This window comes from Ceratotherium simum, chromosome 35 (genome assembly GCF_057802395.1).
Source record: "Ceratotherium simum simum isolate JZ-2026a chromosome 35, ASM5780239v1, whole genome shotgun sequence".
In the NCBI taxonomy this organism is placed as follows: Eukaryota; Metazoa; Chordata; class Mammalia; order Perissodactyla; family Rhinocerotidae; genus Ceratotherium; species Ceratotherium simum.
In genome coordinates, this window is record NC_141934.1 from 15,653,765 (window position 1) to 15,797,539 (window position 143,775).

Consider the following 143,775-nt stretch of genomic DNA (forward strand, 5'->3'; position numbering starts at 1 on the left):
AGACACCAAGTGCCTTCCACGTGCTAGGTTCTGGAGGATACCAGGATGGTCCCTGCAGTCAAGGAACTCAATGCTCACTTGATTTGGGGGGCTACCTAAGGGCAAGACCATGGCCAAGTCTCCTGGTGTGGCATCAAGCATGCAGGTATGGGGCAAAGGGCCAATTTCCCATCCCATCAAAGGGAGACCGGATGCAATCTCCTTTATTCCTTTCCTCCTGGACCAGCACGTTGGATGGTGCCCCATCCCAGCTCCTAACTTAAAGTCCCTGATATTCAGTTTACCTGCCCTCTCTAAATTCTTTTTTTTTTTTTTTAATTTTATTTATATTTATTTTTTCCCCCAAGCCCCAGTAGATAGTTGTGTGTCACAGCTGCACATTCTTCTAGTTGCTGTATGTGGGACGCGGCCTCAGCATGGCAGGAGAAGCAGTGCGTCGGTGTGCGCCCGGGATCCGAACCCGGGCCGCCAGCAGCAGAGCGCGTGCACTTAACCGCCAAGCCATGGGGCCGGCCCTCTAAATTCTTATTTATCACCCATTTCCACCTTCTTATGTGATTGCAGCATGTGCCTCCTCCCACGTTACCCATCTCGGCAGCTTTAGAATCCACTGCTGACCGGTCTGAACTCTGGATTTCACAGCTTTCCAGGCCTCCGCTGCACTAACCTTCCTCTCTCCTACCACTACCCTTGAGGCACTGCAGGCTCTGTCTCCAAGCCCTCAGGCTTGAGGTTCCCTCTCCTTTGCCCTCTCAGCCTCCCTGTTGGTGACACTGCACTTCCTGACTCTCCTCTTTGCCAGTTAGCTCTTTAAAGAGCCCTTCACCCATCTTCAGTCCTTAGTGTTCACTGGCTGCTAATCCTCTGCCTCTGCCACCCTAAGAAATACTTCATTCAACGCCACTGTTCTCACCACCAACCCTTTTATTTCTCTTTTCATTCACTGCCACACTTTTTTTTTTTTTTAATTTATTTTTCCCCCCAAAGCCCCAGTAGATAGTTGTATGTCATAGTTGCACATCCTTCTAGTTGCTGTATGTGGGACGCGGCCTCAGCATGGCCGGAGAAGCAGTGCGTTGGTGCGCCCGGGATCCGAACCTGGGCCGCCAGCAGCGGAGCACGCAAACTCAACCGCTAAGCCATGGGGCCGGCCCTCACTGCCACACTTCTTGAATACACAGTATATACCCACCACCTCCACGGTGTCACTATCTATTCCTATAAACCTCTGTACACTCCTGTCCCCCTTACTCTCCTTTATTTCTCTCTTTAGACACACATTTATTTGTATTCTCTACCAGAATGTAAGCTCCATGAAAGTAGGGATTTTCAAGTTTTATTTACTGCTACTTCTCTAGCTCCTACATCAGCGCCTGGCACACAGTGAGCCCTCAAATATTTGTTGAAGGAATGAGTGCCTCTTCTTCCCCCCTTGTACCGTAAGCTCCACCAGGATGGGGCTTTGTTTTGCTCATGTTACATCCTCAGTGCCCAGCACAGTGCCAGGCACCTGGGAGGCACACAAATATCTACTGAATTAGTGAATGAATGAATCCAGTTGCCAGGTAAGTTACATGATATTTTTTTAAATGCTGCTTTGTCTGGTTGATATTGGTTGCATATTGTCTTTTGCATCCGTCCCTTCCTGCTGTTACCTCACACCTGGGCTTCAGCAAGAACCTTCACAGCCCTGCAGCTGACATCCATTCTGCATGTTCACACCAGATTACTTTCCTCAAGTAATCTTTTGATATTGCTCCTCTGCTCAGAAACTTTCAGTGCCTCCCTATTGTAGTTTCTCATGTACAAACAGGTGGTGTTGCAAAAGCTCATCTGTCAGTGGGCCGTTCCCAACAGTGGAACGGTTTCCCATCAGTGGCACACATGGACACGTAGCTCAGACCACAAAAGTGAGTGTCTCTCTATATCAAGCTTCTATCTTTCTATCAACTATAACATAGCTACAGTCATTGAATTGTAGTTTAAACAAATGTAAGACGTTTCTAGAGGAAATGTGCTCCGAGTTTCATTTTTAGGACGCCACGCACATATCCTGGCCTATAGGGAATTCCCCCTCAAAGCCAAAATTGATGATTCTCACAGGCTGTGACAGCAGCTGTCTAAATACCTGTCATTCACGGCTCTCTAAATTCCCATTCCATCATGAAATCTTATGATGAAATCTCTCCCCTATCATTGTAGCTAAAAATAACTCTCCTCTGAAGTCTAGACTGCTTATCTGACAGCTATTTTATCTATTGTATTGTCTTGTATTTTTAATTCCTCAGGAGTCTGTCTCATCTGATGATACGGTAAGCTCCTGGAGGGAAAAGGCTCTGTTCTACAATCTGTGGCACATAATAAAAAGCAAGCATTCATTAAATAGTTACTGAATAAATGAAGTAATGCCTATTGCTTTCCAGAAGACACAGGCAGGCAAATCAGGAATCTGGTCTTTAAAATGGCCAATTCATGGGCCGGCCCTGTGGCTTGGTGGTTAAGTGCGCGCGCTGCGATGCTGGTGGCCCGGGTTCGGATCCCGGGTGCGCATCGAGGCACCACTTCTCCGTTCATCCTGAGGCCGAGTCCCGCATACAGCAACTAGGAGGATGTGCAGCTACGACATACAAATATCCACTGGGGCTTTGGGGGGAAAAATAAAATAAATAAAATCTTCAAAATGGCCAATTCTGCTCTACTTCTTGTTAAGCATCCTGCAGCCCTGCTATCAGGCGGCTGCCTTGGAAATGTGTGCTCGAGTCTAAATAGGAAATGGGTGAAAGTATGAATGAGTCAGTGCAAAATGACCTTAGGAACAGCATTAGTTACTGTCTGTCACATGCCTCTATGTGCCAGGTAGTTTACAAACATCTCTAATCCTCACAACTGTTCTGTAAGGAAACTGACACTCTGAGACATCGTGAGGTGACTTATCCAAAACCTCAAAGCTTTTAAGGGATGGAGCCAGGATTTCAAAGCTAGCATTTGAACCAAAGTCGCTCTGACTCCTGAGCAGACCGAGATGATCTGGAGCAACCTCCTGCCTCACTAGCTGGTGAGGGTTGACTGTGCGTGTCTGGTGGCTACACTGAGGCTTCCTTCTTCCCGACAACTGCTGGATCAAAGGGGATCCCAACCTAGCCTTTCCCAGACCAAGAAGGACCATTTTTCAATGGTCATATGGTCATACGAGCAGCTCCTCTCCCAGCTAGGACCTTCAGATTCTAAGCCCATGTTCTTCTGACATCACCACAGATTCTCAGCTCCTGGAAAAACAACTCAAAGCTTGAGTCAGACACTCCATGTGCTGTTGGAGGATCCTCCCTGCAACACTGTTTATAGTAACAAAACACTATAAACAACATGAATGCCTATCAACAGCAGAGTGGTTAAATTACAGCAAAACCATATGATGGAGTACCATCCCATGCAGCTGCTAAATGATGGCGCATCTAAAGCTAAAAAAGCAACGTACATACACAGATGTGTTTGCGTAGGCATAGAAAATTCAATGAAGGACATTTATTCATTCATTCAACAAATATTTTTAAGCATTTTAAGGTATCCAACAAAGTTATTAACAAGGGTTACCTATGAGGAGTGGGTCTGAAGGAAAAATAGTAACTTGTACTTTTTGGTAAGCTTCTGTACATTTCTTTTAAAACCATGAGCATTATTTTTTATAAAGTCAAGATAAAAAAAAGTAGGTTTGATAAAACAAGTAGAAATATCCAACAGGAAAGGGGCAGGGCTATAAGTAACTTAAAAGTCTTCTCTACAATTCTATAATGAGGATGGCAGTGAGAGCATCCTACTTTTAGGGCAGCTGGGAACTTACTCTAAAACTGAAAAAACCCGGCTGACGATACACCAAACACCGCTTAACTTCTGGCGGCCCCGGTCTTCCTACCCACACGAGTCTGAGATGTCTATCTGTGGGTGCTGTGAAATTGAAGCCGAGGGAGCTGCTGCTTTCGGTCTCCGGGGTGCATCTTACACGCCGGCTCACTCCTCTCCCAGGCTCAGCGTCAAGAGGGACGGGACTCTGAATCTGGAACCACCCTCCCCATGTTACCAAGGAGGCAACTCGGGCTCCCAGAGGTCACAGGGCTAGCATGTGATCCGACCCCGCGCTGACCTCAGAGGCCGCACTCCTAACACGCTCGGCTCGGGCAGGCGACTCCCGTCCTGTAACACTCGGCGTCCATCCACAGGCCCGGGACGCGGCGGGGGCCGGAGCCGCACTCCACAGGCCGCGTCGATGCGGAAAAGGGGCGGGGTGTCCGAGTCCCGTCTCCAGACACCGGGAGCTCGGCGCAAGCCCCGCCCCACGGTCACTGCGTGCCCGTCTTTTCCTCTCCGCAGCGCTTGAGGGGCTTGAAGATGAAGCAGCGAGTCTGTCCCGGGCCACGGCCGGGCTTCTCTGGTCCTCTCGGCTTCTTTCACTTAGAACTCGACAGCAGCTCCGCTCTCCGAGCCCTCAGGGCGACGCAGGCGGCGACGGCGAGACTCGGCAGACAGTCGCTGGCCAGGCAGGCCCGCGCCCCCGAGACTCTGCCGGGGCGCATGCGCGATGCGCGAGCGCGGAGAGGGCGCGGCCGGCCGCGACTGCGGCTGCGCAGAGGCGGTGCCAGGCCCTGCGCCTGCGCAGTGGCGGGGCGGGGCGGGAAGGAGGGAGGCGGCGGCAGCGGCGGCGGCGGCTGCTGCTGAAGAGGAGGAGGAGGAGGAGGAGGAGGAGGAGGAGGAGGAGGGGGAGCGGAGGGAGGTGTTTCTGTCAGTTCCGGCTGTTTGTTCGGGAAGTGGATCCGCCGCTGCCGGAGCAGCCCGGAGGGAGCTGCAGATCGCGAGGCCAGCACCGACCCCGCCCGCCCGCGCGCGCCCCCCCCGCCCGCCATGGCCCGGGACTACGACCACCTCTTCAAGCTGCTCATCATCGGCGACAGCGGTGAGGGCCGCGGCGGCCGGAGGCGGCGTGGGCCCTGCCGGGCGCGGCCCGCGGGGGCCTCGGGGCGGGCAGGCGGGCGGGGAGGTGCCGGCCCGCGCGGGGCGGGCGGGCGGGGCCGCCCGGCGGCCGCCGGCCCCAGGGGCGTGCCGAAGGGCCCGGGCCGCGCCGAGGTGGGTTGGGGCACCCGGCTGCGGAGCTGGGGGGCCGGGCGCGCGGGGTGCGCAGGGGTCGGGGCCGGGGCGTCCGGTCCGCTCACCGCGCCTGCCCCGGCCTCACGTGTGACCTTGGTCAAGTCGCGCGATCTCTGGAGTTGGAGAGCCCCGGGTTCGAGTCTGGGGACTCCCAGCTTCCTCACTCCGTGACCTTGGGCGTGTTGTTTCGCCTTTATGAGCCTCGGTTCCGTCGTCTGAGAAGTGGGGACTTGCCTCGCTGAGTGGTGTGAGTATTCGGTGAGGTGAAGCTGGAAGAGTGCTTAGCAGCCGACCTGGCGTAGAGTTAGCTCTGGGTAGACGTTAGCTATTGATAGGATCGTCAGTATCCTTTGTAAGCCCCAGTTTCCTCCTCTGTCAAGTGGGGATAGTCCCAGAACCTTCCTCGTGGGATTACTGTGAGGTTTAAATGAGGTAAGGCAGGTAAAGCACTTCGCACAGGGCCTGGCACATTCCTGCTGAATTGTCATCTCTCTGTGGTTCCGTTTCCTCATCTGTGAAATGGAATAATAATAGAATCTGCCTCACTGGGCTGACTTATTCAGTGACATAATGCACACATAGTGTTTGGAACCGTGCCTGGCACGTAGTGAGTGCTCAGTACGTGTTTGCTGTTACACACTGTATACCAGACTGTACTGGAGGTGGGTCAGCCAGTATTACAGAAGGGCTTTGACCGTGTATACACTGTGCAGAGCTCCTAGCTCAGTGCACTGCTCCATCTCCAGTGCCCAGGGCAGTGCCTGGCACCCAGCGGATGCCTAATACATATTTGTTGAATGAATGAATATTAAGTGTCCTTAGAAGAGATAGGCTGGTTTCTGGGAAAGGGTAGAAGGTTTTAGAGGTGTTTGGAGTGTGGCGGGTAAGCAGGTTTACGGGGTGACCAAGAGGTCAGGGAGGCAGGCCCTAGAAAGTTTACGGGAGCATCGCTAAGGTGCTGAGATTATATGATGGGGAAGGAGGCTGGGGAGCAAACCAAATTTATAGACTAGACCGGAGTTGAGTGTGGGCAAGGGGGTCATGTGAATGGAGCCAGGTTGGTGGGGGAGCCCGTGGATTGTTAAGGAAAGAGGGAACCAAATGAAAGATGTTGTAAGACCCTGATGTAGGAATGTTGGGTGACAGTGTCATAGCTGGGCCAGGGAAGTGGGTGGGCTTTGGTCTCACTGTGGAGCTAGATTTGGGATGTGGTTGGTGGTTTGGATCAGGTGAAGGATGGCTGAGGTTTCTGTGGTTACTGGGGGGACTGAGAGGTAAGGGGAAAAGTTAGGGGCTAACTAGGGAGATGAAGAGTAGTTGTGGCTGGGGAAGGAGTTAGAAAAGTGGAGGACAATTCATTGTGGTTTTTTTTTTTTAAACATTTTTTTTTTTAATTTTATTGATTTATTTTTTTTCCCGCAAAGCCCCAGTAGATAGTTGTATGTCATAGCTGCACATCCTTCTAGTTGCTGTATGTAGGACGCAGCCTCAGCATGGCCGGAGAAGCGGTGCGTCGGTGCGCGCCCGGGATCCGAACCCCGGGCCGCCAGCAGCGGAGCGCACGCACTTAACCCCTAAGCCATGGAGCTAGCCCCATTGTGGTTTGAATGAAAGGAAACCAGACAAGCTGTGTAGACTTGCTCTTGGAGATGGCGTCTATCTTGCCCCAGGGCCCTGAGGCCTATGCCTTTTCAGGATTTGCTTTCAGCCCTGGCCTCGGTTCTGAGGGGCTGGCACCAGCGTGATTTCTCTCCTTTTGAAGTTGAAGTCAGTTCACCGAAAGGTCAGGGGTCCCTATCCCTCTACAAGACATCTAGGGCCTGTGCGTCGATATCCAAAAATGAAAAGCATAAACTCTGCACGAAAATGCAGCTTATTGGCTTTTCTCCCCTGTGAAACCCAGGGGATGGTTTTGGCCCCCTTTCTCACAGTACATTTTGCATGGGGTATAGATTTTTCACTCAGAAAGCAGGTGTGCGAGAAGACTCACTGGGTCAAGATGGATGTGGTCTGGCTCCTAGTTCAGTCTGAGCATGTAGGACCACGTTGTGTAGAGGAGACAGATGCTCTGCAGTTTAATTTCCCCTGACGGTGAGCTGATATTCAACGTCGAATGCTTCTGAGACTGGGAGATGGTAGCCATGGAAGTTCAAACTAAGCTTTGGCCACTGAGCAAGGAGACTAACGTCATGCAGTCTCCTGAACTGGGCTCCTTGTGTGGCTGCTTCCTGAAGGTTTATCAAATGATTTCACAGACCCTCTCTCATCTGCTTCTCACCTGTAGCCTGTGTAGTTTGTCACATAAGGAAACTAAGGCTCAGAGGAGCTGACTGACTTGCCCAAAGTTGCACAGCTCGTCAGAGGCAAAGCCAGGGGTTAATACACATTGATGCTATGTGTGAGCAGCTGGTGTCAGGCCTGGCAAACAGTAGGCCCTCAATGAATGTTAGTTTATTTCTTTATGAATCTAGAGTTCTTCTTCCCACTCTGCCACATGTACATGCTTCTGGAATACATTCTTTCAGCTTTTACAGCTCTTCTTTATGCGTGAGGTTCTATGCTTTCTCCTATCCTCTTTGACATTGGCTCTGCTTTGTAACAGCATTGCATCTGATCCATGGGGTCAGCCCTTCTCATTCGTAGAACCTGGAGGCCAGAGTGGCTGTCAGAGATCTGGTTAAAGCCTCGCACTTTACAGATGAGTGAACTGAGGCTCAGAGCGGGGACGTGACTTGTCTGAGGTTATACAGTGAATTAGTTGCTGAGCCAGGATTAAAACTGAGAACACTTTACTCGAAGGTCTAAGGGTCTTCAACAGTCTAGAGCTGAAGCAAAGAGGCGGGAGGGAATTATAGCCCAAGGGAAGAGCAGGACTGAGGGTGGGGACTTCTGTGGAGGTTTTTTGAGGACCAGAGCATTTGTGTAGGCCAAGAGGCAGAAAGCAGGGGACAGGGGAGTTTGATGCAGGGAGAGCGGCAATGACAGAGTGGTGTGTAAGGTTTTTGCAGAATGAGTCTTTGTCTCCTGGCCACCAAGAGGCATCAAGGGCCTGGGCCTGTGCTCCTTGTAGGGAAAAGATGATGGGCTGGGCTGGTTGGGTTTCATACCAGATGTGGCCTGTGGGAAGCTGTTGATTGGCTGTGGTGAAGGTAGTTTGGTACCTATCGCTCCCTCCCTTCGGCTGGTGCTGTTGGGTGAATGGTGGCAGCATGTTTTCCTAAGAAGGCCTCTCCCAGGGATGTTTAGGAGGTGGCATTTCTCAGGGTGGGTTTCTGTTCCTTCTAAAGGGGCGAGCAATGCTGGAGGTTGGTGTCAGGCCCTAAGCAGCAGTGAATGTGGTGACTGTAGTGGTCTTTCTGCAGCTCTGCAGAGGAGCCTGGGGGTGAATGCAGGGTCCCCTGGGAAGCCAAGTTGGAGGGAAAGCCACGCTTCATTGCTTCATGCAGAGAGAGCACCTCCCCCTTACCTGTTTTAGATATTCAGTCAGATAAAACGTAATTTAAACAAAGGAGTCTGTTGCCCCCAAAAGTTTGAACACCACTGCTTTGGCTCCTGTTAACGCTGTAGTGATAGCGTTAGATAACATAGCTGCCAGTGCGATTGGCATTCCTTCAGTCATAAATTCATTAAACAGTGCTTTTTGGTGCCTACTAAGTGCTGCGCCCGGCTTCCAGCACTGTGAATGTCCAGGGTGAGTGAGGCGAGATCTCCTTCCTAGAGGGACTCACAGCCTAGTGGCCCAGACACAGGCTTTTAGCTGAGTAAGCAGACCCAGAAGGCTCCAGAAGGAAGCAAAGGAGCCGGCAGGGCCGGTGGGGTGTTGGCGTCAGGCAGAGCTGTGAGGGACCCAGCCCAGGACTCAGGCTCTCCTTGGGCTCAGCAGGAAGCCTCGCGGAGGCAGCGATGAGGAAGTGGCTCTGAGCAAGAGCACTGCAGGCCCAGGGGCTGAGCAGCAGGTCCTGTGGGTACAGCTCGCATCTGCTCAAAGCTGCACCCCCAGCCTGTCTTTGGGAAGGTAAGACCCAGGTTTACTCCATGAAACAAGTTCTTCTGGGCATCCCTGGACATCTCACTTAGAGAAGTCCCCAGAAGAGATCATCAGAGAGGTTTGCCCAGAGAGGATGTCTGGGGTTAGTGGGATTTAGAGAAACACAGCTGGGGATGGGGGGGAGGCAGTGCCGTCTCTAAGGATCTGATGACCGCAGTGGGCTCCTCCCCACAAATATGCACAGATACTCAGAATTTGCGCTTAGCTTGAGGGGTTTCTGAGACCCTAGATGAAGATCTCCTCATAACTAGCTTTGATAGCACCGCTGCTAAAAATCTAACAGGAGTGAGATGCATGAGCCCCTTTGGGGTCTTTTTATTTCAGTTCCTGAAACAGACGCATGAAGACTCCCCAAGCAGTATGTACTGGAAAGAGCTTAGAGCTCCGGGGTAGACAGCCCTGGATTCAGATCCACTTCCTGCAGAGGCACCCTAGGCCAGCTCCTTAGCTTCTTGGAGCCTCAGTTGCCTCTTAAGAGAGGCGGTTGGAGTTATAGGAGCAGCCAAGTGCCCACCACACACAGTGCTGTGTGCATGCTAATGCTTTCCTTCTGTGGCCAGTTGACCCAGCTGGCCCTAGGGGTGGTGGGAGTAGGGGATGGGACAGGAGGACACCGGACAGGTGCACCTTGGCAGGCTAAAGCTGCTGTGTGTGGAAGTAAAGCGAAGCCAAGCTTATGAGGGTTCCGCCTGTTCTTGGAACAGGGGTGCCAGGAGATGCTGTGCTAAGTGAAACAGTCTGAGCATACGTGAGCTGTGGGGGCTGATAGGTGTAAGGCAGACACGCCCTTTCCACCCCTCTGGCTGGCAGTGACATCAGCCAGGGGAAGATGGCTGATGGTCGGTTTGGGTTGTCTGGGCCTCAGTTTCCTCACCTGCAAAATAGCCTGATGGTCTCAAGAGTTCTTTCCAGCTCTACTATTCCTTGTCTCACACTGCACACAAACTGAAGCTTCACGTGTGGTGTGCAGTTTTCTAGGGACCATGTTTTAGACACACTTTGGGGCTAGTGTCATTTGGTTGACCTTGCCCCTGTTTTATTTCTGTATCTTCCTCTGGATCTGTGCTGGGGCTAACCCTCAGTACAGGGCCTGGGCACAAGTCCCTTTCTCATCTCTCCCCGGGGATTTGGGGACAGCTTGTCTTACACTAGGACGGAGAAAAAGGTCCGAAATTGAGTGGGAGAGATGTTCTTGGTGTGTCACTGGGTGGGGAGATAAAAAGCAGCATCAAGGAGGGAGATGGGTCCTGCCGAACTGCTTAGGAGTTAGGACCTGGGAATCTTCTCCCTGAAGGGTTGGGGTTGTAGGGGGGACCCATCCTTCTCTCATCTCCTGCTTCCTTTCCTGCAGGTGTAGGCAAGAGCAGTTTGCTGTTACGTTTTGCAGACAACACTTTCTCAGGTGAGTGTGCCCCTGGGGTGCTGCTGGGGTGTTCCGGTTATGAAATCCCTTTCCCTGGCGCCAGAACACACTTGCCTCTGCCTAATGTCGGAAACATCCTCGTTCTGATTGCCAGACGAGGGAAGAAGCAGTGGAGGGAGGCGTAGGTTAGAAGTCTCTGTGGTTGGTCTTTATCTTGTTCAAAAAAGATCCTTTTGCAGGCCCATCCTTTTTCCACCCAGGGTCTTTTGTGCCTCAACATTTAAAAAAGAAAAAAAAAATTAAAACAATATTGCAAGTTAGTATATGCCTATATAAAATTTCAAACAGGAAGACTCGATAAAGTGAAAAATGCAAGCTGGCCCTTCACCTGCACTTCCCGGCACCCCCCGCCCCCCATGCCCTGGTAGCCTCTGTTCCGCATGGTGTATATCTTTCCGACTCTTTTCTCGACACCTGCCTTCCCCTCAGCACATCAGGGGGCATCCTTCCACATCTGCATACAGCCCTCGGGTTCTTAAATGGCTGTGGAGGTTCCCGGGCTGTGCACAGATGCACATCATTCAGTAACAGTGCCCTTGGTTGTGTGTGCTTTCTGGTTACATCTATTTTAGGTGATGCTGCATTGCTTGGGGTACATGGTATGCTTACTCTTGTAAAGAAGTGGAGTTACTAGGTCAGGGGGTATGTGCGTTTAAAATTTTCACAGGTACTGCCAACTCGCCTTTCAAAGAGGCTGTACTAAGTTCACTGACACCCTCACTGAAGGGGTCAAAAGTGCCCCTCGTCAACTCTGATCAGTGCCGGGTCTTAGTAGTCTTCATTTTGGCTGAGCCAGTAGGCAAAAAGTGCTATCTCATTTAAATTTGTATGTCCCTGATCACTGGTGAAGCTGGGCCTGTTTTCATTTGTTGAATCCATCAGGTTCATTGCAGAGGCTTCTGGTTGGCTTGGCCTCTCTGATCAAGGTCTGAAATATGACTGTCTTGTGGGGAATTCCCTGTGATGTGGTTGAGGAGTGAGCTACAGTTAGGAAGTGATTACATGGCTAACGCCTCTCTCAGTGGAGAAGTGGGTTTCTCCCCACAGTAGCCCTGCAACACTACTGCTGGTGTGATGTTGGAAAGAGTTGTCTTCCCTGTGTGACCGTGAGCGTAACTAAGTCTCAGCTCATCTGTAAAGTAGGACTAACCATCGTCCCTCCCACCTGGGTTACTGCGCAGATTACCTGAGATACTGCAAGTCACTGTGTCTGGACTAAGTAATCTCTCAATAAATACCATCTTCCAGTAAACATTGCTGTCTGCTTAAGAATGGTAACTACTGGGCAGCTTCTCATTATGCTGAAAAACATTCCTCTTCCTCCTTAGGTCCCTCTGACTCCCCATCCTATCAGCTTTCAACTCCTGGAGGGTTCTCCTGCAATCTCTCTCCTCCTTTCCATTTCTCCTACCAGTATCTTAGTTCAGACCATTGTTCTAGCCTGAAGCGTTAGAGCAGCTCCTACCCATCCCTTACCAGACTGCTGAATTCAGCTTACTAATGCACGTCTCTGGCAGCGTCTTTCCTCTGTTTTAATACCTCGGTGGCCCTCTCTTCCGTGAGCAGAGTTTATAGCGAGGTTTCTCCACTTCAGCACCGTTGACACTTTGGGCCCGTAATTCTTTGTTGTGGGGTCTGTTCTGTGCATTGAAGGATGTTGAGCAGCATCCCCGGGCTCCACCCCCTTCCCCCCCCGCCCCTGGCCCAGTTGTGGTCATCAAAAATGTCTCCAGACATTGCCAAGTGTCCTCTGGGTGGACACAGTCATTCCCGGTTGAAAACCACTGGTCTTCACGATCTCTTTCCAGCTCAGCTTTCCAACTTCCTCTCTCTTACTGTTGGTTCACTCTTGTTTTTTCTCTAGCCCTCCTGCTCACTCGCTCATTCAGCGAGCAGCTGTCTACTGAGTTCCTGCAGCGCTAGGTGTGGGGCCACCCTCCGTGGCGTCACCCAGAGCTCGCAGAGCGCCAGATGCTGTCTTGTTTTCTGAATATATTCCCTCCGCTTGTGCCTCAGCTCCTTTCCTCTGGGTGGATGTCATTCTCCCACCTAATTTCAACCTTTGAAATTGTACCTGTTCTGTGAAGCTAGGCCCAAGTGTGACTTCCTCCCCAAAGCCTTTCTTGATCCCCTTGAACTTTGACCTTTCCTATCCCCTTTCCATACTTCATATAGTCAGCATGCGTCTTGTCTGCAGCACTGTGTTATACTGTAAGCTCCTAATGGAGCGAGAAGGTGTGTTCTTCTTAGCAGTTGGGCCTTTGTAAGCCTGGACAGGACTGTTACATCGGCCAAAACTTCTCTTCAGCTCCATCCTTCACACAGATGCCCCAAGAGAGCTGTTTACAATGCAGCTCGTGCTCTGGTTAAAACTGTCAATGCCTCCTCATCACACACAAGGGAAAGTCCAGGCTCTCTAAAATGGCGCAAAGGCCCTGAGATCTGGCTTTGGCTCCCCCACTTGCCTCCCACCATGTGCCTGACCTCACATGACCCCCACCCTATTGGTAGTTTTGCTGCTGTCTTCTCTGCCTGGAGGAGCATTTTGCAAATTGCAGGTCATGACTTGTATGTTAGGAAGTTAATTTTGTGGGTCATTTAAGATGTTTGGAATGGAATAGAAAAGAAAAACCCCACGTGCATCATAGGCCTCCCACCATTCTCAGGCCACAGCTAACATGTCCCTGCCAGGCCCCTCTAATTGAAGGAACCTGTCCCCTCCCCTCAGTCACATCCCCTGTTTTATTTCCTTTGTGGCACTCATCGCTCTTGGAATTGTCTTCTTTATCACTTTGTTTCATTGTATCCCGTCTGTTGCCCTCACCTCGACTGTGGGCTCCATCGGGGCAGGGACCTTGTCTTTCTTGTTCAGGGCTGTGTCCCTGGGACCTCGAAAGTGCTGGGCACAGAGGGAGTGGGGAGGGATCCTGGAGCCCAGGGTCGCCTGTGCAGTTTAGGATGTGGTCTGACGGGGCACCTGGGGGCCTTGCTAATGTGCGTGTGTGTGCAGGCAGCTACATCACCACCATTGGCGTGGATTTCAAGATTCGGACGGTGGAGATCAATGGGGAGAAGGTGAAGCTGCAGATCTGGGACACGGCGGGGCAGGAGCGCTTCCGCACCATCACCTCCACGTGAGTCAGGCCAGCGCTCCCCTTCGGACCCCTCGCTACTGACATGTGGACACCGTTGAGTGATTAGTCGCGGGTCATGGTAGAAATGTCCCTGGGGTGGGCCCTGAGGCTGTCGGGAGGTGAGCTCCTTGCTGGCCATGGTGGGTGGTGTCAGGTGGTATCGGGCTGAAGTGAGCCCTTGCTCTTCCTGAAGATGCGTGAGGAGGAGGGGACAAGGTGTGGCTGAGCAGTGGCTGAGCACCCTGGCTCTGGGTGCCAGCAGGACAGTACGTGTCAGTCAGCTTACCCTCTGGTCTTCAGGTCCTTTGTCTGTAAAATGGGATAATGGTGATACTTGCTTCACCAGGTGGTCAGACACTTAGTCAGTGACAGTTACTCTTGTTAGGTATCAGTTGTGACTGCTGGGGTCGGCCGTGCAGGCTCCCGTCACCCACTGTGACTTCTTGGAGGCGGCCTCTCTCTGTTGGATGGCCTGGAAGGAACACTGATACGTAGGAGGCCGCTGAGAGGCCCCTCCTTTGCTTCCCCTAGGCTGTTTACTGGGAACCTGGCTCATCAGCGGGTTGCCCTCTTTGCTGCTACAGCACCTCTGTGGTTCTTAGCTGCAAACAGGAGGAAATCCCAGCGGGAGCTCCAGACCGCAGGAGTCCTGTGAGGGGCTCTTGGTTCTTGGGCTGTTAATGGAACAAGTTCCAGGAAAGAGCAGGGCTTGGAAGGCAGACAGTTTAGAATTTACATTTCTGTTCTACTGTGTGACCTTGGGCAAGTTGCCTAAACTCTCTGAGCTTGTTTCCCAGAGGGTTTATCTTTAGGATTCTTGAAGGCTGAGTCCTGTGTGCCAGGTACTCTGTGCTTGGGCCTCTCACGGGTGATCTCATTGAGCTCTCTGAAGCTCTCTGCAGTCGGGACTACTATTATCCCCATTTTACAGATGAGGGAACTTCCAGGTGGGGTCCTGCTCCCAGTGAGTGGCAGAGCCTGCGCTCCACACCGGGATGTGTGCAGAGCCGGAGCTGGTGTCTGGCCCGTAGTGGTTGCTTCTTCGGCGGCCTCTCCTTTGCCTCTTAGCAGTTCCTGTGTGAGTGGGGGCTTCTGGGAAGATGTGTGAGGAAGTTCCTTGGCCAGAGATCCCTCTCCTCCCTCAGCATGGAAGCAGGGTGGACCCAGGCTGGCTGCCCATCCCGAGGCTCCCCAGGATCTTCTGAGGGGTGAAGAGCCCCCATGGCGGTGGCTGGGAATGAGGGGGGACTCCTGGGGCTGCTGGCCGGGCGGGTGGGCAGTCCTGGTCAAGGAGGTTTCAGGGGCTGGAGCCCGAGCAGCCCCTTAGCAGGAGGTTCTGTCACCGGGTAGCCCTGTAGTGCTCACATGAGTGCCGTGGTCTGTGACTCCCTGAAATCCCAGGGTCCCCATCCTGGGGGCTTTCCAGTGCTGCTCTCTGCAACACTTGCTGATGAGCTGCCTGAGCCCCCTCGTGCTCAGCAACTGCCAGCGAGGCCCTAAGGAGGGCAGCTGGGATCAGAGGCTCCTTAGGGTAGGATGGACGTTGTGAGGTGTGAGTGGCCCGAGCTGTGGGTCTAGACCCAAACAAGCCCAAGACTTCCTGTCAGGGTCTAGAGGTCTGGGCACTGACGCCAGCTGTCTTTACTCCTGGCTGGGACTGTCGCTAAGGGCTTTACCTACTTATTTCATTTAATCCTGATAAAGAGTCCTGTGATTATCTCCATTTTATGGATGAGAAAACTGAGGCCCAGAGGGTGAAGTGACTTAGCTTGGTTGGTTAGTCCAGAGTTGAATTGAGGTCCGTCTGATGCCAAAGCTCTTGCTTTTAACCAGTCCATGGCCCTGCTGTCTGCTGGCTTCCCACCCCTAAGGCCCCAGGGCTGAGGCAGAGGGCAGATGCTCTGGTGCCTCCTGTGGCTGGAAACCAGTCAGGGAATTCAGGGGCGGCTGAGAATATTGGGCCTGTGGCCACGAGAGATGCCTCAGGGAGGGCAGTGGGGCCTGGGCTGCCTGGGCCCTCTTAGCAGAGCAGCTCCCGCCCTCCCTTGGCCGCCATGAGGTCAGCTTCTCTCAGAGGGGGGCGGGAAGTGGGTGAACTGCCTCCTTCATTCTGTTGTGGAGACTGGAGTTACTCAGCTGCCCAAGGGCACCGTGTTTGTTTCAGGGTGCGTGAGCAGGGGGGCGACGCTGCACGCTGGTGCCCTGTGGGCACTGGCTTGGCCCCTGCAGGCCATCTTGCCTGGCTGGCTGGGGAGGCTGAGGGTAGCTCCATCTTGGGGTCCCCGACGCTGCCCCTCATGAGGCAAGAGTCACCACAGGCCATGCCGAGGGGCCACGGAGAGACTTGATGCCCTGTGATGGTAGTTGGCAAGGAAGGAAGGAGTCCTGAAGAGTTGAGGAGTTTGTTTTCTTTCTAGGGATTGGGACAGTCAGGGTGCAATAGTGTGGCCTTTTCTGAGTCAGGGCATTAAAAGAGAAACTAAAACTGCATCCTGTTAGCCAGATGAGAAAAGAGCCCTGTTGTCACCCCCTCATAGTTTGTCTTTTGTTAGCTGGGGTGGCTGAGCCTGAGAGGTGTGGATCGGGGGCGGAGTGAGGTGTTGGATGGTGAGGTGAGAGGAGGAGGTGATGAGGAAGGAGAGCCCCTTCGATACCTGGCCCTGGATCCCGGAGTTGGACTGGGCACGGTGACTTCAGGCAGGTCACTCCACTCAGGCTCACGTCCTCACTGGTAAAATGGCGACCCTCATGCCTCTCATACAAGATGTTGCAAAGATTTACAAGGTGGGGATAGAAAGTACCATTCCTGGCAAGAGCTAAGTCGTGGTGAGCGGAAGTGATCGCTGGTGGCAGTGGCCATAGGAAGCCCAGAAGCACTGTGCTCTCCTGGCTGGAGCTCTGAGCCCAACCTCATCCCCTGACCAGTCTCTCTCTCAGATAAAGCCCCTTGCCTGGGCCCAGAGAAGGCGGAGCCTCCCCGGGATCAGCGGGGGCTTCGTGCTGGGGCCGCAGCTGTAGCCATTTCTTGGCATCTTCGATAGTCTTAAGCAAAGGAGGGTTTGGAAATGCATTCCACTGCTTGCACTTCGTTTGCTGGCAGGGGACAATCGTCTGTCCCCTTGGTTCCTGGCATGCATTTCTGCACCTGCTCAGGTGGGTGTCCATCAGGCCGAACCGGGTGATGACCTGGCACTCCCAGCAGCAGCTGCCAGGGTACAGGGGCAGGGCTGAGAGCTGGTTCTGAGGGCCCAGCGCCTAGACGAGCGCCTAGACAGCTGGACAGTTAGGGCTCCCCAAGGCAGGGGGTGGCGCTGTGTCCCTGGGAAGCAAAGATGTGGGCGGAATGAAGCCCCTGGGGGCTCTCAGCAGGTGGCTGGGGGGGAGAGATGGGTGGGGAGACAAGTTGGGCTTGACCGCAGAGCACAGCAGGGGCTCCTCCTGCTCACAACCTTGGTAGCCAGATCAGGGAAGCTGCCTTCACTGCTGCCTCCCCGTGCCGTCCCTTGGTTTTCTTCTACCTGTGTCAGGGGCCCCAGGTTGTCACTGAAGGAATATTAATAATGACAATAAAGAGCCACCTTTCCTTGACCGTTTACCACTCGCTGGCCCTTGCAAAAATGTGTATTATCTCCTTTATTCCTCCTGAGTGAAATTCCCCAAGAGTTAAGAACTGGTATCCTATTTTATAGTTGAGGAAGCTGAGGTGCGATGAGGTACATGCAGTAACCAGCCCAGGGTCCCCCAGCCTTTCAGAGCTGGAGGCTTTTGTCCTGTGCTTGGGCCTAGAATATGAAGAGTTGGCAAGAGACCTGATTGGCAGGCAGGTGAGAACATAGCTGCACCCCGAGCCTGGCTGGCTCCATCCTTGCTAAGCCCGGGGGCCTCAGAACTGCTGCTCAGGAGGACCCGCTCTCCCGCAGGCTTGCGGGCCCAGTGCCCAGGCCCTGATAAGCCTCAGGAGGGCGGAGTGCTTGGAGTTGGGCCAGGTGGCAGCCAGCGGGTCAGGAGGAAGCAGCCCGACCACTCAGGAGCGCGGCCTCTTGTGGGCAGTGGTTCTTACCCTTGCTCTCAGGAGCCCCTCGTTGAGTGAGAAGCTCTGCAGCTCTGGGTGATTGCATAGTGTTGGGGCAGGGGGGTTGCCTGGCCATTGGATCAGTGAAGGCTCTCCGGGAAAGTGAGAGGCCCTGTCCTTGTCTTCGTCCCAGGAGTGATGTCCTCCTGAATGACTGGGGATGCAGTGTCTGGAGAGGAATGTTTGCATCCTCCTGCCTTCCAGACCTTCTAGCTGACATCAGGCCATGGGTCTGCACATTTGCATGGTGGCACGGTGGGTGTCTGGGACACCCTCTTCATCGGTGCCTAGCTGCCCATGCAGTTTCCATGCTCTCCCTCCCTCCGACATGGATTGGGTGAGCCCAGAGTGGCAGGAAGGGAGGTGCCCACCTGCCCCCAGGGGAGTGAATGCAGACCGTGGCAGGGCTTCACAAATGCTGCATCTTCTTGGAATGGCATTTTACTGGGACAGATTTGAGGAGAGAAAAATTTTTTTAATGTCAAAACAAAGACAGTGATAATATGATGTCAAATGCAAAAAGTGCCTGATTTTAGAAATAAAATGAGAACTTAAAGAAGTCTGGAGCTAGTGGCAGATTCTGAACAACCTGGTTGGCCGCCTCAGGGCCGAGCACTCCCTACTCCCTGGTGCCTTGGGGACAAGTGTGAGAAGCAGTGCTGCCGAGCGTCCTTCCCTGCTGGCCGGGGTCTGGGTCGAGTGTGTCCAGCCGAGGCCACGTGGAGAGTAGACTCTGGGTGTCCTGCGGGAAAGCATTTGCCCCTCACCATTTCCCCGGCTGCTGTCTGGATGTGGGCGGGTGGGTCCTAGTGAAGGGGCTGCTCTTGTCTAGGCTGAAGCTCTGACGCAGACTCTGGCCCTGCAGGTATTACCGGGGGACCCACGGGGTCATTGTGGTTTATGATGTCACTAGTGCCGAGTCCTTTGTCAACGTTAAGCGGTGGCTTCATGAAATCAACCAGAACTGTGACGACGTGTGCCGAATATTAGGTGAGGCTAGACCCGGTGGGGTGGGGACAGTGGGATGGAGGTGGTGGAGGGTGTTCCTGCAGGGCCGGGCTGACTTTGCTTTGCTTTGAAGTGGGGAATAAGAATGACGACCCTGAGCGGAAGGTGGTGGAGACAGAAGATGCCTACAAATTTGCCGGGCAGATGGGGATCCAGTTGTTTGAGACCAGCGCCAAGGAGAACGTCAACGTGGAAGAGGTGAGGCCTGGGCTGGAGCGGGGACAGGGGAGGGAGTGGGGCCCAGCTCTGCTCTACCACCACGACCCTCCTCTTCCCACTCCTAGCCTGCCCAGGGCCTCCAGGCGGCTGACAGAAAATGTCACAGTAACTGCATTTATTGAGTGCCTACTGTGTGCCAGTCATTGAGCTAGGCCCTTTAAAGATGTCAGCTCATCTCTCGACAGTCCTCAGAGGTAAATTATTCCCATGTTTCAGATGGGAAACTGAGGTTCCAACTTAAGGAATATCACCCAGCTCGTAAGAGGCTGAGTCAGACTTGGACCTGTCTCGCACCACAGCCATGCACGGTTTCCACTCAGGTCTCTGCCTCCTTGGCCCTCCTCTGCCCCAGCACCGTGCCCTCTTCCAGGTCTCTGGCTTCCCCTGGGGCCTTGGCCTCCCTGCAGAGACCAGGTTGCTTTCCTGTGCCCTCCAGAGCTCAGGTGGGCACTTGCTGTGAGCCCCCGCGAGGCTCCTGGGGATGCACATCCCCCGAAGACTAGCTGAGCCTCCAGCCCAGGGCAGCTTCCCTTCACTTCTGCTGGGGCTGTTGGAAAGCAGTTCTGAGTCTGTGGGAGAAAAGCCAGACCTTTTGCCACAAGCCCAGGCTGGCTGCTCACGGCTTCGGGAGATTCCTGGCCACAGTGTGTGGAGTCCAGAGGCCCAGGGAAGCCGAGATCCCCATTGCATCATGGACCCTGACCGCATAGCACTGCGGAGCCCAGGTGCCTCAGAGTTAGGCTAGGATCACAATTTGGGCCTCTCCGCTAGGGGACCTGTGGGGGCGCCCAGGTGACCTTGGGCAGTGACTTAACCTCTCTAGGCTCCCTCTGTTCGTTCTGTAGATTGGGGTCAGGTGAGAGTCTCTGCCTCCCGGGGTTAAGTGAGGCAAATTATGTCCGGGGCTTGAGACCTTTCCCGGCCAAGTGGAGGAGAGGACTGTGGCTTGGTAGGTGGAGTTCCACTGGATCCTGGCATTGCAAGGATGTCTTGGGGGTGGTCCCAGGAAGGTTCTAGGACATGCAGTGAGGTGCATGGAGTAGGCAGGCTCCTACACGGAGCAGGGTCCCTCTAGCCCGAAACCAAAACAGGGGCACCTTTATCTGTCTTGTCTGAAGATTCCAGCTGAAGGAAAGGGGTTCTTTCTCTCTTTAAAAGACAGACTAGAAAATACCGGAGAGATTGACTTCCCCGAGACACAGCTCATGGGTCTTTTGATCGTTTCTTTTTGACCTTTATAATTTACCACGTCCTTCAAGAAAGGGTTTGAGGACATACATACAAAAAAATTCAGGATTAGGAACAGAAAGCTGGGCCCTGGGAGGCGGGGAGGCGGCCGTGCTGGCCAGCAGAGGTAGCGCAGCCATGAGGGGCCTCCTCGCTAGGTCTGAGGCTCGCCCTGCCTCCTTCATCCTCACAGATGTTCAACTGCATCACAGAGCTGGTCCTCCGAGCAAAGAAAGACAACTTAGCGAAACAGCAGCAGCAACAACAGAACGATGTGGTGAAGCTCACGAAGAACAGTAAACGAAAGAAACGCTGCTGCTAATGCCCCACCCAGCCCACTGCAGAGACTGCACTGCGGCCACTCCCCTGGCCTGAGGCCCGTGGGCTCCTCGGGGGACAGTCTCAGTTTCGTGCCGTTATTTAAAGAATTCTCTCCACGTTTTTGTATTGGGAGGCGCCATCGGCACTTCCTCCCCTCCCCCCTCGAGTGCCAAGAAGGTGTTGGACAACCTGCCCTTCCCTTCTGGTGCCCCTGCCCCCTGGCCAAGGCGCCTGGGCCCGGCAAGGACGCTGCCAGCCGAGCGGACTGATTAACCAGAGTTTGTACATAATGTATATTGCTTTAACCAGCGCGTCACCCTCGTCCTGCTCTGGCTTTTGCCTCCTTAACGCCAGCCTGCTGCGACAGACCTTCCCTCCCCTCCCCATCCCATCTTACTGCCAGCAGCTCCCTGAGGAGCCAGGATCGCATTCTAGCCACATCTTTTGCCAACCTGGGCTGGTGGAGTGGGCTCCATGTTACTCGTTCTCCTATAGGCTGTCGGCTTCTGTCCCTGGCACACGGGGTCTCCCCCATCTCCAGGGCCTGTGCTGTCTCTGTTCCCAGCCCAGCTCCCTTCCTTCCCCATCCCCATTCTGGCAGCTGGGGAATCCTGGCCCAGAGGTGGGCCTGGAGGTTCCTGTTAGAGGCCTTGCCCTCAGCTGGCCCTGCCCTTCGGTTCCACAGAAGGAGTCACTCCTGACCTTTGGCCAACAGATTTCTTGTCCTGCCTTCTAGATACCTCTGGGCTACAAACCCAGGGGAGCCGTGGCTTCTAATTTATACCAACCTGTTTCAGTTCCACCAGAAAGGCAGGGGATATTTGTGCAGGGATGGGGCTTGCAGGGGGGCTAAGGAACATTATTTTAACAGATAAAGCAAATGAAGCCAAATCAAATGAATTAAGTTCCTCACACCTTGTTTCTCTTCCTGAGGTTTGGTTGGCACAGCAGCAAAAGTTGTGGCCTCCCCACTTTGGGTCCAGTGTTTTTAGAAAAAGCGAATGGCTTCCTGTCATTGTGGGGCTGGGCTCTCTGCAGAGCAGCTCTGCCTTCTTGGCTGGTTCTTGGTGGGAAAGGAGAGGGGGGCCTTCCACCCTTGTCTGTGTCGGCCCCGCATCTCCCACTGAGTTCCTGGGTCTCGGATGCAGCACCAGGCACCTTTGAATGTGGGGAGTGGGTGCCAGGGGCTGCTGGACCATGGGGATGACGCCTCTGAGCTGGGCGGCAGGCAGCCTTGGATCACTGACAGAACTGTTGTAGCAGCATGAGGATTTCTTAGCGGGTGGGAAGGAATGGCAACCGGGGTTGGGAGCCAGCCAGCTTGACCCACTCTGGTCCCCTGGAGGAAAAACCAGGGTCATCTGCACTTGATTACTGGCCCCTTCCCTCCTGGGACACCTCATTCACCTTTACCCTAAAAGGATCACGTAACCTGGAAATAATTTATTTCAACACCATGATGTGTTTTATTAGATTTCCTTTCCTAGGCGATTTCCAGGCGAAGCCCTGATTGGACAATCACATCACAGATCACACTGCAGATTTTCCATGTTAACACTGCTGATGGGTTTTTAATCAATAAAAACTGGGGGTTTCTTCTGACCTGTCTCTCCACTTCCCCCAAACTGCCAAAAGCCTGTGATTCTGTGTGACAAGCCTTCACTTTGGAGCCGCAGGATGAGGTGGTGGAGCTCTGCGGACTGGGAAGGCCGTGCTGTGGAGGGTGGCTGCAGGGCCAACCAGCAGGCAACCCTGTCTGGTTAGGGGGCCGGGAGCAAAAGCGTGGTCTCCATCCTCAGGACTGTCCGTGGGTCCTGTGGGGGGTGTGCAGAGTTTGGGGCTCATGAGGTGGGCAGCATACTTGACTCTGAGCATTCAGGTGACGCCAGTGTGGCAGTGCTTGCAAATTCAAGCAATAAGAGGACAGGGGTCCTGGAAGCTTCCAGCCCAGGCTAGAAGCCACCATGGCTTCTGGCAACTGGATGTCCAGCCCCAGGTGGTGGGGTGATTTTGGTGACAGTGTGCCTGTCCCGCCAAGTGTTACATGCATGAATGGGGGGTGTGGGGGTGGGGGACTCCTCACAGGGCTGGACCGATATCCTGGTGGACCTGATGTGAAATTCCTGTCAAACAAACAACAAAACTTTTAAATGGTTTGCTAGGATTATTTCTGTATTGAAAGTTTCTAATTATGCTTTTTAAGAAAAATACTAAAAATAAAGGTTCAAGCTGCCAAATTTTCTTCCAGGGTCTGTTTCCTCTCCTCTAGCTGCGCTCTGGGTGGGCCTGGCTTCTTCCTGCCCATTGTGTCCAGCTCGTTTGTTCTGGTCTGAGTGTCGCACAGGTGCCTCTTGCGGCCCAGGGACACTTTCAGAAGCCAGGTTTGTTTTCTCCACTAAAGGCTGGTCTAGGTTGAGCTTCCCCTCTGGTTGGATGCACTGCCTAGGAGCACATGTGGTACAATGCCAGGGGAAGCTCTGTGTTTATTCTGTGCATGCCCGGAAGGATGCAGTGGAGGCTCTGCCTGCGGCAGTTTCTTTCTGGCTCGAAGTTTCTGCCAGGCTGTAGGGCCTGCTCCAGGCTTGGGCAGCAGTCTGACAGGCTCTGCCTGTAGCCAGGCAACCGCAGTGCTGGCAGGGAGCCCAGGGCCAGGGTGGGCGTGGAGGCGGTACCTTCAGCCCCTGCTCCCAAAACAGCTGTCACTGACAGGATGCCTCCACCCTCCAGGGGAGGTGCCCCCAGAGGGCTGAAACCACTGACCGGGTGCCAGCGTCTGAGGCGACCTCCCAGGTGCGTGGGGTCCTCACTATCGCTGCCTCTTCGTGGCCAGCCCGCGGCAGTTCTGAAATGTAAGCTGCGTTCTGACCAAACCACCCCTCCAGGTACCCAATGACTGAGGCAGGAAGCTCTGTAGAAATTCATTTTATTCGTAGACTATTTTCAAAAGAAGCAGTGATGTGCTGTTTTTCTAAAAATATGCCTTTATAGATTTATATATATGTATATTATAAAATCCATACATGTATTTACACGATTGCTACATAGAAAATTACAGCACTGTGGTATGTACATATCTATAGATACATTCTTTCCGCTCATCCCTGCTGTGCTTTTCCCGGGGGAGGGAGGAGATGATCCTTTGTAAAGCAGCTTGCGGGCTGGCTCGGCCCGGGGCGCCTCTGAGTTAGAGCCTCAGCAGGGACGGTGGAGTGGCTGCCGAGGAAGGAGCAGAAGCAGCAGGGTGCAGGATTCATCCTTCCGCAGGCCTGTGGCCAGTATCTGGAGACATCCACCCCGTGGTACCAACGCTGCCCTTGAGGTGAAGGTGGCTGACCGCAGACCCCTCTGGGGCCCTTCTGTGGCCTGGACTTGCTTGGCTGAGCCAAGAACTTGTCTATCTGAGGGGAGCAAGGGGGCTGTGGGAGGAGGATGAGACCCTTCCCGGCCCCGGCCCCATGAAGGGGAAAGGGCTGGACAGCTGAAGACTGCAGAGGGCCTGTAGAAGACTGGCTGGCCTGCCCCGCTGAGGGGGAAGGCCTGCACTGGAGGTGGCCCTGGAGAGAGAGCGGGGGCAGCCAGAGGGCAGGGCCCTTCTTCCTCCTGGGCTCAGGGGACGGCCTGAGCCAAACTCCGGGAAAGCCCAGAGTGGCTGAGCATGAGACTAGCCCCAGCCATCAGGCCCCGCAGGCTGGGTCTCCTGCCGGAAGAGGTGCTCTCGGCAGAGGTGCATGCACGTGGGTGAGGGGCCACCTCCTCCCTGTACTCCCTGGGCCAGTGGCTGGGGGAGGGGTGGAGGCTCAGGCCTGGGCCTGGTGCCCTGCAGGACTAGGCCCCCGAGGCTCCTCTTCAGGCATGCAGAGAAGGGCCTCCATTTCTTCTGTTCCCCATATTCCAAAACAGGAGGGCAGCGGTGCCTGGGGTTGGGCACGGGAGCCACTGAGGGGTGGTGAGGTGGGCTGCGATCTGTTGGGTCTGAGCCGCAAAGCCCGACCAAGGGGCCACTCTGGAGGCAGCCTGAGCCCTGCTCAACAGCAGATCCTGGAAAAGCCCAGGCTGGGCTTGGCCGGGTGGTGGGGGCAGGGCTCCTGCCTGTCCCTCTGTTGAGGGCAGCCTTCAGAGGCCAAGTGGGCCCTCCTAGACCCCTTGGCCCCAGTGTGGGTGGGCGGTGCAGCCACTGAGCCCGGCCTGGGAGGGCCCTTGCCCACACCCCCTTTTCAGTCACTTCCAGTCCACCCATCCTCGCTGGCCTGACTCCTCCCAACTCAAATTTTCCTGAAGAATGAGAAGAGCCGTTTGCCTTCAGCGGTGCTGGGCTCGTCCCCGCGCCCCGCGCCGTGGGCCCTGGAGAGGGCAGCAGCAGGCCGGCTCCGTTCCTTCAGGTGTGTGTCCATCAGCTGCCGGTCAATGACCCTGTGCATGTCATCCTGCAGAGGGCAGAGCGGAGGGGGCTGAGCAGGGCCCTCACCTGGCGCTGGGGGCGGGGCGGGGTGGTGGTGGCAAATGTTGGTAAGAGGTGAGATGAGGACGAGGAATGAGATGAGTGAGCGGCTGCAGCCAAGGCTGCCGTGACCAAGAAAGCGGCAAGTGTAGACACGATGTGGGGACACACGCAAGCCACGCGACACCTCCATTCTCCTCAGGGCTTGAGCTGGCTTCTCACTAGTGTTAGCCCCTCAGCTGACCCTGCAGATGGTCTGTCCTTATAGGCCAAGAGAACGGCGGCAGCTGATACTTCCCTGTCTCTCCACCCGGGCCACCGGCCCCACACCAGTGCTCAGCCTCGCCTGTGACCGGCCCTCTCTGCCTCGCCTCCTGTGTCCCTTGGGGCTGGGTGGGTGCCTCTCGCATGGTACGCACCCTCCCCAGGCCCTAGGGCGACCTCAGCTTGCCAGCTCTCCAGCCCAATGGCCTGGCCTCAGGGGGCTTCTCCTGACCCTTTTTTCCCTTAGAATTCTTACCAGCCTAAGCTGCTGATGCCCAGGCACCACCGGCAGCCCCGCGTGGCAGGGACACAGGCTCCCTGGGTGCTACCCTTGCCCACCACCAGCCACGCGCTCAGCACCCCACTGGCAAGGCTCCTATCTGTGGCCGAGACCACGGGCATCACCATCTTCAGGGCTTGTCTTGCTCCAACTTAGACCCATTTCCTTGGCTTCCTCACTGGGGTAGCACCTTTCTCCCTCCAATTTGTTGAGCTGCCTAGAAAATGGCCCCCTCCCCCTGACTCCACCTTACAGAACAGCAGCTTCTACTCCACAGAGGGGCTTCTGGACAGAGCAGCTCTACTCTCCTTCCATACTAGTTGCTAGATTCTGATTCTGTGGAAGATTCTATTCGACTATTCGACAAAGGCGTTCTGCCACTCACAAAGTACGAAAACTACTGGTTAGAAATATCAGCAGCCCTGTCCAGTTAACATCAGTAGGAAACATAATGGGCATCTGTCTGATTCCTTCACCCTTGAACCTGGTGGGCTCTGGGATGTCCTGGGGAAGAGACACTGAGCCTGGGGCTAAACCCTGGAGTGGGCGAGTCAGCTGCTCATGTCCGAGCACAGGACAGTGGGGCACCCCCTGAGGGGGGGCGGATGAGCTCTGTGGCTCTGAGCCCCCAGGTGACAGGGCAGGAAGTGGGGGTGGCCGGGCCCCTCTCCCTGGCCAGCTTGCCCTCACCTCCCACACTCGCACCCAAGCTCTCACTAGTAGGTGTCACTGGAGTGTCTTTGCAGGTTTCAGTGTGAAACAAGGGGACTTTCCTGACCACATTACCAGATGGTGGCGCGTGTGGACCTCTTGCTCGCCGCCTTGCTCACGTCCCGCTCTCCTGCCTTCCTCTCCTCCCATCCCTGTCTGTCTTCATACTCCACTTCCTTCCTGCACCTCTCCTCCTCCTCCGCACAGAAACAGGAGACAGGGTGCCCACTTCCACGGCCCCAGTGTCGAACCCTCAGCACAGTGCCCTGCACTTGGGACATGCTCAATAGAACCTAGGTTGTTAAATGCAACGAGAGAAACATTAAAGGGTCCTTCAGAAAGAAACCCGTTCAAAGCTAATGTTTTTCCTAGCACATTGCAAACTGCATTTTTCATACTTTAAAACTTGTTAAGGTAATCCCAATAAAATACACCACTTTAGAACTTCATACACACACACGCATGAGCTGCTCACAATTCCATGCCTGCTGTTACTTCTGTGGGCAAAACAACTCATTTATGAGGAGATGGCACCAAGAAACCAGGGGTCAGCCAGTCAGTACTGGGCCACGTGCTGCCAGGCTCACTGGACACGATGGTGAGGGGAGGATGGAGGCTGGGGCTCGATGGCATGGCACACTGCACAGAGATGATGCTGGGCTCCGGCACACACAACACGGTGGGCCACGAGGGAGGCGGCAGGGGCAGGACTGCGATGGCAGCTGGGGAGAGGGTGGGCGGGATGAGGGCTCAGTCTCACCTCAAAGGCAGGAGGGGTGTACAACTAAAGCTGTTGATACGGGAACTGAGAAAGGCCACTAGATCAGAAACCAAAGGAGCCAGATAGTAAAAAGCCCTGAGGAAGCAAACTGTAGCCGGGAGAGAAGAGAGAAGAACAGGGGCAGTAAGCCAGGGAATGGCCAGCTGACCAAGGGGCAGGAGGCTGAGGAGCCAGGGACCAGCTCTGTGGGGAGGGTGCTGGTGCTCCTGTGGCCAGCCCAGCAGGGCCCTTGGAAAAATAGTCACTGTGAACCTGCCCTCCACGGTGGGGCTCGCCTGGTAGAGCCGCAGGTGGCTCTTCATCTGTCTGCTTAGGATTTCTTTTGGGGAGAACCATGAATGGTTACACTCATATCCTGAAATGGTACCACCCTAACCTCACTAACAAAAAGCAAGTACAGCCCTGGCCCAGTGGGAAGCCATACTGGGCCTGGGATGGGGCAGGCTGACTGGACTCAGAAAACAGTGGTCCTAGAGATGGACACACTGACTCATTTTCCCCAGGCCTGTGCCAAGACAGTGCTCTTTGGAAAAAGGAAGCTGGCCTTTGAGAAAGGGAAGGGCAACAGCTGCCAGCAACCCAAGGGTTGCTGTACTACATCCAGCTGTGAATTTTCCTTCAGTCATACAGGGGTTCCTGGGCCCTCCATGTTAACAGCTGTTTCTTTCTAACTAATTTAAACAAAGCCGAGACGACTAGCTGAAGGAGGCCCCTGTTCAAGCCTGGAGGTCACCACAGCCCCAGAAAGCACAGCCTGGGGTTCATCGCTCTCAAGAGCATCCTCAGGCATATTCCCCAGGGACTACGGGAGCACAAGCTCTGAATTTCACCAGGTGAAAACCGGGGTTACTGCTCACCCACGCACATGGGATCCTCCAGTAACAAACTCTCTTTCTTACAGTCTGCCTTCATTCAGAGACCCCTTCTGGAGCCTCGTCTTCTCTCACCCTGTGTCTCAGGGCTCTTGTTTACCTGCCAAGCCTCAAGCTGCTGTGAGAGGTTCAGCTTCTGCTGAATGGCATCCAGCAGCTGGCTGTTGAGAGACATCATGTCCATCTTGCACTTGGCGAGTTCCAGTTCCACAGCGTTCTTCCTGAAAACAGACAAGCCGGGGGAGCGTCGTCACCTTGTGCCAGAGGCATCTTGTTTTGTACCCGGGGCACCTGGAGTCCACAGAATGAGGAAACAGGCTCTGACCCCAAACTCACAACAAACAGTAACTGTAACAGAAACTGTGATGTTACTTGTAGAGGGCTGGAAACTTGGCAACGTGCTTTCACATACATTTTCTCCACCATTATTGGTCATCCCCAACTCACAGATGAAGAACTGGTTAAAAGAGGATGATACTTAAATCAGGACTGGAACCCAGAGGGGATCAAAGGCCTCAAATAACTCTAAGGAGCTGCTAATCCTTCCCCCAAAAGGCCAGTCCCCATGGAAGGTGGGGTCCCTGTCCTTCTGGTTCTTTTCTTTTCACTAGCAATCCCCCCTTAAAGGATCTGTCCTAAAGATACACATGTGTACAAAAGTAGCCACACAGTGATCATCACAGCTTGGCTAATCACAGTAGCCAACAACTAGGGGACTGGTGGTAAATTATATGATGGAATACAGTCAGCAACAACCATGACGTTGAATATCTACTGACAGTGGGGAAATACTCATGATGTATCGCCCAGGGGAGAAAAGCATCAGACCTCAGACAGGCTCTGACCCCAGAGTCACAACGGATAGTAACTCTAACAGTAACTATGCTGTTACTTCTAGAGGGCTGGAAAGTTTGCAGCTTTGCAAACGCTGGCCTTATGAAAAAAACCATCAGACCTTGTCTCACATCTAATATGATACTAGCTTTGCAGAAAAACTGCCTGTATTTGCAAGTCATACACAAAAACTTCTACTTGGTTGTTTCTGGATGCTGATCATTGATGGGTAACCACTCCTACACACTTTCGCATTTTGTATTTTTCACATTTTGATGTGTTTCACATGTTACTTTGTTTGCATTTCCCCCAAATTCCTAAATCACAGTTGTTCAATGCAAAAGAAGATTAACTTTTTTGGGGGCGGGGGAATGGGAGTACAAAGCGCGAGAGACTAACTGGGCAGCCTCTACGAGGAAGAACTGGTTGTCCAGCTGCCAAAATGAACATCACTTAGGCTTTGTCTTCATCAACTGCTACCTTTCGCATCTGAAACGGCAAAACTAACAAAAGTGTCCTCGTCGCACAAGGCCAGTGGCCAGTGCGCACGGCCCAAGGACCGCTGGAGGACCCGGCTGCACAGGCCGCCCCGCTCGGGCCTCTGGAACGCCGACCGCACCAGTGAAGCGCAGCCGTAAGCGGCGCAGTTGGGGGTCAAGCGCTAGGGCCACCGACTGGCACTTCCTCTCTGGCCTCAAGTCCACCGAACAACTAGTCACCTCCTCCGGCACACCGCCTGGGCCCAGAACGCCCCGCCCCCCACAGAAGCCGCTCTACACAGCTCGCCACGCGCGGTCCGCTCGCCCGCCCTGCAGCTGCGGGGACAGGCGCCGAGCCTGCCCAACGAGCGCCGGCGTCTCACACGCCGCAAGGCCGCCCCCCGTCACGCCCGCTGCCATTGGCTGGCGGCGAACAGCGGAAATCCTCGCGCGGAGCCAGTTGCCATGGACGCCCAGCCAGCCACCCCGCGTCAGAGCGTCCGAGCAAACCCCTGGCGCCCCGCGCGCCACAGCTTCACGAGCTTCCGGGCATCTCCCGGCAGGTGGCGCCACGAGCAGCCTGAGGACCCCGGAATGTGCTGACTAATGCCACCGGGCGGAGGGGCGGAGGTCCAGCAGCAGCGGCGACGGCCGCTCGGCTTGGAGGGGGTCCCCTTCCTTCCGGGAGCCCCTGAAGCAGGGCCCACCTTGCCGACCTCCTATCCCGGCCTCGGACTGCACCCTCGGGAACGGCTGCTCACTAGGGACTCCTGGTGCTTGTCATTCATGAGAAACCCCAGCCCAGGGAAGCAAAGCTGCAGAAGCCGCTGATACAAGGAATATTTCAAAGGGCTAGAATTTTAAAGGAAACCACTAGTAGCTGACTGCTTTTTGTTTTTGTAAGGCAGACTGTAGCCCCAGATTTTTGTTTTTAGTGAGGGCCTTTCACTTGCAAGGACATAAAATTGTTACTTAACTTTTCTGAAACTCGTCTATTGTATAGGATAAGGAACACTTTAAGGTTCTGGCAGCCCAGTGAAGGCAGGAAAGTTATTTTTCTTGGGGGTTCCCACCCCTGAGTACACATTAGAATCACGGGGTGGGGGCGGGGTGACATTTTTAAGAAGTAGCCCCAAACCCTGAGATTCAGACTGAATTGTTCTGGAGAAAGCCCTGGCATCTGGGGAGTTCCCCAGATGATTCTTTTTTTTTTTTTTTAAAGATTTTATTTATTCATTTTTTTTCCCCCCAAAGCCGCAGTAGACAGTTGTATGTCATAGGTTCACATCCTTCTAGTTGCTGTACGTGGGACTCGGCCTCGCGTTGGACGGAGAAGTGGTGCCTCGGGGCGTGCCCGGGATCCAAACCCGGGCCGCCAGCATCAGAGCGCGCGCACTTAACCGCTAAGCCACAGAGCCGGCCCCCCAGATGATTCTAAAGTGCAGCCAGGAAGGAGAATCAGAGATGATGTATATGAAAGCATCTCGTAAAACTCTTAAGGTCCTATACAAATGTGGTGTGGCTCCCCCACATTTAAATGATTCCTTAGGTCTGTTGTCTCAATTCTTGTACACCAAGAAGTTCATTTCTAAGGGATAGAAAAAGAACTATCCTCCTGGAGTGATCTGACACCCTCCCTAAGGGCCAGCACTTTCTATAAGGTCCAGGAAGGACAGGGGCCTCACTGCAGAGTTCTCCCCACCCAGGGAGGATAATTTGCAAATCAGCTTGGTCAGACTCCAGGAGGTTAACTGGGCTTCCTTTGACAGTAGGTAACGGTATGCATTTCCAAGTTTCATGGAGATTTGGTGGCCTCCTGTCACCTGGGTGTCAGAGCCGGGTTCCACTTATTTTAAGGGAGGAGGACTAGACAACGTGTTTCTTCTTCTCTCCTGCCCCCTGGCACTTTCTCTGGTTGTACTCTCACCTCCCATGCTGACGACAAAATATGGTCAGAGCCTGACGTTCAGGTCTCTTCTGGTTGTATAGCTGAGAGAAGGTGACCAACCAGTGTCTACTTCTAACTGCATTCTGCTTTTTATTCCCAATGGGCTTCCACAATTAGCATCTGCATTTTACTCCCTAATTGTATGACACAATTTCACCTTTTGTTCTTCATAAAAATATGCTCCCACTCCAAGATATCACACTGCTATTCAAGTATTCACTAATTAAATCCACTAGGAATCCAGTGGCAAAGATACATAGGTTTGTGAGCCTCACTGAGTGTAATTCCTAAATGAACTGGAAATTGACAGACAACCTGATATGAGGTTCTTGATCACACAGAAAAAGGGACCCAAAGGTAAAACTAAGAAATGGAGAGGACGAAAATGATAAAGCAGAAGGGGGGATAAATGTGTGTGGAAGTGAGAAGGGGGAAGGTATGGGGAATTTTAAAGTCAGAAATTAAAATGTGTCATATTTAAAAAGGCATATAGTGGGGCCGGCCCGGTGGCGCAAGCGGTTAAGTGCGTGCACTCCGCTGCAGTGGCCCAGGGTTCGCCGGTTCGGATCCCAGGCACGCATCAACGCACCGCTTGGCAAGCCATCCTGTGGCGGCATCCCATATAAAGTGGAGGAAGATGGGCACGGATGTTAGCCCAGGGCCAGTCTTCCTCGGGAAAAAAAAGTAGGAGGTTAGCAGAGGGCTATCTCCTCACAAAAATAAATAAAAATAAAAAAGCATATAGTATCTATTTACAAATTATTTCAAATGGGCTCCTTTTAGCTTCTCGAAAAGCAGCCACAGGGTAAGGGGAAAGGATGTGGCGACAGGAGTCAGAAACCTGAGGTGCGGGCCAGAGATCACCACGGGGGAAGTATCTCAGCTTTCTCATCTGTAAAATTGGGATTAAAAATTTTTACTTTTTGCTGTGGCTGGGAGGATTAAAGGATGATAGTGCTTTGTAAACAGTAAAGAGATACACAAGTGTTGTTATTAATGTGTTGTAAATCGCCCCAAAAGCAGACACGTTTTTAGTACCTTTTATCTCCTCACACTCAGTTGAACAGGGTAAATTGAGTGTATGATAAATAATTTACAGGGGGGTGGGGAATATATAAACATGTTGTACTTCCAAATTTTTTGAATGTAAGAGAATGCATTTATGCATTTCTTCTCTGCTAAAGAAAACCCAAAACATTATTTAAAAATGACCCAGTTTACTGGAAATACAGGGGACAGAGAAAAAATGTTAAATGACACTCTGGGGATGCAATCAAACTCAGAATGTAGAAAAACTATGAGACAAACGATCCAGTTTCTTCCATAAATAAACACAATATGACAAAAAAAGATGGAGGGGGAAGTGTTACAGACTTTTGGGATATATCACCTAAATGGAATATGCAGACTTCGGAGTCTGATTCTCATCAATTATAAAAAGACATTTATGGGACAACTGGGGAAATTTGAACACTGGATACTAGATGATATTAAGAAATTATTTAAGTTTTTCAAGTGTGATAGCTGTACTGTGGTTGTGTGTTTCACAAGAGTCTTTTTCTGGTTGAGATCTATGTTGAAGTGTTTATGGATGAGATGACATGATGCCTTGTGATGTACTTCACACAGTCCAGTGGGGAGGTGGAGGAAGGGGTGGGGACAGAGATGAAACAACACTGGCCATATGTTGATTAATGTTGAAGGTGGGAGACAGGTAGGTAGGGATTCATCCTATGTTTTCTACTTTTGTGTATGCTTGAAAATGTCCATAATAAAAAGTAACAAAACAACCTAAAAAAAACACAGTTGAGGTAGATATATATAATGAAATTGAAAAGCTTTGTAAGATATAAGCAGAAGAAAAAACAAGACACGTACAGCATCATCCCACTGATGTTTGAAAAAAACCCACAACAACTATATCACATATGCATCTGCATAGGAAAAAGATTTGCAAAAAATACACACCCAACTTCCAACAATAGTGTCTCTCTGGGGAGAAGAATGGGACTGGGGGGTGAAGGTGGGCAGCAGGGAAACTCACTTTCACTTTTGTATTCTTCTGTATAATTTAACTAAAATTGAGCATATATTCATGTTACTTGTTTTTTTTTATTATTTATTTATTTATTTGGGAGGAAGATCAGCCCTGAGCTAACATCTGTGCCAATCCTCCTCTTTTTGCCGAGGAAGACTGACTCTGGGCTAACATCCGTGCCCATCTTCCTCCACTTTATATGGGACGCCGCCACAGCATGGCCTGACAAGCGGTGCATCGGTGCACACCCGGGATCCGAAACCGGTCCGCCAGCAGCGGAGCACGCGCACTTAACCGCTATGCCATGGGGCCAGCCCCTCATGTTACCTGTAACGAAAGTAAAATTAAACAAGCTATGCCCACTCACTTTGCAATGGCCTCGTCCCGGTCCCTGATGGCCTTCTGAAGCTGTTCCTTTGGTTCCTTGTCCTCAGATGTCACTCTGAGTTGATCTCTCTCCTCCTTCAGTGCAGTCATCTCCACACTCAGCAGTGTCACCTAAGAGGAGACCAAAGGGATGAATGTGATGATATACCATTGCTGCTGGCCTAGTGTGTTTCCCTCCAACAGGGAGAAAGGAATAAGAAGACCCAGGCAGGGGCAGGCTGTGCAGTGCAGGTTGGTAGCTTCCCGCTGCCCCCTGCTCTGAGGGAGGCCCATCTCTCCTGGAGAACGGCTGCCACATACTAGGCTGGAGCTCAGTGGCCAGGGGGCTTGGGTGGAATTCAGCCCTGGACTGCAGCTATGGGGCCAGATCCCCTTTGTACGCACCACACCACACCACTTCCTCCATTTCAAGGCACTCCCAGGGAAATAATGAAGACCACCATTAATCAGGGCTCTGAAACACATTTTTGGGGATAGGGACTCAAGTTTTGTTTCCAGCCATCTTCCACTCAACATGGAACACTGCTATCCACAGGTCCCAAAGCCTGGGACCTGGCTCCCATTTCTGTGACAGCACTTGATGCAGCCTGGCCCTTCCATCTTCTTCATTCAGCTCCCCAGGTCAAACCTACATGGAATTTAGACACCTAAATGATGTTACCACCTTTCACTTCGAACCTGTTACCTTTTCTGTGGTCCATCCCTCAGTGAATGGCACCACAGCCCATATTCACTCGGAGTCATCCTTCGGTGGTGAGGTGCCCCTCCTAGTGGTTCCTTTGGTGACCACAGCTTACCTCACCCACTGTATAGTAACCCCCTGTACACCTTGAGCTCTGAGATGGCAGGAAGCATGTCCTAGCCATCTGTGCATCTTAGAGCCTGACTGCGTAAGATGCTTAATCCCAAAACACTTGTGCAGTGGACAGTTGTCATTTTTGGCTAGTCATCATCTAAAGCCCCTTCCTATTTTGGGGGCATTCCAGGTTGCATGAGTCTTGGTGGGAGACAGGGCATGCCCTCCCACTAAAGAAGCCAAAAGGGGAGAGACATATCCTTTCGTAGGCACCTGGGCATGGGCATGTGACTCAGACTTGCTAGTCACACCTCCTACCTGGGACTGCAGCTCTTGAGGGTACAGCAAAGCCACGGGCCAGTGGGAAATTATTATACCAACAGCAGATTGTTTCTGCTGCCTCACTTCCCATGGCTCCCCCATGTTTTGGAGCTCAGCTGTCTGGCCTTCCTGTTGATTCTGTAAGCTATGAGATTTAATACCAATACATTCTCTTTCTGCTTAAGTTAAGCAGAGCGAGTTTCTGTTGTTTGCAACCAGAGACTCTTCCTGGTAGAGCTTTCAATAAATATTTGTTGAATGAATGGAAGGGTGGGAGGACTGAGCTCTCACAGTCGATAGGATCAAACTGGAGTCAGGATACCTGATCCTGCCCTCTTGTTAAATATTACATACTTTGACATATTTCCAAGGGAGGATCCATCCATACAGGTCTGTCCCTCCCATAAGGGGACAGACGTCACCTTTCAGCATACTCCTCTGCTCTTCAAGTCCCAAGTCTAATCATCTTCAGACAAAATGAAACTGAGCAAAGGCCCCAGGACTAAGGCTGAAGATCAAGTTTCCCAAGAGACACTTTGGACTCCCCAGACTGAGAGAGCAGAGTTGCCAGCTCCTGGGGTAGCAGGCACTAGGGAGGAAATCAGAGGACACTCAACAATGAAGCAGGATATGGGACAATTTGTAGTTACCACGGGCAATGGATTTTGCACTCTTAAGTGCCTGGAAGGGAACGTCAGGACCTGGTGCTCTGTGCTTTCATGGTGGGAACAGCTCCAGTGAGCAGGGTGAAAGGCCTTAGGTAAGAACAGGCTGGGGCACCTGCAGAGGCCACAGCACGCAGAGGCAGCCAGCCCCGAGGCAGACGAGGCAGCAGGTAAGACGCCCAGCCTTGCCCTATTTCTTAGCAGGTTCTGCAGCCTGGTAGGCCAGAACTCAAGACCCAAAAAGCACCTGGCAGAGACAGCCAGACCTCCTCAGACCAAATGAGCACTGACATGGCCTCGGGCCAGCCGTGGGCCAGCCAGGTGTTCTGCCAGCTGAGTCAGCGACAGATCAAACTACATGCTAGGCAGGAAATGCCAACATTTAACATGTTCCAGATAAAACTCCACAAGAACCTTTTGCTTTGGCCTGGAAAACCTGGTTAATGTAGAGACCACCAATGATCTGCCTTAGAAGTGACAAGGAACTTACCCTCTCTGAGCTGCACATACTTTTCATAAAAAGCAGAAATAAAAATAACTATTCCCCACCATCAAGTTGTTGTGAGGATCAAAGGGGATAAATACCATCAAGGGCCCAGGTCAGAGCCCAGCACAGGGGTGGAAGCTCCACTCCCTTCCCCCCTCTCCAGCCATGCGGGAGCTACGTGCTGATGGCTGCCATTGATCGAGCTTGTTTACACACTGACTTAGGTTACAGCCACCCCTACATCCACCTTTCCCAAATAAGGTGGGTGCCCTCGCAACTGAATAGCATCAAAGAAAACATCCTAAAGTCACATATCCTGGGCTTTATCTGCCCTTTCACTCGACAGTTATTTGAGTGCCTACTCTAGGTAAGGCACTGTGCTAGGCTCTTTAGGAGAAGAAAAAAGACACGTCAGACCTCGAGCTTGTCATCGTGGGGGTCTAAGGCTTGACTGGGAAGATAAGTTGTAAACACAGGCAACCACGACAAAGCAGGGCTGGGGGGCTCCATGAGGAAGAGAATCAAGAGAGTTTCAAGGAGGAAATGAAACCTGACCAGGAACTTGAAGGATGACTAGGGCTGAGATATGTGCAGGTGGCAGGGGAGAGTCTTCTAGGCAGAGAGAAAGAGTCAGAGAAAAGACTCAGGTGTGGGAAAGCATGGGGAGTGTGTGCCATGCCCTTTTACAGCCTTTATACAATTCTGCTAAAGCAAAGGAGGTGAGACAGAAACAACAGGGAAGAAGCTTGGATGGCTGGAATGTAGCCAGACCGTGGCGGCCATGAGGCCTAGAGGCTTCCCACTACTTGGTGATGGGAAATCAATCCAGAACTTGTCTTAACAGGGGTCCCTTTTAAAGTCATGCTTCAGGAAGATCAATCCAAATCACGTGGAGGGTTAGTGGGCTGTGGGAAGGCAGATAAACTGGGAAGTGACAACCAAAGCCAGGGTGTGAAAGGATGAAGGTCTGAAACAGGGCAGTGGCTGGAAGGATGGAGGAAAGAGAACATACTGAGATTTTCTAAACGAAAGGTCACCAAGATTTCATTAGTGAGGGTCTTCACTGCTCCCAGTACATGTTCTCCTGTGTTTTCACGCCCCTTCTGGAATAACTGGTCTGCGCTTCAGAAGTCAAGCATAAAGGAGCCAAACGACTGTGCCTCCCACGACCTGGTTTACTGGGCAATGGCTGAGGGGCCCCATGGATAAGGAGGTTTTATATTGCTCTGAAGGTCCTCCCTACCTCCCAGCAGCTCTCCAGACCCCACAGCCAGCCCCCACCAGGCAGGGGCCTGGAGAGCTTTGGGGAAGGGAGGAGAGGGGTGGGGGGGTAGGGAGGGAGCTCTCCACAGCACACTTGAGGATGTGGGGCAAGTCTTTAGATCTGCCTACAACCTGGCTATGGATTTTTGCCTCAAACAGATAATTATCAGTGAAATTAAACCTGGGCTCTCTTTTAGAAGAAATTAGTGGTTACCAGAGGGGAAAAGGGTCGGGGGGGAGGGCAGGCAAAAGGAGTAGAGGGGCACATATATACGGTGACAATTAAAAATTAGACTATTGGTGGTAGGCATGATGCAGTCTATACAGAAACTGATAAATAGTAACATACACCTGAAATTACACAATGTTATAAAACATTATGACCTCAATAAAATAATTGGGGGGAGGGGACCAAAACCCGGGCTCTCTTTTATTTAAAAATTTGGGTAGGCTTCTGAGGGGGTAGTGTGCTGCTGGTCACTTCACTTTCCAGGCCCCACACCTTTGACCTGTGGCCTAGTTTCCAGGAGAGAAGAGAGCACTCTTAGGTAGGAAAGCAGTGGGCTTAGGGGCTGGGTCATCCACGGGATGAGGTGTGACCCTAGTCTAGCAGCTGTTTGCTGGAACCTCGGTTCCAAGGGTACAAAGCTGGTCTGATTCCCCTCAGGATACTGTGAGAGGCCCTGGGCGCAGGGGCACCGTCATCGTCATCCTGTGCCTCCCAGGGTCTAGCAGCACAGACCCCGGCACGTGCTGGGTACTCAGTAGGCTCTGAACTAACTGCATGAGGAAAGTCGTGCCCATGCAACGGCTGCCATTTCCGGTATCATTTTGGAACTCAATCTGCATCTCACCCACGGCCTTGGGAGGTCAGTGTTACGCCCACGGCATGGTTTTGGGCGGATGTAGTTTAGCTGAGAAGTTCGCTGCTTTGACTGAGCTTCTGGGAAGACATGACCCATGGGAGAGGCCTAGTTCTATATCCTGTGTGGGACTGAGCATAATCATCTGCTTGATGCACTATCTGAAAGGGAATCCACAGGAACTGGCCTAAACCAGTTATTAGCTGAACTTTTAAGGAAAATTCCCTGGTGGAGATGATTTCCTAAATAGTTCCACACCAGACTCTCAGCAACCTATACCTTGCTTATGTTTCTGAATGAAATAATGCCCTCTGGTGTTTCTAGTTTTATGATTCTGAGAAGCAACAAAACAAAAAACCAGCCAATATCAAAGAGCTGATAAGCAGAAGCAGCCCACAGAAATTTAAACAGGCTGTAAAATAAATAAAACTGTTATTAATCCAAAGAGCTTTTAGATCCACTTTCTCCTGCATTTTATTCTTCCAGGTTGGAAGATCTGTCCCTAAGTCTGAACCACCTGAGGGTCAGAGGTTTTAGGCACGAGAATGTCTTTGGCTGCCCAATCCCACTCCCCAAGGCTTTTCTTCAACAGCATCTTTCTGTCCTCCTTATCTGGTCACTCACAGAAAGAAGAGCGCAGTAACGGCTGGGGGTGGGTCTCCCAATATCTTCTAAAAGGATAATATTAGGAACCCTAATGGGTACAACCCCAAAAGGACAGGAGTTTATTTCTATAAGGTCCTGTAAATTGAAGAAATACTGACTGAAGCAAAAGCCAGGCTTCAATTCCATCTCTCAGCAATGTCGTTTAGCAAGAAGGGATGACTAGCTTTGGACAAAGAAAGAAGGGGGCAGGCTGGGTGGGGCAGGGTTTAAAATGCTACCTGTTTGGTGTCCCCCACAAGTGGGAGAGAACCTCTACACACGACCCTAGTCAAAAGGAAGAGCCTTTATTCAACTCCTAGGATAAATTTTAGAAGCTCCTTTCTGGGTGGGGCTGCTCATAAGCCCTTTAAAACTTTTCAGATCAGAATATATAAATGTCCTTTCTCCAGTGTTCTCAAGAGAGATGAAATCATGATCAAATAGGAAAGGAACAGCGAGAGTAGCAGTAAGTGCGTCTAAAGCTGAAAAACAGGCTGGCAGAGGTGATGGCACTTACAGAGAGAGAACAGGCCTGCAAAGATCAATTGTCCCCTGGTTTGCAAACTTCCCCACACAGAAGCTCCTGGAAAAACATCCATAAGCATCCTGGGAGCTGTGGCACTTTAAACTGTCAGAATCCACCAGATTATTACGCTGGAGGAAATGCAGGGTCAGCTATTCTTATCCCTGACAATCTACTTTGGGCTAAACCAGAGAATTGGCTTCTTCTCCTGAAGACACCCAGCTCACCTCAACTTCAGGTCACCCTCCCCTGAATCTGCTAGAGGAGAGCCGCTTCTCAAACAGACGCGGAAGAGAGAAACTCACAAAGGTCCCAAGAGAGCCCGGGGACACGTGCACATTCCCTGCACTGGAGTGAGGATGGGGGTGCTCACCTGTGTGTGGAGTCGCTGCAGTTCTTCTAGGCTTTGCCTCAGTTTACCCCTCTCTCCCTCCATGAGTTCCCTTAGGGCTCTTGAATCCTCACTGGTTTGCCTTATCTGTTCTTCTAAGGAGTCATCGTCAATTCTCCGGGAGCTCTGACAGCAAGAGAGAGCCGGCCAACCAGAGAGATGGTGACAGTGGAGAGGAGCAGAGAGATGGTTAGTGGGCAAGATGGAGAGGAGAGAGGGGAGAGTTGGGGAGGGTAGAGGGAGCGATGGGGAGGGGAAGCGGAGAGATGGTTCAATTCAAGGGACAGCAAAACAGCAGAGGAGACGAGGCAGAGAGCGAGAGAAAGGAAGAGGAGAGACAAAGGAGGGAAGAAAGAAAGGGTTAGAGGAGAGAGATTCTCTTGCTCAATTTCAATCTGCAAACAATAGCTAGACATTTATTTTATTTTTGTTTCAGGCTTCAGGGAAGGGAAATTGTGTGCAGTAAACAGCACACCTCACTCTGATAGCTCCCTTTTCCCACAGTGACCTGGCCTCCATGCTACAATACATTCCACAAACCAACACAGCACGTTCAGATAAGACAACCACCCCTTCACCTTACTTCACCTAATACAGGCAGAAAGACACAACTACTCTGCAGGGGATGAAAGCTGAAGAGAAACAACAGCCTGAGAGCCAGGAGGGTGAAAGGAGAGTAAGTCTGGCAGAAATCCGTCGTGAAGCTGCAAGAAATGAAAAGTCTGCCCAGGAAACCCGTGGGAACGTTCCCCTCCTCCATGAGAGGAGCCACATCTGGAATTCTACATGGCCCTTGCTGTTGAGCTTCCCAACTTTCTGCACTCACTTATATTCTTGTAGCAGAAGCTTCAGATCTTTTCAGTTTGCTTATTCATCACTAACCCCACCACTAGGATCAATGGGCTACAGAAAAGTAACTCGCAGCTTTTACCTGGCTTCAAATTTAACTATTCAAAGCTTCCAAGGAAAGCCCTTGAACTCAATGCCACCATGGCCTGTACATAAGTAAATGGACAAAGGACTCCATTTGTATCTGGTGTCTGCAGGAAGATGACCGCGGAGCCTTCTGTCCTCTGGCACTCAGCCCCTCTGCCTGATCACCACTATTCTCAAACAATGAGGGCTCAGAAGAAATTCTTGCAGCTTTTATAAGGCTCCAGTTCCAGGGTTAACCTCACCCTCTGCACTTGGTTTCAACCTCCTACTAGCCAGGTCGTGTGGGGTAAGGAGCTTCTCAGCCTGGCCTCTTACCGTGGGCTCCACGCCGTCCACAACGCTCTGTATCAGTCTCTTGAGCTCGCTGAGGGCAGTGCGCAAGCTGCCGGCTGGCACATCCTTAGCAGAGGAGGTTTCTGAAGACTCGTCCATTGAGGAGTCCGTGGAGACAGCCGAGTCAGCACTGTCATTTCCTCGAAGGTGTGAGCAGAGATAGCGAACCTGGCAGTATGCTTCCCAGAGCTGTAGTCTCAGCTGCCCCACAAAGAATTATTCTTGGTTATGGACTCTAGAAAACCTGGTCATCTTTTCCTAGCGTATGAACCCAAGCTATTGATACCCAAGATACTAGTTCTAGGAGAAAGCTGTTTGTTTTATTTAAATCACCTGTCCCAAGAAATACCAATACTTATTCTGGGCCCAGTATGTCTATACAGAACTCCCAATTCTTATTTTCCTTGCCCTCTAGTCTCTCCCATTTGCCATATAAAGCATTTCTTTATATAGTCAATTACTTTGGTGAGTCAGTGCATGATTAGGGGAATGAGTGGTTATGAGTATTATGAAAAGAAACCAATTGGATGGATCATGAATGTTCTAGAACCCTGTCAATACAAGAGGTATGAGGCTGATGATTAGTCAACAAGCATTTCCTAAGACGCACCGGGGTGACAGTGACGCAGGGACATGCTTGGTCAGGGCCTGCTTCATGACAGCTCTAGCCAGCAGGCCCAGGGGCTTGCACAGGCGCAGGGCCACAGCCCCTCGCCAGGCGGAAGCGGAAGCAGCAGGCACTGGGCAACAGGAGGACAGAGGGGAAAGCCACGTGCCGTGGCGACGGGGGTATCAGCACCTGCTCCCTCTCCTGCTCCAGCTCCTCGGCCTCCATGCTCTGCTCTATCTCGGACAGCAGGGACGTGCTGGTGGCGGCAGAGCTCTGCAGACTCCTCTCCTCAGTGAGCTCCTCCACCTTCACCTGCAGCTGTCGGTAGGAGAGCCGCACCTCCTGGAGCTCCAGCTGGCTTTGATGCAGCTTTCAGAGAGACAGCAAATGGTAGCGAGGCTTGCCAAAACCCAAAACCAGAAAAACTGAACCCGATCATGCTTCTCGGTCCAATCACCAACTTACAGAAAAATACAGAGGAGAGAGGAACATGCTAGACTACACTAGGGGGATGCAGTCAGCAAAATCTAGGTTTGGAAAATTCTATAGGACAACCGCTCAGTTTCTTTAACAGATAAATTTTAAGGAAAAAAAAAAAAAGATAACAGGGGAACCTACAGGTTAAAAGAGACTTGAGACATATCAACCAACTGCAATGTGTAGGCCTAAAATTTGTATCTTGATTCAAATGAAAAATGTGAAAAACAATTATGACATTTATAAGACAATTGAAAATTTGAATACTGACTAGATATTTGATGATGCAAAGGAAATATTGCTCATTTTTTTTAGATGTAATAGTCCTGTGATTACATGTTTTTAAGTTTTTATCATTTAGAGGTATTCTTTATTTATAGATGAAATTATAAAAAATCTAGAATTTACTTCAAAATAATACTAGAGAAGCAAGTGGATGTAATGAAGATGGGGCAGGTCTTGCCAGGGCAGGATGGTTTGTAGAGCCAGGAAATGGGATACATGGGGCATTATTATTACCATTCCATTTTTTAGTTTGTCTGAAATTCTCCATAACAAAAAATTAAACACACACGTGCACGCGCGCACACACACACGCACAGTAAGATACCATTAGACTCTCACCAGAATGGCTAAAATAAATAAGTAAATAATAACAAAATAAAAATATCAAGCGCTGATGAAGACATGGAACAACCGAAACTCTCACCGCGGGTGGCAGTGGAAGATGTACAACCACTCTGGAAAGCTGCTGGGCAGTTTCTAGTGAGTGAAACATAGCCCTATCCTATGATGCAGCAGTTCCGCTCTCAGGTGCAGACCCAACACAAATGACCACATATGTTCACGAAAGAAAAACAGGATGTTCACAGCAGCATTATTCATAAAAGCCACAAGTGGGCAAGAATCCAAATGCCAATAAAACAGAATGGACATATTCACACGTTGGAATACTATACAATAGTGAAAAAAGAACACTGTTACTACATGCCACAACATGGACGAATTTCACAGACATAATGTTGAGCAAAAGCCAGACATAAAACAATATATAATGTATGATTCCATTTATAAAAAGTTCTAAAACTTCATTGATAGATGAGATGAAAGGCAGAATAGAGGTTTGCTTTTAAGGAAGCGGCAGCGTATTGACTGGGAGGGGGCAGGAGGGAAGCTTGTGGGGTGCTGATAATGGGCTACATCTTGGTCTGGGTGGTGGTTACACAAGTGTACATATTTGTAAAAATTCACTGGGCTGTCCACTTAAGATTTGTATGCTTTACTATACGTATGTTGTATTCTAATGAAAAAATTAAGGGGAAAAGGATTGTTTAGAAAGGAGTGGGGGGTGAGATTTGGAGTAACGTCTGGGTAGTAACAGCAAGAGTCCCCAAACCCACGGGAAAAGCAGTCTCTCTCTACTTTCTGTGTCATACCTCCTGGTTTACAGATAAGGCCATAGGCCTCGGAGGGGCCTTACTCAGCCTCTGAGGCTCAGAGGAGAGTGATGCCAGTGGCAGAGAGGGGACAGCAATGCAAGTATCACGACTTACAGGCCAGGGCTCCTTCCCTCTCCCCCGCTGCCGCTACCTCATCCCTCTCTGCATTCGCTGTGGCCCTTCCTTCCCTGTGGAGTCCAAACAGGGCACTGTGACCTGCTGAGGTCACTACTGCTGAATGTAAGGGACAACCGTACCACGGCTGCTAACGCCATGCTCTCACTAGCGCACTTATCACTACACCTGCTTTCAACACAACAGACCTCAACTGCAGAATCTGAATCCGTCTGCTAACCAGATGCACGTGTCTACGTACTACCGCCGCACAAGAGCAATGCTTCCCACTCTTGTATTTGTGGACTGCCCCCTCCCACCTTTTAAAAGATTTTTTTAGGAGTGGGATGGGGGAAGAACTTCCTGGGATTTAAATTTAACTAATTTAGCCTTTTATAAAATAGCATTTCTGGGGTCATCCCTGTTCATTAAAAATAAAGCGGACATGGTACTGCCTTTTCCAGACTGTTGGCCAGGTGGGCTTGTGGCTCCTGCAGAGACGCAGAGAGCAAGGGGTGGCAGGCAGCAACTCAGAGCTCTGAGTACTTATAAATGGAGAAAGCTGTCTTGCAGAGCCTTCAGCCAATCCTTTAGGTGCCCTGGGAGTCTCACCTCTGCTGGTCAGCATCAGTTGGCTAATGGCACTGGTGGTCTGGATGCACCTTATCTAGGAAGAGTTTGGAGGCTGGGTACTCAGAGAATGAAAAAGGAATTGGCGAGCCTGCTCTGTATAGTTTCCATGGATCAGCCAACTGCTGGTCCCGTGGGAACTCCTCCAGCCCCAGTTTTGAGGAAACTCAGGAAGAAAAAATTAGGGTTAAAAAAAAAAAAAAAAAGACATTCCTAGGAAGCATTTGGCACAATTACAAACAGCATACTAAACTGGCAAAATGCTTTACAATTATTTTCTAGACAACTCCACATACATCTCAGCAGGAGAAGTTCAGCACAGACAAGTACAAGTTCTTATGCACCAAACAAAATTAGTTCCATTACTCATGCACACTCAAAGGTGCTTAATTACTTATAACAGCAAAAGAACAAAAGACCAGGACAAGTCTGCCCTCTCTAATCAATAACTGATCCACAGACATATGCAGAAAAATTGAACCAAACCAGGGAAGGGTCTATTAAAATATAAGAACCCTCTAAAATAAGAAATATCATCCTTTATATAACAAAGATGACACTAAACATATTTATATGTATGAACAAAGAAAACACCAAATGCCTTGTGTTTGCACAGTATACTAAGGTCAAGCTCACATGTCTCGACAGTTGCCAGAAATGGGGGCACTCTCCCCATTTTACAGTGAGGGAATTGAGATGGTGTGATGTTAAGTGATTTGCCTAACGGTACAGTCTCAGGTGTCAGAGCAAGGTCTAGACTTCAGGTCACCTACTTCCTAGGTTGCCCACAGTGAGTGGGCCTGTGCCCTCTGCTGATGAAATTGGGATGAGGCCCTGCACACATGTGTAAGATGCCCAGCTGGGTATGAAATAGGGCAGTTAAGTGGCCGTTAGAGGGACAAAATCCTTTAATCGGTATTAAGAGTTTAGCAAAACGCCTGATTTTTTAATTTATTGGGTGCTAGATAAATAATAATTTTTATCCCTATTCTCAGCCTAAAAAAACACCAGAGTTGGATTTGATCAATGATTTAAAAATCTGTGTTTGACAGCAGAACCCAAATTACACAGTGAACCAGATCAAAGGAGGGCTACCCTGGTCGTGGCAGGCCTGTTGCCCTGCCTGCTCAGCCTTCCTCTCATCCTCATCTGAGGAAAAGGATTAAAATCATGGGATTACACACATTCCAAGGTCACTAGCTCTATATTTTACAAGCCTGATTTAGGACCATTCAGCTACCACCTGAGTAAGCTGGAATTTTTACCTCTGTACCAATACAGGCCATTTTAGGAACAGACAGGGCTTTCTGGAGGACACTGGTAATTGGCAGCAGGTTAAGGAGAGTTTCATATGAATTGAAGAAAAAGAATTACAAATAGTTGGCAAAGATGAGAATTCAGCCCACAAATGCAGATTTTCCAAATCAAAGTGGGAATTACCTAACTTGATGCAGGCCCTGGGGTGAGTGATACTCTCTCATTCTCAAAGAAGTCCAACAGAAAGACAGTGGATGTGCAGATGGCGAAGATGTGAACGTGGCGTGACTTGGGAACGCAGAGCCTACAGCGCCAGCCAGGTACTGGATGGTCCACGCTGGTCCTGGCTGTTCCCCATCCCCACGTCCCCAATTCTTGATTTGAAATAAGGACTTCTCATTTGTGAATTCATGTTAGACTGAAAGTCTCTTTTAGGCAGGGGCCATTTTCCCATTTTTCTGTACTTCTTTTCCTTCTCCTCTCCATACTCTACCCTCAGCAAGGGTCATAAATGCTGGTGAAACACTGACTTGCAGAGGCAGTGATAGGCTAGAAGTTATCACTGAGCACCAGGTAAAGTAGGCGGGAAGGTTCTACCGTAGATTTTATCAAGGACTTACTACACTACTTTGGACAAACGATTCATTTTTTGGACAAACGATTCATTTTTCCTAAGCCTCAGTTTTAGAATGTTTGCAAAAGCACTCTGTTCCCTGTAAAGGAGCACACAAATGTTCACTGCTATTATCATCATCAAGCTTAAAATATGAGCAAACTCTCTTCCATCTTGAAAACTGTGCTGAGGGTTTTAGCCAGCATCATTTTCTATTCAACATTTTCTGAGGCCCTACTATATGCAAAGTTCTGAGCTGACGGTACAAAAAACACGGAGGGAGCAAAATCACTAACTTGCCCTTAAAGAGGTTAATCACTCAGATGGCAGCTTAGCTGATGGTGTAACAAGTGATCTTACCCTAAGACATTTCTTTTTTTTTCTTGAGGAAAATTTGCCCTGAGCTAACATCTGTGCCAATCTTCCTCTATTTTATATGTGGGTTGCCGCGACAGCATGGCTGCCGAGTGGTCTAAGTCCATGCCTGGGAACTGAACCCAGGCTGCCAAAGCAGAGCATGCCGAACTTAACCACTAGGCAATGGGGCCGGCCTCTAAAATGTTTCTTTGTCCCACACCCCAGGGCTTGCCTCAACAGCTGGCCGCTGGACCCAGTGCGGCCTTCTGTGGCCTGGTCTCTGGGCAGGGACCCACCTGGTGCTCGAGTATACCTGGCTGACCGCCTCCACACGAATGACTGTTGCAATCTACTCCACTCCCTGGCACACTCAACGGATGCCCAAGGGGAAGCAATGCACTCTTAGCCACTGACCCCAGTTGCTCTTAGGCCAGCCCAACAAAACTTTCTTGGTAGCAGATGCTACACTCTATTTCGGGGGAGGCTGGGAGGGATTATCCTTTTGTTTAGGGGGTTGTTTCTTGTCAAGTGTAAGCTTGGGGATATAGCTGAGGCCTGGTGGCAGTTCCCAAATAAGGACAAATATGGCCATGAAGCAATTTCCTTCAGGAAGAAAAAAGAGGCTAATTAGGCTCACACAGGGGTCAGCCTGTGCCTTTTCTAGCAACTGGCAGAAGCAGGATATAAGTCTTGCTGTGTTCAGTGGGCAGCATCTTGGTTTCTGCTCAGTGCCAGCCAACTAATTGCATCAGCCTGGGAGAGCAACAGCAGAGAGCATTGTAAACTGAGCACATAAAGTCACAAGCTCCCTCTGAAATCTCTAGCAGGTTTCACCAACCCTAGGAGGCAGAATGACACTCCTGGTGTTCCAGCCATGTTAATAGCCCAGAAAGAACTCTGTGAAACTGCTCCAGGGGCCAGTGGCTCAGAACAAATTGAAAGGATGACCTGTGGGTAGCGATGCATTTCTTCTCAGCAGAGCCAGACTGGCCAAGTTAGTGAGTATCCGAGGTGAACTACAACCAGGCCTGCAGAGAGACCTCAGCCTCCCCGACTCCTGACCTTGGTGGTGGCACTGGCCTCTCAGCCTTTCCTTTTGGCTAGGCAGCTAAGCGCTCCTTTTATCTGGCCCTTGTCCTACAGGACTGCTTTTCTGCCCTAGTACCTGTAGGTCTTTGTCATGGCCCTGCCTCTCCAGGATCAGCACCCGGTCCTGTAGCTCCTCCACGGTCCCTTGGAGCAGGTCATTTTCCTCTAAGGTGGCGCTGAGACGATGCTCCAGCTCCCGTTTCCGATCCGACAGCATCTTGATCTGAAAGGGTAGAGAGCCACAGGGGTGGTGTGGAGTTACACCCGGGCTGATGAGTAGGAAGGGAGGCACTAGCCCCCAAACTTGAAGGCATGGGTCTCTCCAAGTGCTCTGCCCAGGGGCCTGGTGCCCCCATCTCTGAGAGAACAGCTGTGAACTCCTAAGCTGAATAGAAAATCCCTCCCCTCTAGAAACCTGTCTGGGAAGGGGTGGGAGTTAAGCTCTGGACAAGCTGGAATGTGGGATGCCAGGCAGAGGAAGGGATTGTTAGTGTTCTGGAAATTCCACAGATAAGACAGAGAAGGGCCTCACCTTGTCTGCTCATGACTTTACCTCAACTCCACAATTAATGGGGGAGTGGAACCTAACCTGCTGTACCATTCTTCCTTCTCAAGTCATGAGCACAAGAAAATACCCAAGATAGCCTCTGGAGCCACTTATTTTGATGTTCTACGGGCTCTTTCTGTCCTTTCCCCACTGCTAGCAGGTCTGGCTCTAGAGGTCACAGTTTAGACTCGATGCCCTGAGTTAAGGTGGGGGCTAGCAGGATACAGAAAACACAGCAGTGCCTGCATCAGCCTGGGTCCTGGGAAGGAACACGACACAGACACAAGCAAACAACTGATTTTATTCAAAGTATCTTTTGCTTGAGCAAGTAATTTGTAAATAGAAGCCATTTCTTTCCTTTTATTAAACAGGCTGGTATGTTTATACACTGAGTATCTAGCCAGTCTCAAGAGAGACATAAATCTCGTTTTAGAAAGATCTGTCTAGCCTCTTTAGTTTCAGTGAGAAAACAGAGGAAAAGAGGAAAGAAATGCAAAGTCTTCCGTGGCCTCAAGGTCTGCAGGGTGAGAAGCTGCACTAGCACTCCCCAGGGCCAGCGATGCTTCACCCCAAGAACACTGCCCTGCTCAGGGGGTATAGGAAGTCTTCCCAAGTCCCTCCAATTGCTAGAGGCCATGGGGGACTTTTGGAATCCTGTGGGTCCCCCTCCCATTTACCAGTTCCCTGTTGGACTGATCTCTCAACCAGCTTCTTGCTTGTAAATATTCTCCTGATGTGGTTAAGATGTTTTCCACGATCTTTAGTCTAGCGTGGATAACAATTCACTAAGGGGACCAACCTCAGAAGTTTTCCAGTGGAGATTTTGAAATGAACATCTAACTTGTCCCAAGTCCTCTGAAATCCACCTTTCTGTCTGCTTTTTGGCTGTTCTTACTAGAACAGTTCTCTAGTTCTCTCTGCACTAGAATTCTGTTCACGGGGCACAGATCTTCCTTGGCCTCAAATCAATCAGATAGGATGCCATCCTGGGGAAATGAAGTATGTGGCCATTGTCCAAGAGATCAGGTATCTGGCCAAACAAAGAAATACTGACTCTCAAGTGTGCACCTGGGTAAGGGACCAAAAGGAGCAGGGCCCTCTTGTGAAAGGGCCCACTATTCCCCACACTGAAGCAACGTTACCCACGTGAAGGGAATTCTTACTCCAGTTGATTTTCAATTAAATGCCCTCTGACCTTTACATTTTCTTATGGATAATCTTTGTTTGCCAAGTTCCACTCAGTGAAGCAATGAGGTAATACAGTTCTGATACACAACACAACCCTGGTCCCTTAAAAAAACTTAGAAGTTCAGAGTTACATGAAGTAACTTATTTGAAATGAACAACTTCATAGCTCGGCTTTTAAAAGTAGCAGTGTTATTGGACGAAGCAAGGAATCGGCATTAGGCAGCCAACTCCCTCACCCCACCCTACACACCCTGAAACCTGTGACCAAATCTGGCAATAAACATTCCTGGGAATGAACCTGTGTCACAAGGGTCTAGAAATAGTGAGTGGGGGGGTGGGGGAGAGGAAGACAGGCAACTCGAAGGAGCCAGATCTTGTCAGAGGCAGCTGAACGGCAAGTCATGCACACAAATGGTCACAGACAGGCATGCCAAACCCACCAAACCAACTACTTACTTCAAGAACCTGCTGCTCAATACCAGTAGGAATTCCAAGGGAAGGGACAAAGGAAGGGAATGAGAGGCAGGAGAAAAGAGAAGATATTGACAGACTTTAGGAAAAACATCTTCAGGTCATTTAGAAGAAGGGGAGCAGTCATCTGGGCTTCTCTGGGCCTGACCACGCTGGCTGATTCCTTAACCACAGTGGGGTGCACATTCATCTGGCCTGAGACTGTCCCTCAAAGTGTAACTTAGCTGAAGGGCTGCTGTTCAGACACTTAGCTGAGGGGTCCTCAGGGGCAGATTAGGTGGAAGCCTCCCCAGGGGACAGCCCCTGTTTGGGCTGGTGATATGACCCTCCCACAACCAGACTCTCACAGTATTGTCCCCTAAGTGCTATTTTCTTTTTCCCTCTGGCCCACTCAGGGCCACAGACCCTGCCTAGCGTCTCATATGCTTTTACTAATATTACTCTTTTCCAAACATCACACAAAGTGCTTTCTATGTATTAACTCATCGAATCCTCACAACAACCCTATGAAGTAGACACTTCTACGACTAATTTTATAGGTGAGAATAACAGGCCCTATTAGGGTGGACTGAACTGGACCCAAATGCAATGCAGAAAGAGAAGATTCCCTCTCTCACCTTCTATTTAGGATTGGCAAGGATGTTGTTGGAGGGATCAACATATTCAGTAAAAAGCACGTCACTCATGATTTCAACACACTCAACTTTGGGCAACCTTATTTTTCCAGACGACAGGCTACCCAGAGGAACATGGATCAAATGTTCCCCATTTAGTTTCTCACAGATATGTCTCTCTAGAGATTTAAGATAGAGCAGGTTTTTGTTTCCCAGTTGAGAGGGTTCCTTATCCAAAAGACGCAGGGTAGCATCTCCAGTGAGAAGCAATTCCATCTCCAAGCACTGCCGCAAAGGGAGGCTCACCTCGGCCTGAAGGCTTTCGAGCCGGATGATGTGCTGGTTGGTTGAGGAGTTTTTCTCCCTGAAGTCTTCTCTGAGGGCATGGACCTGCATGGAGAGTTGTCTCTCAACTTCTGATGCCTGCAAGCAGAGAAGACCTTCAGAGCCGATTCAGAGGTTGTGTCAAGCAAGTCTGTTCAGATTTCTGCCTTTCATTTCTCAAGCATCTCTTTGCAAGTCTCTATTCTATAAGGAGTACAGGATGAGATGCTGGGTTCCTACCCCTAGTCCATTTGTTCTCTAGCGCCCAAACAAGACAAACCCCATCCCCACCTCCACCATGAATGACTCTGTCTAGGTCCAAGAGCACTTTGCTGATCAGAGGAAACAGGCCTAGGAATTAGTAAGCTCTCAAATGTTAGTTATCATCATTATTACTCTGCACATAGTAGAAGCTCAGCAAATGGCTATTAAATTGAAAGAAAGTCTCAGTATTTTACATGAAAGAATAAGACAGATATACCTACTACCCTAGAAATTCCTTTATTTCTCCCATCCATTTCCTCAGCGAGGCCCAGGTAAATCAATCACGTATCTGCATTTCCCATTTCTACTCAACATGGGCACTATTTGAAATTCCCTATCCTGTCTAAGATTTTTGCCGTTCATTCCTTAAGGACATTTTTTGAAACTTTTAGTTCTCTGAGGAGGTGCTCATCTCCCATCCTAATCCATTTATTCTCTAATACTGAAACACAGCAAACACCAAATACCATTCAGTGTGTCCACACCTTCTCTTGCATATGCAGGAGAGTATTCTGAAAGAATGTTCCCTTGTAAGACATGGACTCTAGTCTTCCTCCTGTGGGCCCAGCCCAGCCCCCACGGAGGAGAGCCCTGTAGAGAGGAAAGCCACAGGACAGGTTAAGTAACTGCCTCAGTGCTTTTTTGAGGCCAAATGGGGTCGGTAAGCTTTATGGGTTCTCAGGGGAGATCACTGTGTGCTAAAATGGTTAGGAAAAGCTTTCGGAGGAGGTGGGACGGTAATAATGTTAAAACGGTAGGCTAGCTGTTCAATGAGGCTCTCACAGTACTGGGTACATGTTCAACAATTCTTATCTTCAAATGCTAGATAATCAATTGTTCATCTTTTTTTGGTCCCACAGATTCAACAAATGTCCCCTAGACTAGAGGGCCACTTGAGAATCTCAACCTATAGTTCTAATTTTTAAACAATTATAAAACACATGACAAAATAAAATCAAACCATCTCTTTTTCCTCCTTATTCTAAATTTAATTTCAGACACCACAGCTTGTCTTAGACTTCTTAATCACTGAGAAACACAATGTTAGTCATCCTTGCCTTAAAGTAACATTAGTAATATTTACTGAGTACTTACTATGTGCCAAGAACGGTGCTAAATGCTTTAAAATATTGTCACAACCAAAGTAGGGCCTGCCACCCTCAATTTACTACTGGGGAGACAGGCTCAGGGAAGTGAAGAACTTGCCCAATATCTCAGTAAGTGACAGCATCAGGATGGTAAACTTTGGGCTACCTTATCCCCAAATTATGACTGCAATACTGCCTTCTTACAATCTTGAAATCATTTTTCCTACTTCTATCACTCACTATTGAAACCAAACTTTACGAGTCCAATTTGGCAAGGCCTTTTTCTTTCTTTTCTTCTTCTTTTTAAATACTAAGCAATTTTATTTAAGACTCTTGAAATTTCTTCTAATAGAATTTAGGCCCCATAAGGAAAACTTCATCTCATAAATGCTGCAGCTTGATGGCATGTACTGAATTCTGTTGACTATCAGGGTTTCAAATACATTTAGATTTGAAAAGCACTGGGTAATTCAGGCAGCTAACCTTATTCCGAGCATCACCATCTTCACATAAACCATGAGACAACCAAGCCACAGAGATGCACTGAGGGTTATGAATCTAGCCCAGGTGGTATCAGAAATGCTGCTGTACACTAGTCTCCTCTCAAAGCGATCTTCCTAGAAATAAAATGTCTCTTCCCACCAGGAAGCCTGACTCCAGAGTCTCAGCTCCTACCACTAAGCTATAATGTCTCCTTTCAACATCTGATTCCTCAGATGTGCCCAAGGATGTACTGTTCACAAAGGCTTTTAACCTACATCTCGCACTTGAATCTTCAACAGCCCCAAGAAGCAGGTATCACTGGCCTTGCTTGGCAGACAAGGAGGTAGAGGCTGAGAGCGAAGTGGCACTGTGCTGGTCTTTGGCCTCCCGGTTCTGTGCTCTCCCCACCACACCATGGCCACCTCCAGCCAGGTGGCAATCATTTGCCTGTGATGGTGATGGAGCAGATGGATCGACCAGACATATAAATCTACCATTTGCAAGAAGCTAATGCACCTGTCAAAGTAAATTATTTTCTTCTTTTTCAGAGATGGAATCTGGCTCAGATCTTTAGACCCAATAGAATGAATATTAGCTATTCCTGTATGTAAATTAAGTAATAACCCCTTAAGTTCATACACAACTCTAATGTTCTAAATGGTTTCCGATCAAAGTATCAGGAAGCCTACAAAGCCAATTTTAGCTCCATAATGAATTTCAGAGCTTCTCTGAAGTTCTTCAAGTAGGAGAGTTAGCCAGGGTAATAGCAGTCTTTCTGAAGGGACCTGCTCTGCTCCTGAGAGGAGGAAAGGTACGAGGAAAGAAAAAAAGTTAAGAGTCAGGTTGTCAGGGTTAGAGTTCCTGCCCTACCATCTATACGTGTACAAGCTGTTATGAGTCATTTAACCTGGGTCTCACTTTCCCAAATTATAGACATATTCCTCCTTTACACAGTAACACAAAACGGGCAGGTCTAAAGGAAGGCCCATTTCCCTATTTCTAATTCAGGACTTTGTGACATTGAGCCAAATCACTGAAGTTTAGGGAAATAAAGAAAGAAAAGAAATGTTGCACTGTCACAAATTTAGGGCAACTGTGGGAAACAGTAAAAGATTCAAGGATCAGTTGTTTGGTTTTTTTAAAAACCAGGAGCTAAGAACACCATGTGTATGTTACAGGGCGCTGTCATATGTTCAGTCCACTGCTGGGGTCTGCACCGAGAACAGCTTGTTAAGTGCCTCAGCCAACATCATGAAGGTTGTGGGTCAAGCTAAAAAATATGGAGAAAACCAGAAATATCTGGCAGCCATACCTTTCAGTTCTGCTCTCCTGGTGGCCTTTCAAAGCTATTCAATAGCCAGCAAATATCCCAAATATTATAGCTCTCTTGAAGATAGAAATTTTCCTACTTTTAGGTTTGGGGCAGCAGTTGTAGCCCTGGGAGCTTTTTTGGTGGTGGTGCTGGGGGTGATATTAGGACAATTCATTCTGATGGTAGAAAATTGCAGGCATGGGACTTACAGTTACCTCTCAAAATGATGAGTTTTGTCTACTGTGCCTCAGTAAGCAGTCAATAACAGCTGTGGCAAAACTGTGGCAAAGAATGACATCTGTAATCATAGGTGAACATAAAAAAGATGGTATGATTTTAGTTCAAGATATGTTCTCTTCTTCTTAAACTCAAGATTTTTTCTATAATGGGAATAACAAATGTTCAGAGCAAAAAAAATTAAAGGGAACTGGAGGATTGAAATGAAAGTTCAAATCTCCACTTATCCATGGTCATCAGTGCCACTCTCCAGTGACATCTCTAATACCATCCATATCTCTAATATCATGTAGATGATATTAGAGATGTTTCTTGTGAGTCCTGAAAATTCTCTATTCATATCTATCTAGCTGAAACATTACCAAAAATTCTGGCTTTAAATATACATATATTTAAACATCTTTTCATGTCAATATGTAGATCTATTCTTTTCAACAACTATCTGGTACTTAGTTACGTGAATATACCATAATTTATTTAACTAGTCCCTATTTATGAGCATTTAGAGTACTCCACTTCTTTGCTATTATAAACATTGCTGCAAAAAACATCCTTGCTTACCCTTCTTCATGCTTGAGGGAGACTATCCTGTAAGTGAATAAATTTCTGTAAGTAGAAACAGTAGGTAAAAGGATATGCACATTCATTTTGATAGGTCTTGCTAAAGTGTCCCCCATAAAGGGGACAATTTAAACCCCTACCAACAGAATATAAATATGTCTCCTTCCCAATACGTTGCCGCTACTGGGTATCATGAAATGTTTTAATCTTTAGATAGTTATTTCTAATATTCTCAAAAATGTCTCTTTTACTTTCACTGCATACAGGCTGGATGATAAAGAATATAAGACATTCAAGAAATAACTAGTTCTGTTAAAGAATGCTGAAAAGTTTAACACTTATATAGATAGTTCTTGAACCATCTGAAATGAACTCCTGTTATAATGTGACTGTTGTGTTATTATTATTTAATTAACCCTCAAGTTGGCAAAACAAATTGACAGTGTGTTTCTTCTCCCTGATAAGCTTGACTTGGTCAGAGAACCATCGCAGACAGATTCCTTTCTCCCCTGAGCAGAGCTGTTCCATGATTACTTTTCTTATTGACATGATTAATAACAACATGAACATTTCCCCAAACTGGAACATTTAAATTAAGTTCGTTTAAACTGGCCAAAGCAGAACTATTAACTACATACTTTCCCATTAAATGGAGGAAAGGAAATTACATTAGTTACACATGAGCATCCATTTAACTTATTTGTCAAAAGGAAAAAAAAATGAACCAATTAACTTAGAAATTATAGTAGGAAAGATCTACTATTTTAACACTCTGCCTGATTTACTGAGTTTTACTTTAAGAGAGAAGTTCTCAATTTTTTCTGCCAGGGCACGATGAATAATGAGTATCTGCCTGAAACACCTCAGCAGGGAGTGACAATGAGGATGATAACAACACCTATAGTGATGGTTCACATTATCAAGCATCTATTATATGCTTTACCCTGTTCTAAGCATTTCACATTTGTTATCTCATTTAATCTTCACAATAACATGCAGTAGTACGTAGTCTGACTTTTTCCATTTACAGATGAGGATATCGAGGGTAAGTCACTTTCCCGAGGTCATCCTGGTGCTGGTAAGTGCTGGAGCTCCAGCTTCTACACTCATACTCTCAGCCTCAACCCACAGCACTCCCTGTCCAACCCCTTTCCCTCCCTCTCAAAAATGTTCGTTAAAATGAAAGTGACTAATCAGAGCAAGAACCTTGAATTTATTCTAATTTAGGATCAAGTGTGAATTATTTAAAACGACTTGTAATTTACTGTGGTTGAAAACTGTTACTTTAGGACACTACTTTAAAAATAATTAAATTTATTTTTCAATTTAAATGTAACAGACCCCCACTGCAGAATATGGGTATGTTTTAAAAACATCGTTAGCATTTTTTTGATTCCACCCCCCCAATCTTTCTACAAGTATTTCTGTGTGTTTGTGTACAATTAGTTTTGTATCAAATGCATTTCCATGTTATTTATTATTACTCTTCTTAATCATCATTTTAAGAGACTGCATAATATTCCATCAAGTAGATATGTTATAATTTCCTTAACCACTCCCTTATTGTTAGGCATCTGGGGTGTCCCATATTTTGCAATTATAATGAATACCTGTCACTGGGATGGTGGTAATAGAACTTTACCTGAGTAGCAGGAGAATGGACAACCTTACCATGTCAGAAAGGTAGATGAATATACTTTAGAAAAGAAAATCTATACCAATTTAAACCAAAAATGGGTTTATGATTAGCCTTTGCTAAACTGGAAAATCCAATTAACTAGAAGTCTGTATTTTCTTATTTTCAAGGTTTCACTGTTAAAAATTTTCAAATTTGGTAATGGGTGCCATGAGCCTATTGAGAGCGTATTACATGACAAGCCTCATTTTTACTATCTTGATGATTGATAGTAATAAAAGTGATAGCCATCTACTAGACGATAAATAAATGCAAAAAATGTAAAACAGTCTATCTGTTCTCACTAGGCGTCAGTATGCCAATTCCTCCCAGAGCCTTTCAAACATAAAACTCAGAAGTAAAGTTTCTCATGTATTTATATTTTCCTTAATATATGAAGACAATAAGATTTTCATCAATACCTTTCCAAAGAAAAGGCTTTGTCTCTGGTAATATTGTAGGCTAGGTTATCTGGACTGACCTTCCTATTGAAAACAGCTAAAAATACTGAATAAAACAGAAAAGACTTCTTAAAAGCATCAAAGAGCTGACAAGATAGTGATAGAGCCATGTTAATGTTTCACATATGCAAATTATTACAACCAATCAATAGAACACAGACAGAAACAAATAAATCTAACCACACCACAAATGAAAAACATAATCACACTGATGGAGGTGGAGAAGAAAATGACGTAAATAATTTGGAAAACAGTCTTTTGGACTTTTTAACTTTCTTGGACTGTAAGGTCCAAGAAAATAGGAATTATACACAGATATTGCACTATAGTTAATAAATTTGTTTCTCACACAGGGAAGGATTAGTGATTCTGACACTACTGTGTTTAATACAATTGAACACATAAGTAAATATATCATGGATAATGAGAAGCAGGTTTTTCTCTTGAGGTAAAAGAAGTTACAAATAAGGAAACAGAGAAGGCCAGAATGAACTCTGTGGTGTTGGACTGGAATCAGAGATATCACTACGAACTTACGGTTTTTAATATATATACAAATGAATAGACTGAGCAATAATTATAGATGTCTGTTTATGAGTGTGTTAGTATATATTTATTTCCTAGCTCTGTCCTCTGAGAGGGCCTACAAGTAATGACATCCCAGTAGCAATAAGCACACCTAGTGCTCAAATCTTGGTTTCTAAATACCAATCTCTAAAAAATGAAGCAAGGCTCCTTGCAGAAATGGCTGGTTCAGGGTTGGGGCAGGAAAAATACAGAATGAAACTGGAACATCTTGTGCACCAGAAAGAAAGGAGCACTCAAAAAATGATGGAGGTATACTGAATGGACATAGGTGTCAACTTGAAGGAGATCCCAATGGCTAAGACTGGGACCATTTGATCAATAACACAAATAATGACAGTAATGAATTATAATGCATAGAATAAGATATTCATTAGTCCACACTGATAAATAAATAATTGAATAAATAAATTAATGGAGGAAAAGGGGGAGCTCTTCCTTAAAGAAGAATTCCAATTAATAAATGTAGAAGGAGGGGGTCGGCCCCGTGGCTCAGCGGTTAGTTGAGTGTGCGTGCTCCACTACTGGCGGCCCAGGTTCGGATCCCGGGCACACACTGATGCACCACTTGTCCAGCCATGCTGAGGCGGCATCCCACATACAGCCACTAGAAGGACGTGCAACTACGACATACAACTATCTACTGGGGCTTTGGGGAGAAAAAGGGAAAAAAAAAAAGGAGGAGGATTGGCAACAGATGTTAGCTCAAGGCCGGTCTTCCTCAGCAAAAAGAGGAGGATTGGCATGGATGTTAGCTCAGGGCTGATCTTCCTCCCAAAATAAATAAATGTAGAAGGAATGATGGAAATAGAAAATTGCCATTAGGCAAGCATCACAACAGTAATACTGTTTTACAATAGTATATATTGTTGTAATCAGTTATTACTGATCACAACAGTAATAACTGTTGCAGACAAGAACTAGAGGATGAATACTAATAATTAGTGGGCAAAAGTTTGGTAAGAAACAGGATGTCTGCATCATCTCAAAGTAACTCCCCATAAGATTTATTAATTATAAAGGGGAAAATAATAACTTCTCATGGAGAAGGCTGGCAGACACACCATAACCAAGGGATAAAAATTAATATCGCCAGTAAAAAAACATCAACACCATGTGTCCTCGATACGATGCATGGAGAAGGGCACATATGCACTTCTGTGCTATCATTGTAAAACCGCATAACCTCAATCTAGCCATGACAAAATATTAGACAAACTCAAATTCAGGGACTTTCTATAAAATGATGGATCGGTACTCTTCAAAAGTATCAAGTTCAAGAAAAACAAAGTAAGATTGAGGAACTCTCAGAGATTGGAGGAGACAAAAGAAACACGGCAACTAAATGCAATATGGGAGCTTGAACTGTACCCTGGGCCAGAAAAAGAACACTGGTGGGAAAACTGGCAAAATTCCAGTAGGTATGTAGATTAGTTAATATTGTCTCAATGTGAATTTCCCGGTTTTGATAACTGTACTATGGTTATGTAAAATGTTAACATTAGGGGAAGCTAGATGAAAGGTATATGAGAATGTCTGTACTGTTTTTGTAACTTCTCTGTTAAGTCTAACATTATTATTATTTTTTTAAATACCAGATTGGTAGTGTCCTTAGACACTCGGCAGAAGAAAACAAATCATCTCTGAAGGATGGTACCTTTATCCAAAGATCAAATAATCTCCACAAATAGTTTTCTATAAAAATAAGCATATTATAGTAAAACAAAAACAAACATACTCATGGAAACAAAGACCCATGAGCAAGAACTAGCATAAACAATAGCAGAAACAGATCCATAAAGACTTCAGACCCCAGAGAATTGTCAGATATAGATTATAAGACAACTGTGTTGATTATGTTTAGATAAATAAAAGATTAAAAATATCTCTAGGGAACAAGAAAATATAGAATACAACCTACCATATTGAAAGAGACACAAGATATCTAGAAATAAAAAATAATCAGTGAAATTAAAATCTAATGGGTAGTGTCAAAATTAAAGACCTCTAAGCATTAGAAGATATCATTAAGAAAGTAAATCTGTAAGGCCCAGATTGGGACAAAGTATCTGCATACCATATACCTGACAAAGTGCTTGTACCCAGAATACATAAAAACCTCTAACTCAATAATAAAAAGACAACCCAATTTTTAAAATATGTAAAAAGATTTGAATCGACACTTCACAGAGGAAGACGTATGAATGGCCAATAAGCAGGTGAAAAAGTGCTCAACATTATTGGTCACCAGGGAAATGTAAACTAAAACCACAATGACATAACATTACACACCTATAAGAAGGCTAAAATTAAAAAGACCAACACCACCAAACACAGGCAATTGTGAAATAACCAGAATTCTCATACATTTTTGGTAGGAATGTAAAATGGCATAACACACTTTAGAAAAAAACCCTGCAGTTTCCTATAAAGTTAATTAATAGAGCTTAAGAATCCTTGAGACAGTTGGAGAGAAAATTACCAAATTAGAAGACTAGTCAAAAGGAATGATCCAGACTACAGCACAGAGAGACAAAGAGACGGAAAACAGAAGAGATATGTTAATATATCCTCTGGAAGCTTAAACTGTAATTCCATAATGGGACAGAAGAAATATCTGAAGAGATAATGGCCTGTTAATTTCCTGACTGATGAAAGACACCAATTGACAAACTCAAGAATCCCAATGAACCCCAAGCAGAATAAATAAAAAGAAATTCATCCTTAGATATATCTTAAAGAAACTGCAGAACACCAAAGACTAAGATAATCTTGAAAAGCTGATAGAAGGAAAAAAAGACAGATTATCTTTCCAAGGAAAAGACTTGATTCTCCTAACGCCCATTAATAGTGCCCATATTAGCTGATAAAAAGACACAAATAAAAATGTAAATCTGAAAAGGCATCTTCTTGCTTAAATCTTCCAGTGGTTCTCTGTTACCTATAAGCACAAAAGACCTTCTGAGGTCAGCCCCCCACCAACCTTCCATCTCCTGTAACTGTGTCCCTTTGCCCCTGTTCTCTTTCCCCAGACATGCTTCTCCCTAGTTTTTCACAGGACTAACTCTTCTTTATCTTTCTAGACGTAGCCACAGCATCGCCTCTTCCAGGAAGATTTCTCTGCTCTCAGACTTTCCAGAGTGCTCTCTTTTGAGTTCTCATAGCACCCTGGGCACATATCTCTGGCAGAGTACATACTACATTTTATTAGTTATCTGCTTTTAAGTCCTTCTCCCTCACTGTATTTTAAGCTTTTTAAGGGGGAGTGACTGTGTCTAGTTCATTTTCGTATTCCCAGTGGATAGCACAATGTCTGGCACATGGTAGGTACTCAAAACACATCTGAACTGAACTGAACTAAGGATCTTTCAAGGCTGACAGAAATTGCCCTTGGTAAATTAAAAGAATCAAGTCTCAATGTATAGTAGTATGGTTACTATGGGATGAAAAAAAAAAAAAGAATAAAAGTCTCCAAAAAACTAGAGCAGACACACAGACCCCAAACTTAAATCAAAATGTTAACAGAAGTTTATTAAGCCTTTCCTGTGTGGCCAGATTTCTGCTAGGCACTAGGGATGCCATAGCGAGGAAGACAGATCTGGTCCCTACTTTAGGTTCCAAGAATGTCAGAGTTGCACCTTACTAAAAAAACCAAAAACCAGTTATTTGAACTCCCTCATTATACAGATGAGGAAACTGAGGCCCAGAAGGGATGCCTTGGTCACACAGCAAGTGACAGGTAAACAAATGAGATACCAATTTAGGGAGAATGACTGAAAAGGATGGAAAAGCAAATCACAGGAAACAGGGACGTGTAATTTTAACAAGAATGCACTTTGCTTCAGCAGCCTGGGGTTCCCAGGTTTGGATCCCGGGCGTGGACCAACAAACTGCTTGTCGAGCCGTGCTGTGGTGGTGTCCCATAGAGGAAGATGGGCACGGATGTTAGCCCAGGGCCAATCTGCCTCAGCAAAAAGAGGAGGATTGGCAACAGATGTTAGCTCAGGGCTAATCCTCCCCATACAAAAAACAAAAATAAGGCACCGAATAAATATTTGTGTATACTGGTAGGTGGTATGAGAAGTAAACAAACAGCTCAAGACAAAATATGGTAAATGTCTTAAGAGAAGGAAGAACAAAGTATACAGCTATGTGACTTTGAGAAAATTATACAACCACTATACCTCAGTCTCCTCATCTGAAAAATGGTGATTAAAAGATCTACCTTTAAAGTTATGCCAGAATTAAAATGCAATAATGTAGATAAAATGTTTAGCACAGATTAAATATGTAATATGTTATAGCTATTACTATTATTTATGATAAAGTGAAAACTCCAAGGAGAATACTGACATTTGTTCAAAGGAAAACATGCAATTTGAAAGTTGAAACCTCAGAGACTATCTGGTTCAAATCCCTAATTGAACAGCTGATGAAACTGAGGCGGGGTCAACCAAGTGAGGCCTATCAGGATATGATCTGAGTGAGCCAAAGTAAGCGTCCTCCCTAAGATCACGGAGCTTCTTAGCTCTTGACTCCCATTTCAGTTTCTTTCTATTTTATTACTTTTTCTTTTTTTTTTTTTTTAGGACAAAAACGAATAGCCACATATTGGATGATTTTCAGAGACACCAAAAGCACATCCCTTGGAATGAGGAAAGTCCAATGCCACTAACAACGTTTATTACCATGTGAGGGAAGGCCTGATAAAGTCAATGCATTATTGGTGGCCCTGCTTATACGAGGTATGTGTAAAAGCTGCTCTTTGACATTTAGAAGGTGTATGCCCACTAGGTAGGGGCCCTGTCTAATTTTGTTTTGTTTGAAATAACTTTAAAATTAAAGCACAATAATAGTTTTATTATCCTCCTTTTAACCACTGTCACAAACGTACTCCCTCAGCATCAAAGACCAGCAACTCTGGCAGCACAGGCTTTAATTGAAAAAGAAAAAAGGACAAATGTTAATACGCTTTTGTTTCTGAAAGAGGACCATTATTCAATGTCAGATCCCTACTGCTAGTTAATAAAAAATATTTCAGAAGAAGAGATTTTTTAAATGTTCTATGAGGACTCATAATAAAATAGTCCCCATATAGTCCCAAAATACCGGATTCACAATCAGAGCATTTGGTTCACTTGGTCTTTTTTTTTTTTTTTTTAATCAAAATGACACAATCCTCTGTGTTAGCTTGATGGCCTGGCAATTTGCATTAATTCCAACACGGATGGAACACTCGCTTTCTATGCTTTGAACTGAGCATAGAGAGATGAATAAGACTCAGTTCTTGTGAGAAAACCGTCTTCCAAATTCAGTCTGAAAAGAACATAGTCTTTCTTTTCTACCAGTTACTGCATTGCGTGACCTCAGGCAAACTGTGTAACTCTCTGTGCCTTAGTTTCCTCACTTGGAAAATCAGGATAAAGTGGTAGCTACCTCAAAAGGTTACTGTGAGGATGAAATAAATTAATATGAAAAGTGCTTAGAACAGTGTCTGGTACACAGTAAGTACTATATGTGCTAGCTGTTGCTGTTGTTGCCATCTTCATCATTACTATATTCTAGCTCTAATAATCTCAAAGATCAACCCTGACTGAAGATCTGACATTCAAGTCATTGGCACAGAAAAGTCTAAAAGATTAAATATAAATGAGGGCAGATCTTGAAGAACCTAAGAAAGTTTGGCATAGGGACTGATGGAGGATGGAGAGAATGATAGGCCTAACTGAGGTGGAGTTGCAGAGAATTCAGGCACACTCTTTCATCCATGGATGGAGGTATGGTAACAATAGAGAAAGCCTGAAAGGTCTTGGGGGTAAAAGGGGGAGTATATATAGAAATGTAGCCAAGCTAAAAGAACTACTATTCAGCTACACTGAGGCACTGCATTGTCCCCCAAAACATGTCGATGTTGGAACAGGCCTCCGTCTTCCCTCAGGGTTGAAAATATTGTGAGTAGACTTCCCAGAATGTGAAATGTTTGTTTTCAAAAGGAGATTACATGGAGATGCTTAGAAAAGAAACTGAGAAGCTTTACATAATAAACAGGAATGCTGGGGGAAGGTAGATACTTTAAATGACATTCTACTTAGCAAATTTTAATTTAGGACAGCGATGGGAATGAGCTGGGGCAAACACTTAGGCAGCCTTCACTGAAAGACAAATGGTCACAGGGACACATTCAGGATTCCCTGAGAAAATAACTGTTATGTCTAATCCTATTAAGAAGAAAATTCTAGTATTTCCAATGCTTTTTTTTTTCTTTTGGTCATATGGCTCACCAGGGGACTCATCTAGACCTAAAAAGGTTAGAAAGTTCAAATGTTCTTGCTCAGAGCAGGAGAAGGGTTAGGGAAAAATTGGTTTCCTAACTGGTGGTCACTTTCTTCTTCCTACCACCACAAAAACAAAACTAATAATCAAATTATGCCTTTTTCTTTTTTCCCTGAACATGCCTTCATGATTTTGCTTATAGCATGCTCCCTTTTTGGAATGTCTTTCTCCGAAAATTTTCACCGGATAAATTCTTAAGCTTAACAGCCCAGTTCGGAGGTCAGTGACCTCTATATCGCTTTTATAACCTCCCAGGGTAAAATTACATTATCTGCAGTCCTATAATACTTTGAGTAGTCATGCGTCTCTTATCGACAGGGGTACGTTCTGAGAAATGCGTTGTTAGGCGATTTCATCATTGTACGAACATCATAGAGTGTACTTACACAAACCTAGATGGTATAGCCTACTACACACCTAGGCTATATGGTACTAACTTTATGGGACCACTGTCATATATGTGGTCCATCGTTGACTGAAACGTTGTTATACGGCGCATGACTGTATTATACACTCTATTTTGTTTATTTGTTTACTACACACTGTTTTGTTGTTTACATGTCTGTTTTCTTTCTTACACTGTGAAGAACTTAAGGACAGGAATTGTATTTCCTATTTTTGTTTCCCTAAAGAAGTACATGGCACACAGTAGGTGCTCAAAAGTTTACTGCATGAGATAAAATCTGCACACCTTACGTGAGTACTTTCTGAGATAGCCAAGCTATGACCATAGAAAATAGAAGTGGGATTAAGTTAACCCCAGGAGTGTCCCTTTAGCAAAATTCCAGCAGGATCATCAGGGAATTAATGAGATAATTCCCTTTGATTTAAATAGCCCATCCCCAGGAAAGGGCACTATCTCCTCCCATAGGTCATCATGACTCAAGCAGATTTACTTAGGCTTTGATGTAAATTATCCATGACTGATCCGTGGATTTGCTGCTTGGTGCTTCTACCTACACCCTCACTCTGCTTTTGCATGTGGAACCTTTTAATACTCAAAACCCACAACTTCTTTCCCTATGCCTTCTACAAAACCTCACTAAAGTCCTTTCTTTTATAAGGTCACTGTTGTTTGATAGGAGATAGATCTGAAACCTTTTTGGAGCTTGTTATTAAATAGGCACCCCCCAAGAAGTATATGTGGGAGTAGTCTTTAAATTCAGATTTCTTTTATCCTGGAAGAGAAGCTCATGTTCTGTCAGCTTGGGTTGAACCAATAAACTAAACCTGAGGAAAAAGAAGATAATGAATATTTATTAAGTACCTTTTATGTCCAAGCACGGCTCTAGGTAACATACATTATTTCATTTTATCTGAACAATGCTATGGGACATGTCCCATTAACCCATTTTATAGATGAAGAAACTGAAGGCAGAAGAGATTAAGTCACATAGTTGAGGTTACTTAATTAGTAAGTGATGGAGCTAGTATTCAAATACAGGTCTGATCCCAGAGCCAATGAAAATGCCACCACACGACCACATGCAAGGGAAAAGACTGCCCGCATATCTACCTCTTATTAGGTTTAGCAGCAAGAAACAGACTTCTTCCTGAATGCTTTGAGATCTCTTTTGTAATTTATCTCCAGCCTTGACCTGTCTCTGACCTCAGGTTCCTATATCCAAGTGCCTACTCAACACGTCCACTTGGATAGCTAATGTGCATCTCAAACTTAACACATACAAAAACTGAACTCCCGATTCTGGGCCCTCACCCAAACATGCTTCTCCCGAGTCTTCCCTTTCTCAGGAAATGGAACTCCATTCTTAGGAGTTTTAGGCCCAAACACAGGAATTAATCTTGTCTCCTTTTTTTCCCCTTACACCCACATTCGAACCATTTACAAATCCTGTGGGCTGTACCTTTGAAATTTACCTCAGAGGACTGTTATGAGCATGAATGAGTTGGTATTTATAAAGCTGTTAGAACAGTGCCTGGCATATAATAAGCACTATGTGAGTATTTACTGAGTAAAATAAATATCCAGCATCCTACCATTTCTCTCTGTGTCTCCACTCTCCCACCCTAGTTCCAGCCAGCGTCACTGCTCAGCTAGACACAGATTGCAGTAATCACCTAACTAGTCTCCCTGCTTCCAGCCTTGTCCTCCTGCAGCCTATTCTCCATGCAGCAGAGCGATTCTTTAAAAACCCAAGTCAGATCATGTCACTGCTCAAAACCATCTAGAAGCTTTCCATCTTACTCAGAATAAAATATAATAAAGTCCTTGACATGGCTTATAAGAGTCTACAAGATTCCTTCCTCAATCCCAACCTCATCTCTGATCTCCTCTCTTATCCACTGCATTCCCTCTGTTCCACTCTTACTGGCCTTGCTGCTGTCCTCAGCCCTGTTGAGTACATCATGATCTGTGCATTTGCTATCACTCTGTCTTGAACACTCTTTCCTTAGACATTCACAAGGCCTGCTCCCTCACTCACTCAAGTATCTTCTCAAACGTCATCTCCTCAGAGAGACCTCTTTTGTTCACCCTACCCCTACACAGGTCCATCTCTATTGCCGTCCTCTGTTGAATTTTTCTCTATAGCACTTATCACACCTGACATATAGCTCTTTGTTAACTGAGTTATTGCCTCTCTCTCTGCTCTTGATGTCAGTTTCAAAAGGGCAGGGCCTCTGTTTCATTTGCTGCCATAACCCCAGTACTCAGAACAGTGCCAGACACAGAGTAGAAAAATTTGCTGAATACAGGGAAAACATGTATATATTCACTCATTTTCAACTTACAGTTGTCTATAACATACTCCTAAATGTCACAGGGAACAAAACAAATTCTATATAATTCCCATATTACAGAATGAGTTCAGTTTTCAGCAGCAAAATTTTATTTTTAAATATTAAGAATTTTATTTTTAAATCTTTCCTTTCACTTGAGCAAAACTGACAAAAAATAAATCATGGCAATTATTACCTTTGCCCTTAATTACTTATAAATAGTCACAAAACTGCTACGTAAATTAGATATAAAACCTTTTTCCTCCCTCAGATTTACCTTATCTTGTTATGCCCATTTTACAAAAACTGTTCAAAGAGAATTCAAGCAGAATGATATTTCCTTATAGAAAAAAATCCATGGCAAGACTGTTTCTTAAAAGCATCTCCTACTAAATGTTCAAACATGGAAATACGGAAAAGCAGAGTTTAGATTTTGGAGACAGCAGCTAAGTTGTCTCATAAGCTCCCAGTGGGACATTCTACCAGCAAATTTGGGCATTTATTGATGAAAATACTTCTCACATCTTGCCTCACTAAGATTATATATCAGCTGATCATTGCCATGGAAATAGTAGTAATGCTAACAAGGATTAGCCCCATAAGGTTTTACCACCGGGTGTAGAATTATTTTTCTGTGAAGTCACTGGGGAAGCAACACAAATATTATACAGGGATAAAAAGTTGGTGAGACTCCCTATAATTGGGGGAGGGTAGGGGAGCCCAAACTCTTCATCCAAATCACTCTATCCATTTCTTATCCTTATAATGCCTACAGCTTGACCGTCTAAGTTCTGAGCCTCTTTAAATCCTACATCCTCCATGAAGCCTTTCCTAATAAATTCTCAGTTCTGGCCTCTGTCTCTCAATTCATATTTTTAAAAATGGCTTTTATATCAGACTTTAAGTATCTAATGATAGTGTCTTGCATGGTGCCCTAAATGCAAGTTGAATGAACAGTTACTGAGTGCCTACCCTGAGCCAGACACCAGTGCTAACTGCTGTCCCATGAATTATTTCACTAAGTCCTCATAATAATACCTGTTAGCTAGGTATTATTAACCTACTATTTAAATGAGGAAACTGAACTTTGGAGAGTTTAAGTGACTTTTCCAATGTGACAATTTATTTCCCCAAAACAAGCCTTATCACTGGCGCTGGACTGTAGGGTCCTCAAAGGAAAGGGTGGTTCAACTTTCTCTTGCAACTTCTTTCAGTATTCAGATAGGGCTTGGCTCACAACAGGCAAGGAGCTGACAAAAAGTGATTTAAAGAAAATCAATAAAAAAATAAAAAGAACTACATTTGATGTGAGCAGGTGGAGAGTCAGAGACTGCTGTGTGTGTGTTTTTTTTTTTTTAAGAAATCAAAGGTACTGAAAGACTTCTAACAATGTCCAAATACTAGTTTGAAAAAAAAATTAATTAAAAAGCTTATATAAAGCTGTAACTATGAACATACTGGTCATGGGATATGTTGCAAGCCATTTGTTATTACTAATAAAGTAATGTAGTAAATACTTCAGTTCAAAAAACATCAATAGTAGCAAATTCAAAATGTTCACTCACTATGTTTTCTCGAGTGGGAGACAAAAGGTATAGTTGCAGCTAGTCCTTTGGGCAAACTGAACATTACAGAAGCATTTTGAGCATGTGTCTTGATGGCAAAAGGGTTAAGAACCACTGGTTTAAGGAAAAAGTATTGGGACATGGATTACCTGTTACTGGACTCCGTTCCCAACTGTTCCTGGCTCACTGGGGAACACAAGCAATTCACGTAAGCAATCTGGCCTGTCTCCTCAGGCTTTTAAAAAACATGGGACAAACGAACTCTACCCAATGCTGGATCTTCCTTCAGGGGCAATTAGACATTACTTAGTGTTCTGAGTTGGTGTCTGTTCTATTTTCTTGTTTCTCCAAACAACGTGAGGAAGCAAGAATAGCTTACTACTTCTGGAAACTGCCTAGTGGACTGGCTTTGTGAAAATGAAAGCAGTGGGCCGGCCCGGTGGCTCAACAGTTAAGTGCGCGCCCTCCGCTGCTGGCGGCCTGGCTTGGGACCCCGGGCGCGCACCGATGCATCGCTTCTCCGGCCATGCTGAGGCCGCGTCCCACATACAGCAACTAGAAGGATGTGCAGCTATGACATACAACTATCTACTGGGGCCTTGGGGGGAAAATAAATAAATAAATAAAAAATCTTTAAAAAAAAAAAAAGAAAGAAAGAAAATGAAAGCAGTAAGCCTAGAAGTTGACTCAGTTGTTTCCTGAGAAAAATGGAAGGTCAAAGGATGAATCTGTTAAAAAAATTCAGATTAAAAAAAAATAGAAATGTATTATGTGAACCAGGCTACAGAAAATGTCTTTATGATTTTAAACAAAGTAATCTGTTCCCAAGTGAACAACTAGTCTCAGGAGGAGTTAAGAGATTAAAAAGATGTTTCACTTTCTCAGCTATTAAATACACAATAAAAACCCATTTCCTACTTCTCCAAGGTGTTAGAAAATCGATTAGTTAACGTCTGTGAAGGCTTGCAGGTATAAAGTGCTATCTCACTGTCAAGCACTATTCTATTTAAACTTGTTTCTGCTTCCTTTCTGTCAGTCAACTTCCATGTCTATCTGGGAGGCCATGATGGAGATTAAGTAATTAATTGCAGTCTTACTAGGCTGAAAATTCTCGGGAAGAGGGAAGCTTAAAAAGATAGAAATAAAAATTTGGGGCACATTCAGACAGAGGCTCATTTAAATGCCAGAATAATTATTCCAAGCCAAAAAGAATCTAAATAACCTGTCACCTCAGAGCTCCTAGGTGGCAGAGAAGGTGCTCTATAAATCAAAATGATCACTCATTAATAAACCTAACTTACTAAGGAAGAGCAAAAGTACAACAAAGGGAACAATTCCAAATAATGTGGTAACCCAATACCGTTTCAACATACAATTATTGAACATCTACCACAGGAAAGGCAATATGTTAGGCTATGAATAAGATGCAGTCCTGCATTCAAGGAAGGACATGAAACACATAAATGAACAGACTAGGGATCAGATTTGCTCAAGTAAAATCAACAACACAGAAGCACATATATTAAAACATTTAATTGGGGGCAGTCTGGTGGCGTAGTGGTTAAGTTCACATGCTCCGCTTCGGGAGACCAGGGTGCACAGGTTTACATCCCGGGCGTGGACCTACACACTGCTCATCGAGCCATGCTGTGGCAGCGTCCCACATATAAAAAACAGAGGAAGACTGGCACATATGTTCGCTCAGGGACAATCTTTCTCAAGCAAAAAGAAGAAGATTGGCAACAGATGTTAGCTCGGGGCCAATCTTCCTCACCAAAAAACCCCACAAAAAACAAAAAAAACATTTAATTGATAGATCTTAGGTTCTGGAAAGTGAATCCTCAAATTAAGCATACAAATCAATGTATTTATTTATACGTTATATTTATTTGATCATGGTGAATTGATATTTCTATACATTTCTATACATCTATATATTTCTAAGTTTTCCAGCCAATCAGCTATAACTACCATATAAACCCAAAAGAATGGGCTATAGGCCACATGAAAGAACTACATTTCCAGATGAACTTTAGAGAAAAACAAATCTGATGCTTCCAGTACAAGGAAATTGCTTACCGATTCTATAGCTTGTTAGCAAAGATTGACCAAAGTACAGCTGATCTATATTGTAGCAGAAAGAATTAAACTAGAATAAAGGCTATCCTACTGATGATGGAGAAAATTCATAGAAGTCCTGAAATAACCTTCTGTGGTTACACACCTTCTGATCCATTAATTTTACTACCAAGAATCTATCCTCAGGAATAATCAAAGAAGTTGTCAAAGATTTATGTACTAGAAATTCCCTAGGTGTATATCCTATAGAAATGTGTGTTTATGTCCACCAGGATATATGTCCAAGATTGTTTATAACTGCATTATTTGTTAATAGCTAAAACCTATAAACAACTATCACAATTAATTAGGTATATTTTCATACAATGGAATATAACATAACCTAAGCTACATGTATCAACATGGATGAAGTGTAAAAACAAATTGTTAAGCAAAAGAAGTCAGACACAAAATAGTTCACACTGCATGATTCCATTTATGCCAAATCCCAAAACAGAACAGCATTATTTACAGATACATACTTAGCAAGTAAAACTCACTATAAACCAAAGGAAAGGACTAATTACCATAAAAGTCTGGATAGTGGTTCCTCTGGGTAGCACAACAAAAAGGGGGTTGTGCTGTGGAGGGGACTTGTAAGACCCTGAGCACAAGGCTCAGTAAAGCCGTACTCGACTCCTGACCACCAGCCTGACTGACCATCTCACCAGGTGAGATAAATAAAAAGTTTTCTGATCCCTGTGCATCCCTTGAAAGAAACTGTCGTGTGAAGCCCAATTCCAGTTAGGGAGTTTCTTGGATGATCTTACGTCCTGAACAGGGTCATAAAGTCACATGTTATGCCCTCTCCAGAGATCAACTGCCCAGGACCAGATGCTTCTGTTCAAGCCCAGTGCTCCCAATCCAGGAAAGGAGACCTCCTGCCAGACGGCAGCTCTCAAACTCCTTTGTGTTTAATTTTAGTATCATAATTTTAGTTAAAAATAAGTCCAGTCATGCCTTCCTAAAGTTATACTCAAGAAACTTTGACTGTATTTTGCATGTTCCCAAACTGTACTCATTAAAAGACAATTCTTAGTTTGTCATTTCTACAGATGGCAGATCTCATTCATTGTATTTGAAGTCTCCCTAATCTCATTCTTAAAGATAAAGTATAATTTTTACTAGTCTACAACTAATACTGGTTCATTTTCCAGAATTAGAACAGTAAGTTATACAGACCAAAACCATGTAGGAAAGTTACATGCAAAAATTTAGTTGATGATATGCTATTTTCATCAAAATGCTCAATGATCATGAAGGATGAGAAACTGAGTTCCAGTATCTGGTAGCGTCAAAAGAAGAATCTTTCATAAGTCAATGCCTGAACATTCCACAGAGTACTCTTCTTGTCAAAAGGGGAAAAACACAACTGAACAATGGAGGATCTCACACCATCACCATAGCCCAGGGGTCAATCTCAGCATCGCTGATGGAGGGACAACCAGCTATGTGTCATCTGATGTAATGCATCATAAGTGCACATCTTCTAGCCAAAAATGTTTGATTTGAATCCATTAAGCTTTAATATATAACTTTCAGTTAATAGGAAGTGCCAGGAAATAGAAGAACGAGCTAAACGTCACTATGAGGAAGCAACCGAACAAACTCAGAAGCTAAAACTTTCTACAGGACAACTGGCCCAGTTTCTTCAACTCGTTAATGGAAAATGGGAGATGTACTAGAATAAATAACACTTAAGGGACCAGACATAATGCAACAGACATGAGGCATGGTCCTGGATGGGATCCTGATTTGCAAATCAAGAATAAAGGATATCTTTTGAGGTCAAGTGGGGAAATTTGAATACAGACTTGGAATTAGAATAATGAAAAATTACTGGAGTGGAAAGGTGGAGATCACTGATTTAAAAAGCAGGTTACAAAATAGTATGTGCAGCATATGACATCATTTTGGTTTAAAAAAACTGTAGATGTATTTTTATATTCCTAGGAAAAGGTCCCTAAAGACTGACACTAAGCTGTTTCAATGTTATCTCTGGAAGGTGGAAATGTGATTTTTTATTTTTTAATTATTTGACATCTCTATTTTCTAATTTTCTTCAATGCACATGTACTGCTTTTGCAATAATAAAAGGACACTTAAAAAATAAGTTAAAACAAAATCTCCAAGGGAGTGAATAATAAGTGCCAAGTAAATGATAATGAGTTCAGAAAATGAAGCAATCACTGTGCTAGAATGGTGAGAGAAGCCTCCATGGAGGAGAGGAACTGCCAGCTGGTCCTGGAAAAACGGACAGAATTTGAACAAGCAGAAACTAACTTAATTTTTTCACCTGTCAGCCTAAAAGTGACAGGGCTATAATGAGGACAGCTTGGCTAGGTCATGAGATACTTAGGCCAAATAAACAAACAAACAAACCTCCCTTTAAATCCTAATCAGCTGCTCCTTGTTTCTGTCATTGTTCATGACCCCAGAGCCACCACCAGGAAGAGGAGCACCGACTTATTCTGGTCTCATTTTCCTAAAAGATTCCCTCTTCCTGGCTTCTGAGAACGGAATGTTTTTCCTCGGAGAATGGAATGTTCTAACACGGGCATGTGTGGGGCCCTGCATACATGTAATGGAGTGAAGGAAAGACATGGTAGAAGGAATTTTGAGATTGTCAAGAAAGCAGACATGAAACGGCCTCTTCAAACTGCACAGGGCTCTACCACTTGCATGAATTCGCACACTCCAGTCTTCTTTCTCTTCTCGTGTTTTAATCTGATTGAGTCATTCACACATTCAGTAGACATGTGATAAGCACCTATCATGTGCCTGGCACACAAAAAGTTACACACACAAAAAGAACTGTAAACAAATGATGAACTCTAGTTAATGACATATCTCTTCAAGTATTAGGAGTAAAGTGTACTGATGTCTCCAACTTACTTTAAAATGCAGCAGAGAGTAAGATGAAGTGACAGATACTTGATGCCTGGCCTGTAACTGGTAGTCAGTTCTCAAAAGTTTGCTGAATATATGAAAACCAAAACCAAAAAAAGTTAAACACGGTAGGTTCTAAATTCATATCTGGAAGCATGATCTATAAGATAGATTTGAAATTTGTTCAAGTCTAAAGTTTTTGATCCTCTGAGAAGCAGGATCCTAGAGACAAACTGGGTATTTGTGATGTCCAGACCGCTCATCACTTACACACTGTGATAAGTAGCAAAGGTAAAGAAACCCAGCAGTAGAAATGCAACTAGAAGTACTTATAAGGGGAAAAAAAAGAAAGTGAATAAGAGAAAGTGTACACTTCTATAAAAGAAGCACTCATTAGCAGACATGTGAGCAGCCACTTTGGTGATGTGGGCATAAGCCCTGGACTTGGAGATTAAGCCCGGAATTCCAGATATACTTGTTTTACTACCTACTACTCATGTCACGTGACCTTGGGAAGTCATTTAATCTGAGGCTCCTCTTTTGTAAAATGGGGACAATATCTGCCTTTCTACCTCACGTGTTTCTGACCACGGAAATGTAAGTTTTATAAATCTTAAAGCATAACACAAATGTGAGGTATCCTCATCATCCTTTTAGGTCTAAGTGACACAAGCCTGTCTCAATTTACAAAATATATCCATGTCATCAGGAAAATAGAGCAGATCATCATTATTAGCCCCTTTCTTGGGCTTATCTAGTCCCTTAATGAGGATCTGAAATTTTCTCTAAATCATGGGGCTACATTAATGATAATCTAGATCTCCTCTACTTGTTTCAAGCTCAATCCACTTGGCATACAGCTATTCTTTCCAAGAGTATGTTCTATTTCCCAAGTTAAGAAATATTAGTTCAAAAGAAGGTAAGTAGTTCTAACAACAAAAAAAGTTCTGGGGTCAAAAATGTTTGGGAAACATTGAATCAAATAGGTTTCTTTACTAAAAGACTTATAAAAACTTTTAGTAAACTAATATACACTGTAAACCTCCAAGAGAGGGATATAATACTAAACGTTTCCTGGACTCACTTGGCTATGGAATCTTTTATTCTGAGATACATTTCTTGGGATTGATGCAATAGTGGCACACTTTGAGGGAAAGCTGCTGTAAACACTTTGGAAAATACTAAATAGATCTACATTTCAATTCAGAGTTCCATTGATGCAAGCAACCAAGTTAAAACTAAAAAAAGAACACTTAGTTATAATACTGGCAATGTCAGAAACTGTGTTCTACAGAATGAAGCTGAGGGTTCTTTGTGTTATCTACTGAAGGGAAAAAATGGTGCTAACCTTAGGCAAGATTACAGCAATGCAATTTAGGGCACAGAGCAGAATACTGCCCTGGGGGTTCCACAGTGCCTTCTGTTCCTGCCTGTTGTGATCTTAACATGCCTACTCTTATACGACTTAGAGTAAATCCACTTTGGGCCTCTGACCACAGGCAGTAAGAGCCGTGGTTCTATGGCCCCACATCCCCAGATCAGGGTCTACCTCTGCTCACTCAGCATGCTTTGCTAGAGCCTCCTCACTGGCTTCTTGGATCACAACCACCTCAGTGATTCTTTTTTACCAGTCTGCTTTTTCCTAAGTCATCTGGCTGCCCTCTGATTTGACTCCTCAGTTACCTCTAACTATGGGATCTGTAGTCTCTGCCTAAATAGCTAGGTTCCTGGCCACTCCTGTCCCAGTACTGCCTATTTCATAAAATAATATGTTTTCTTGTTATTTTCAATATTCATCGTTTTTGGAGGAACCAATTCTCGGATGAATGACTGACAATGGGCCTTTGAAACATTTAGTAAAGCCAATGAAACAGGAGTCTGAAAAGCAAAACACAGAATTAGAGATGTTTTCTTATTAAAACTCTAGTGAAAATGAGACTCAGAGAGACTACCTAACTGGTATTCCTAATAAAGCCTATAGTCCCAGATAATCATAGAGCTACATTCCAATTCCAGACCCTTGACTAAACTGACAGTCATGACCCCGGTGATCAGACATTATGAGAAAAACAAAGCCATTTAATAGCTAGCCTTCCAAAATAACCAATTTCTTGGATGAATTCTGAGTCATTAACAGTTTAGAGATATGGTAAAGCAGAGTGAGATTAATACCAACCACTGTCTCAATTAAAACTGTCTTAAAAACACCCATTTAGGAACATGACAATCACCATTTTAGTGCTTCTGAACCTGTATCTTCTTGCTGTTTGCCTATCTTGGACTATAAATGCAAATTAAGAGTAAAGAGATCTGTTAATTAGGAATAATGGTGTTAAGTGATGTTAGCCTATGTCTTGGATGAAAGTAGCTAAACTAAGCCTATGGGGACCAAAGATATTTTATTTTATTTTATTTTTTTTATTTTATTTTATTTTTTTTGGGTAAATCAGTTGTTCACCTTTATTAAAATATTGGAAAAAATAGATGCCGTGAAAGATACATAGAATGGCACCTCTTTCTATACACCTGTGGAAAATTGGGATATCTGTGTATGTTCTCTTACCCTCTCAATAGCCCTGAGATCCCCCCAGGAGCTCATTCTCCCGTAGGCAAAGAATAATCAGTGGAGAAAAGGGTCCTCATACTGAAGACCGTCCCGCTAGTGGGGAACGCGTCACTCCTCAAATTCCTGTAAACTGGGATTTCTCTTCTCCTGCCAGCTCTGGGGGTGTTCAAGGGAGCGTTTTGCATCCATTGCTCTATCCCTCACTTAGACGAGGGGAATTTCTCTGGTTATATTAAGGACAGTCTATCAGCCACTGGGTCACACCTGGGTGGGTAATTTGTCCTCAAAAGTGGCCTAAAGCCACATCATCCCCTCCCTGATGCTGCCTGCCTCGGGCTTTCTGGAGGGGGAGAAGAACCAGGGCTCCCCCTTGGTTAACCTGCAGTCTATCTGTCTGGGGACACCCACACTCTTCCCTTTCTGGACTCAGCCTGTGGCCCATCCTTTTCCTCCCTTGCGCTCTCTGGCACTCTCTAGTCATCCAGCGACTGTGTTTCTGGCTGGGATCTTCCAAGAAGGGTGCTAATTAAGGGTACTGGGTCAGCTTTACACACCCAATCATGTCACACATGGGGGTTGCGTTCTAGATGCTGGGGGACAGCCCTCATGGCCACAGCTTCCAGCTGATTTCTCTAATTGGGCCTTCCCAGGAGTTGTCAGTCCTCCATTCCCAGAGTGGATCCTTTGGGACCAAAGATATTTTAGATACTTACTACACTATACTCAAGAGAAAATTCTGGGGCAAAAATTGTTCCACAAGAAAAGTCATCTTTTCAACAACACCTGGGAAGTGCAAACTGGATTTTTAAAGATCTCCAAGAAGTCCGAGGAAAAAGAGCCATGACAGAACATAAAAAGTGACAACAGTATGACAGTTTGTGCAGGACCTAGCTGATCAACTCTGCACAAATCACAGCCTCTCTGGATCTCAGTTTCCTTATTTGTAAAATAGGGATAATAATACCTGACTCAGTTTCCTTATCTGTAAAAAAGAGATCATAATATCTAATTAACAGTACAGTTATAAGTCCCAAATTAGATAATATATGAAAATAGATCAAACTATAAAGCACAAAAATGCTGTAAGCAATTTCAAGGTAAAGTGATGCCTCAAGGGGAAGAGGATGAAATTCAACTTGATTTCATATTCCTTATATGACTCCAGTTTCCGCATGGAATTTCCACCACAGGTTAAAACCAACTCCACCTCAGCTGCATGTGGGGAAAACAACAACATCTTGTAGTCCCAAGTCTTTGTCAGGCCATAGCACAGAGATCTCATACTAAAGAGTACATCCACAGAGACAGCAAGGAAAGCAAAAAAGCTGACCAACAAGCTAAAGCCTAGCCACAATGCAGCGGGAACCTCCTTCTCACATCCCACTCCAACAAGTGCTGGGTTTGCTGGGAAGCCGCATCAGTGACTGGTCCTTCCTTCCACAGGAATCCATAAAACCTGAGCTGAAGCAGCCCTGTGCCTCAGTTGTTAGTGTATCTCCTTGGTATAGGTGCTTTAAATTTATCTTCTACTGTTTTTGTCCTTTTTCTCTTTTTTTTGGTGAGGAAGATTGGCTCTGAGCTAACATCTGTTGCCAATCTTCCTCCTTTTGCTTGAAGAAGATTGCTGCTGAGCTAACATCTGTGCCAACCTTCCTCCATTTAATATGTGGGATGCCACCACAGCATGGCTTGATGAGCAGTGTGTAGGTCTGCACCCAGGATCCGAACCTGTGAACCTGGGGCCACCAAAGCAGAGCGTGTGAACTTAACCACTATGCCACCAGGCCGGCCCCTGCCCTTTTTCTTTTTCTTTAAAATATTTTATTACTTATAAAACATAATAGGAGTAATAAAGATACATGAGTAATGACATAAACTTATACATTACAAAACAGTATTTTTGGTGTCATACTTTATATAACCAATAAATAATCAACTATATTAATATTGTATCTTGATTGATCATAACACTTTCCTGGCTCACTTTTCTGAAAATTCATTTATTATATTGTTATGGACTGAATGTTCGTGTCTCCTCAAAATTCATATGTTGAAATCCTAACTCCCAATATGTCATGGTATTAGGAGGTAGAGCCTTTGAGAGGTAATCAGCTCATGAGGGCAGAGTCCTCATGAATGAGATGAGCGCCCTTACAAGAAGACAGCTTGCTTCTTCTCTTAGTTCTCCACCACGTTGACAACTCAACGAGAAGACAATCATGTACAAGCTAGGAAGCAGGCCCTCACTGGACACTGGATCTGCCTTGCCCTTTTTCTGATGAGTGCCTAGTTCCTGTTGGTTTACACTTGGCACAGCCTTCTCTTACATATTGTTTTAATGTGCTCAGACTGCCACAACAAAATACCACAGATTTGGTAGCTTAAACAACAGGCATTTATTTCTCACAGTTTTGGAAGCTGGGAAGTCCAAGATCAAGGTGCTGGCAGATTTTGTTCTTGGTGAGGGACCTCCTCCTAGTTTGCAGATGGCTGCCTTCTCACTGTGTCCTCACTTCATGGAGAGAGGGAGAGCTCTGGTCTCTGTTCCTCTTCTTATAAGGACACTAATCCCATCATGGGGGCTCAACCCTCATGACCTCATCTAACCCTAATTACCTCCCAAAGGCCGTACCTGCTAATACCATCACATTGTGGCGTTAGGGCTTCAACATGAATTTTAGGGGGAAAAAATTCAGTCCATAGCATATGTTATCTTCCACATTCTTACCCACTCAGCTTCTAACCCACTGTTCTGAATGACACATATTTTTAAAATTCATTTAAAATTTTTTTATAGGAAAAAATTTTAAGCATATAGAAAAGCAGAGAAAACACTATATGAATGCCCATATACCCAACACTTTCAAGTATTAAATGTTAATGTTTTGCTCTGTTTGCTTTGTCAATTTTTTTCTAAAGTATTTTAAAACAAATCACAGACATTAGGATAATCATCTCTAAAATCTATATTCATATGGATTTCCATATGAAATTTAAAAGAAACTGATAAACTGGACTTGTCAATTTCTACAAAAAATATTCAATACGAAGCTCTAAAAAAAGGAATGTTACAGGGGCTGGCCTGGAGATGTAGTGGTTAAGTTCGTGAGCTCCGCTTCGGCAGCCCGGGGTTTGCGGGTTCAGATCCTGGAAGTGGACTCACACACTGCTCATCAAGCCATGATGTGGCGGAGTCCCACATACGAAATAGAGCAAGGCTGGCACAGATGTTAGCTCAGGGACAGCCTTCTTCACCAAAAAAAAAAAGGGATGTACGTACCACAATAAAATCAATAAAAATTAAAAATAATTTTTTAATATCACCTGGTACACAGTATATATTCAAATGTCAACTATACTAATAAATCTTATTTAAAAAATAGTTTTATTGATGTATAATTGACATACAATAAACTGCACACATTTAAAGTATACAATTTAATAAGTTTTGACAAATGTATACACCCATGAAACCATCACCACAATCGATATAGTGACACATCTATCACTCCCAAAAGCATCCTCATATCCTTTTGAAACCCCTCTCACGCACCCCACCCTCTCTCCACCAACTACTGATCTGCTCTACCACTTTAGAGTAGGATGTATTCATTAGCGTTTTATATAAATAAAATTACATAATAGGTGTTCTTTTTTGTCTGGCTTCTTCCACTTAGAATAATTACTTTCTAGATTCACCCATGTTGTTTTACGTATCAAGAATACTTTCCTTTTTTATTACTGAACGGTATTGCATTGTATTTAATGTGCACTGTGTTTACCTATTCACCTGCTAATGGACATCAGGGTTGCTTCCAATTTTTTGCTACTACAAACAAAGCTGCTTTGAATATTCATCTGCAAGTCTTTGTATGGGCATATATTTCTTTACTCTTGGGCAAATATCTAAGAGTAGAATGGCTGGATCATATGGTATGTTTAACTTCTTAAGAAACTGCCCAACTCTTTTCCAAAGTGGTTGTACCATATTATATTTCCACCAGTGGTGTATGAGAGTTTTTAATTGTAACAATTCTTTTAAATTTTAACCATTCTAATAGGTGTGTAGTGGTATCTCATTGTGGTTTTGACTTGCCTTTCCCTAATGCCTAATGATGTTTAGCATATTTTCATGTGCTTATTTGCACATATGTTTTCTTTGGTGAAGTGTCTGTTCAAATCTTTTGCCCATTAAAAAAAAACTAGGTTGTTTGTTTTCTTATTATTGAGTTTTGAGAGTTCTTTATATATTCTGGATACAAATCCTCAAATACACGCTTTGCAAAGACTTTCCCCCAGTTTGTGGTTTATCTTTTCATTTTCTTAACAATGTCCTATGAAGAGTAGAAGCTTTAAATTTTGATGAAGCCTAATTTATCAATTTGTGGGTCATGCTTTTGGTGTCATATCTAAGAAATCTTTGCCTAACCCAAAGTCATAAAGATTTTCTCCTATGTTATCTTCTATAAATTTTATGGTTTTAGGGTCTATAATTCATTTTGAGTTAATTTTTATATACGCTACAAAGTATGGAGCCAAGCTCTTTTTTTTTTTTTAAATATGTATATCAAATTGTTCCAATACCATCTGTTGGAAAGGTTATCCTTTCTCCACCATATTATCTCTCACCTTTGTCAAGAATCAATTGTCCATATATGCGTGTGTTTATTTGTGGAGTCTCTAGTCTGTTCCATTTATCTGTTCATCTATCTTTATACCCATACCACACTGTTTTAATTATTGTAGCTTTATAATAATTCTTTTTTTTTTTTTTAGTTTTTTGTTTATTGCAGTAACATTGGTTTATAACATTGTAAAAATTTCAGGTGTACATCATTGTACTTCTATTTCTGCATGGACTACATCATGTTCACCACCAAAATACTAATTACAACCCATCACCACACACATGTACCGAAATATCCCTTTCACCCTCCTCCCTCCCCCCTTCCCCTCTGGTAACCACCAATCCAATCTCTGTCCCTATGTGTTTGTTTATTGTTGTTATTATCTACTACTTAATGAAGGAAATCATACGGTATTTGACCTTCTCCCTCTGACTTATTTCACTTTGCATTATACCCTCAATGTCCATCCATGTTGTCACAAATGGCTGGATTTCGTCGTTTCTTATGGCTGAGTAGTATTCCATTGTGTATATATACCACAGCTTCTTTATCCATTCGTCCCTTGATGGGCACTTAGGTTGCTTCCAAGTCTTGGCTATCGTGAATAAGGCTGCAATGAACACAGGGGTGCATGTACCTTTGCAAATTGGTGTTTTCAAGTTCTCTGGATAAATACCCAACAGTGGAATAGCTGGATCATATGGTAGTTCTATCGTTGATTTTTTGAGGAATCTCCATACTGTTTTCCATAGTGGCTGTACCAGTTTGCACTCCCACCAGCAGTGTATGAGAGTTCCCTTCTCTCCACATCCTCTCCAACACATGTTGTTCCCTGTCTTGTTAATTATAGCCATTCTGACGGGCGTGAAGTGATATCTCATTGTAGTTTTGATTTGCATTTCCCTGATAGTGATTTTGAACATCTTTTCATGTGTCTGTTGGCCATCTGTATATCTTCTTTGGAGAAATGTCTGTTCAGGTCTTTTGCCCATTTTTTAATTGGGTTGGTAGTTTTTTTGTTGTTGAGATGCATGAGTTCTTTATATATTTTGGAGATTAAGCCCTTATCAGATGTATGGTTTGCAAATATCTTCTCCCAATTATTAGGTTGTCTTTTCGTTTTGTTGATGGTTTCCTTTGCTGTGCAGAAGCTTTTTAGTTTGATGTAGTCCCATTTGTTTATTTTTTGTATTGTTTCTCTTGCTCGGTCAGATGTGGTGTTTGAAAAGATGTTGCTAAGACCGATGTCGAAGAGCGTACTGCCTATGTTTTCTTCTAGAACTTTCACAGTTTCAGGTCTTACATTCAAGTCTTTAATCCATTTGGAGTTAATTTTTGTGTATGGTGTAAGGTAAGGATCTACTTTCATTTTTTTGCATATGGCTATCCAGTTTTCCCAACACCATTTGTTGAAGAGACTTTCTTTTCCCCATTGTATGTTCTTGGCTCCTTTGTCAAAGATTAGCTGTCCATAGATGTGTGGGTTTATTTCTGGGCTTTCGATTCTATTCCATTGATCTGTGTGTCTGTTTTTGTGCCAGTACCATGCTGTTTTGGTTACTATAGCTTTGTAGTATATTTTGAAATCAGGGAGTGTGATACCTCCAGCTTTGTTCTTTTTTCTCAGGATTCCTTTAGCTATTCGGGGTCTTTTGTTGTTCCATATAAATTTTAGGATTCTTTGTTCTATATAATAATTCTTGAAATAAGGTAGTGTTACCCTCCCAACTTTGTTCTTCTTTTTCAAAGTTGTTTGGCTATAGTAGGTCCTTTGTGTTTCCATATGAATTTTAGAGCAAAGTGATATATTTGACTTGTCAATTTCTACCAAAAAAACCTGCTCAGATTTGACTGGGATTGTGTTGAACCTATAGATCAATTTAGGGAAAACTGACACCTTAACAATATTGAGTCTTCCAACCCACAAACAAGGTATATATCGCCACTTACTTAGTTCTTCTCTAAGTTCCCTCATCAATGTTTTGTAGTTTTTGACATACAGATCTTCCACACTTTTTGTCAGATTATCTAAGCCCTTCACATTTTTTTGATGCTATTGTAAATGGCATTTAAAAAAAATTCAATTTCTGATTGGCATTATTAGTATGTAGACATACAGCTGCTCTTTGTATATTGATCTCGTATCTTGCACTTTTCCTAATATACTTATTAGTACGAGTAGCTTTTTTGTAGATCCATCACATTTTTTACTTAGGCAATCATTATCTGTGAAAAAAGACAATTTTACTTCTTCCTTTTCTTTTATGGATGCCTTTTATTTCCTGACTGTACTGGTTAGAACCTCCAGGATGATGCTGAATAGAAGTGGTGAGAGCAGACATCCTTGTCTTGTTCCTGACCTTAGGGAGTCTTCCACCATTTAAGTACAATGTTAGCTGCAGGTTTTTTGTAAATGTCCCTTATCACACTGAAAAAGTTCTCTTTTCTTCCTAGACCACTGAGAGTTTTCATCAGGAATCGATGTTGGATTTTGTCAAATGCTTTGTGTCTACTGAGATAATCACATAGTTTTTCTTCTTAAATTTGTTAATGGTTTTTCTTTTTTAGTTTGTTAATATGAATTATATTAATTTTTTAAGGTTAAATCAACCCTAAATTCCAAGAATAAACCTCACTCATTCTTTTTTTAATTCTTTTAATATATACTGTTGGATTCATTCAGCTAAAATATCGTTTAAAGTTTTTGCATTTATGTTCATGAGGGATATTGGTTTGTAGTTTTCTTTTCTTGTAATGTCCGTCTGGTTTTGGTGTCAGGATGATGCTGGTTTCATAAAATGAGTTGAGGATACTTCCTCCTCTTCAAGTTTTTGGAAAAATTTGTGTAGAACTGGTACTATTTCTTCCTTAAATGTTTGGTAAAATTCACCAGTAAAGCCATTTGGTCCTGGACTTTTCTTTGGGGAAAAGTTTAACTATAATTTCAATTTCTTCAATAGATTTAGGGCTCTTAAGACTATTTCTTCTTGAGTGAGCTTTGGTAGTTTGTCTTTCAAGGAATTTTCACATTTCACCCAAGGCCGTCAAATTTATTGGCATAAAGCTGCTCATAATACTCCCTTATTATCCTTTTAATATCTGTAATTTTATTTATTTTTCCCCCAAAGCCCCAGTAGATAGTTGTATGTCATAGTTGCACATCCTTCTAGTTGCTGTATGTGGGACGCAGCCTCAGCATGGCCAGAGAAGTGATGCGTCGGTGTGCACCCGGGATCCGAACCCGGGCTGCCAGCAGCGGAGTGCGCGCACTTAACCACTAAGCCACAGGGCCGGCCCTATCCTTTTAATATCTGTAGAATCTGTAGTGATGTCATCTCTCCCATTCCTGACATTGGTATTTTGTGTTTTCTCTTTTTTTCCCTGATCAGTCTAGCTAAAGGTTTATCAATTTTACTGACCTTCTCAAAGAGCCAGCTTTCAGTTTCACTGATTTTATCTACTGATTTTCTGTGTTCTGTTTCACTGATTTCTACTTTAATCTTCATTTCCTTTCTCTGCTTACTTTGAATTTCATTTGCTCTTCTTTTTCTAATTTCTTAAGGTGGAAACTAAGGTCAATGATTCGAAACTTTTTTTCTTTTCTAATATAGGCATTTAATGCCATAAATTTCCCCAAGAACTGCTTTAGTAACATCCCGACAATTATGACATGTTGTATTTTCATTTTTATCCAGCTCCAAAAACTAATTTCCATTTTGATTTATTCTTTGATCCATGAGTTTTTTTTCAGAAGTGTGTTATTTACTTTCCAAATGTTTTGGGTTTTCCAGAGATCTTTTTGTTATTGATTTCTAATTTAGTTTCATTGTGGTCAAAGAACAGACTTTGTAGGACTTGAATCCTTAAAAATTTGAAACTTTTTTTTAATGACCCATAATATGGTCTATCTTGGTAAGATGTACACTTGAAAATAATGTACATTCTGCTATTGTTAGGTGGAGTGTTCTACTAGGTCTAGTTCTAATCAGGATAAGTTGTCTGATAGTTGGTTCAAGTCTTCTATATCCTTGCTTTTTTTCTGTTAATTTGTTCTATCAATTATTGAGAGAGACATTGAATTGTGAGTTTGTCTGTTCTTGCTTGCAGTTCTATCACTTTTTGCTTCATGTATTTTGAAACTCGGTTATAAAAGGCATAAACATTTAGGATTGTTATGTCCTCTTGATTCACTTCATCATCATTATGAAATAACCTTCTCTACTACTGGTAACATTCTTTGCTCCGAAATATACTTTATTTGATAGTAAATAATGTAGCCACTCCAGCTTTTTTTTGACTAATGTTAACATGCTATAATTTTTGCACACTTTTAACTTATTAGTTTCTTGCTTTTTTATCCAATCAGACAGTCTCTGCTTTTTCACTGGTGGTATTTTGACCATTTACATTTAACGTGATTTACTGATAAGTTTAGGTTCAAGTCTATCACCTTGTATTTGTTTTCTATTTGTGCCAACTGTTCTTCATTCTCTTTTTCCTCTTTTCTGCCTTTTAAAAAATTAATGAAGTATTTTTTATGATTCCATTTTATCTTGTTTGTTATAGATATAATATCTGTATAGAATATAGATATCCCCCTTACAAAGCTATAATTCTTTGTTTTGTTATTTTAATGGTTGCTTTAGGGTGTATGATATTCATCTTAAATTTATTATAGTCTATCATCAAGTGACAGCACATCAGTTCACATATCGTATAAGAACTTAGACTTCCATTTCTTCCTCTCGCCTTAAGGCTATTGTTGCCATGAATATTATTTTTATATATATAATAAATGCCATAATACATTGTCATTTTTTTTAAAGAGTCAATTATCATTTAAAGAGGTTTAGATAATAAGAAAAAAACTATAGTTACCATTTCTAGTGCTCTTCATTCCTTTGTGTAGATTCAGATTTCCATCCGGTATCATTTTCCTTTTGCTTGAAGGACTTCTTTTAACACATTTCTTGTAGTGTGAGTCTGCTGATGAATTACTTCAGCTTTTATATGTCTGAAACATGTTTATTTCACTTTCACTTTTAAAATATATTTTTACTGGGTGTACAATTTTAGGTTGACAGATTTTTTTCCTTCAGTTCTTTAAAGATATTGCTCCATTATATTCTTACCTGCATTATTTTTTTTATGAGAAATCTAATGGCATTCATATCTTTTTTCCTCTTTACATAGTGTCTTTTTCTCTGGCTGCTTCTAAGATTTTCTCCTTATCAACAGTTTTGAGCAATTTTGATTATGTGCCTTGGTGTATGCAGCAGTTGGGTCCAATCAGGAGACAGAAATCACACAGCAGATTAAAAGGGGAAATTTAATATAAAGGATCATTAACTATGATAAAAGAGTAACTAAAAGAAATAAGGAAATTTTATATGGTACCTTATAGCTGAATCAGAGTACACATAAAAGACAAACTTAGAAGGATTCAGACCTCATTAGGAGAAGGTATGGTTTAGCCCACTGGATAGCAGAGAAGTTTGTTGGTTTGCCCAGGCCAGAGGTAGTCTGGAGTTCCCAAGCAAACAATAAGCTACCCTCTGGAGTGCAAGAGGGGGAGTAGCTAATTGACAATCAACAACACGCAGTAGGGAGTCCAAGTGTTGGTGGGGGCAGGAAGTCTTCAGAGCACAGGGTCACATGGAGGCTCTAGTTTATATGTTGAGAGAGCTGAAGAAAGGACAAGAGTACAAACGCTGCAGAGAGACCACGTTCTGGGGAAGGCTCCACCAGGTGTCCTCACACCCACACCTCCAACCCCCAACCTGTGCCAGAAAGAGCAGAAGGGCTTCTTTCTCCTACAATGTCCCTCCAGCGTCAGCACCCTATACTAAGAAAGCTTAATATCATGCTCACTTTAAAGAAGAAAGACTTAAAAGAATTGCTTTGTTTATCTCAGAGCATATATCAAAGGGTGCATTTAGAACGGAAAGGCAATAAATTGATAACTGACAGTGTAGTTTTCTTCATGTTTCTTGTGTTTGGGGTTCACTGAGATTCTTGGATCTGTGGGTTTATATTTTTCATTAAGTTTGGGTAATTTTCAGCCATTATTTATTCAAATATTTTTTCTGTACCCGTCTCTCCTTGGGGACTCCAATTTCACATATATTAGGCCACCTGAAGTTGTCCTACAGCTCAATGTTGCTCTTTTCTATTTTTTTCTTTTTTTCCTTTCTATGTTTCATTGTGGATAATTTCTATTGCTATGCCTTCAAATTCCCTAATCTTTTCCTCTTGCACAGTCTAATCTGTCATTAATCCTGTCCAGTGTATTTTTCATCTTAGACATTGTAGTTTTCATTTCTAGAAGATCTATTTGGGTCTGTTTTATACATTCCATGTCTCTAGTCACCTTCTGAACCTACGAAGTGCAAGTTATAATCACTCTCTTAATGTTCATCTCTGCTAATTCTAATATCTGTGTCAGCTCTGGGTCAGTTTCAATTGTCTGATTATTCTCCTTATTATGGATCATGTTTTTTTTTTACCTCTTTGCATGCCTAATAATCTTTGATTGGATGCCAGACATTGTAAATTTTACCTTGTAAGGTGTTGGATATTTTGGTATTCCTATAACTCTTCTTGAGCTTTGTTTTGGAATATGGTTAAGTTACATGGACATAGTTTGATCCTTTTGAATCTTTTTTTTTTTTTTTGTGGAAGATAGGCCCTGCACTAACATCTGTTGCCAATCTTCCTCTTTTTGTCTTTATTCTCCCCAAAGCCCCAGTACATAGTTGTGTATCACAGTTGTAGCACTGTAGCTCTTCTATATGGGACGGTGCCTCAGCATGGCTTGATGAGTGGTGAGTAGGTCTGCGCCCAGGATCTGAAATGGCGAACCCCAGGTCACCAAAGCGGAAGGCGTGAACTTAACTGCTACACCACCAAGCAGGCCCCTGATCCTTGTGAATCTTGTTTTTTAAGATTTGTTAGGCAGGTCTAGAGCAATGCTCAGTGTTCCCGAGTACTCTATCCAATGCCTCGTGAATTATGAAATTTTCCTCTCTGGCTGGTAGAAACAGTGCCTATTGCTACCACTGTGTGAGCAGTGGACAACATTCCTTCTAATCTCTTCAAATCCCCAATTTTGAGTAGTTTGCTCACATGCTTGTGTTGATCAGTCTCTGCTGAGTACTCAAGGAGACCTTCTGCAGATCTCTGGTTCTTTCCATGTCTCTCTCTTCTTTCTGGTACTCTGTCCTATGAACAGTAGTTGCACTGGTCTCCCCAGACTCACAGCTCCATATCAACTCAGGCTCTGCTTCAGTTTCTGCTCCTGATGCCAGAGCCTAGAAACTCAACGCAGAAGGGAGCAATTGTAGGGCTCACCTCTTCTGTTCGCCATCTCTCAGGGATTACCGTCCTTCACTGCCTGATGCCCAGTGTCTTGAAAACCATTGTGTCATATAGTTTGTCTGTCTTTTCAGGCAGGAAGGTAAATCTGGTTGCTCTTATTCCAGGTTGGCTGGAAGCGCAAGTTCCCAATATATTTTTTAAAACTATGTTGTTCAAATTAGGATCCACACATTGCATTTGGCTCTTATGTTGCATTTGGAACGTTGCATTTGGAAAATTGCATTTGGAAAATAAATTTCCACCCCATATCTCCTTAGTTTCTCTATGAAATTGAACTGACCCAGCCAGTTTTCCAATAGGATGTCCAATGTCTGGATTTGTTTGATTGCTTCCTTGTTAAGTAACTGGATCCTCTAACCCAGGGTTGGCAATTTTTCTTTAAAGATCCCAAAAGCAAATATTTCAGGCTTTGTGGGCCACATACTATCTCTGTCATATATTCTTGTTTTTTGCTTTATTTATTTATTCTCACAATCCTTTAAAAACGTAAAAACCATTCTTAGCTCAAGGGCTATACAAAAACAGGCCTTGGGCTGGATTTGGCCTGAGGGCCATAGTTTGCTCTAACCCCTGTATTTTCTATAAACTGAAAGTCGATCTAAAAGCCTTAAATAGATTCAGGTGAAACAATTTTCACAAAAACACTTCACAGATGATGCTGTTTACCTCATACTGCTTCCCAACCGAGAAGCACATAATGCCTGGTTGTCACACTATTTGTGATGCCAAGATAGATCACCAGGTTAAGGTAATCCCTCTATTGTAAAGTTGTGTTTTTCCCCTTGAAATAATCAAATAATCGGTGAGGTGATATGTCCATTTCTCCATCTACCTTTCTCCTATTGATTTTTATCTTCTGTAGATGACTTTTGCCTGCATCAGTTCTTTTATTGGGAGTTGACATGGTGATTCTCTAACTACATCATTACCTCTACAAACATTAGCTGGCATTCTTATGTAAAGAAGAACATACCCTCATCACCTAGAGTTACTGTTACCTTAAAAAAAATAGTTGTTCCTAGAAAAATGCTCAATTATTTCTTTTATCAATATTTAGAGTAAGGAGCTGATATCAGAGTAATTTTTAATGCTGACAACCATGTGGAGGAGAGCTTTCTCTTTTCTGAGTATTATTATGGACTTATAGATTTTTATACATTCATGTGTATAAATCAATTGTGGTCATCATTCTCCCTAATGCTCCAACTGTTCCAACTTTAGCCAGTGGGAATCCTTTCAAACTGACTTCTGCGTCCTTTTGATGTAATTCCATTAGTTTGTTTCAAATTGAAGTATAATTATTCCATTAGACATTGAAAGCTGTCTTGCTTCTAGCACAAGATGATGTCTCAGGCTCACCCTGTCAAACTCCTACTCTAGACTTGGAATTACTCATTTCTCCAAGGAGCTCTGGTTCCTTTCAGTGGGAACAGTATTTAGAAAGTAAAATCTGGGCACCAAGGGTACTCATTACTACTAGTATTTCATTGCTCCTAGGCCCTTTGTGGACAGAGCTAGGAAAAAAAAATATGACAAACTGCATTTCTCTTATATGTTCTGATTTTGGCTTGTCTATTCATCCTAATCTGTTTTGACTTCTCTCTCATTCCTTGCCCGGTTATTCTTCACAGCTGCCCCTCAACCCCATTCTCTTGCTTACTTCACACTTGCTGTAACTACTGAAGCATTTCTTTCTAAATACTAGGTGCTATTATTTTTGTCTCTGGGTTGTATGACATTGCATGACTTTGACCATGAATCTCATTAAACAAAAATGTAAGAATATTGCCATTAAAATAATGTGTAGCAATATTTACTTGCTGAATACTACTGTTATAATGCCACGTCTCTGTTAATTATTTACCTATGAGGTGAACCAGTCAGATTTTTTCAAAAGAAATAAAATTTTTCTGTTTTCTGTATCATCATCATCAAACTTTAAAACCTTCTGAGCATATGGTACTACGATTGGCACCAGAGACACAAACAAGTCTAAGACAGTCTCCAACTTGATAGTCGCTGGGCTTTAATGCTCAGTTGGTGAGACATAGCATGAGTAGCAGTACAAATACGGTTGCCATTTACTAAGCCAGGAAGTATGCTAAGGACTTTATATACAGTCTACAATCCTAACAACCCTGCAAGATGTATGATTCTGTTTTTGTATTTAATAATCCCTGTTGTTTCCAGATGAGGAAAATGTGCAATTGCAAACTCTCTGAACCTCAACCAACACAGCTAGTAATCAGCAGAGCCAAAATAAACCCAGATTCATCTAGCGACAAAACTTGAATCCATTCACTATGCCACACTGCCTCCTAGGAGTGATGATGGATGAAATACGCCATGACTTCAATAAGGTTTAAGGTTTTTGCTTTCATTTCGCATAACCTCCTTTCAGACACTGACTGTGCTACGAGGTGAAAGAAAGGCTTACCTGAGAGGTTCTTCCAGGGGCTTGGTGTCAGTCTAATAGGGTAACCCAGACACTGCATTTTGCTTAATCCCTTTACTGATGGGAATTAAGATACTTGTAACACTAGCTGCTGATACTAAATTAGGCAAGAACAGCTGTTACCAATCCTGGTTTCACAATAGAATAGTAATCCTTGTCTTTGGCCACACATTATAATCACCTGCTTTTAAAAATCATGATGCCCAGGTCACATCCCAGAACAATTAAATCAGAATCTCTGGAGGTGGGGCCCAGGCATCAGTATTCAGCTCAAAAGCTGACCAGATAATTCTAATGTGCAATCAGGGATGAGAATTATAGCTTTAGAACACAGAAATAACATTTGCTAAGTGACTTTGATAAACTGGGGGTGGGCAGGAGAAGAAGGTTCCTATTCAACAAAAATGAAACCAAAGGAAACGAATAGCTACAAACAGCAATTTGAAGTCAGCAAGAGTAAGTATGGAAACAGGTGTTTCCAAGAATCCATAAAGTCTCTATTCCAAGGTAGTTTAAGTAAAGAAGAGACTGCGATTAATTTAGCCTGGTTCAGATAAGTTAGAATTCTCACTTGTATGGCTCCAAAGCCTATATTCTTTCTATTAAGTCATACTGATCCCTAGTAGTAATAGCTGTCACTAATTGAGCACCTACTATAGGCCAAATGCTTCACATGTTTTCAAACAACTTTATGAAGTAGGTCTCTATTTGACAGATGATACAAAAAAAGGCACAAGACAGCTTACATTTACTTCTGAACAAGTCACCTGGACCAGTAGCTCCCAACCACGGATACTTGGGGGACAGTGAACTGCTATAAGAGTGCACAGAAGGCACTGCCTGGATTGAATACATCATCATCAAACACCGTTGTGATTACAGAATATAAATCCTTCTAAAAGTATTACTAAATCTGTAATAATGTGTCCTCTTTATATTTTTTATCAATCTGCAGATACTAAATGACACCTATTACCATATGAGAGTCTATAATTTTTTTTTAATAGTAAAAAGGGGTCCTCTTGTGGAGAAACTGGAATCCTCATACATTGTTGTTGGGAACGTAAAATGGTACAAGCCTCTATAAAAAACAGTTTGGCAGCTGCTTAATAAGCTACACAGAGATATTCCATATGGCAATTCCACTCAAGTATCTACTCAAGAGAAATGAAACATATGTCCACAAAAAGACATGTACGTGGATCAAGTTCATGTTCATAGTAGCACTATTCATAATAGTTGAAAACTAGAAACAATCCAAATGTCCATCAACTGGTGAATGGATAAACAAAATGCACATATCCGCAGAGAATACTATTCAGCAATAAGAAGGAACTAAGTATCAATACATGTTACAACGTAAGTGAACCTCATAAACATTATGCTAAGTGAAAGAAGCTAGACACAAAAAACTACATACTGCCTGATTCCATTTATATGAAACATCCAGAAACGGTACATCAATACAGACAGAAAGATCACTATTTGCCTGGAGCTGAGAGTGAGGATGGGAGTGAGGACTGACTGCAAAAGGACACAAGGGAGCTTTTTTTTGGGGGGGGGGGGGCGAGTATGGAAATGTTCTAAAACTGAATTATGGTGCCAGTTGCACAACTCTATACATTTGCTAAAAATAAATGAATTGTACACTTACAATGGGTGAATTTTATAAAGTATAAATTATACCTCAATAACGCTATTCAAAAATACTGTAGAAAGTTATTAGAATATATTTTTAAAAGGGGAGGGTCCTTTTAATATAATGTATTTTTAAAAGGGGAGGGTCCAGTCTCCACTGAGAGACTGGAAATCAGTGGCATAGACAATGGTGAAGGAATCCAGCAAGAGTGAGTGTATATTTGGTGATCATTTTGCAATATATACAAATATCATATCATTATGTTACACACCTGAAACTAATATATATGAACTACATCGCAAACATTTTTTAAAAGGTAATTAAAAAATAAAGTGTTTCCTAAAAAAAAAAGAGTGTACACTAAAGGAAGTAAAATATTAATTCTCCAAGTGGGTAAAACCTTTTAGTAAACAATCAAATTTGCTATACACTTGAACCACAGAACTAAGTAATACACACTTGGCTTGTGAATGTAGTTCTAATGCTTACAAGCATCTATATTTCAGACAAGGTACTCAGCTCTTTGGGAGGTGCCCTGAGTGCACAGCCCTTAACTCAACAGAGTCAAGTACATGAATTAATCATAATCGATGGCAGACGTAAGCAACAAAGGAAAGGTATGAAAGTGCTGGTGGTCAACAGAAGGAGAGATGAAAACTGGTGGGGGAAGAACAGCAAAGGCCTCGTGAAGGAAGTGGCAACTGAGCTTGGCCTTAAGGACTGGGGAAAATTCCAACAGGTGGGAAAGCACAGGGCGCTCTCAGGAAATAACTTAATCTGTTTGAAGCACTGGGTACAAATAGAAAGGTAGTGGGAGACAAGACTGAAAATGTGTGCTAGGTCTAGATGGTACATGGCTTTGAATGCCATGCCAAGGAGTCTCAACCTTATCTGGCAGGCAAAGGGGAGTCCCCTGGAGGCAATGAGTTGTTTAGACTGCCATGGAGGAAGGGAATCTGACAGTGGGGAAAAAATGGAGGGGCAGAGCATAAAGGCAGGGAGATATGTGGGAGATTACTGCATAAAGTTAGAGAGCTTCAACAAGGGATACAGCAGTGAGAAGGGAAAGGATGGACTGACTCTCTGATTCTCTGGTCCTGGGAAGGATGGGAAGTTCACCTTGAATTACACGTCATCTCTTGAGAGCTGCTGTTTTGTCACTTTCCCCGACTCTCATGGGATTTTTCTTGCTCCCCCACTGACAGTTAAAGTCCATAACTGACACCTTTGGGAGTCCGTGTTTCAGAAGACACATTTTCAATCATCTTGTTTTTTCCCAAACAAAAGGATTCTATTTGGTAAATAACTTCCTTCACTTTAGGGAAGTACCATCACATGCAAGGGATGACCTTTTATTTTGAATTCTACCAATTTTTAAACAGGACGTTAATTTTGAAAGACTGGCTTTAATCCTATGCTATGTTCAATTTCAATCTGGTTTTTGAGAAATAAGTCAAATGTTTAAGTAGATTGCAAGGGTTGCAATTAATTGAGTTGATTAAAAATTGGTGTGCTTTTCACAAGGTTCCTGTTAAACACAGAAGTTCCTTTTTAATAATACATGTCTGTCTGCTTTTTAAGTAAAGACTGCATAAAACAAAACACTATTGTTTAAGTAAACAAAATTACTTTACTGAAAAGATTCTAAACTGTTTTTTACAGACTTTTTATAACACACATTTGCACAAACCACAGCTTTACTTGCTCTGTGACCGTAGATGAGTCACATCCTCTTAGGGCCATAGTTGTTTCTTCAACTGTGAGATCAAAGAGGCAGACTAGGTAAGAGCTAAGTAACATGGGTTAAGCTTGACCTTTAAAATTCTAATATGAAGGGGTTCTTACCATCTTAAAACACTATGCTAGAAATATAAAGTCAAATTAGTAATTACCTACTCTTTCAGTCTTCAGAACAAATCAATAAGCCTTTTCTGGATCACTGCCATTGTTGGGCATAAAAACCAGTTAAAGACACAGTCCCTGCTTTCAGGTTGTCTAAAACCAAGCAAGAAAACAAACATAACCATGTGTGATAATAAATAGCAATAAAATTTAGACCACAGGCATTATCATTTAGATAAACTAAGTTTGACAAATAGCATTCCCAAATGTCCTTAACCTTTGAGGGCAATGTCAAAGATAATGATTATATTCCATGGATAGCGCTCCCTATACGAGGCAGGATGCTGGTCCAGCATGAGCTGGACACAGTATGGCAGGTCTCCTATTCATTGTTCATAATCTGGTAGTTTTAATTCTGTAGAATAATAATAAAGGTCCTAAGTGATGGAGTGTGTCCACGATTCAGCTAACACCTCATTTCCTTAATTTATATAATATCAGAAAACATGGAACTGATATCTATTACTTAGATCTTATCATTAATGTAGAAGGAAAGCCATATGCTAAAACATCTCTGACATCATAGTTACGTCTTGCCTGTACTGAGCCTGACCAGAACAGTGTCAAAGGAGGAGGAATAACTGGTATCCATAGCAACATCACCAGACTGGGACAATGTAAAAAGCTGTAACCTAGCAACTGATGACGAGAGGCGTGTGTAGGGGGAATGCTTCCAGTTCTGCAAATGACAAACATGCGGCACTGAACGAGACTAATAATATTAGGGCAATGTGGAAATTCTGACTTATTTGTAGAGAGTTGAGAATGTCAGCCTCGTAAAATCTTAGTACTATGCTGCATAATTTTAAACAGGAAAAGCACGTAAACACCTCTTCACTGCCCACATCATCAGTTAGTTGTGTGCAGGGAAAGTACCTCATGTGTCATGACTGAAACGGAAAATAAATTGTGTTGTGGCACCAATCATCCCAACCTCTTTTCTCACTATCTAGAGGCACTGAATTTTGGTGAGAGTTCTAGAAGCAGCCCCTGGTCCTAGAGAAGGGTGGATATGTTCCTGCATGTAAAGAAGGCAGCATTACAAAGCTACCAGACTCACAATATACCACATAATGTGAGAATGCCCCCTTAAGAATTTGTTTTTAATAGAGATTACATATATACATGCGGACATGTAGAGAATGAAAAGAACCATCTAGCTCAATCCCCTTGTTTTACTGACACAGAAACTGAGACCCAGAGTGAGGATTTATTTAAGGTCAGAAAGTGAGCATGGGCTAGAACTGAGGTCTTCTGTTTTCCAGGCCAATTCTTGCCATTAAAACATGATGCTATTTTTTTCCCCTCATGTTTAAACAGGAACACTGTTTGGACTTTATGGGAATGAGAAATAAACTTCTAGTATGTAAAGCCATTGAGATCTTAGGGTTTATCTGTTATAACAGTGTTATCCTACCTAATATAACCATGAATGGGTCTATCCTACCCCAAGGCAATCTGAAAAGTGTACCACTTTTCTTTATTTTGGCGATTCTGGATCAAGTTACAGCTTCAAAGGAATTTACCCAAATCTGTGATTACCAGAGATACTACCTGAGTACAAAAAGACCAACAGCTTCTCTATTTGGAACAAAATAGTCTATGTGTACAAAAATGGTGGTACTGTTACAACTATGTCTGCCGTTCTAGTTAGAACCTGTAGAATCTTAGCAATCAGACATTCCAACTCCTTCAGAAAATTGAAGCCCAGAAAGCAAAAGTCCAGGACTTTCTCTCTCTCTCTCTTTTTGTGAGGAAGATTAGCCCTGAGCTAACATCTGTTGCCAATCCTCCTCTTTTTGCTGAGGAAGATTGGCCCTGAGCTAACATCTGTGCCCATCTTCCTCTATTTTTATACGTGGGACGCCGCCACAGCATGGCTTGATGAGCAGCGCACAGGTCCATGCTCAGAATCCAAACCTGCAAACCCCGAGCCACCGAAGCAGAGCATGTGAACTTAACCACTACGCCACGGGCCAGCCCCCCAGGACTCTTTTTATTGACACCATTACGGCTGAGACCAGCGAGCTGTTCACCAACCCACTTCTCCCTGGGCACAAAGCTGGCCAACGTTTCCCAGCCTCTCGGGTAACTGAGTGCAGCCCTGTGACTGAGTTCAGACCAGTGAATGAGTGGAAGCAATGTGCACCATTTCCAGGCATGGCCCACAGAAACCTTCCAGGCTCTTTCCCTTTTGCTGCAACCTTGGAAGCCCACCTATTGAAGGTGGCAGAGTTACAAGACAGAGGGAGATGGGTGGATCACTGAATCATTGCTTGAATTAGGGACAATCCACCAATCAGGAATACTAGTTTTTTTTTTGTGAGGAAGATCAGTCCTGAGCTAACATCTATCGCCAATCCTCCTCCTTTTTTTCCCTTTTTTTCCCCAGAGCCCCAGTAGATAGTTGTGTGTCATAGTTGCATATCCTTCTAGTTGCTGTATGTGGGACGCGGCCTCAGCATGGCCGGAGAAGCGGTGCGTCGGTGCCTGCCTGGGATCCGAACCCGGGCCCCCAGTAGCGGAGCGCGAGCACTTAACCGCTAAGCCACGGGGCCGGCCCCCAGGAATACTAGTTTTTAATTCGTCTGTTAAGCTACTAAGATTTTGAGATTCACCTGTTACAGAAACTTCAATATTAATTAATAAAACCATAACTAGGGTTACCCCTCTACAAATACCACTCTGCTTTTTCCTTAGTCATTATTATATTATTTACTCCCACAGAGATGGCTTGTTTTACTTCTCCATACGAGCCCCACTGGAAGACCAAAGGACTGGGACTGCAAGTCACTTAACTTCCCTGGACCTAGCTTCTTTAACTATTTATTCATAGATTAGGGATTTAAAAATCATTTTTTCATACATAGCTGAAAAACCTTTTTAATAAAATACTAAGCAGAACTTCAACATATAAAACATGAAAATGCTCAGGCTGAAATGGATATAGGGAAGGGTACAGGAATCCACCAGCTTAACGTCCCTTTCAACTCTTCCTTCAGCTACTCCTGAGGCACCTCTTGGAGACCTATGGCTCCTGAGAACATAGTTCAAGAACTGCTGATCCAAACCAAAAGGTGTCAATTATAGTTTTATTTTTTGGCAGCACAACGCTTTTCCATGTGAATCTTACGAGATGCCTTAATAAACAGATACAGATAAAGGTAATCTTTTATTAATATGAAATAGCTTATAAATTTAAGTGTATAATATTCATAAACTCAACAAGAACAATGAGGCCTTTTCAAAACAATTTGAAATTGGAGGATAAGGATGATAGTGGCAGCTTTACTCAGCACTGCTATATTTGTGGATTTAGTCTTGATTTTAATAATTTTATTTATTTATTTTTCCCCCAAAGCCCCAGTAGACAGTTGTATGTCATAGCTGCACATCCTTCTACTTGCTGTATGTGGGACGCGGCCTCAGCATGGCTGGAGAAGCGGTGCGTCAGTGCACGCCCAGGATCTGAACCCGGGCCGCCAGCAGCGGAGCCCATGCACTTAACCGCTAAGCCACGGGGCCGGCCCTAGTCTTGATTTTAAAGTATTGAAAATAAATTTTTTTATTCACTCACTGAAGTAGTTACAAATGCCACCAGTTTTTACACAGCTCATCTTACAGCAGCATAATACTCTCTAGTTAACAGAGATGGCAAGAAAGGCTGTAGGCCAACATCCCCACAAAGCAAGTTAGCTGGCAGCACAAGATGAGGCACCCCTGGTCTTTCATCTGTGAAATGTGGCATCTATCTCAAGAAAGGGCAAGATATCTGTTTTGGTAATGGTTCTTCGAAGTGTTACAAAATTTTAAAAACAGAATCAAATTTGCAGAATCTCTGAAAAAGTAAACATTTTATAAACCACCTGTCCAGCTAGGCTAGAAGTTCATTTTCAGTTCTAAAAACTATATAACAGCATTGGATTACTGTTCTGGACTCCCATGAGGAGCAATGGAGAAGACGCAATCAGAGTCAAAACATTACCTGCTTTTCTGCTGATTATGTTTACTCACTGAATACAGAAATTTTATTTTTCAAGGCAACAATATTTAGGAACTGGAACTATGGGTTTACCAGCATCGGTAACAAAAGAGTACGTAGTTTGTTGCCGAATTTTTTATCTCTGCCAGTAATCTCCAACCTTCCTACTACTTGCAACCCATTTGCTAGGTCAAAATTTGGAGGCCCCACCTCACAACAGGCAGGGGTAGCTCATTTAACCCTGTTTCCATCACTCCAACACAACACACTAAGCTGTCTGCAATGTCCGAGGGAATCCAGATTTCAATGTCAAAAAAAAAACTGGTTGCCATTGTACTAAGTCAAATCTAGCAGCAGTAACATCTACTCCCACAGTCATTCATCTGAATCTTGGGCCTTGCAATCCCTCAAATTTAGACTTAATAAGCGAGAACCTTAGGCTCTCTCCTTTGAAAAAGATAATCAGAACTAAACACAGTTGTAACTAACACAACCAACCTGAAGACTCCTGAATCAGGCATGGCTCTTTCTGGGTAAATAATTAAGAACAGGCTCAAATAATCAAGACACGAATCTACCAATAAAAACACCCATATGCTGAAAGAACAAGCAATTACCACCCTAATGTGTTTAACCTACTAATTAGCAATAGTACCAATCTGGAAAAAGCTGCAAATGCTGTCTTCACACAAGAGAGCTCCTAGATGCAATGCCCCTTTTCTGTTCTAGCGGAAATGATCCTCTCAACAAGTCATTTTCAATTTTTTTAGCACACCCTTGATAAAACAAACAGAAACTGCTAAAAGTGGATCCCAAACCTTTGGATTCCTTTTACTCAGTCACTCTGAAGTTAACGGGCATCCAAAACAGTAACACCCAGCAAATATCAACTACAAAATATACCAATAACATGGCAATCCACGGAAGGAGGTTTTTATTTCTGATTGACTACCCATCCTTGAAAATGTATGAAAACCAATCTTCACGGTAACCTGTAACCAGTGCAAGGCCTTGGCAATGTCACTAAACTTCTGATCCTCAGTTTCCTCATCTGTCAAATAAAGAATAACTACCACTACTTCAGGCACCGAGTGGGAATGAGATCAGAGGAGCTCCCATATGTGAACGTCCTTTAGAAATTTAAATTACTGTTATTTGGTTGGGAAATCATCTTGTTTTCATAACTTCTTTCAAGGACAGGCTGACTAAAAACTGCCGTGTCCTTTTTCTACAACAACGCAACACCTGTAAATGAAGCAGATTTTAAGAAGAAAAAAGTAACTCAGCCCCCACCCCAAAAGGAACAAAAGCTCCCTCAGCAATTAAAGCTACTTGTGATGAGCAGCTGTTGTCGTTCACTGTAAAGTGTCCTAGAAACAAAGATGGCTATGCATCACCCACCAGAGGCAGAGCGACTGTGACACTAACGGCCACTACTTTAAAGCTTTTAGCCCTGAGAAAGAAACCTGGGAGAAATTTGCTTCAAGAAGTGTACCAGATGCAGAGCTGCTAATCCCAAATGAGCTGTTTAAAGAACAGGGATCTGTTTACTCTTCAGAGGAAAATTAGTCCTTTCAGGGAAGATTAGCTCCAGCTAGTACGCATGCTATATTCTTTGTGTGTGGATGAGACATTAAGAGGCAGACTGAAGAATACAGTTCTAAACAGGCAGGAAACAGACAAAGCACCTGTTTGCATCAACTTCCTCCTACACATATCACCTCACAGACATCAACTCAGAAGAGTCGCTCCTCTAGGAGCTGAGAGTGTGGGGGGTGGATGAGGAGGAGATGGGGAATCACAGAGGGTAGAACTCGGGAGGGGGGAGCGGGCACTCATCTGAATACAGCTTCAGTCACTCGGAATGAGTAAATTCTTGGGTGAAAACCACACAAAAGGTACTAGGACGGAGTCTCAGGTACTGAGAGAGCTCAGAGGCTATGGGAAGTTTACTCAAAATTTCACCTCAATACAATAAAATTCTCACTGCTCTACTTATGTGAAACTAATAGAGATGTTTAAAGGGTAGTTCAAACTTAACAGTACAAAAACAATTATTTGATTTTACATCTCAACCTACCCCTTCTCTAGTCTTTGGTCTCTCAAGTTACTCATGTCACTATTCCTCCAGTAGCTTGAGACAAAAATCTAGGCATCATTTTTGACCATTCTTTCCTTAACTCCCTTTCTCATATCCATCCATTCCATTAACAAGTCTTGTTGGTTCTACATCAAAACACACATCCAATCTAACCCTTCTCACCACCTCCATAGTCAAAGCTACCATCAACTCTCCCCTTGGAGAGTCACTTCTTCACTGATCTCCATGCTCCCATAATCCATTCTCCTACAGCAGCTAGAGTAATCTTTTAAAAACAGTTATAAATCAGGTCATGATGCTCCCCTGCCAAAAACACATAACTGGCTTCACAGCACACTGAATAGAATCCCAAATCTCTGTATCATGGCTGGAAAGGCCCTACATAATCTGGCCGCTGATTACCTCTCTGATCTCATCTCCTATACTCTTCCCAACGTGACTACACCCCAATGACATCAACCTGCTTTACATTCATTCCTAGGCTTTTAAATACTGTTCTCTCTTTGCCTGGAACACTCGCTCCTTTTTATCTATCACGTGCCTCCTGAAACCTCACCTCTTCAAAAGTTCCTTCCTGACAATTCTATTAAAAATTGAGTTGTCCCCATAGCTACCACTTTCTCCCCCTTACCTGGCATTACTTTATTCCTACCACTATCACCACCTGATTTGTATTTCTTATCTATTTCCTTCTATACTGTCAACCTCCTACATTATTTTAGGACAGAGAATTTATCTTGTTCACTATAGTATCTCTGTTACCCAAAACAGTTCCTTCATACATAGTAGGTGTACATTATAAATACTTGTTGAATGAATGACTGATTTTTTCATTTTATTTCAAAATATAACATATATAAAGACAAATACAGGGGCCGGCCCAGTGGTGCAAGCAGTTAAGTGCACGCACTCCGCTGCGGCGGCCCAGGGTTCGCCGGTTCGGATCCCAGGCGCGCACCGACGCACTGCTTGTCAGGCCATGCTGTGGCGGTGTCCCATATAAAGTGGAAGAAGATGGGCATGGATGTTAGCCCAGGGACAGTCTTCCTCAGCAAAAAGAGGAAGGTTAGCAGATGTTAGCTCAGGGCTGATCATCCTCACAAAAAAAGACAAATACATAAAACACGTATGTACTGTTTAACAAATAATTGTAAAGCAAACACCCATGTAATTACCACCAAGGTCAAGAAGTATAACATCACAGAAGCCTCCTCCCCAAGCACCATTCCATGACAACAATCCCTCCAACCTCCCCACACACACTCCTCAGATAACCATTATCCCGACTTGTGTGAGGAAAACACCTCAGTTTTCTTTATAGTTTTAACTACTTATGCATGCAGAATGATAGGTTTTTCAGCCTTAATAAAGATAAACATTAGGGAGAGTAGACTATTAAAACATTTTTGGAGAGCAATAGGGTAATATCTATCAAAAATTTAAATGTACATACCTTTTGACCTAGACATCCCACTTCTAGGAATCCATTCTAGAGAAATGCTAACATAAGAGTGCAAAGATGTATGAACAAGGATGTTCACTGTAGCAGTGTCTGTTAACACTAAAACACTAACCAATGCACATGCTCTTCAACAGGAAACGCTACATCCACATGTACACGGAATACTATATACAACCATTAAAAATATGAGGGGCCGGTCCCGTGGCGTAGCAGGTTAAGTGCACGCGCTCCACTGCTGGCGGCCCGGGTTCGGATCCCAGGCGTGCACCGATGCACCGCTTGTCAGGCCATGCTGTGGCAGCGTCCCACATAAAGTGGAGGAAGATGGGCACAGATGTTAGCCCAGGGCCAGCCTTCCTCAGCAAAAAAAGAAGGATTGGCATGGATGTTAGCTCAGGGCTGATCTTCCTCACAAAAAAAAAAAAAAAAAGAAAAAAAGTCTAATATAAAGTGAAAAAAATTAACAAAACCATTTTGTTTAAAAGGAAAAAAACAGGGCCAGCCCGGTGGCTTAGTGGTTAAGTGTGCGCACTCCGCTACCGGCGGCCCGGGTTCGGATCCTGGGCGCGTACCGACGCACCACTTCTCCGGCCATGCTGAGGCCGCGTCCCACATACAGCAACTAGAAAGATGTGCAACTATGACATAGAGCTATCTACTGGGGCTTTGGGGAAAAAAAAAAGGAGGAGGATTGGCAATAGATGTTAGCTCAGAGCCAGTCTTCCTCAGCAAAAAGAGGAGGATTAGCACAGATGTTAGCTCAGGGCTGATCTCCCTCAAGGAAAAAAAAAAAAAGGAAAAAAACAAATAGAAAAATTATGCACGTGTGTGTATGATATATGGAAAAATACAAAAAAAATTAACACCAAACTGTCATTAGTATTTTCTTTGACAGAGGATCATTGGGGATTTTCACTATTTACATCAAACATTTCTGTATTGTCTGAATTTTATTTTACAATGAAATGAGTTCTTTCTGCCATTGGGAAAAACGATGTATATATATTTTTAATTTAAAAATCTATAAGTGGAAACTTAGGGCAGAGGCATAATTGGAATTCCTGAACATCTCGTAAGGGATATTCAGTAAGGCTTCGTTCCTTAAGAAGCCACTCCTATCCTAGCTAGATAAACCAAGTTTCACAAAAGAAGACTCCACTGGGAGCCAAGCTTTCATAGACATAGATATACAAACTGCCTGGCTTCACCTGAACTACAAGTGGATCTTTGTTCTTGATTTCAACCTCTCCACCACCAATCTTCAGACCGTTCCTCCAAGTATCTTGGCCTAAGTCCTTCTAGTTTGAAATGCAGGCTTTGATCTCTCCCGGCCTTGGACCTAGGCCTAACTTCCTGTTGAATTCTTTTATCCCCCTCCCTATCTGTGATTCTACAGTAACGACCTTTTTCGGCTTCACCCAGCCTTTTGAACGGCCCTTTTTGTATATTGCCCCAATTATAGCTTCTCCTATTGGCACAATTAGACAGTAATATGCAAAACCATAGTGACGAGGTACATGCCCAAGATTTAGGATGTGAGGAATCATGGAGAGGTTTGCTAGAGACACTTGCAGAGCTGCAATGAGGGGAAAAAAGACTAATAGGGAGGGCCCTGGGAAAATAAAAGCTAAAAGAATATAGCACTGTACCGAAACAAATAATAATAAGGGAAAAAATAATGGTTTTTAAGGTGAATTCTCAAGAGTTTTACATCCAGGGCTGCACATGGAGCAACCATACATCCTCGATGAGGCTCTGTTCAAAAGCAGGCACCTCCACTGCCGCCTTCTCCACACCACAGACCATTTCGGGTTGTAAGAATGGATAAGATGACAGAGTTGAAGACAAGGAGTTCTCTCATCCAGAGTATATGCTCCCAGGAAGAGGGAGGAAGCCATAACGATACCCAAATCCAAATAATGGCCAATCCTCCTATGAGACAAGAGAATTTTTTGGTAAAAGCTAAAATGCTTACTTCCATCTCCATCAGCAAGGTCAGAGGACTACAGGGCCAGTCACTCAGTAACTGACCAACCTGCAGATCCCTGGAGAAACAGCACAACATAAAACACTAGATCCCTAGGCAAGTGAGTCATCATTATCTACAGCTTGTCTGTCACAGCGTTGACATCCATGGTCCCTTTGACCACTGGTTTTCAAATAGCACATACACAGCATAAGAGTGAGTTTGAGAGTCAAGAGTGCTCTTCTTTAGAGGGCATGGAGGGGTTGTGTGTCCTTCAGGAACTTACAGTTCTAAACATTTCTTTATCAGGTACCTTAGTCATTTAACAAAAATAACAGCCAACAACCTTTGATTAAATGACTACTCTGCTAGATACCTGTTTAGAACAATAAACAAGCCAGATGTAGTCCCTGCTCTCAAAAAGTTTACAGTCTAACAGTATTCATCAAAGAACACTGTTCCCTCAACTCTTCTATGGCTGACTCTTCACCCCGCAGGTTTCACCTCAGATGTCATCTCTACAGAAAAGCCTTTCCTACCTACTCCTTCTAAAGTCACTCTCTTTTTTTCTGGTCATTTGCCATCACAACACCCTTAATAGTACCTACTACAATCTATAATTATCTTGTGGATTTGTTTAGTTATTTATTTATCTCTTCCTACTAGCCTCACACAACAGAGGTCTTGTGTTCCCCACTATATCCCCTGTGCTTTGCTCAATAAATATTTGCTGAATGTTGAATTAAAGAAGATCTAGGGGCCGACCCAATGGCTTAGCCATTAAGTGCATGCGCTCTGCTACTGGCAGGCCGGGGTTCGGATCCCGTGCGTGCATTGACACACCGCTTCTCCGGCCATGCTGAGGCCGAGTCCCACATACAGCAACTAGAAGGATGTGCAACTATGACATACAACTATCTACTGGGGCTTTGGGAGAAAAAAAAAGGAGGAGGATTGGCAATAGATGTTAGCTCAGAGCCGGTCTTCCTCAGCAAAAAGAGGAGGGTTAGCATGGATGTTAGTTCAGCGCTGATCTTCCTCACAAAAAAAAAAAAAACAAAGAAAAAAAAGAAAAGAAGATCTAAAAAAATAATACAGGTTACACTATTTTACTCAAAAGAATAGAAGGCCAGTTAGTCATTCAAGGAGAGTGATGAGAGAGGTCGATCTGGGACTTTTTCAAAGAATAAAACTAAGGGTTCTAAATCTCTCTCCATTGGGCATGGCAACTCTTGGTCATATGGTTGTAAACGTGTGTATCTTCAGTGTGTAAATATGTTATTGAGTATATGGAACCCCCCAAGGAAAGTGGCACCACTGTGAGCACCTCCCACAGACAGCACGAAGAGCAAAGAGTTGGACCTGCTGGCAAAAAACACCTCAAAATGGTTCTTGTTTTGGGTTGAACTGTGTCCCCAAAACAAATTCAAATCTTGAAGTCCAAATCCCAGTACCTCAGAATGTGACCTTATTTGGAAATAGTGTCTTTAGAGAGGTAATTAAATTAAAAAGAGATCATTAGGGTGGGCTCTAATCCAATATGACTGGTGTTCTTACAAGGAGAGGAAATTTGGAAACAGAGACAGATACACATGGAGAGAAGACAGCGCGGAGAGACATAGGAGAGGATAGTCACGTACAAGCCAAGAAGAGAGACCTAGAACGGTTTCCTCCTTCACAGCCATCAGAAGGAACCAACTCTTATGACACCTTGATTTTAGACTTGCAGCCTCCCAAACTGTCAGACAATAACTTTCCGTTGTTTAAACCACTCACAATCTGTCATACTTTGTTGTGGTAGCCCTAGCAAACTAATGCAGTTTTTTATAACCTCTTAAAAATTTTATTTTAAGTTATCCTAGCTCTTCACTTAACTTTAAATGTTAGGATTTTTTTTTCCTTAAAAAATCCATACAGCTTCAGAAATCTGTGGACAAATAAACAGTGCTGAGACAGTAATCCATATAGAAAACAACTGGATCCCTATATCATACTAAAAAATAAGTTCTAGATAGATTAAAGATCTAAATGTAAAAAATAATCTTAAGTTTTTGTAATTAATATGGGAAAATATCTATGTCTTAAAGGACAGGATTAAGCAAAACACGAACAAATCATAAAGGAAATGATTAATAAATCTGACTTCATTAAAAGTGTACACTTCTGTTGAATAAAAGACTCCATAAACAAAGTGAAAATATAATAGTATCAAGAATGTGTAAATGTGTACATACTAATAAGAAAATAGGTGAAGGATATAAACAGGCAATCAACAGTAAACATAAAAATAAAAGATGTTCGACCTCACTCGTAATTCATTAAAAGAAAATTAAAACGATAAAATTTTCATTTCACATATATGAGACTGATTAAAAATTTAAAAGTCTGACAATAACCAAGTGTTGGTGAGGATGTGAAGAATCACACACATTGTCTCTCACACACACTGCTGGTTAAGAACGTAAACTTGCTTAACCATTTTTGAGAGTAATTCGGCAATATCTCATGAAGCTGAAGATATGTTTACTCTTGGACCCAGCAATTCCACTCCTAGGTTTATCCTCAGAGTAATGTAAATACATGTGCACAAGAAGAAAAGGTACAAGAATATTCACCACAGGAAAGTCTGTAATAGCGAAAACTTAGAAACAAATGTTTATCAACAAAACAACGAATAAATAATGAAATACTAAACAATAGTTAAAACAAATGAACTGGAACTACATTTACTAATATGGGTCAATCCCAAAAACATAACATTGAGCCAAAAGGATGAGTTACAGAATGATATGTACATGAAGCTGCCACTTATTAAATGTTTGAAACATGGAAAAAATTAAATTATTATAGCTAATGGATAGATAGATATATATATAATGCAGATATACTATACATATACATATGTATGTATAGTGTAAGTATAAAAACATGAATGGGGGGGCCGGCCCTGTGGCGTAGTGGTTAAGTGCGCGTGCTCCACTGCTGGTGGCCTGGGGTTCGGATCCCGGGCGCACACCGACACACCGCTTCTCAGGCCAAGCTGTGGCAGCATCCCATATAAAGTGGAGGAAGATGGGCACGGATGTTAGCTCAGGGCCAGTCTTCCTCAGCAAAAAGAGGTGGATTGGCATGGATGTTAGCTCAGGGCTGATCTTCCTCACCAAAAAAAAAAAAAAAAAACAAGAATGGGAAGAAAGATGACTCTGGAAAAGTGGAGAGGAATGAGGTGAGAGCCTCAAATGTAGCAATAATGTTTTCTCTCTTTAAAAAATCTGAATATGACAAAACGTTAAGATTTTACAAAGCTAGATTTATATTTTTCTCTGCAGTTTTCTGTGTGCTTGAAATATCTCATGATGTTTTAAGTGGACAAAGCAAAAATCTACATAATAATCCATTCAAAGATCACTGAGACTGTATACATTCAGTCCTGCAGGGAACTGAAGCCCTGACCCCTACTAAGAAAATGAGATTAGGACCAAGCACATGGTTCTGCTATTCATGGGATGAGGAGTGAGGGAAGGAGGGGGAAAACAGGTGTGACTGATACATCATGTATAAAACTTCAGGGAAAAAGTGTAAGAAAATTTCCTAGCCCAGCTGCTACAAACTCTAGAGCTATGCCTTTTGGGGAAGGAAAACCTTAGAAGTCCATAAGCAATTTTAAATATCACTTTTTTGGAAGAAATTGTTCTTCACATTCTTTGGTCAACAGGTGCTCAAGTCTGACCTTAGTGTTTGCAAGAATGTTTGAACAGTGTTTTATTAGTACAAACTGTGAAAATGCCTTCTTTTAACTCTTATTGTAGTTTCTAACACTACTGCAATTCATTTTGTGTATGTGTGTGTGTGTGTGTGTGTGTGTGTGTGTGACGAAGATTAGCCCTGAGCTAACATCTGTTGCCTATCCTCCTCTTTTTGCTGAGGAAGATTGGCCCTGAGCTAACAGCTGTGCCCATCGTCCTCTTTTTTTTTTTTTTTTTTTATGTGGGACGCCTGCCACAGCATGGCTTGATAGGTGGTGTGTAGGTCCGCGCCCAGGATCCGAACCTGCACCTGTGAACTCTGGACCACGGAAGTAGAGCACGCGAACTTAACTGCTATGCCACCAGGCTGGGCCCTGAGATTCACTCTTAAAATAGTATCTTATTTTAACTGCTTCTGAGGACTGAAAAGGCTAAAGAAGCTTATTACTGACATTATTATTATTATGAACAAGACTGTTTCTACATGGTTCAAATCACTGCTTTGGCTTGCTGCTGTACACACAGGCTAGAAATTTCCACAGTGCCTAAATTGTGTTACAACCTGTGGCAGGTTAAATCAGTGAATAATCAATTCAGGACTCTTTCATATTGATCAGCACTCTGATAAATTTTCTGCTGTTTGGGAGAAAATCATCTAGGGGCTCTGGAGGTGTCAGCTGTAATACCAGTGAAAAGTACTGTATTATGTATCAGAAGGATCCTCACAAAACCTCCATTTTAAGCTTTGAATGCAGGTACTCTCCTTAGGCAACAAAATGGCCCATGTCTCTCTCCTCCTCTTTCTAAAAGCAAGGCCCAGTGTATTGTTTCCACTTTTGATATAGTTAGGATGATCAGTGTCTAACATGTCCTACTAAACCCCACTGTCAATGACACTGCGGTGTTACTTTCTAATTTAGAACATGAATTACACTTTCTCAAAATATGTCAGCCTGAGTTTCACAAAATGAGACTCACAAAATCTTAAAAGCTAGAAGAGAATTTAGAAGGCATTTTGTCCAAATGAGCAAATAAACTGGGATAAGGGTATCCCCAGGGCACATGCAGCAGTGTCCAGGGGATACCAGGTGCCATAGAATAAACCTGACAACTCCTAGGAGGGTCAATTTTACACAAATATTTTTGAATAGAGATTTAGCTACTAAACAAAACATTTTTATATGTTGATATGTGCTGGGGACACTTCACATTCTTTGGCTCTCAAGTTAGAGAATCAACGTTTGACTAGATGTGGAAGTCCCATTTACATGATGAGGACGTGATAATTATAATGATGGCTACCATTTATTGAGCACTTACTATATGCTAGACATTGTTAGAGCTTTACATACATTATCTCATCCAGTCCTCATAACATTATCAGATAATAGTAATAATATAATTGTTTCCATTATACAGAGGGTGTTAAAAAGGTGAAAAAACTTTTCCATGGTCACCGAGCTTGTCAATAGCAGAGTTGGTGTCTGGTCCCAAGGGTGTCTGGCTCCAAAGCCTGTGATCTTAATTGCTGTCTCAGAAATTTGAAATTGAGGCACAGGAACTCTAATCAGTCTTGAATTGGAAGATCCTTAACCAAGTCACGTATTGTTCTGTCCCTCAGGTCTTCCCAGCTATAAAATTAGAACAATATCTATCCCTTCCTTCATCATAATGAGGATCCAGAAGCTCATGGGATACATATGCTTGTAGCATCCTATTTTAGAGCCGAAAACAACCTTGGTCACACAAAAACTTGTAAATGAATGCTTCTGGCAGTCTTATTTATAATAGCCCAAAAGTGGAAACGACCAAAATGTCCATCAACGATGAATGGATAAACAAAATGTGTTATATCCATACAATGAAATATTCTTCAGCCGTAATAATGAATGAACTATTGATATATGCTACAATGTGGATGAACTTTGGAAACATTATGCTAAGAGAAAGAGGCCAGTCACAAAGAGTCACATATGTATGATTCCATTTATATGAAATGTTCAGAACAGGCAAATCCATAGAGACAGAAAGTAGATTAGTGGTTGCCGGGGGTCAGAAGGAATGCAAGTGACTGCTAATGGGTACAGGGTTTCTTTTTCTGGGGCAGTGAAATGTTCTATAGCTAGGTAGTGGTGAAGGTTGCACAACTCGGTGAATATACTAAAAACTACTGAATTGCACACTTTTAAAAAGTAAATGTGGCGGCTGGCCCAGTGGTGTAGTGGTTAAGTTTGCGCGCTCCACTTTGGCAGCCCAGGATTCGTGGGTTCAGACGCCAGGCGTGGACCTATGCACTGTTCATCAAGTCATGCTGGTGATGTCCCATATACAAAATAGAGGAAGACTGGTACAGATGTTAACTCAGGGCCAATCTTCCTCACCAAAAAAAAAAAAAAAAGCGCTCTTTCCCCCCTGCCAAAATAACCAAAAAAAAAATAAATGTGAATTATATCTCAGTAGATCTGTTATTAAAAAAAAAAGAACCTTGGACACCATGAAGCAAAGGAAATACATTTTAAAATACTTTGGACAAAAGCATTAAAGAAATATTGTACTACATTTTAGATATTACACATTTCATGCTTATAAAACATGCTATATACATTGTAAGAAAAGCATCATCTTCTACTATCTCTGCTGGTTGTTAGTTTGTCCTAGGAGAATCTTAATTCACTTCAAAGTATTCAACTCCTCTAGTTCATGAATATCCAGTTAACAAAATGCAATCTAAACTGGCTACTGATGGAAACCCCAGGGGCTTGTCCTGTTTAAAAAGAGAAAGGGAAAAAAAGCCACAAAACTCACTAAGGGCCTACATTCAAGGCCAGAGAGGATAACAAGAATCTAGATCTAGTGGCAATGTTATCCTCCTATATTCTTTTGGGAGCATCATATCAGGATTTTCTACAGAGAAATCAGGCAAAGGAACCTCAACTATAAAGACATTGCTTTAGTAAAATAACCATCCCCCAACAAACCCTTACCTTCACATACTGCTTAACATAAACATGTTATTTCATTTTCATTTCAACAGTACGCGCATGAGGTACCAATTTTTACCCCTATTTTAAAGACAAGGAAAGTGAGGCACAAACAAGGTCACCCAGTTAATGAGAGGCAGAGTCAAGATTCAACATGCATCTAAATTCCAAGCTCTGTGCTCTCTTGCTGTGTCATGCTAATATTTGCTTTCTCCCTTCCTCACTCTTGGCCACCTATCTTTCACCAGATCAGAAAGCAGAGTTGAGTCTGCTTCTGCCCACGTTACATCGTAACATAAACTTAGTCCCCAAGAAATAATTTCCCCTTTAATTGTTTTGTTTTGTCCTAGTCCTTTCATAAGTCTCCATAAGAAACGCTTGCTCAGAATAAGTATTAAATAAATGTTTTTCAACAAATCAATCTATCTGGCCAGGCCTATCTGGTTAGTTTAATCTTTCATGAATAATGAATGAAGACTCAAAAACCTTTACAAGAATAGAGATTCCCTTCCTAGTTGCTGAAAAAGGTTTTAGAATTGAGTCAAAATGCTGTTACTGAGCTAGCCCTGGAAATGACTTCTTGAAGAACTGTCCAACTCTTCCTTTCCAGCCAATCAAAGGGCAATTTGATTCCCTAGATGGGAAGCCTGCAGACAAGATCTTTAGCTTTACCTGTCACCTGAATTCTCACCTTTCACGTACATTCTGATATTTCCAGCAACTAGCTATTTTCCAGGTTATTAGGCATCTTTTTCTTTCTCTTTCTCTGTTTCCTTCTTTCCTTCCTGCCTTCTTCCCTTCCTCCCTCCCCTTCTCCCCCACTTTTCCCTTGGTCTTTACCTCTCCCCCCCCTTCTATTCTCTCCTTCTTCCTCTGCCTTTCTCTAGTGGTAGCATTTACTTCACACTTCCTTGTGAGGCATGAAGGTTTTGACCAGTCTCAGAGAACCCATGGGAAGCAACTATGACACAAACTAGTGAAACAACTTCATACAGTGTTACCCATCGAATTAGTGAAGCACCAAGAATTTACCATACACTGCTCTAGCTAAGCCTTTCCCAAAGACCTAAGCACGGAACACTGACCTGGCAGACAAGGGCAGTGCTCTCATTTGTGCTTAGGGATGAGATCAGAGCAGAAGTTCTTTTTTCCTCTGGTAACTGAAGAGTTAGCAGTTTTACTTTCAACACATAAGAAGGATTGAGGTATAATAGTAAATCCAGCTCTTAATTTTCAAAAGTAGGTGGATTTAGAGACCAGGGCATTAACAACATTCCTGCATTTGTTAAAAAGGTACGTTCTGTATTTAAATTAGATTTCCACCTATTCAGTCCTCAAACTCCTTTTTTGCAATCATTTTATAGTCTTGACCTTGGTTAATTAATTACTACTTCCATGACACCACTCTATAAAGGTACAAGTAAAGAATTTTTACTTAACGTAGAAATAAAGAAAACACATTTTAAACACAGATATACATACCTCCTTTCATATTTAAATAATATTAAGGAATGTACATCCACAAATGTAACATCAATGAAAATCATTTTCTCTAGAAATTTTCCCTAAGCTTTTCAGTTTAAAGACGGTACCATTTAATATTTGAACTAAATGCATTAACATAATTCTACCAATGACAGACTTTCTCTAGGTAAGGAATAGACTTTTAGAGCTATAAAGAATGTCAGAAATCAGTAAGCACAACTCTTTCATTTTAAATATGAGAAAATTCCCAAGTTAAGTGATTATCAAAATCTCATAGCTGACTAATGACAGGCAAGAAGCTTGGCTCCTGACTCCTGGTTTGGCACAGCTAAAGTTCTTGCAGGTGAAAAATACTTAACTTGTTGATATCAACACCAAAGACAACAAAAAAATCACAACTACTCTTACCATATATATGACTGACATTACACAGAAGCTCCGCTTCAACTTTTAGTATCTTACACCATAAATTCTTAACTTGTGACTCACCCTGCTAAGTTGATCCAATAACCTTTGGTTCTGTTCTGATAATTCCTGGACAGCCCGTGTTTTTTCTCGATCTGCTTCCCGTAGATGAACTTGCTGCCTCTCCAGCTCATCCTGAAGCTGTTTCACATCACTCTCCAGCTCTGAGACGCGCCCTTCCCACTCCCCTTCTCGGTTCTCAAATCGTCTCCTTAGTTCGTGTTTTTCTTGTTCTAAGTGCTGGGTGAAAAGTGAAGAGGATTTAAAAACTGTTAAAAATTCCACAGCCTTTCATTTTTTTCTCTTTTCACGCTCTCCTAACTTTTCTTTTTCCCAGTCACTCAGCACAATAAAACATGCTGCCACATAGGAAAAGTTGCCCCCTTCACAGCTACAAAAACATTCCCTTCTTTCAGAGCAGGGAAGGAGTTGGTTTTAAAAGGAGAATGCCATTCCTACTGAAAGCAATTAATGTTACTGTGTTTATTCTTGTCCTTGGACAGGGGGTTCTAGAGTTAGGAATTCACTTGAAATTGAGCAAGTCATCCATTAATTGGTGAATTACACATTTAAACAACTTAAAATGAGTTCTTAAGAAGGCTTCTTTTGCAATCATCTATTGTGCCTCGCATAAGACCAAGCACTTAGAATCACAGAATTTTCCGAGACAGAAAGAACTCCAGAGATCCTTCAGATTAGCCATCTTTTCTTACAAATGAGGCAACAGAAAATAAGAGGTTAAGTAACAAGCTCAAGGTCAATATTAGTAAATGGCAGAGCTGGGATTTGTGTCTAAGTCATCTGACTCTGTTTAGTGCTCTAAATCACAACTCAATAAATATTTGTCACTATATATAGCACTGTATTTCAAAATCATTAAGGCAGGTTCAGGCCTACTTTAAATCATGGCCTATTAGCCTTGCATAGTTATTTCTGATCCATTCATTCATTCCTCAGTGCCTACCATGGGGCCAGCCACTGCGCCGGGGGACATGATGCGCAAAAGAGACATGGCCCTTGCCTTTATGAAGTTTTCATTCTAGTGGGAGTGGCTGAAATAAGTTGTGTGACAAATGGTATGCAGGAAAAGTACAGATGGTTTGAAGCAGCAGCTCAACAGAAAAGAATTCTTTTGAACTGAAGAAAGTAAGAACATCTTTTTGTTTCTGTGAGGTAAGCACGGATGTCTCTTTTTCAGAGGCAAGTATGTTCTCGTACTTAAAAAGCAAAGTATACACAAAAAAGCCAAGTTTATACCTCAAGGAGTATATGAAATATAAGTTCAAGAAATGGTCCTCAACATGTGGTGCTCTCAGAAAAGCTCTGGTATAATTGTTCAAAATATACTCACCTAGACCCTAATTTCAAAGACTGTGATTCAGTTAAGAATGGGTGGGGCCTAGGCATGCATCCATCTATCTGTCTGTCTGTCTGTCTATCTGTCCATCCATCCATCCATCTATCTTGGTTCTACAGGAAATTATGATGCACTGAAGGTTGATATCAAGCACTGAGATTGTTTCAACAAGCTAAGATAAGCATGTGAATCTTCTCCTTTATAGTACTCAGTCATCTCTTCACCTTGGGAAGCTATGTTCTTACTCTATCCAAGTTCTCACTTTTCAAAAATTTTTTCAAAAGCCTTAAGGGCCAGTGCATAGTTATACAAGAAAATCAGTCCCATTACTTCATATCTGAGATGTTTCTAAAAAAGAGATTATCCCATTTCATCTTGCCATCTTATTCCTCCTACTTTGCTCTGAGTGACTTGTGAATTTGCTCTGAGTGACTTCTGAATGTTTCTGAATGTTGAATTTACCCCCCAAAAATGAAAATATACCACAACAGAGCAGTCCAAATAATGTGGCAAAACATAAAAACAGTGATCCAAAATTAAAATTCTGAGCACATTACCAAAGGTGGTTTTCACTGAAATAAATGTACAGCTCCCCAAGTTGACCACTTTAAGGGAATAACTCATTTGGATATAGCCACTCTAGTATATTTGTTGAAAAAGTCACATTATAGTTATACTTTATACAGACTCAGTTTGGAGCATGTGGGAAAAGGAATGACAAGAGAGGGAATTCGACTCACGAGCATGAGAATTTTCTGCTCTATACTTTCTTCATATTGCTAAACTCCCCAAAATGAGAATGTTTTAGTCACTGTAGAAGCTTCAGAAAGATGAAATACAGAAACAAATGCTAATTGCAATCCTAAAATTGTGATACTTGGTTTTACTGACTTTTTCCAAAATGAAAAAGATTGAGCAGAAGGCAACAGCAAGAATTCAGTAATCACAGTGTTACTGAGAGGCCAGATAAATTAGGCTATGTTCTAAAAGAACAGAGAGACTTAAAAATATTCAGCAAACAGCTGTTAGTGAACAGCCCAACCAAGCAACTAAAACAATCCCATCCACTTGCGGGGGGGGGGGGGGGGGGGGTGTTGAGGACAGGTGGTGCTGATCAGTCTATTCTGTCCTTATACTTCCTTGGACATGTGACAATTAGGACAATCCTAATTCACGCGTCCCAGCACTTTGAAAAAAAAAATGAAGACTTTCCAACGAACATTCAGAATTTAGCCTTTTGTCTACACTGAGAAAAGAAAGGTTTCTCCTAGAATTATATTTTCAATTAAGTGCTAAATTAACCAGTAAACTCTAGGCAGAATATCAGGAAGTGTGGAGGTCAGGCTCTGCCCATGCTATTCCTTGTTTCTCAGGGTTATATGTTATTTTAAAGTTAATATCTACACCTGAAACTAATATAATGTTATCCGGCAATTATACCTTAATAAAAAAAAAGTTAATATCAAAACTGTCAAGGTCATCAAAAAGAAGGAAAATCTAAGTAACTGTCACAGCAAAGAGGAGACTAAGAAGATATGAAAACTAAATGTAATGTGGTATCCTGGATGGGATCCTAGAACAGAAAAAGACATTAGGTAAAGGCTAAGGAAATCTGAATAAACTAAGGACTTTAGTTAATAATAATTGTATCAATATTGGTTCCCTAATTATGGCAAGTGTACCACATTAATGTAAGATGTTAATAACAGAGGAAACGGTGCAGGGCATATGGAAACTCTCTGTGCCATCTTTCAACTTTTCTGTAAATCTAAAACCATTCTAAAAAAATAAAGTTTATTTAAAACTCTGAAAACACAAAAGTTAATATCATTAGCCTACCTAAAATTGGTTGTTAAAAGTATAGATTTCTGCAAAGAACCAAAAAGCAACACCATTCTCATAAATCCAGCATACAGTTCTGGAAAAATACAAAGAAAAAGCACTATTTTTTAAGTGGACTGAGCACTGAATGCATATAAGGACTTCTGGGTTTGTTTCCCTAAATCTACTAGTGACTCCCACCATGTAATCATTTTCATCTTACTTGTTCTGCCCTCTTCAAAAAATGGTACCAGAATCATGAGAATTGGCCTACGAAAGGGGGAAGAAAATGTAATTGAAGAAAAAGACTATCTCTGCAGTAAGAGATAATTCACTCTTAGCTGGAATGGGAAAAAAGGGGATCCTGTACATTAAAAACAATGATTTTTAAAACTAAATAAATATTTAATCTCTAAAGAAAAAAGTGTATAAATGCAAGTTATTGTCTTATTTCATATTCTGGGGAAAAAACTAAGGACCTGGCTGGATATAAGTTTTAAAAGCAAAAGGGCTAACTGTAGATGCAGAAGAAATAAATTTTTTAAAATGTGTTTAGAACTTTAAGCATATAAAAATCTGATTCAGTGAATGAATAAAATACAACACAGTCAATTTAAGGGTGGAAAAAAATGACCAAAACCTTACAGTCTTTCAAATTAAACTGAATCTTCACTTTAGCCCTCTTCATTTTAAGAGATGTATAGCTACCAAACTTCTATGTTAACCTTTAAACCATTAAAGACTTTAAAGAGTGTGCCTTGAATGAGAAAGCAGTGTAAGATCAAGTACTTTATGTTTTAAACGATAAAACAAAATCTTGGGTTTGGCACACAGACCTGGCAAGATATTCAATATTAACTAATGAATAGGTAGAAATATAGATCTTGAAAATGGCTAATTGGTCCTGAAGTTAGACAGGTGCCAATTTTTTTTTTTTTTTTGTGAGGAAGATCAGCCCTGAGCTAACATCTGCCAATCCTCCTCTTTTTGCTGAGGAGGACCAGCCCTGGGCCAACATCCATGCCCATCTTCCTCCACTTTATATGGGACACCGCCACAGCATGGCTTGACAAGCAGTATGTCGGTGTGCGCCCGGGATCCGAACCGGCAAACCCTGAGCCACCACAGCGGAGCTCGAGCACTTAACCACTTGCGCCACCGGGCTGGCCCCAGAAAGGTGCCAATTTTGTAGTAGTAAGGAAGCAGATGGGACTAAAACAAAACCAGTCTCATTATTTAATAGTCAAACCAACATTCTCTCAGACTCCACTCATGCCTTTATCTTTCAAACCAACCTGTGAGAAAATGTGTTTGACTCCACTGTCTGACAGTTTGTGGAAAATTACAAACGCTTTTTAAAGTAAGGGCTGGTTCTCTACTCCTAAATGTTTAATTTAATTGAAAATATATCAGCGTGGCTGTGTTAAACTCGAGAAAGTATTTTGTCTAAACAGACATTCTAAAATCTAGGCTGCTTAAAAAATATATGGTGGGGGAGGGCTGGCCTCGTGGCTTAGCGGTTAAGTGCCCGAGCTCCGCTACTGGCGGCCCGGTTGGGATCCCGGGCCCGCACCCACGCACTGCTTCTCCCGCCATGCTGAGGCCGCGGCCCACATACAGCAACTAGAAGGATGTGCAGCTATGACATACAACTATCTTCTGGGGCTTTGGGGGAAAAATAAATAAATAAAAATGAAAAAATATATATATATGGTGGGGGAAATTCACTTGCAGGTATTAATTGAAATATCCCGTTAATCAGGTTTGGCACTCTAATAATAACACTAAAAGAATTAACAAGGAGCCAATGACATTATCTTTGTAAGATATTTTTAAATGTATGTTTAAAAAAAACCTAAAAATTTTTTATGATAATTTTTAAATACACCTAGAAGAAATAGTATAACTGAATCCCCCCATCACTCAGCTTCAATAATGATCAATACTTGGCTTTTTAAAAATAACCTTTAAAAAATGTTGCTTTTTTAATTGTGGTAAAGTATACATAAAATTTACCATCTTAACCATTTTTAAGTGTACAGTTCAGTAGTGTTAAGTATCTTCACACTGTTGGGCAACAAACCTCCAGAAATCAAAAATAAACTTTTAACACCAGAGTTCATGTGCTGACCTGCTGAGGTGTGAAGATTTAAAAAAATAAGAGCTTTAAACTATTTTATTATTGTCTATTAACTCAAGACAAAAAGTCAAAGGAAACTTACTCTTTTATAACACAAACTTTTTTGTTATAGAATTTTGAAATCTTTTTCCTCTGTTGAAGAAATGTATAAAGGCTCCACATGGAACCCAGGATGTGTGTAATTGCATACTCAGGATTATTCTGAAAGCTGTCACTAATCAAACTGACTGATATGATGTTCCTTTCAAGTTAGGTGTCTCTTCAATCATGTCCCTCACTGAAGGAATTTAAATCACACGTATAAATCTCTGCAGTTGTACTTCTATATAGAGTCGTGTAATCCAATCTCTTTTTGAAAAAAAAAAACCCTTTCATTTCAAGACCTCCACTTCAAATGAAAATTAAACAGTTCAATTCATTGGGTTGCTTTTTGGCAGTCTACCTATAGGTTTCACAAACCACTTTTCAAAGAGGTATCTCGGGAGTTCATCGACTGGCAGACCTAGTGAACAGGCCAACTGAACTACAGGGCACTCACTGGTTTCCTTTTTTCTCTCTGATTTACTTTTGATATGTTAGACTACAGACACACTTAACTCTTATTCTAGAAAAGTTTTTGAATCTACATTCTGACAGTTCAACCAGTAGCAGTGATATGGTATCAGACTAGGGTCAGTTTCAGATGTCATTCAGGACTGTACTATCCTCTTGTAACTAAGAATAAAAAGAACTGTTCGCAACCAAACTGGGTAACAATAGTAAACGCACAGGCAGAAAAGGATAAGCTCGTCTCCACTGCCATAGATACTCTCCTCTCCTTTTTAAAATCTCCCTAATTTTTAGATATGCAGCATTCCGTACTACTTTCAAGGCCCTTTCTAGTTAAGGGCAACAGAACAAACAGGGATAGCTCCAAAAGACTTTGGTCCAGAAAATTAGCAGAAATCTTACAATACTTTAAAGGGTATTTATAATAATAAAGTAACATGGTTCTCATAGGTTGCATTTGGCCATCCAGTTGCATGTGTGAGGCCCAGAACACAGAAAAGTACTGTTTAAATACACATGAATACTGGGGTCCAAATTAAATCCACTACCAATGGTCACATGCTGAGCCCAGGCTCGCCTGATTTCTGCAATGGAACCACATTTCCTAATCCCTGAGTATTTGAAGGCTACATAAAGCTCCTTTAGGGGCACTTGTTTCCCACAACTCTGAGCTCCCGGGAAGTTAAGACAAGGGCATCTGGAGGCCTTAACGACAGAACTGGAAAGCTCCAGGCTAACACCCTGATTAGAGATTAACCACTCCGAAAACCGGGAGTGTATTTTAAATGCTTTCCGACGTTCTCATTTCTCTGCGTGCACACAGCACCTCAATGCTGTATAAATTAGTCATACTGTAAGCTCTATTTTAGATGCTGTGTACAGTACATATATAGAACGGCCCACAGCGCTTGGAGGTGTGCATGGACCCATTTCCTGCGAGCAGGGTGAGAAAGTCAGGTGGGTTCAATGGATGCCTTGGTCTGATAATCCGAAACCCTCCATCCTACCCCCCTTCCTAGGCGGTTTTCTGTGAGGGAGGGTGAGCAAAGAAGGAAGGGGTGGGGCGAGTGGCTCCCGAAGCTGCCCAGGGCCGGGCGGGGGGTGCCTGGGTTCCCTCTGCTTCCTACCCATCCCAGAAGGGACGTCCTCACCTCCAGCTTATCCGTCAGCTCCTTGTGCATCTGCTCGTACTGCCGGCTCATGTCCTGGTTCCTCTCGAGCAGCGCCTTGCCCAGCCGGGCCGCCAACACCAGATCCTTCTCCTTCTGCCGAATCACGGACAGCAGCTCGGGATCCTGGGCGGGCGGCGGCTGCGGTCCGGCCCCCTCGGCCGGAGGCCCGAGATCGGCCTGAGGATGCTCCCCGGGGTCGGACGGCCGTTCCCCGGCCGCCAGCAGCGCCAGCTCCTCCTCTAACGCCAGTTCCAGCTCCCCGGGGCCCCCGGTGAAGGAGATGAGGGCGGCGGCGGCGGCGGCGGCGGCCGGACTCCCGACTGCGTCCGCGGCCGCGGCGGGCAGCTCCATGCAGCAGGCGCTGTCCGGCTCGACGGGTGCTGAAGCGCGGCCGGCCAAGCCCAGGCAGAAGGCGGACATGGCCCGCGCGCGCGGAGCCCGCAGCGGTGCGGCCCGGCCGGCGCGCGCCAGGCTGCAGGGGAGGGCCCCGCCGCGCCGCCCCGCGCCCCGCGCCTCGCCTCGCGCCGCGGCACGCGCCCCCGGGTCCCCTGAGCCCTGGGCGCGGCGCGCGCCGGCCCGCCCCTCCCCCGCGCCGCGGCACGCGCCCCCGCCCCCGCCCCCGCCCAGCTGCTCGGCGCGCGCTGGGGAGGAGGAGGGGGTGGCAGAGGGAAGGCGGAGGAAGGGAAGGCTGAGGGGCCGCGAAGCGGGAGGAGAGGCGGCGAGGGGGAACGCCGCCGCCGGGTTTTCAGCCGCCCTGTTGCTGCTGCTGCCGCTGCCGCCGCCGGCCCGGCAGCGCCTCACGGGGCGGGCTGCGCTCCGCTGTCGGTGCGACGCTCGCTGCTGCTGCTGCCGGCGGCCGCTCTCTGCAGCCGCGCTCCATGTCCCTCGGCTCGGCGGCAGCCCCAGCGGCAGCAGCGGCGGCGGCGGCGGCTGCTGCTGCAAGCGCCGAGGCGGCGGCTCCACATCGCGCGCCGCCCAGCCCGGCGAGCTCCTTCCTGCCTCCCTCGGCTCCTCCCGTTCACCCGGCCGGCCGCACCCCGCCCCGGGCTTCCGGCCGCGCCCCCTCTCCCCGCCCCTTGCCGGCGCCTGACGCGCGCGGGCACCTGTTCGCCGCGCCCGCGCGGGATTCGCCGGCTCGCGGGTCTCCTCAGCGGCGCCCAGGTGGCGCCGGCGGCCTTAACCCCTGCGCTGCCTCAAGCCTGGCGGCGGCTGCGCGCGCACCGCCTGCGGAGGCGGCTGGTGCATCCGTAACGGTCGGGCTGCTCCCCCCCGGCGCGGCCACGCCCCCGGCCCCGCGCCCCCGGCGGGGTGGGGCCCCGCCCCCAGCACGCACACCTCGGAGCGCGGCCCCGCCCCCGGCCTCGTTCCCACCTTGGTGCACCGCCCCGGCTCCCGTCTCGTTCTCACCTCCGGGCGCGACCCCGCCCCCCGCCTCGCTCTCCTGTGCTGGGCGTTTCTCGGAGTCTGTTGCGGCTCAGTTTCGTCGTCGCCTTTTAGGTGGTCTCCAAGGGTACTGGGGACATTCCTCCAAGACGGATGGCCAAGCCCCAAGAGAGACTCATAGTCATGGAATTTGGGTCTGGCCCCCACGAGAGCTAAGCAGTCAGGAGAGGGAGCCCTAGAGAGCAGTAGGAGAAGGGATGACTTCAGAAACCCGGCGTCTTAATGATGATGACTCAGGGATATGAGGGACCAGATGCCTCGGAGAATTACAGCCCCGAAAGAAAGAGGTTATGTTGAGAAATAACGGAAAAAACTGCTCACAGATGGAAATACGAAGCAAAGACTCTCCCTAATAATAACTTCCATTTATTAGGCACTTAGTATGTACTATGTCTTGTGTTAAGTGCTTTATATGCATTAGCTTAGATAATCCTCACAAGAATCTTATAAAGTAAGTACTGTGACTCTCCCCATTTTACAGAGTAGGAAATTGGAGCCTCCAGAGATACAAGATCAGATCCAGGCAGGCTGACTCCAGGGTTCATGTAAATCGTTATCCTTACTTTCCTTACATATAAGTCTTGAGGAAGATAAATGGTAATTTGTGAGGGAGATGACCTGGGTGGATATCGAAGGTAGTTTCAGGAAAGCTTCCTGCAATGATCAAAGGATTGAAGAGCCTACTGGGTGATTCCTGTCAGTTCTTGCTTTGACCTCATTGGTGATGCTCTGTCTCCTATTTTCAGAAACAATCCCATCTGAAGCTAGAATTGCTCCCTATTCTTTCCCTTTCCTCTTGGACAGCAACCCGCTTTTTAGTTAAATCATACCTTTATTCTTTTCATCACAGTGAGATGGAAATTTCAGGACACCAAGAGGCTGAAATGGGCCAAATGGTTTCTCATGGCTTTTATTCCTTATTAAATTCAGAACTTAAACAATATTCGGGTATATACATCACTTTCTACCCTCAGTCTGAAAGGTGAGAATCGGAAAGGGCTTGAGCCTCGGGGCTGGCTTCATTTGCTTGTTGATTGGGAAGGAGACAGACCACAGAGGGGTTCCTATATCAATCTTAGAGCTAGATTTTGGAAGTTGACAGTGGTATCATTTCAGTCATGAACTGTTCTAACACTATATTATGCCCTCTTGAGCAGAAATTGTGGGCCCATGGTGAAATCCAATTGCAACTCTCTTTTGATTAGGAAAGGACAAGTTTCTCCCTAATCTATTTATAGAGACACATATCAAGAGCAAACAATTCCTAATCAAAAGGGATTTCAGCTATTTATTTTTCCTTGATGCAGACTTGCAGCCTGTCTTTCCTAAAAGATCTTTGGCTTGCCTTTGTTGAACTCAATGGTCCTACTCTATTAGATTTACCTTAGTTAGAATGAACTCTCCACAGTGCTAACTCTAGCTCCTGAAGATCCTTCCTCACAATGTTCCTGCCTAACCTGACTAGGAAGTGATTGTTTTCTACCGTAGGTTTGGCCCTAAGCGCCATCTTCCTGTGAATGGTCGAAGGAGAGCAGTTCAAGTTTGGAGAACTATTTAGAATAGTGGTTCGTAACTTTTTGGTCTCAGAACCTCTTTATACTCTTAAAAATTATTGATGATCTCAAAAACCTTTAGTTTATATAGGTTTACATATTGATATTTAAAAATTAAAACAAAAATTTAAAATGCTTATAATAAACCTATTACATTTTAACACGATACATTTTAATGAAAAATAACTATATAATCCCAGGCAAAAAAAAAGTGAGTGAGAGGAGTGGCATTATTTTTCATTTTTGCAAATCTCCTTGATGATTGGCTTGATAGTAGAAAACTGGATTTTTGTATCTATGTCTCCATTGAATGTGATATTTCATTTTGATTGAAACAAAATGATTGATTGATGAAGAAAATCTGGTCTCACAAAGATGTAGTTGGGAAAAGGAGGAATTATTTTAATAACCTTTTCAGATCATTGTGGATATTTTTCTTTGATATTACACCAAAATTTGACAAGTGATAGCTTCTTAAAGGTTAGTTGCAATGTGGAATCTAAAACTATATCAAGGAAATCCATTGATCTATCTTCCACTTTGAATGGATCTTGTACCTACATGTGATTGATTCTGTAACAGCATGTATTGGTCATTTGGAAAATATTTGTTCACTGAGTCGTGCAGATCTTCCAAATATTGTCACATGTAATTATACTATATATTGAAAAATCACTCTGATCTCATCAGAAAAGTAAGTATTAGCAAGCTATCAAGCTCATTGAGGTGGATATGAATTTTCCAAAATTCTTATTCCTACCTGAAAGCTCCAATTTTATCATTTGTAATAATATTGTCTGTTTTCCCTGAAGTGACAGACTTGCTTCATTAATTTTTGAGAAAATGTCTGTCAAATACCCAAATCTGAATACCATCGTTTGTCAGTCATTCATTCAAGGAAAAATGGTGTTCCATGAAAAACGTGGCTAGTTCAGCTCACAACTCAAATGATGGTACAAGTGCTTTATCTCAACACAACTATTGTAGTTAGATATGCAGCAGAAGTGCTTTATGGATACCTCTCATTTAATATAAGTACAGGATTTAATACAAGTACTGCTTCATCAGGGACGTTCTTAAGTGAAACTACATTTTTTCTTCCTGTGAGCACATGGTAGTGAAGAATAACATGTCTACCAGTACACTTGAGTACCACTGCCTTGATTCCTGCTAAGGTATCAGTAGTATTACCCGCCATTGCTTTTGCACCATCAGTGCAAATGTCAACACAGTGAAAAATGAAAATACTATTAGACAATTAGTATTATTATGTAATTAGTTTTACTATTATTAATAAAATTAGAATCACTATCATTGCAATTATTATGAAAATAATGTTTACTTCGTAGGCCCCCCTGAAAAGGTCTTTGGGAGCTTCAGGAGTTGGTGAACCACACTTTGAGAACTGTTGATTTAGAGCCACTCAAGACCATTAGCTCAGTCTTGCACTAAGAAGAAAGAACAAGTTCTTGCATACAAGGAAATTAGTGCCAGGATTGAAAACTCATCAAAGCAAAGTTATGAAAACCCTCAGTCTTCTAAAACTTATTTAGTTTATTCTGCTTCACACTGGAACAAAGTAGGTAAAATATATTTAGCACTACATTCCTTAAATCCTTTATATGACATTTCATTTAATCCTCACAATAACTCTATAATGCTACTATGTAACACCAATATATACCACTACATGATACTAAGATGCTAGTATTTTAGGCCTGTATGACTCTAAAATGCTTGCTTTTAGTTACCATGCCTCACTTCACATTTTTATCATTCAGATATTCCTTTAAATATATTTGCATTAGTGTTACTTTTGGTACCTGGATAGTCTGGTGAACTTGGGTATGACCCATCTTAACATATCATGGATGGATTTCCACGTAAGTGCTGTTACGTTATTAAGGGCAAAACATGAAATTTTCTTTCTTAGAAATCCCGATATTTCCAAATATGACAACACTCATCGAATTTCCCCAAGTTGTTTATTTTTATTAACATCTTGATCTGCAAAGCTGGAAAGTGTAAAAGACAAAACATTTTCCAGAAAATTTGTTTTTGAAAAGTCGAGTGTTGAAGACACATGAGGAGCTGGCAAAACGTGATAAAGCAGTTCTACGCTTGGTATTTTCATTCAGCAATTACAAGTGTGTGTGCATTTTTTAAGTTATATATTTTATTTATGAACTAGTCGTGGGAACATAAAAGTCTCAAAAATTCCTCAAATGTTACCCAAAAGCTTTTTATGTTTTTTGGAGATGAATTGATTCAACATTTTGCAAAATGTGGTGTATTTACCCCTAGTGATTCTTAAGTTGATTTTTAAGGGAAAAAACATTAAGTTCAGTGGCTGGTGCTCACCAGCATCAGTCTTTAGCAGACACCTTGCCCTGCCTGGTGTGGGAATGTGCTTTCTCTGCTACCCATCATGATGCCCTGCTGCCACCCCTTCCCAGCCCCACCTAAATTGCCACAGCTCCTCCCATTTCTAGGTTCTCACCTTGACAGCTCCCTCACTTATTCCCCCTCACCCCACTCCCACCCCTCGCTGGGGCCTTTATTTCCACCCCACACTCCCTTTTACCTTTTCTCAGATCACCTTTCTGCCTGAATTTCCACCTCCACCCTCCTCATTTCCCCACCCCGCCCAGCTTTTTGTTTCTCTCAGCCTGGCGCTCTTTACTTAGTCAAAGCCTCATCTCCCTGGTTCCCTCTCCCCCAGATCCAGTCCCTTCCCATCACCATCCCTGCCCAACTTTTCTCTTCCAGGTGAGAGTTCACCTCTCCCAAGGATTAGCTTAACACCCCAGGTCTTAGCTGCATTTTTACCTCTGCTCATTATTTCCTGACTATTCAGGAAATACTTTGGAGTTTTCAGCTCCAGACTCATGTTTCAGCTCCTTCTCATCAGGCATTTCCAGATTTTCCCCTCACTGATTAAGAGCATGGACTCTGGAGCCAGACTCCCTGGGCTGGAATCCCAGTGCTGCCACTTATCAGTTGGGTGATCTTGGACGTGTATGCCTCAGTATCCTCATTCATAAAACGAGGATAATAGTAGTACTTACCTAATAAGGTCATTATTAAGCCCAAAAGATTTCATATATGTAAAGCACTTAAAATGGTGCCTGGCACATGGTAGGTACAATATGGGTGTTTGATAAATAAATAAATATGTAAAATAACTGAGCACAGATCTCTCCCTCTGACACCATGATCTTTCCTAACTTTTACGTCTGTCTTCTTCTGTCTTATATGCCTGTTTCCTTTTAAAATAAATGTATTAAGTTAAAAAATGAGTCATCTCAAATAAAAATAATAAAAAAGAATATAGGTGGCTTTGGGTACGGCAAAATCATGGTGATGGTATGCAAATGACTAAAGTTGGAGTATAGTGGAGTTATTGAGAGTGATGATCTGGGGTTTCTGGGTTACATCTGGCACTAGCCAACTGTGTACATTTGAGCAAGGCATTCAATGTGCTTGGGCTTTGGTTTCGTCATCTGTATGCTAAGAGGTTGGGCTGGATGATCATCCTTCATCTTCTAAACCAGTGGTTCTCAACTGGGGGTGCTTTTGACCCCTGGGGACATTGAGCAATATTTGGAGACATTTTTGCTTGTCACAACTGGAATTGGGGGATGCTACTGGCATCTAGTGGGAAGAGATCAGAGATGCTGCTAAACGTTCCACAATGCACAGGGCAGCCTCCCACAACAAGACTTATCTGTCCCTAAATGTCAATATTGCCGGGGTTGAGAAACTCTCATCTAAAACAACAGGCTTCTACAATTTGACCATGGGATTTGTTGCCTGAGAAAGATACAAATGGGCTATACACAAGAAAGGCTATGATGAGAGCCCAAGGGTGCTTTGGGCTGCTTTTAGAATTCCCATCAGGAAACCAGCCCATAATAGAGCCATACTACTTAGGCAAACAAATAAATAAACAACAACAACAACAACAACAAATCCCTGTGTTTGGGGCTGAATTGCTCCCAACATTGACTAAATTGCTCCCTACTCTCCTCCTCCCTCTTCTAATGATTTGCTGTCTCCATTGCCCAAGCTCATCAGAAAATGACTGCTTTATGCTCAAGAGTTGGCTATTTGTGGTTCTTCCAATGCCCACATCTAGAAAGATTTGTGATTTAATTATCTGTGTTCACATTTCCCTGCTTCTTTTCAATGGTTTTGGCCCTAAACACACTGCTGATGTGTTTTGCTACATATTATCATTCAACTGAAGCTATTTATAGACATTTCCTAGTTTTATTTCATTTCAAGAATTTGCCAAACGTTTGTTATGTCTTGTTCTTTCTGCATCACATTCTGGTTTAATCTGTTGGCAGGCAAGTTATTTATACCTATTGATACTGCTCATGCTAACACTGTTTCTTAAGTGAATCCCCCCATTTTTCCCTTTATTTTCATCAGTTTCAGAGTAAATTGATTATAGAAATAGTATATCATCCAGTTGCCAGGACAACTGAAAACTTTTGCTGGTGGCTTGGTAAAATGCCTTTAATCTATTTTTCATAGTTTGTGTTATCATTGCTACTACTATCCTTTTTGTTCTTAGTAAAAATCCTTTATGTGATTCTTGGTGTCTTCCTGTGGTCAGAGGAATTGTCATTTTCTGAAGAGTCAAGATTTAATTGCATGTCCTGCAGAATGTAGCTATGTTTATGGCTGGGGTGTATATGCAGATGCGAGATGTGTAGGCATGTTAAGTGTGCTGGGAAGATAGTTGGAGTAATGCACCAGCTAATATTGGTGTTTAATTTATAATTGACAGGAACTGGGAGAAATAAGTTTTTATTGGTGATTAAATATTTTTATAGGTGAATTAATTTTTTAAATTCCCCAGTTAAAAGGAAATCCAATGAATTGTATAGTTATCAAGGCAGATGGCCAGTAAGTATGTATTGAGTAACCATGAAAAGTTGGTATGGGTTTGGTATTAACATTATACAAGACTTTTTTTTTTTTTTTGCTGAGGAAGATTCACCCTGAGCTAACATCTGTTGCCAGTCTTCCTCTTTTTGCTTGAGGAAGATTTGCCCTGAGCTAACATCCATGCCAGTCTTTCTCTATTTTGTATGTGGGTCACCGCCACAGCATGGGCGCTGACGACTGGTGTAGATCCATGCCTGGGAACCGAACTCAGGCTACTGAAGTGGAGCACACCGAACTTAACCACTAGGCCATGAGGCTGGCCCCCTCATAAGAGACTTTTAGGATTTGTGAAAACATAATCCCTATCCTCAAGGAGAATTCTATCACTGCTTGTGTAAGAGAGTGTGTTCAAAATGGGTGAACATGATGTAATCTATGCAGAAATAGAAGTATAATGATGTACACCTGAAATTTATACAATGTTGTAATGTTACTGCAATAAACAAAAAATTAAAAAAAAAATGGGCATTCACCCAGTCTCATGTGGCTTGTCTATAGCTCACATCAAAGGAAATATAATATAGTGGATAAGAATATGGTTTCTAGGTTAAGATCCAGTTTCAAGTTGAGGCTCCCCCAGTTATGAGCTGAATAACCCTGGGCAAGTTAGATAACCTCTCTGACTACCAGGCATTGTGTAAATAAAAAAAATAAAATAAAATAAAATAATTTTATCCACTAATGTGTTCTTAAGGCCTAGCACAGTGCCTAGTATATAGCAGGAACTGGACACATTTTTATTATGAATGAATAATGTATATAAAGCAGTTAGCACATTGCCTAGCACATAGTCAGTGCTCACTCAATAAGATATTTAAAAAAACACTTTGATCTCAGAATGCCAAATTTGTTACATATTAACATGGTCTGTATGGTTTGTATTAACCTCTTAATTTATTCAGAACATTCATCATATAGAAGCTGTGGTGTTGGATATTATGTAGGGAAACAAAGATGTCTATGCTATAATACTTGCTCTCAAAAGGTTTACAATTTAGGGGCCCGCCTGGTGGCATAGTGGTTAAATGCACGTGCTCCGCTGCGGTGGCCCGGGGTTCGCAGGTTCAGATCCCCGGCATGCACCGACGCACCGCTTGTCAAGCCATGCTGTGGTGGCATCCCATATAAAGTAGAGGAAGATGGGAATGCAGGTTAGCCCAGGGCCAATCTTCCTCAGCAAAAAGAGGAGGATTGGCATCGGATGTTAGCTCAGGGCTGATCCTCCTCACAAAAACAAACAAACAAACAAAAAGTTTACATTTAGTAAAGGATAGAAAACATGAGCGGAAATAACTATAAGTAGTATTGAATTATATTAAACACCTTATAAACACCTTATAAGTTATGTTATGCATTTTTTGGAATTCAAAGAAGGGAGATATAGATGCAGTGGCATAAAACTAAAAGTCAGTGTGATTTTTATTATCACTATAAGCTGGCAATTCTAAACAACGTCAGCAACATACTCTCACCTCCCTCCTTGGTATGCCACTGACAATATTTGACAAAATTGATCAAAGAACACATCATGAAGTTGGCCCTTAAGGGACACAGGGGATTCCATGGGCAAAGATGGAAGGCAAGGCAAGTAGAGGGAACAGCTTCTCCAAAAACACAGTGGCCAGGAAGTTGTATTGGGAGAACAGCAAAGGAGGGGGAGAATATGTTGTAAAGATAAAGGTAGGTTGGCATTGGCTTGCAGAAGAAAAGATGCTGTTTTTGAGTGCCTACTATGGGTGGCCAAAGGATTCGCTTACATGACCTTGCTTAAACCTTACAACAACCCTTCCAAATGCATATTATTACCCCCATTTTGTAGGTGAGGCAACTGAGGTTCTGAGAGGTTAAGGATCTTGCCCCCAAATCCAGCAACTAGTGAAGGGCAGAGTTGGGATTTGAACAGAGGTCAGATTGCTTATAAAACCCTTGGTCTTGCCATCTATCAAGCCTTGAATGCTAAGCCAAAGACAACAGGGAGCCATTGGAGATTTCAAAACCATGAAATGATCTGAGTAAAGCTGTATACTTCAGGAAGATTAATCTTGTGCTGGTGTTAAGGATGAGCTCAAGGTGGGTGTTGGGAATCAGGGAGGCCAGTTATGATGCTGCTAGAAGAATCTAGAGGGAAGGTATTCTGGAAATGGAAAAAAGATATCAGAGAGATTGTAAAGAAAGAATTGCTGGATTTGGAGACTGACTGGATATTAGGAAGTGGGAGAGAGGAAAAAGGGGATGCAGAGATGCCTCCGAGGTTGCTAACCTCAGAGTGGTTGGTGCTATCACCAGAATGATGGTGCTATCACCAGAAATACGAAAGCAGGAAAAAGAGAGATAATCACACAATTAAGCCCTGTGATTTGGCTATGGCTAAGGACATCTGGCCTATACAGGGAAATAAGACAAGCATGTAATCAGTATAAATATAGCAATAATAAGAGTGAGTTGTTGATGAGATCTTGGTCAGGAATTGTATCAATGGGGTTGAAAACGAAAAGTTGTTTCTCATTTGGAAGAAAGCTTCCTAAAGGAAACTACGATGGATGGAGGATGAGGGCTAGAATACTTGACAGGAGGAGACAGGTTGTTTTCTGTGTTTGGAAAAGCATTGGTGAAGGCCTGGTGGTAGGAAACAGAGAGCTAACCGTGGCTCCACGCCTGTGGGAATGGAAGCTTCTCTCTATTGGGCCGGTGCGACTACAGGTGGAGTGATCATTCTTCCGTCTTCCCTGAGTCCCATCTGCAGCAAAGTGAGTTGAGCTTCTTTTCCTGACAGCCCACTCCACCCACTCACTCCCAATCTAATAAAGGAAGGGAATCAGGAGAGAAGCAGGCCTTCCTGATGGGTTTAGAAATAATTGCACAGAAGAAAGCTGTGTGCATGTTTTATTATATATTTGCATTTATAAAAATCGAGAATTTGCAAAGGCTTATATTCAAGAAGACATATGAAATTACCCAATTAAAAGAAGAGAAGATGGCAAGGACTTTTTTAATTGAACTGAAGAAAAACCAAGCAATACGTCAAATGTATAAATTTGCATTTCCCAGGGGTCTCAATGAAGTGATTCAGCTTTTTTTAGTAAGTGGGTCAGAAAACTGCTAATCCTGTAATGATTCTGTTTAACTGCACTCAGCTGGTAGATTTGTTTCTTGTGGATCTGAAAAACAAGTATGTTAAGATTGTGAAAGTTGATGTCAATTCGATATCAAATGGCTTTGCTTATCAGCCGTGAATATATATTTATTTTCTTGATTGAAAGTCTGTCCTTTTGATTGACAAGTAGTGACAATATTGTTTGTGGCTTTATCCTGAAATGCTATGTTCTATGTTGCACAACTCTCTGGTATGGCTGCTACAGTGACACCATATAATAGGGAGTCTCAAACAGAATGAAATTCAACAGGACATACTGTTGCACTACATGAGGACAAGTATAGGAGCTGATGTATTAGTTTTATGGAAACAGAGCTCAGGTTTAAAAACACAAGCCATGAGTTAGCATGGGAGAGCTTTTTTTTTTTCAGTTTTGGTAAAATACACATACATCAAATTTATTATTTTAACCATATTTAACCATACAGTTCAGTGGCATTAAGTAAATTCACATTGTTGTGCTACCATCACCACCATTCATCCACAGAACTCTTTACATTTTGCAAAACCAAAACTCTGTACCCATTAAATGATAACTCCGCATCTCTTTTCTGACTCCAATCCCTGGCAACCACCATTGTACTTTCTGTCCCTATGAATTTGACTATTCTATGTACCTGATATAAGTGGAATCATACAGTATTCGTCCTTTTTTGACTGGCTTCTTTCGTTTAGCATAATGTTCTCAAGGTTCATCCATGTAGTAGTATATACCAGCATTTCCTTCCTTTTTAAGACTGAATAATATGCCATTGTATTATACACCACATTTTGTTTATCCATTCATCAGTTGATAGACACTTGGGTTGCTTCCACCTTTTGGCTATCGTGAATAATGCTGCTGTGAACATGAGTGTGCAAATATTTCTTCAAGACCCTGCTTTCGATTCTTTTGGGTATACCCAGAAATGGAATTCCTGGATCATATGGTAATTCTATTTTTAAAATTTTGAGGACTCTCCATATTGTTTCCCATAGCGATAGGAGAGCTATTTATAAGTCATCTGACATTGAGATGCATTTATTCATTCATTCCTTCACTCTCATTCTTTCAATACACATTTCTGGGGCCTTGCCTTGTGTAATGACTATGCTAGGCTCTGTGGAGTACATAAATAAGACTAATTTGGTGGTACAAAAGAGATCTATAAAATAAATATACAATACATCAGAATAGAGAGATACAGTCACTCCTAAGCCAGAGCAAGGCTTGAATTCAGGGGTTCAACATAATTTTTAAAAATTTTGTCTATCAGAAGAAAAGATGGTCAATCTAGGAACCTAGACAAAGGAGCATCACAGAGGTAGATATTAGGAGTCCTATTACAACATGGCTTAGCAATGGACTTCTAGTATTAGACTCATTGGTAAGACTATCCCAAGAAGGGCAGAGTGTGTCAGAAAACTAAGCTGAGGAACGCTTTTTTAGTTCATTCATCTAATTCTCATTGTTCTAATTATATGCTCCTTAACGTGTGTTCTGATTGCAATTTGGCTTCTCTGCCTACAAAGGGAGAATGCTTTTTAGTCATGCCAACCTCAGCATTATGGTCTTTGAGAGTTTAAATTTCTCACCATAAATTAATAATTTGGCATCCCGGTTTTGAACATGGGACTTAGTGAGCTCTAATTAATCTGAGTCCAATTGCCGTTCTTGATGTGCTGGAAAAATCAGATTTCTAAGCCTTTGAGACCCTAGACCAGAGCCAGGCCATAGATGTCTCTGAGCCTCAGTTCCTTATCTGAAAATGGAGATTAAAAACAGTGCTTACCTTATAGAGTTGTTGTAATGATTAAATAAATAAATTCATGTAAAGTGTTTAGAACAGTTCCTCGTACATAATAAACACTCTATAAGTATTGAATCTTATTATTAACGTGAAATTTCCTTATGAGGTTTCTTGGTAGACAAAGTCTAACCTCACAGAGCACATATGCTTCTTTTCTATTGGAATCTGTATAACTCTTATTCTCAAAACGCAAGCAAATGAAGGATTTATCTTTGGTTACCTTACCTCTTCTTTTGGTGCCCTTTCCTCTACTTCCAAGCACCATACACCCTCAGGATTTTCTACTATGGCGAGACAAAGCCAGCACCCTCGCAGGCAGGCCAAGCTCTGCCCTTCACATAACCCAGCTTGCAAGTTCCTAGGAACTGGCAGGGTGACTGTAGCCAATAGGAGAGATTTATTGACGCCAGTGAAGGCATGACTAATAATGGCTATGAATTACGTATATGTACATTTTAACCTTCCTGGAAATTTATTGCCAACATCCAAAGGAATGCTCTCAAATTGGAGAATTCAATTGACTGAGATTGGCCAAGAGGGAAAAAACTTGGGGGGGTCATATGGGGCCCATTTGGTGCCCCCTCTCAGGTCTATTGTTTTCTTTACTGTCCCTTTCAAGAATTCTGGTCCCGTTACAGAGACAGAACTGCTCTGTAGTTCATAAAAGAACTGCTCTGTAGTTTCATAAAACAAGGGGTTTTATGAGATGTGCAGGACTTTGGATGAGATGAGGGAAATTCTTGGGCTAAATTAGGGGTTTCAGGTGTGGGTGAACTGCTGCATAGTAAGTATAAGATAGTTTGGGGGCGGGGGCAGTAGAGTAACATGAGATGGAGCTGATCTGAGCCTAGGACTGACTGTTTCTTTTGGAGCAAACTAGGCTGGTCTAGGGGACCTGAAGCAAGCAGAGGGACTAGCCACCGATCACTTTGCCACTTCTAATTATGAGTCAATATGTGACACCAAAACTAGAGGGTGGTTCAGAGAATCTCAAAATATGATTAAACAGTTGGTAAATACAACTTACAAAGAAAATGTGAGTGAATAGAATTATTTAACCTGAGATAAGTAATAACACACCCTACGTTATTTTACTGAAGGATGGTTATATTATTCAGGCTCTCCAGAGAAACAGAACCAATAGGATAAATAGATTGGAGGAGATTTATTATAGGAATTGGCTCTCTTGGTTATGGAGGCTGCGACATCCCATGATCTGCTGTCTGCAAGCTGGAGAACCAGGAAAGCTGCTGGTGTAATTCAGTGCAAGTCCAAAGGCCCAAGAATAGGGCAGCTGCTGATTAATTCCCCTTCAAAGTCTGAAGGCCTGAGAACCAGGAGCGCCGATGTCTGAGGGAAAGGAGAAGATGGATGTCCTAGCTCAAACAAAAAAAGCAAATATGCCCTTCCTCTGCCATTTTCTTCTGTTCAGGCCCTTAAAGGATTGGGCGATGCCCACCTGCATTGGTGAGGGTGATCATCTTTATCAGTCTACCAATTCAATTCTAATCTCTTCCAGAAACACCTTCACAGACAAACCCAGAAATAATGTTTCGCCAGCTATCCTGGCAGCCCTTAGTCCAGTCAAGTTGACATAGAAAATTAACCATTACAGTGGTAATCAATTACCCTCTAATTGAACTGAGGACTTTAATTAAATATCAAAGAAAACTTTCTGAAAATGCTGGCTGCCAGACTCTGGAATCATTTACTAAGTTTACAGACTCTGGACTGCTTTAAAAAATTGGGGTGCTGTTAGAATGGCTATAATCACCAAGACAAAAAACAACAAATGCTGGAGAGGCTGTGGAGAAACGGGAACCCTAATTCACTGCTGGTGGGAATGCAAACTGCTGCAGCCTCTATGGAAATCAGTATGGAGATTCCTCAAAAAATTAAAAATAGAAATACCTTATGATCCCAGCTATCCCACTACTGGGTGTCTACCCAATGAACCTGAAATCAACAATCCAAAGAGACTTATGCACTTCTATGTTCATTGCAGCGTTATTCATTATAGCCAAGAAGTGGAAGCAACCCAAGTGTCCCTCAACTGATGAGTGGATAAAGAAGATGTGGTATATATATACAATGGAATACTACTCAGCCATAAAAAAAGACAAAATCATCCCATTTGTAACAACATGGATGGACATAGAGGGTATTATGTTAAGTGAAATAAGCCAGAAAGAGAAAGACAAACACCACATGATTTCACTCATAAGTGGATGATAAACCAACACACAGACAGAGAGAACTCTTTGGTGGTTATGAGGGGCAAGGAGGGTGGAGGGTGGGCACAAGGGGTGAAGAGATGCATTTATATGGTGACTGACAAACAACAATGTACAACAAAAATTTCACAATAAAGAAAAATATTGGGTTGGTGGGCTAGGATGTAGTTGACATAAGATGGCTTGGGTGTGGCCTTGGTGAACATCCAAATATGAATGAATGGTACACAAATGAGCTTTTCATTAGTCTCTTATCCCCTATCATTCTATTATAATTAACCATAGAAACAGAAATTAGTCTGTGTTAACCTAAGCTCATGCACTATATTGGTCATTTATGTCAACATGTAGTAGCAACATTCTCAGAAAGTTCTTGCCTTTAATTTAAGACTTAGGTTAGTATGGTAAGTGGGCTTTTTTGAGATGTCTAAAAACAGACCAGGATGGTTTGTTTCAGCTGTGGGAAATTTTGAAAGTGAAAAGTGAAGGATACAATTTTATATCAAAGACAGCTGCAACTTCCATGATAAAAATTACTTTTCTTTTCACACAAATGGAATTTGACATTAAAGCTAAATTAAGTCTCTAGGACTTAAGTCGGGTTATGGAAGCTAATTAGACTCTTGTGTAATAGATATTCAAAATTAGATATGACCACAAACTATTACTCTTAGAAACAAACCCTTGACCATTTCTTAGGGGTGGGAAAACTTTTGTGTGTTGAAGCCACCTGGAGAAGAGTGAAAATGTCATTGTTTACCCAGGTTTGGGCCACCAACCTTGCTTACCTTCCATTCACTTTTCCTTTGAAGTTCTGAGTAAGTAGGACTCTCTTCTGGGTAGGTGCAAATATAGGAGCCAGAGGAGAAAGAGCAGAAAAATTAAATGAGGAAATTGAGCAGGGTGTCAGATCAGTAAGCCAGCAAGCTTTTACAGGATCAAACTCAAACCTATATTTTTCAACTTGGCTTTTCTCTTTTCTTGCTTTTGGTACTTCCTGTGTTTACTGGTGAAGCTTCTTTTGAAAATTATAGATGATCTAATCTTTGCTAAAGGGAATAAGGGAAAGGGGGTTTTAAATTTGTCCATGTTTCAGCCAATTAAAGGGAGAACTATGGAGCAAGTCAGAGATGTGCTGGGTTTTTTGTTTTGTATTATTTTTTGCCAATTTCTTTTACTTGTTGAAATGAACATCAAGCAAGTCATTTAAGGTATAGAGTCATTGTACAAAACTGAGAATGTATACAGTATCACGTACAACTGCTCTCATAAAAATGGGAATGTCCCAGGAGGATAAAGTTACCAATTTTAGTTATCCTACAGTTCACTAAAACTTGAACCACACCAGTGTAGCCTTTAGGGCTGACTGATCTTTTCAGAAAACATTCTTGTGAGTGTCTAGCATCGTCATCTAGTATTATTTCAAATGATGATTAAAAGTGAGTCTTTTGTGTTAGGAAGTTTTTTCTGTTATTTATTTCTTAAACCTCTTTTCCAACTACTGTGGCCCAGTTCTGCTTATTTTAGGAAGCATGCATACAATTTTGCCATTAATGTATTCAGTATCAATTACCACTTGCACACAGCTCTGCGTGGGTGAGTTGCAGAGTTGAGAAATTCCTTACGAAAATGAATTCGGAATTTTAAGTTTCCTTTGATCGCTTTCCCATTTCAGCTGGCTACCTGGGGTGAAGAAAAGCTCGAAACTCATCTGATGCTGCTTTTAACTTTGGGTTTAAGTCATGCAGATTGGATTTAACTTTAATAAAAACAGAAGAAATAAATCCTGAAGTGTATATGTTCGTCCAAATTTATAGGTCCTAGACAAGAACCCTGAGTTGTTTTTAAAAATTCATAAAAAATGCACTTTGCATTCTTGCTGTTTGAAATCTCAGGTATTGCTTAGCTTAAGTCTAAACCAGGCCAACAAAATGATGTACTAGTAGATTCTTGGCAAAATTTTCCTCAACTCCACCCAGGCTCCTCTCCCTTCTTAGGCCCTGCTTTTCCCTCATCATCACCAAGATGCCCTCGTCAGCTTCAGCATGTTGCGATGAGCTGGCCCCTGGCCTGCCTCTTAGCCTTATTTTCTTTCATCACGTTGCCTATTTCTCAAAGTCCTGTTTGTGATTAACTCACCTTGGCAGTTAGGATAACAAAAGGCAAAGCAGTTCAAGCAGCATGTGGGAAATTTTACAGATGGTTTCTTTCCCTTCGGTGGAAAAAACCAGAAACTATTGGATGGCATATATTGGCTCACAATTAATCATGAGCCGCGTTTGATATCCATTAACCTGACCCTACCAGAGTGTTCTGATTTATAAGATCTGCCTCCCTAAGAAGGTAGTAGGTAGTGGATCCTTGCCTCTGTCTGGGCCTAGAAGGAATTAAGCCAATGAGAGAGAAACCCATCTTGGATAAACACATCCTAGATCTGGCTTTGTATCCAAAAGAATTAAAAGCAGGGTCTTGAAGAGATATTTGTATATCCATGTTCATAGCAGCATTATTCACAATAGCCAAAAGATGGAAGCAACCCAAGTGTCCATTGGTGGATGAATGGATGAACAAAATGTGGTCTATCTACACAATGGAGTATTATTCAGCCTTACAAGGGAAGGAAATTTTGACATGTGCTACAATATGAATGAACCTTGAGGACATTATGCTAAGTGAAAGAAACCAGTCTCAAAAAGACAACTGCTGTATGATTCCACTTGTATGAGGTACCTAGAGTAGTCAAATTCCTAGAGAGAGAAAGTAGAATGGTGGTTGCCAGTGGCTGGGGAGAAGGGATAATGAAGAGTTGTTTAATGACTGGCTATAGAGTTTCAGTCTTGCAAGATGGAAAAGTTCTAGAGATTGGTTGTGCAACACTGTGAATACACTTAACAATGCTGAGCTAAATTATACTAAATACTAAAAATGGTTAAGATGGTAAATTTTATGTTATGTGTATTTTACCACAATTTTCAAAAAAATCCTGGACAAGGAGTCAGTGAGAAGCAACTCTGATGACCAGTTTGAGACTGTGACAGGGAGAGACAAGCACTGGGTCTTGGACATAGATGGGGCTATTGTGGTTGGTGCCACCCCCTCCCCCCTTCAGGACTGAAGGACATTTGCTCCATCTCCCAGGAGTGCTGCGGGCTGACATATCCCGGTTACCAGCCTTTTGTGGGAATTGTCCTCCGCTGAAGAAAAACATCTCACCCGGCATCACACCCACTTCCCTGGGGCAGCCTGCATCCAGTGAGTGGTCAATGCAAGGGCAAAAAAAGGCCCAGTCACTCCTCTCGCCCCAGTTGGGGACAGCTCTGAAGGGCAAGCCCAGCTTCAGAGCTCCCTATGGGGTCAGCTGAAATCTCGTGACTGGACCACAACTTCTCCCTCTGTCCAATCTTGCTTCCTTTGCTTCCTCCACAGGTGTTGATGCTGAGAGCTCTCTGTAATAAAGATCCTGCATGCCAAGCTCTAGCGATGAGGGTCTGAATCATAGCACCAGCTAAGACACCAAAGCCAGCAGAGGTGGTAGCTGAGGCTGAGGTGAATCCAGAATGGGTAGCAAAAGAGGGAGAGGATGAGTATCAATTGGAGCCTTGAGACCAACTGTGGCTCATCCAACTAATCCCTTCCTCTGAGTTCTCCCTCGGGTAGAGAGGCCCATGGAGCCATGGAGGAGCTGGTTCCTGAGAGTACGTGGAGATGTGGGTCCAAGCAGAAGAGCAAGAGGTGGACTCCAACAGACACAGAGATGTGCCATTCAGAGCGCCCTTCAAGGAAGGACTTGCTGCCCAGCTGTGAGGAGTGCAGTCAGCAAATGGCCTGCACCTGTCAGCTCCTTCAGGGTTGGCCTCACCTAGGATCCTGTCCTTCCTAGGGCTAAAAGGATGAGGACATATAAAGAGATGCCTATTTTGGCCCAAGAGCTTCCCGCCAGGTTGACCTGATGTTTGCGTCCCTGCAAAATTCATATGTTGAAACCTAATCCCCAATGTGATAGTATTTGGAGGTAGGGCTCCCTTGTCCTTTCCACCATGCAAAGTTACAGCAAGAAAACAGCTGTCCATGAACCAGGAAGTGGGCTTTTACCGGACACTGAATCTGCCACTGCCTTGATTTTGGACTTCCCAGCCTCCGGAACTGCAAGAAATAAATTTCTTGTGTTTATAAGACACCCAGTCTATGGCATTTTGTTATAGCAGCCCAAATGGACTAAGACGTGGGTTGACCAAGGCTCTGTTAGGCTTGCATTGCAGATTGACTTCTGCCTCTTCCCATTCTTTACACGTCTTGCCCCCTAAAACTCCTTCTCAGTGTTTGCTTCCAGATAACCTGACCCACTACACAGAACTGATACTTTTAGCTGATATTCTTAACCTATCTCACGGTCTACCACACTGTAGGTCCTGGCTAATTGTTAGTGGAATAAATAAATCAAATTCAACAATATTTATTAACTACTATGTAAAAGGCATTATTATCCTGGTCACGCAAAAAGAATAAGAAATTCTGTCTATAATGGGGCTTATTGTCCAATGCCCTCATAGCTTGCACAATGGGCCCATGAACAAAGTGACCATGGTGGCAGGGATGGAGATCAGGTATAGGCCCAATAACACCATGGAGCTCCCAAGGATGCTCCAGCTATGCCATTGCTGAATATTCAATTGTTAGCAGCAGAAATCAATATGGCACCAATCTTCATGGGAATTAGGCACAGCCACCAGGTAGCATGTCCAAGACATCAGTCAGACCCTTCCCACTTTGGAGAAGTTAGAAATTCATTCTTTTAAGTTATTATGTACTCCAGATATGGGTTTGCCTCCCTTTTCAAGTGCCTCTACTAGCTCTATCATCTGGTGGCCTGCAGGTGTCATATAATGACATAATATCCTATACAACCTTGGGTAACAAGGAACTCATTTTACAGGAATGGACTTATGAAAATGGGCATATAACCACAGGCTTCACTGCTCTTACCAAGTACCCCATCACCCAGAAATAGCTGGTCTGATAGAATGATGAGATGGCCAGTTATATTAACTGTTTGTTTTGACAGCTGGGGCCTTGCTTACCCTGGAGAGACTGCCTCTCCCAGGACTAGCCAATTCGTAGAGATAGTAAAGGACCTGCCTGTGAGTGCCTTTCATGTGTAAATCAACCAATGCAGAGCTCATACCCCCTTTACCTACTCTATCGTTCTCTTATACTCTGGGCCACTATCCACCTGCCCTAATCATCCCAGGGCCAGGTACCACACACCTAGAGACAGTCCCTACACTCCAGAGCCTGCTGAAATTATTCAAACTAGCCCATCCAAAGCCTGCTTACCCAGCCTCACCCATTCCTTCCTGTGGAAACCACAATAAAGACTCTTGCTCACATTTCCTCTCTGCTCCCTCTGCCTCCTGACTGACCCTGTTGCTTCCCCATGTGGCCCCGTGTGGCATGGTGTGCCCCCTCCTCTTGGGCACTGTGAGTAGCAAACTCTCTTTTCAATGGTGATCATCTCCTGATCTGTTGGCCTCACTATACCTGAACAATAATAAAACCTATATTTTAAAATACCTGTTGAAGGCCCAGTTAGTATGCTGGCTGGCAAACCACACCCTGCAGGGTTGGATGCTATCTTGAAAGATGCGGTTTATACCTTGAACCAACAAGCAACACATATACATAGTATATTGGAGCCGGGAATCAAGAAGCAGCCTTTCTCACAGGTACACCCAGTGATCCACTTGCAGATTCTGTGCTTCTCATCTCTGTAACCTTGGGCTCTATTAGATCTATTTTTTCATAAATAAGCTACTGTAACAAACAGACCCCACAATACAGGGGCTTAAACAAGTTGGAAATTTCTTTCTTGCTCGTGTTCTAGTCCATAGGTAGGAGGTAGTCCAAGGAGATTAGGCAGCTCTGCTCCAGGAAGCTGAATAGGGACCCAGGTTCCTGCTGTGTTGTTGCTCTGCCATACCGGGGCAGGTAATGTCTTCATCTGCATAGTCCAAGCTGGCTTTCCAGGGTCACGTCAGCATTTGAGCCTGCAGGAAGGGAGAAAGAGGAATTCAGTGGGCAAGCTGCTGAATTGGCATGCTTCACTTCTACTCACATTCTATTGGCAAGAACCTGGTCACATGACCACTCCTAGTACAAAGGAAGCAGGGAAATGTAGTCTCTAGCTGGGCTAAAACTCCTGGGGTGGGAGGGGGAGTCCTATTACTAAAAGGAAGAGAGACTAGATACTGGATAAGGTTGCCAGAATTAACACATAAAAATACAGGATACCCAGGTAACTTTGAATTTCAGATAAACAACAAATAATTTTTTAGTATAAGTATGTTGCATTTGGACATATTCATTGTTTGTCTGAAAATGATTTGTTGTTTATCTGAAATTCAAAGCTAACAGGGTGTCCTGTATTTTGTCTGTCAACTCTAATATGGGGGCACAAAGAACAGTGTCACTTTTGTCATGGTATTGTCATTTTGCGTTAGTTACAAGTGAGCCATTAAGGCAACTCAGATTCAAGGGAGGGTATAAGACCACCTCTTGATGAGGGAGTGGCAAGGTTACATTGCAGAAGAGTGTGCAGGAGGGGAGATATGGTTGTGGCAGTCTTTGGAAAGTATAAGTCACCTTATGTGCATTATTGCGTTTGAACAAATCAAATGTCACCCCTCCTAAACATTAGTTTCATCTTTCTCTTGTGCCAAGTCTCTTAAAGTTCTCCTAAGAATGAGAAAAATGCTACTGGATGAAATTGGCTCCCTCTTGCCTGGGAATCTCCTCCTTATACAGGACATTACATGACTCTGCCTCTTCCGCCATACCTGGAAGTCACCTGACCCATTCTGGGCTCTCTCCCAGGAATCTGAAATTGGAAAGAGAAAGGAATGAAGTACGAGACCAGGAACAAAGTGATGTTAATGGCAGTGCTCTGGAGAAAAAGTTCATGAGCTGCTACTGAATTCTCCAAACTCACCCTGGTTTCTTTCTTTTCTAAATTTTAGTTATCCAAAGCCTCCTTTGATGCCACAAAATACCTCCAACATCCTTTCATTAACTTCCTCCTCTTTCTCACCCCCCCCCCGCCCTTTTTGGGGGCGGTTTATGCTAGGTATAGGAGATTTCTGTTACCGCAGTCAAAATTTCTCAAAGAAGACATTGCATATAGCCAAGTTTAACCTTGAAAGAGGCGTAAATGACAGCAGCTCTTTGGGGAATATTTGTCATTTCTTCTGAGGCATCTATGAAAGCCATCACTTTGTCAGCAACAGGATTGAATATGCCACCATGGTTTGTATTTTATTTTATTTTATTTTTTTAAAGAAACTACTCAATGCCTGTGTTACGAATCAATGAGAAGTATAAATTTATGGTGCTAGCTATCAATTCAACATTTGAAAGGTAGAATTTGAATACATTCCCACTATTGGACTGGCCAAGAAAAAACTGATCAGTGGAAAGTTTGTTTATTCTTCTCTCCAATCTGATAAAGGAGATTAAAAAAAAAAAGCAATGGGCAGCAAGAAAGAGAGAGAGGAAACAGTCCAGGCAATCTAGAAACTGAATAATTATATTGTGATGTAGAAGCGTCAAAAATGAGAAAATGCTAAAGGGATATTTCCAGATAAAGGGTCCTGATATTCAGGAGACAGCCATCATTGAATGAGATCAGATTTAGCTGAGAGGTTTAAAAGATAAACTAATAGGAGAGGTTTTGATAAAAAAGACTTAGAGAAACACTTCTTGATACCAGAGAGGTATGATTCAGCGCAAAGAGAAAACAAGAGTGGTTGTGGATCTTCATCTCTGGGGAGTTGAAAGAAAAGAGCAAATTGCTCTTATTGGTCTGGGACGGACAAGGTGACCGCATCAGATCTTTCAGAGTCCTATGAATCATCCTCGGGGTTTCTTAAGGTTTTACGCCCCTAACCATTTAAACTGCTCTTTTAACATGTGTTAACACCAGCACAGTGCCTGCTCTCTATGAGCTCATTCCTCCTCTCCAGCTCCTTGGAGGGGAGGGCTGCTGGAAACCATCATAAGTCAGTTCTTGAAGCACAGACCATAATCTTCGGGATGCCTCTCACCCTTCAGAAAAGCTATTAAAGAATCACAACATGCTCAAAAGTGTGGCAAACCTAACAATCTGTCACCCGAAACGTGCTAATCATGTGGAACAGTAGCAATCAGATTCATGGCTACCTCTCGTGAAATAGAAACGTGACACTTCAGTGGCTGCCAAGTGGTGCTTAAACAGACTGGGACACTTCACCTTGAAAGCTTTCGGTAAGTGCTGAGAAGCTGTGTCCCGTAGAAGCAGAAATAAATGATTAAAAAAGCCATAGCCTCTGCATAGGAATAGGCTAGTTCTGCGTCATACAATGTCAGAGCCTAACAATATTGAGCACTTGGATTATGGCTAGTGTGATGGAGGAACTAAAGTTGTAATTTTATTTAAATTTTATTAATTTCAATTTTTTAGTAGAGGTGAAATTCACATACATAAAATAAACCATTTTAAAATGAACAATTCCATGGCATTTGGTACATTCACAGTGTTGTGCAATCACCATCTCTGTCTAGTTCCAGAATATTTTTATCACTCCGAAAGTAGACCCCGAACCCATTAAGCAATTGCTTCTCAGTCTCTTCTTCTCCCAGCCCCTGACAACCACCAATCTATATTCTGTACCTATGAGTTTACCTATCCTGGACGTTTCATATACATAGAATCATACGATACGTGACTTTTTATGTCTGGCTTCTTTTACTTAGCATAATGTAACTAATTTCCATTTTATTTTATTTATTTATTTATTTTTTTGTGAGGAAGATCGGCCCTGAGCTAACGTCTACCAATCCTCCTCTATTTTGCTGAGGAAGACTGGCCCTGGGCTAATATCCGTGCCCATCTTCCTCCACTTTATATGGGACGCCGCCACAGCATGGCTTGCCAAGCGGTGCGTCGGTGCACACCCGGGCCCCGGAACTGGCGAACCCCCGGGCCGCCGCAGCGGAGTGCGCACACCCAACCACTTGCGCCACCGGGCCAGCCCCTAGTTTCCATTTTAAACTTAAAAACTGATACTCAATTCCATCATGGGAAAACTTTTAAGTATATTTGGAATTATTTGGGTATATAAATCTACTTTTTCAACTCTAAGTTTTTGAAATTTAAGTACAGAGCAATTACTTCCTGTTCAAATTTATCATCCCAATTGAGATACGCTGTAAGTATAAAATTACACCAGATTTGAAAGACTTAGTATGAAAAAAAGAACGTAAAAGAACGAATTTAATTAAAAAAATATTGATTACATATTGAAATGATAACATTTGGGATATATTGGGTTTAATGAAATATATTATTAAAATTAATTTCAACAGTTTTCTTTTTACTTTTTTTCATTGTGGCTACGAGAAAATTTAAAGTTATGCATGTGGCTTACATTATATTTCTATTGGACGGTACTAGTCTAGTCAAAAGATCTAACTCAAGCTAGACACAATTTCAAAAAACTTACTTTGACTATGAACTTTTATATTCTTTGCTACCACGTGAACAAGTTGGTTAGGAGTAACATGTTTGCCATTTTTTTTGTTTTTGGGAGGAAGATCAGCCCTGTGCTAACATCTGCCAATCCTCCTCTTTTTTTGCTGAGGAAGACTGGCCCTGGGCTAACATCCGTGCCCATCTTCCTCCACTTTATAGGGGATGCTGCCACAGCATGGCTTGCCAAGTGGTGTGTCGGTGTGCTCCCGGGATCCAAACTGGCGAACCCTGGGCTGCCGCAGCGGAACGCACACACTTAACTGCTTGTGCCACCGGGCCAGCCCCTGTTTGCCAATTTTATTGACATTTCCTTAGACTTTACCTAGACCAAAAATTGGTGATGGGTTAAGTTGTGGGAGTTTGATGAATCTTTTCTCCTCTCCTGCCAGCTACTGACGCTCAT

At 43.7% G+C, this 143,775-nt stretch overlaps 2 protein-coding genes across 7 annotated transcripts; one reads left to right on the top strand and one right to left on the bottom strand.

The window, feature by feature from the left end:
• The first annotated feature begins 4,756 nt into the window (after positions 1–4,756).
• Positions 4,757–22,829, top strand: RAB35 (RAB35, member RAS oncogene family). Of its 2 annotated transcripts, XM_087424122.1 has the most exons (6): positions 4,761–4,945; positions 10,536–10,586; positions 13,618–13,741; positions 18,679–18,803; positions 18,895–19,019; positions 20,461–22,829. In XM_087424122.1, exons 1-6 carry the CDS (start codon positions 4,894–4,896, stop codon positions 20,587–20,589), a joined length of 606 nt encoding a protein of 201 aa, XP_087280248.1. In that variant the 5' UTR covers positions 4,761–4,893; the 3' UTR covers positions 20,590–22,829. The 2 variants fall into 2 exon arrangements, with proteins under 2 accessions (XP_087280249.1, XP_087280248.1); XM_087424123.1 differs by lacking the exon at positions 18,895–19,019 and having other exon boundaries at positions 4,757–4,945.
• Positions 22,830–23,497: 668 nt separating this feature from the next.
• BICDL1 (BICD family like cargo adaptor 1) lies at positions 23,498–119,134 on the bottom strand. 5 transcript variants are annotated; one of them, XM_087424118.1, is made up of 10 exons: positions 118,657–119,127; positions 111,663–111,878; positions 50,556–50,672; positions 47,506–47,652; positions 41,643–41,822; positions 40,826–41,044; positions 39,557–39,700; positions 33,601–33,731; positions 28,035–28,155; positions 23,498–25,012 (listed from the first exon to the last, which is right to left on the bottom strand). In XM_087424118.1, exons 1-10 carry the CDS (start codon positions 119,095–119,097, stop codon positions 24,851–24,853), a joined length of 1,878 nt encoding a protein of 625 aa, XP_087280244.1. In that variant the 5' UTR covers positions 119,098–119,127; the 3' UTR covers positions 23,498–24,850. The 5 variants fall into 5 exon arrangements, with proteins under 5 accessions (XP_087280244.1, XP_087280247.1, XP_087280246.1 ...); XM_087424117.1 differs by lacking the exon at positions 23,498–25,012 and adding an exon at positions 25,021–26,574 and having other exon boundaries at positions 118,657–119,132; XM_087424121.1 differs by lacking the exon at positions 39,557–39,700 and having other exon boundaries at positions 118,657–119,124.
• Between the last annotated feature and the right edge of the window lie 24,641 nt (positions 119,135–143,775).

Coding starts and splice junctions, on each gene's coding strand:
- RAB35 (XM_087424122.1), top strand. CDS start 4,894: ATGGCCCGGGACTACGACCACCTCTTCAAGCTGCTCATCATCGGCGAC. Junction 10,587..13,617: donor TGCAGACAACACTTTCTCAG/GTGAGTGTGCCC, acceptor GTGTGTGTGCAG/GCAGCTACATCACCACCATT. Junction 18,804..18,894: donor CGACGTGTGCCGAATATTAG/GTGAGGCTAGAC, acceptor TTTGCTTTGAAG/TGGGGAATAAGAATGACGAC.
- BICDL1 (XM_087424117.1), bottom strand. CDS start 119,097: ATGTCCGCCTTCTGCCTGGGCTTGGCCGGCCGCGCTTCAGCACCCGTC. Junction 41,045..41,642: donor TGGAGCAGGAGAGGGAGCAG/GTGCTGATACCC, acceptor TTTGTGGGGCAG/CTGAGACTACAGCTCTGGGA. Junction 28,156..33,600: donor CGGGACGAGGCCATTGCAAA/GTGAGTGGGCAT, acceptor GTCTGTTTTCAG/GAAGAACGCTGTGGAACTGG.